The 144,179-nt window shown below is 45.1% G+C and overlaps 3 protein-coding genes across 10 annotated transcripts; all 3 read left to right on the top strand.

The window, feature by feature from the left end:
* Nucleotides 1-10,776: 10,776 nt before the first annotated feature.
* On the top strand, nt 10,777-17,311 carry LOC311145021 (kinesin-like protein KIF24; the record flags this gene model as incomplete). Its single annotated transcript, XM_084181227.1, has 9 exons — nt 10,777-11,459; nt 11,692-11,854; nt 13,047-13,144; nt 15,219-15,455; nt 15,890-15,977; nt 16,167-16,288; nt 16,664-16,769; nt 17,066-17,102; nt 17,307-17,311. 9 exons carry the CDS (start codon nt 10,777-10,779, stop codon nt 17,309-17,311), a joined length of 1,539 nt encoding a protein of 512 aa, XP_084037353.1.
* Nucleotides 17,312-24,823: 7,512 nt separating this feature from the next.
* LOC311144663 (ubiquitin-associated protein 2-like) lies at nt 24,824-55,838 on the top strand. Of its 6 annotated transcripts, none has more exons than XM_084180726.1 (27): nt 24,824-24,903; nt 26,604-26,741; nt 27,812-27,889; nt 29,389-29,499; nt 30,166-30,322; nt 35,315-35,401; nt 39,629-39,686; nt 39,877-39,968; nt 40,364-40,419; nt 40,506-40,567; nt 40,959-41,148; nt 41,313-41,571; nt 42,145-42,425; nt 42,670-42,863; nt 42,959-43,187; nt 43,520-43,559; nt 43,700-43,829; nt 47,536-47,593; nt 47,773-47,947; nt 48,288-48,379; nt 48,541-48,591; nt 48,922-49,000; nt 52,992-53,324; nt 53,591-53,695; nt 53,942-54,015; nt 54,274-54,465; nt 55,070-55,838. In XM_084180726.1, the coding sequence occupies exons 2-27, from the start codon at nt 26,646-26,648 to the stop codon at nt 55,160-55,162; spliced, it is 3,372 nt and encodes a 1,123-aa protein (XP_084036852.1). In that variant the 5' UTR covers nt 24,824-24,903; nt 26,604-26,645; the 3' UTR covers nt 55,163-55,838. The 6 variants fall into 6 exon arrangements, with proteins under 6 accessions (XP_084036852.1, XP_084036849.1, XP_084036850.1 ...); XM_084180723.1 differs by having other exon boundaries at nt 47,773-47,980; XM_084180724.1 differs by having other exon boundaries at nt 41,313-41,586.
* Nucleotides 55,839-64,934: 9,096 nt separating this feature from the next.
* LOC311144794 (proprotein convertase subtilisin/kexin type 5-like) lies at nt 64,935-139,163 on the top strand. 3 transcript variants are annotated; one of them, XM_084180926.1, is made up of 23 exons: nt 64,935-65,482; nt 74,823-74,927; nt 77,387-77,533; nt 94,070-94,213; nt 94,920-94,996; nt 96,728-96,816; nt 97,008-97,180; nt 99,087-99,299; nt 102,073-102,173; nt 107,059-107,162; nt 108,528-108,645; nt 112,073-112,261; nt 112,557-112,693; nt 113,252-113,365; nt 115,009-115,111; nt 117,982-118,175; nt 118,509-118,593; nt 119,410-119,513; nt 119,631-119,769; nt 120,123-120,238; nt 131,096-131,198; nt 138,516-138,556; nt 139,129-139,163. In XM_084180926.1, the coding sequence occupies exons 1-23, from the start codon at nt 65,303-65,305 to the stop codon at nt 139,140-139,142; spliced, it is 2,790 nt and encodes a 929-aa protein (XP_084037052.1). In that variant the 5' UTR covers nt 64,935-65,302; the 3' UTR covers nt 139,143-139,163. The 3 variants fall into 3 exon arrangements, with proteins under 3 accessions (XP_084037052.1, XP_084037054.1, XP_084037053.1); XM_084180928.1 differs by lacking the exons at nt 138,516-138,556; nt 139,129-139,163 and having other exon boundaries at nt 64,936-65,482; nt 131,096-131,541; XM_084180927.1 differs by lacking the exons at nt 131,096-131,198; nt 138,516-138,556; nt 139,129-139,163 and adding an exon at nt 121,462-123,098 and having other exon boundaries at nt 64,936-65,482.
* Nucleotides 139,164-144,179: the final 5,016 nt, after the last annotated feature.

The raw sequence follows: 144,179 nt of genomic DNA, 5'->3' as shown, positions 1-144,179 counted from the left end.
CCACCTATGGAGTCAGCAGGCACGTCCGATCCCAGCGCCTCGGTGGAGGAACGCATCCAGCAGCACTCGACCATGCTGCAGGCTTTAGGGTCGGCTATGGATCGAGTGGTGAACACCATGGATCGATGGGAGAGAAGTGGGTTTCCGACACTTCCTCCTCCTCCGATTTCTCCCCCATCAAGACCATCAAACCCTGGATCCAGTGGAATTCGGCTCTCGCTCCCGAGGGAATATGATGGGACAGCTGCCGGGTGTAAGGGTTTCCTGCTCCAGGTGGAGCTCTAATTGGCAACCATCCACCCGGCTCCCTCGGGATACGAGAGCGTGTCCACCCTCATCTCCTGTCTGTCGGGCAGAGCGCTGGAATGGGCCAACGCGGAGTGGGGTGGAATAGACGTTGAGTCCGTACTTTACGAGGATTTCACCCGCCGTTTCCAGGCAGTATTCGATCATCCGCCGGAGGGGAGAGCGGCAGGGGAGCGTCTGTTTCACATTTTACATTTACATTTTAGTCATTTAGCAGACGCTCTTATCCAGAGCGACTTACTTACAGTTAGTGAATACATATTTTTTTATACTGGCCCCCCAGACAGGGGAGAAGGAGCCCTGGATTTCAGGACACTGGCAGCCAGCGCGGGATGGAATGAGAGGGCCCTGATTAACCTCTACCGATGCAGTCTACGGGAGGACGTTCGTAGGGATCTGGCCTCCAGGGACACGAATCTAAACCTGGACCAGCTGGTAGATTTATCGATACGGCTGGATAACCTGTTGGCCACCCGCGGACGTCCGGATCAGGGTCCGTCCAGTCCATCCCCCAGCACTTCCGACTCCACTCCTATGGAGCTTGGAGGTGCTGATGTGGAGAGACCCAGCAAGGGGGTGGTCTCCTGCACCAACTGTGGCCGCAGAGGACACACTGAGGGCCGGTGCAGTAGAGGACCCTCATGGAATCGAGGCAGCAGGCAGGGCCCTGGTGGACCATCCCAGGTGAGTAGGCACCCACCTCACCCAGAGCTCCCTGTTGCTCACATGACGGTCAATGTAAATTTCCCTGGGTTTTCCCCACATTACCAGCATATGGCACTCGTAGATTCCGGCGCTGCTGGGAATTTTATGGATAGGCTGGTTGCACATAAACTAGGGATTCCTATATTGCCTGTAGATGTGCCCTTCCCCATACGTGCCCTAGATAGTCGCCCTTTAGGGTCGGGTATGGTTAGGGAGGTCACAGTTCCACTCCGGATGGAGATGCAGGGCGGCCATGAGGAGAGAATGAGTCTCTTCCTTATCGATTCTCCTGTGTTTCCCGTGGTGCTGGGGCTTCCCTCGCTAGCCAACCATGATCCCAGGATTTCGTGGCAACAGAGGGCTCTTAAGGGATGGTCAACTCAGTGCTCGGGAAGGTGTGTATGTGTTTCCGTAGGGGCAACTACGGTGGAGAGTCCAAACCATGTCTCCACAATGCACATTCCCTCAGAATATGTCGATTTGGCTCTCGCCTTCTGTAAAAAGAAGGTGACTCAATTACCACCCCATCGACGAGGGGATTGTGCGATAGATCTCCGGGAGGGCGCTGCACTTCCCAGGAGTCACGTGTATCCTCTGTCACAGGAGGAGACGGTGGCTATGGAGACATATGTCACCGAATCTCTGGGACAGGGATACATTCGGCCCTCCACTTCCCCTGCCTCCTCGAGTTTCTTTTTTGTGAAGAAGAAGGATGGAGGTTTACGCCCGTGCATTGACTATCGAGGTCTAAATCAGATAACCATAAAATACAGCTATCCTTTACCTCTCATAGCTAATATGACGGAGTCATTGCACGGGGCGCGCTTCTTCACAAAATTGGACCTCAGGAGCGCGTACAATCTGGTTCGTATCCGGGAAGGGGACGAGTGGAAGACGGCATTTAGTACCACCTCTGGTCACTATGAGTACCACATCATGCCGTACGGGTTGATGAATGCTCCCTCAGTCTTTCAATCCTTTGTCGATTAGATTTTCAGAGATCTGGACGGACAGGGTGTAGTGGTGTGTGTATAGATGATATTCTCATCTACTCCGCTACACGCGACGAGCATGTGTCCCTGGTGCGCAAGGTGCTTGGTAGACTGTGGAGCATGACCTGTACGTTAAGGCTGAGAAATGTCTGTTCTTCAAACAGTCCGTCTCTTTCTTAGGATACTGCCTGTCAGAGTCAGGGGTCGAGATGGAGTGTGACCGCATTTCAGCCGTGCGTAATTGGCCGACTCCTACCACGGTAAAGGAGGTTCAGCGCTTTTTGGGGTTTGCCAACTACTACCAGAGATTTATCCGGGGCTTTGTCAGGTAGCAGCTCCCATAACCTCTTTGCTGAAGGGCGGACCGGTGCGCCTGCAGTGGTCAGCTGAGGCGGACAGGGCTTTTGGTCAGCTGAAGGCGCTGTTCACCTCGGATCCCGTGCTGGCTCATCCGGATCCTTCCTTGCAATTCACAGTCAAGGTGGACGCATCCGAGGCTGGGATAGGAGCTGTACTGTCTCAGCGCTCGGGTACGCCTCCCAAACTCCGCCCCTGTGCTTTCTTTTCGAAGAAGCTCAGCCTGGCGGAGCAAAACTATGATGTGGGGGACCGGGAGCTGTTAGCTGTTGTGAAAGCTCTTAAGGTGTGGAGTCACTCACCACCTTCCGGAGACACTTGAAACCCCACCTCTTTAAGGAATACCTGCGATAGGATAAAGTCATCCTTCTACCCCCCCTTACCCCACCCCAAAGAAAGAAAGAAAAAAAAAACATATTGTAAAGTGGTTATCCCACTGGCTATAAGGTGAATGCACCAATTTGTAAGTCGCTCTGGATAAGAGCGTCTGCTAAATGACGTAAATGTAAAATGTAAATGTAGAGACATCTGCTAAGGCAGACGCTCTGTCTCGGCTGTATGACTCAGAGGAGCAGACCAGGGAGCCCACTCCCATACTTCCGGCTTCTTGTCTGGTGGCACCGGTGGTATGGGAGGTTGACGCGGATATCGAGCGGGCGTTACGCACGGAGCCCACTTCCCCCCAGTGTCCAGTGGGTCGTGTGTACGTTCCGTCTGAGGTTCGCAATCGTTTGATCTATTGGGCTCACACGTCACCCTCTTCTGGCCATCCTGGCATCGGTCAGACTGTGCGCTGTCTTAGTGGGAAGTACTGGTGGTCTACCTTAGCTCAGGACTTGAGGGTTTATGTTTCTTCCTGTTCAGTGTGCACTCAGTGCAAGGCACCTAGACACCTGCCCAGAGGGAAATTACAACCTCTCCCCGTTCCGCAACGGCCGTGGTCACACCTATCGGTGGACTTTATTACGGATCTTCCTCCGTCACAAGGTAACACCACGATCCTGGTCGTTGTGGATCGGTTTTCTAAGTCCTGTCGTCTCATTCCTTTGCCCGGTCTCCCTACTGCCCTACAGACCGCGGAGGCCCTGTTTACACACGTCTTCCGGCACTACGGGGTACCTGAGGATATAGTGTCTGATCGGGGTCCCCAGTTTATATCAAGGGTCTGGAAGGCGTTCATGGACCATCTGGGGGTCTCGGTCAGCCTGACCTCAGGGTGTCACCCCAAGAGTAATGGGCAGGTGGAGAGAGTAAACCAGGATGTGGGTAGGTTTCTGAAGTCATATTGCCAGGACCAGCAGGGGGATTGGTCATTTTACATCCCCTGGGCAGAGATGGCAAAAAAATTCCCTCCGCCACTCCTCCACTGACCTGTCTCCCTTTCAGTGTGTACTAGGTTACCAGCCGGTCCTGGCACCATAGCATCAGAGCCAGATCGAGACACCTGCGGTGGATTAACGGTTTCGGTGCTCGGAGGAGACATGGAACGCTGCCCATGTACGCCTGCAAAGGGCTATTAGGAGACAGAAGGCGAGTGCCGACCGCCACCGCAGTGAGGCTCCGGTGTATGCACCGGGGGACCGGGTCTGGCTCTCGACCCAAAACCTGCCCCTTCGCCTGCCCTGCCGGAAGCTGGGTCGGCGGTTTGTGGGGCCCTTTAAAGTCCTGAGGAGGTTGAACAAGGTTTTTTATAGGTTACAACTCCCCCCTGATTACCGTATTAACCCCTCGTTCCATGTGTCTCTCCTCAGGCCGGTGGTAGCTGGTCTGCTCCAGTAGTCTGAGGTGCGGGAGGTTCCTCCGCCCCCAATGGACATCGAGGGGGAACCAGCGTACTTGGTCTGATCCATTCTGGATTTGAGGTGTCGGGTGGGAGGCCTGCTCTCGTGGAGTGGGAGGGGTACGGTCCAGAGGAATGGAGCTGGGTTCCCAGGAGGGACATCCTCGACCCCTCCTTGTTAAGGGATTTCCATCGTCGTCATCTGACTCGCCCTGCTCCACGTCCTCCTGGCCATCCCCGAGGCCGGTGTCGATGCACGGCTGGAGCCGCGCGTCGGGGGGGGTACTGTTTCGAATACAGCCGAGGCTGCCCCTCCTCATTGCTCGGACAGGCTTCGGCGTTCGTCGTCACCGGAGTACTAGCTGCCACCGATCGATGTTTCTGTGTTACACTAGTCTTGTCTTTATTAATCACACCTGTTTCCCATTATGCTTATTTGTGTCCCTATAATTACCTCTGTTTTCCCTCCTGAGTTTGTGCGTGATTGTCCGTTGTTATACGTCATTTGGTGAGCTGTTGTTCTGCTCTTCCCTGCGTGGAGGGTTTGTTATGGTTTACTTTTGTTTAGTAAATCCATTCATTTTCTCAGTTCTGTGTCCTGCGCCTGATTCCATTTCACCACTTCACCCAGACGTTGACACAGAGACAGAGCGCATAAGATTCAACACCTTCTAACACTTCGTTTCAACATTTATGACATGATCTTTCCATGTATATCGCTCATTGAACCATAGACCCAAATATTTATACTTAGAAACCCTCCCCATAGGCTGTCCACACAGAAACAACTGTATATTTCCAGCAACTTTCTTCTTTGAGAAGAACAAGACTTCGCCACTGACAATTTAAAACCCCAGTCAATTCACCATCTTTCAACATCCACTATAGCTTGTTGAATAGATTTGACCATGAGACATTCCTTCCCTTCTTCCAAATAGCGCCATTATCAGTATATTGGGACCCCCAATACCCCTACCTACATTTGAAAACCCATCGATAATCATAATGTTGAACAAAATAGGACTGATATCACTGCCTTGAGGAATACCATTGTCTACTCCATAGGCATCAGATAAAATTGATCCTATTTTAACTCGAAAAAAGGGATTAAATAAGGCCAAAACCCAGTTATATAATCTCCCACCAATACCAAGTCTTTCCATCTTAATCAGTAGGCCTTCTCTCCACATAGTGTCATAAGCTTTTTCAATGTCAAAATAATTTCTGAACAGGTCTCGTATCTGTGTCTGGACCAACATAAGCAACATTTCCTACAGTAGGTCCACTTATTCCAGGAGTAACCCTATTATCTCCATCATTCTGCCTAATAGTTCCACCAATCTGCCTTGCAGCCTCTGCATAAGAGACATTATGAGTGATTTTATATCTTTGGGCCTCTCTAGCCTTTTTCTGTACCTGGCATCCACTAAATGTGTTAATGTGTTCCCCCCCACAATTACAACAGTTAACCTTGACATTGTTCCCACATTCACCATAATCATGTTCTCCTCCACACTTGGCACATCTTTTCTTTCCTTTGCACAGAGCCGCTACATGTCCCATTCTTTGGCATTTAAAACACCTTCATGGAGGTGGGCAAAACTCTCTAACAGTGAATGCCATGAAGCTCATCTGTACTTTCTTACGTAAAACCTTCTCAAACATTAATAGTACTGACAGGCTTTCACTTCTCTGCCGCTCTTTCTTACTGAACAGCATTTTGGCTTCAACCACTATGCCCCTCTCTAAATTTTATTTTATATCATCTATGGACATAGCTAGTGGAACCCCAGATATGACCCCCTCAGCTTAGCTGAAGCTCCAGGGACATGACTTGTGATTTTCTTCTCAATTAGTTTTCATTTTCTGAATCTTCCCTTGCTGAACATGTTCAGCACAGAATATTAACAGTCTACCATTACCAATAAACCGGGCTAATGTGACTTCACCTATCTCTTTCTTAACGCCATTGGTTAATCGAAAAGGGTGTAGATGAGACAGACCCCCATGATCGCATCTAACACGATTACAACTTTCCACTTGGACACATCATTACCTTTGTTTTTTACTACATTCACCCTCTTCACGTTCTCAACACTAGAAGTGCCACTGCTGTCAGCAGTGTTTATAGCAGGACCATTATTTTTCCTTTTCACCACAGACCATCCAGGTCCATGACTTTCATCATCCCCACCCATACAATCAGAACTATCATCCATGTTGACCACAGTCCATCACAGCTGTTGCTAAAACCACCTACCACAATATAAAACAATGGATTCTATTTCACTTCCTAGTTTGAAGTCAAACCCCGCTCGCTGCTTCATCTTGATGTTCTTCTTTGTCAGTAGCTACTGAAAAGCTTTTCCATTTCAAACAAGCACGCTCTTCCAACCACCATCCACAGACTCTTCCTCACCCAACAGCCTCTCACCCCTCTGAAGCTAGCCACAAGGATAAGCCACAATAGTGTAATTTGCGATTCGCCTTCAAATTAAAATTCCCCCATTGAAAGTGATTCGAACGGATACAAATAGTGGAATCGGGCCATATTTGGACTAGATAATGCTAAACAAGGTCGGAATGTTGTTATATAAATGCAACAAAAGACAATAATAAAACATCTGTTGAAATCGCACTTATGATATATTAGATGATGTATTAGAATTGCATTGGGGGTTATACTTATTTGCACTGTACAGTCTTACCTCCTGTATATGGATCTCGGATCCATGAATTGGGGTATGAGCCTACTCGGTGACACCCAAAGAATACGATTCTGAAGAGTTTGCGCAAATATTAGCATTGTAGCTCATCATATTAGGGTACTCTGTAGGAAATCACCTCACTATACAGCCTATTGTGTGTATTGACATTCATATTGCAATGAACAGCCTTACCCATGGCTCTTGGGTCCATTAAATGGGGTATCAGCCTACACAGTGACAGTATTTAAGATGGCAGGAGGTATGTCCCGGGTTCTCCTGGTGTAGGCCAGGTTACTTTAAAAGCACTTTGTGACGACTGCTGATGTAAAAATAAAAATAAATATAAGGCCATATATCATTTTACTTGATTGATTGAATGTATAAGTACAAGTGATGTCCACTGACCCGTCAGGTAGGAAGTAGAGGTGCCAACACTGCCAAGTGGCTGGGATGTCCTCCACTGAGTCCACCGTCCTCTCCACCCCAAACACCTCCACCCCTACCATCTGCTGTCTACTCCCTCTGACCACAGTTTGACGTGTTGGCCCACCTTTGCGCATTTGGGTGGAAGTGTCTGGGAACGAGGTTAAATCAAACACAACTGAGAACACACATCAACTTCATAGAACAGTGAACACACTTCTCTCACAAAAAAACACACTTATATGAGTAGGGCAGACTAAAACAACTGACACACACACACACACGTCGAGGTTGAGATGTGTGTCCTGGTGAAAGGAGAGGAAGGTTGTTTTTCGGGACGTTCTTCCTCAGAGGGAGCAGCATCAGAAGCAGCAGGTTAGAGCCCTCGCACACTAACCCCTTCAGAGAGGACAGAGGGTACAATACAGTCTGCCTTCTCACTTCCTACACACACACAGGTTAGAGCGTTCAGATGCATCCACTAACAGAGCACATCGGGAAACACTCACTCTTCCCCTTTACCCACACACACACAAATAAATCTCATAACATTCTCGGTGCAGACTTTAAGCCTTTCTATGTGGGAAATGATGACCGTGTCTGTGTGTGCTCATCCATTCCTGTGTGTGCGTGTTACCTGTAGGAAGTGGTCTAGCTGCTTCAGCAGCTCCATGTCTATGGATGTTCTTTTCTACTGAACATATGTAGGATGTGAGGGAGTGTAAGGGACTGTAATTCTGCATCCAGCGTCTCTATGGAGAATTAAGATTCTACACACAGAGTCAAATACAAAGTCAATTTAGTTAATCGCACATTACACACTGTCACTATCCCTCTCTAGAAAAACAGAGAGAAATATGCCATTATACTCTAGGACAGGGGTATTCAACTCTTACCCTACAAGGTCTGGAGCCTGCTGGTTTGCTGTTCTACCTGATAATGAATTGCACCCACCCGGAGTCCCAGGTCTAAATCAGTCCCTGATTAGAGGTGAACAATGAAAGAACGCAGTGGAACTGGCTTTGAGGTCCAGAATGTAGTTTGAGGGCTCTAGTATATACAAAGCCATACCATGTAAGGCAAGGAATGGAAGACGTGTTGTGCCTGCTTGCTTCAAGAAGTGCTGTCCCCACTTGCTTCAAGATGTCCACCATTGTCCCTGTACCTAAGAAAGTGAAGGTAACTGAAATAAATGTCTATCACCCCGTAGCAAATAAAATAAACTTCCCATGTAACAGGGGTGCCCTGTTCCGAAGCAACACACACACAACACTTCAAACGTATCAAATCGAATAAGACACAACACACATTCCTTCTGATCCGCAGAATCACAAAAAATCTAAACAAGCCCGCCTCTCGTGATCCTCACATCCTTTACTTTACCCAGCTCTCTCTCCACCAGTTTGGACAACTCAAATGGTTTCTTCAAGATTGGTACTCTGCTCAGCTGCTCCTTATTTACAAACCGTACTCCTACTAGATACGAAGGGTCACTCTCATCACTGTACCCTACTTTGCACTGATTTCCATTCTTTTGAACAATACTCCAATTCTCCTTGATTCTACCGCCATGGTATTCAGATTCCACTTCATGATCCGCTTCCGCCATCTTCCGTCAACCAGCTAGAGCACATATCCTGTTGCAGCCCCTCCTCTAAACGCCCACACGTCTCTTTTCATTAATTCAATCTTGTGGTTGACATAAGAAATATGAATTAATGTAGTCGAAATGATTATCTGTCTTAGTTGTTTAAGCCGGATACTGACTGAACGAACCGCACACAGATCTAATATAACCATTACCAATTATCACTCATATTCATCATGGTATTGGGGGGGTCAAATTGACCACTGCAAGTTAAGTGCCTGATTAGGGCAGATACAAATGTACAGTTGAAGCAGTTATTTAATAGAATGCGTCATAGTTTAAGCCCATTTTCCCATGACTGGTTCTTGGTCCCTCTGCCACCCAAGAAAATAAAATCCTAGAATTGCCCCAGCTGGGTTAAAGCACTAGAGCGAGCAGAATGGTCCTAGAGTGGTCTTGTTTTCAGCAAGCACATTAATAAGAAGTATGTAAGAAATCTAGAGTGGTCTTGCCTTCAGCAAGCACATTCCAATTAAATCTGGGAAACCGCCAATGTAAAATTATTGGAAAATGATTTCACTCCTTAAATTCAATGTAAAAAAAAAAAAACACAACGCTAACGTTTAACTAGGTTATCAATGTCAATACAAATCCTAATTTCTCCCGTCAATTGCCTAATTTCTCCCGTGAATTTAAAAGCCCTGGTAGCTCGCCGTGATCGTATAGTGGTTAGTACTCTGCGTTGTGGCCGCAGCAACCCCGGTTCGAATCCGGGTCACGGCATTGCGATACACAATGTCACGGCAAAAGGGCTCAACTTTTGATCTTTTTTTAAAGAAACGTAGTTTTCCTTACAAAAAAAATCTAGTTAACTCACACATAGCTTTTGGCACACCAGCTAATGAATAGCAGACAAAACGCGAGGGGCCATGTGAGTGCAGCGCGCCGAGCGCAAATGGAATGATTCTGATCCGCCAGCAGCCGGCGTACCATGCAAACTAATTCAGCCCTTTCCTGCCTTTCTCAACTCCATGCACATGCAACAGTATGCTCATTGGTCTGAGTTTACAGCGGGAAGAAATGCGCTAACTCAAACCGTCGTTATGGAGATGCATATTGTGTACGGAAACAGTGGGAAGAAGATTTCCACTGTTTAAAAATGTAATGTGTATGTTAGTTACTTAGCTTTGATACACGAGACAGAGAGCTCGTTTGGTCAGTTAATCGTCAGAAGAGGAGACTGGCTTCGAAGTTCGAACATTGGTGAGTGATGTGGGCACTTTTGGACTAACCTATTTGCTTGGCAACTCCCCTTGCTTTGTAAAAACAACAGCCAGCACACTTGCAAGAAGGTTAACTTATATAATATAGCCTGGTGAGGTGAGAGATGATGACAAAATGATTATTTAAATGTTTACAGCATTTTCCTTCCCTGGGTCCTCAACAACATCCCAGTGAATTCCGACTTTATTTGGTTCAGAGTTTTCATGACATGATCCTTCACAACTGTCAGAGCACTGCAGCTGTCAACATAACTGTAAAGCTATGACAGCTGTTGTTCTGTTGGCTCATCTATATTTATCATATTTGCTACACTGCAATGTGTGACGTGACTAGTGCCACCGGGTCCATTAGCAGTGTCAAGTTTCTGCATCAAAGCGTGCAGCTCACCCAGCCACAAGAGTAGGCTGTCATTCATCAACAAAAAGCACGGAGGAAGGCAAGGTGTAAGCAAGGGAGTTGTCTTGTAATGTGCCACCGGTTTATACATTTGTAGACGAGGCTACTGAAGGTCTATTTGGTTGTGCCGCCTTGGGGACAGCGCGCTCTAACATTAACCCGATGGAATGACCACCACTCATTCTCTCACAGGGATTGCGTGCACATGCAAGAGGTGAGAAGGAACCAGTTGAGGCGATGACATCATGCCTGTACGAGTGCCTGCGCGAGGTCGGGCTGCAGCGTCACTACCCTTGTTTTACCGCAAAGGGGCTGAGACGTGCGGGACACCTGTCTTTGATCACAATGGGGGACTACTCGAGCTTGGGGGTCCACAGCATGGGGGACCGTGCCCGGCTGTTCCATCTGGTACAGCTGGTCAAGTCTCTGGAGGAGGAGGAAGAGGAGGACCATGGGGGCCACGATGATGATAGAGTTGTGATAACAACAAAGACTTCAGGCAGCAAAGTCCCCACATGCAGGCAGCTAGATTTTGATGGTGATGGTAGGTCTAGCGAACCCAAACGCGGATGGCTCAGTGACTACGACAGTTATAGGGGGGCTGGTGTCCTCACCTTCCCGAGCCCGAACACTGGGGTTAAACCCAAACCACGCTCTGACATCAGCAGAGGGTCACCCACACACAAGCAGACTGTCAGACGGACCACAATGCACAGGAGCAACAGCAAAGTGAGCCATCGTCAGAGCGTCTGCGTTTACAACGAGGCCATTACCATCAGCAGCAGGGCAAGACCTGAGGTGTGCCGGGAGGCAGATGGGACATCTAGGAGGACGGATGAGCCCACATGCATGTACACATCGAAGAGAACTCTTGGCTACAACTATGGTCTGCCCCTGAATTGTCCAGTGTCAACCAGAAAGTAAGTTGTATTATGTTTCAATTGTGTAAAATGCTGTTGTAGTTAATGTATGGGCTACTAGGCTGGTAGTCTCTGGTCTGCTGCTATCTCTCCTTTCATCTGTTTTCCTATTTCTTTTCATTCTCCAAATAACTGCCCCTCACACTTGGTTACTTGGAAAAGGTAACTCTCTCTTATTAATTGTACTGTTGGACAATAGACCCCCTGCAATTTGCGCGCGTGTGTGTTTTAGGGAGGCAGGTGAGCAGCGGATCAGTGTGTGTGTGAGGAAGAGGCCCCTGACCCATGCTGAGAACAGGAGAGGGGAGGCAGACGTGGTCACAGCCCAGGATGGAGACTCTGTGGTGGTCCACGAGAGCAAAGAGACAGTGGACCTGACCCAGTACATACTACAAGTAGGTACCAGGTACTGTAGAGCCCTGCACAGGCGTGAATTTTAAGCCCGAGCCCTACCCATGCTCGTGACGCTCAGGCCCTACCCTACCCAGGCCCGATTGCTTCTGCCAAATTCAAGGCCCGGCCCTGCCCGATACCCGAAATCAAAAATAACTTCCCCCTTTAGTAAATTCATTAGCTGCTCCTCTTTGTCACTCACTTCCTTCGCGCAGCTCACTCTGCATGCGCTCTGCTCATGGTGCTCTGAGTCTGTGAGTATCCATAGCAACGGCTCCGCTTGGGCTACTCTGCTCAATGAAGAGACATGAGACAGCAGTTAGCTGTTAGCTACTTTTCATCACTCTAAACTCCGACAAAACTCAATTAACATTATAATTTTCTGTGAAATAATCTCTCCTGTCTTATATTTGACGAGGTTGAAGCATTTCTGACACCATGTTATGATCTTAGTCAGATATGCCTGTACTGCGCAGCAGAGCACGCACAAATGGCTCAGCTTCAAAATGTTATTGATCAATTTAGTGATACCCGAGCCCTGCCCGTACCCTAGTTATTGATGAAAAAACAGGCCCTACATGGCCATAACCTGATGTATAATGTCGGGGCTTGTCGGGCTCGGTTCGGGTAGCAGAGCTCTAATGTACAGTACACTCAGAGGCTACATTACACACAGTCACAGAGGACAGAGTCTAGCAAGACTTGAATATAACAATTTATACAGTACACAATGTATACAGACAGTGAATATACAGTATGTAGGTACAATAAAGGAGACAGAGTATGTAAGTTTGTATATCATACAGATGTAGGATCTTAATTTGAGCCAGTTTGCTACAGCAGAAAAATAATCCTGCAGCAACAGGAAATGTGAATTATTATGTGGATTATAGTTAATGGACATTTTTGTAGGGGTTGATAAATTGTTTGTTAGGGTAAGTAAAGTCTGAATTTCAATGTAGGAATAACAAACTTTAGAAACCTTTTTAAAACGCAAATACACTACAAGCTTGCATTTCCTGCTGTGCATTAACAAAAGAGTGATCAAAATTAAGATCCTACATCTGTATGTTTGGATGTACTGTGTACATCATTCAGTCTTAACCAGTGTTAAGGCTTCAGGCCCCCTGATCCATGTAACACAGTGTTGATCTGTGTGTGTGTGTCTGCGCTCTTCTCTGGTCCCCTCCACAGCACAGGTTTTATTATGATGAGGTGTTTGGGGAGGAGAGCTCCAATGTGGATGTGTATCTGAAAACAGCCTTTCCCCTGATACAGCATGTCCTCAATGGGTAAGGAACCTTGTGTTGTGTTCATTAGGCACCAAACTAAAGAATATGGGGAGGGACTCCAATAAGAAAAGTCGATGTTAGCCATATTCCCCCGTGTGGAATGTACCCTAAAACAGTTACGCTCAAACAGGTCGAACAGGTCGAGAGCTCCAAGTTCCTCAGTGTCCACATCACTAAAGAACCATCATGGTCCACACACATCAACACAGTCGTGAAGAGGGCACGGCAACGCCTCTTCCCCCTCAGGAGGCTGAAAAGATGTGGCATGGGCCCTCAGATCCTCAAAAAGCTCTACAGCTGCACCGTTGAGAGCATCTTGACTGGCTGCATCACCGCTTGGTATGGCAACTGCTTGGCATCCGAACACAAGGCGCTACAGAGGGTAGTGCATACGCCCAGGACACAGGGTTCGCACAAGGTGCTTGAGGTGCTTAAAGTACTTGAATTTGGCACTCTGAAATTCAAGTACTGGAATACCTTAAAAATCTGACATTTTCTGAAGTTGGTACTTGAAAAGTACTTGAATTAATTATGAGAGGAGAACAGATAATGATCAAATACGTTTATGAAAAATATTATAAAAATGGATTTCTCTTGCAAATTAATTTCCAGGCAGACTACCAAGTTTTATTTCCTCACGTGTTTCGTGCTGTGGTTGCCAGGCAAGCTCGCTCATTCCACCCACACTGCCACTCAGCCAGGCAGGTACAGAACTGACTGATTAGGTGCCGCCAAACATCACATAGATAGCTAAACCGCTGGGAAAATATAGATTCAAACCTGCCTTTTGTGCGTATGGAAAATGTCTGGGATCTTTTATTTCAGCTCATGAAACATGGGACCAACATTTTAAATGTTGCGTTTTATATTTTTGTTCAGTATAGTTTACCCACCTTGTTTTACCACTACATTTCTGGAGCCAACCAACCCACAACATCTAAGGTGCAAAAAATGCATCAGACTGGGTGAATCGGCCCTGGGTGAATCGGCCCTGAAGAGCCACATGAAGGGGGAAAGACACAACGCGGCATCCTGCGCTGGCGCCAGTTCTACACTATGTGACTTTTTCTCTGCAACAACCTCCAGAGCTTTTCATTCACAGCTGTTCGTACACCTGCTGTTCTGGTGGCTGTTCACGTGCCGTTTCCCTCACACAGCCCACCCAGTCATTAAGCTGGAGTTGTGTAGTAATGTGAATAGGAAATGTGTGTTCACCAGTAGGCATGTCCCAAAACTCTGCCGCAATACTACTCAAATTATAAAATCATCAGTACTGACTTACCACTTATGTATGTAGTAAATAAGTCATTTCTTTCATGAGGTTGTGGTGATATACTGCCATCTGGTGGCGACTAGAAACAATAGCATAATATTAACTATTACAAATTGATGGTCCTTGGATATGACTTGCTACTGTCTGTACGAACCCTGAGTACATCACTGGGGACAAGCTCCCTGCCATCCAGGACCTCTATACCAGGATGTGTCAGAGGAAGGCCCTAAAAATCGTCAAAGACTTCAGCCACCCAAGTCACAGACTGTTCTCTCTGCTACCACACGGCAAGTAGTACCGATGACCAAGTCTGGAACCAACATGACCCTGAACAGCTTCTACCCTCAAGCTATAAGACTGCTAATAGTTACTTAAATAGTTAACCAATAGCTACCCGGAATATCTGCATTGACCCTTTTTGCACTAATCTCTTTTGACTCATCACATACGCAGCTGTTACTGTTTATTATCTATCCCGTTGCCTAGTCACTTATCTATCCCAACCTATATGTACATATCTACCTCAATTACCTCGTAGCCCTGCACATCGACTCGGTACTGGTACCCCATGTATATAGCCAAGTTATCGTTACTCATTGTGTATTTATTCCTTGTGTTATTATTTTTCTATTTCTTCTATTTCTTCTACTATTTCTCTATTTTTTTCTCTCTGCATTGTTGGGAAGGGCCTGTAAGTAAGCATTTCACTGTTAGTCTACACCTGTTGTTTACAAAGCATGTGACAAATAAAATTTGATTTGATTTGTAATGTGATATTGTGTGACCTATTTCTGTCTGTAGAGGCAAGGCCACTTGTTTTGCGTACGGCCAGACGGGAGCAGGAAAGACACACACCATGCTGGGTTGTCCTCCTCAGAGACAGGGGCTATACGCGCTGGCTGCCAGGGACATCTTCACCCAGCTTCACTCCACCCAGGACCGTGGCAACTCTCCAGTCCCATCCCACGTCTATGTCTATGTCAGCTTCTTTGAGATCTACTGTGGCCAGCTCTATGACTTGTTGGACAATAGAAAACGGTGTGTGTGTGTGCGGGCGTGCACAGTTTTTTAGTACTCAAGTTCGGGATTGACTCGACCAGTAGTAGTGACTTTGTTTTCAGAAAATATTTCATAATGTAACACTCTAACTTTGACTCTGACTCGAACACCAGAGACTTGGGACTCGACTCGGACTCGAGGTTTAGTAAATTGACTACATCGCTGAACATAACCCTGCTTTCTGATTGGTCCCTTCATAATGACATGGTCATAACCTTACTCTCTGATTGGTCCCTTCATAATAACATTGAACCACTGAACCAGTTGAACCACTGAACCACTCAGCGAACCACTCAGCGAACCACTGAACCTGTGAACTACTCAGTGAACCACTCAATGAACTCAGTGAACCACTGAACCAGTAAACCTCTGATGGGTCCCTTTATAATGACATCTGTGTCTTCTCTGTGCAGGTTGTTTGCGAGGGAGGATGGGCACCAGGTGGTTCAGATAGCAGGGCTGAGAGAGGTCAAAGTGGAGTCTGTCAACTCATTGCTGGAGGCGAGACTTTTATCCCTCTCTTCTCATTCTTCCTATTCTCATCTGTTTTATTATCCATTTGACCTCCCTGCCTTGCGGTTTTGATTGACTTCCCTTCTCCATTCCATCCTCCTTTCATCTCTTCTCTTGCCTCCACCCCTCCTCATTCCTCATTCGTCCTCCCCACCTTCTCCTCTCTCCGTCCTCCAGGTGATTTTGTGGGGTACAGGGGAGCGCACCCAGGGGGTGAGTGGAGTCAACCCTGTGTCGTCCCGCTCCCATGCTCTGCTCCAGATACAGCTCAGAGACTCTGGCCATCGGGCCACTGGCAGGTCAGTGTCATGTTATAATAAGTTATAGGACAAATCCGACAAATTAGTTCCATGTAGCAAAAATAATTTCAGTATTTTTGTTTTTTGAGAGCGATATATAGAAAATTATCTACCAGGTATATGGAGTTTGCACATTGCAATTCAGACACTTTTTTTAGATGACTTTTCCAAGATTAGGACATTTTATAATCTAAAATAAAGCACATATTCAGCAATATACCTGAGGTTTAATGTGTTATTTTATGTATGATTAGCTATACTGCCACTCTGTGTGTGTGGGTGTGTGTTTGCAATTCAGTAGCTTTGTAACATAGTTTAGGTGACATTAAATTAAAAGTCATCGGACCACAATGTATCCCACACTGTGTTGTGTAGGATGTCATTTGTGGATCTAGCTGGGAGTGAGAGAGCAGCAGACTCCAGAGACCCAGACAGACTGAGCCGCATGGAGGGGGCAGAGATCAACCAGAGTCTACTGGCAGTGAGGGCAACACACACAATAGGATACAATACAACACTTTATTGTTCAATGGGATTGCTGTTAACGTGTAGCTTATTTGTTTCAGCTGAAAGAATGTATCCGTTCTCTGGACCAAGAGCAGTCACACACACCATTCAGACAGAGCAAGCTCACGCAGGTAAAGAATCACACACACATTACAAACGTTCACGGGTTCCACACCAGGCTTGTGCTTCAACCGTGTTGTTCACAGGGAATTATAGAATTTGTGTCAGTACCACTTTGTTCAAACTGTGTTTACCTTGTTCTCTGTATAGGTTTTGAAGGACTCCTTTGTTGGTGATTCAAAGACATGTATGATTGCAAACATTTCCCCCAGTCACCTAGCAACCGAACACACACTCAATACGCTGAGATACACTGACCGGTGAGTGTGTATTACGTAGGTCATATAAGAACACACACTCAGACTCAGCAGTTTTGACGACATTGTTTAATTGGTCAGTGACATTAGCCATATGACAGTGAGTGATGTATCATCTCCTATGGCCTCTACAGGGTGAAGGAGCTGAGGGGGGGAGGGGGTAGAAGACGGCCCACAGTCTCCCAGTCCCCATCCCTGAAACACGATCAGACTAGCAGCAGCAGTGGTAGTAGCGCCAGCAGGGGGAAAAGTCCCCCAAAAAGAGTGAAGTTGGGGGGTCACAGAGAGGCCCGAGACGTGACTGGCACCCCTGCCAGGAGGTTAGCCCCAGGGGAAGCCCTGCTCTGCTCCACACCAAAGGGCCGGGGGGCGGGGGAGGGCTTTGGGAGGGGGAGAGAAGCCCTCTGTTTGGAGCACACTACACCTGTGAGGGGCTCACTGGGCCAGGGGCTTTGGCGGCGCAGGAGGAGTGAGGGAGTGGGAGAGAGGGATAGGAGGCGGGATAGAGAGAGGGAGGTGGAAAAGAAAGGACAAAGAAAGAAACGTGAGAAGACAGATGATTCCAACACGGAACAGGACCATGGGGCGGCTCTGGTGACGAGACAGCGAATGGGAGAGTTGAGGACACCCCTTTGGGAAACACCCAGAGAAAGAGGATCCACTACAAGTAAGATGGCTATAGGTCAAAGGGCAGCTGCTGCTTCCTGCGTCAGAGGAGCAGAGAGGCAGAGGACTACTACGAGTAAAGGAGAGGGAGAGGGCAGAAGATGGATAGAGCAGGACCGAATTGTGGGGGAGTGGGAAAGAGAGAAGACGGCTGAGGGACAGAGAGAGTTAGGAGAGGACAGGGAGAGAGATAAGAGGACTAGTACAGAACGGCAAAGGGAGAGAGAAACTGAGACGCCAAAGGAGCGGGAGAGCGAGAAGGAAAGAGAGAGGCATTTGAGAAGATACCACCAGCAGCTGCAGCAGATGCAGTGGCTCCAGCAGCCTCTGTCTGGCTCGCCGTCTGTCTGCCGTGGTCTGGAGGAGCTGCTGGCTGGGTACAGGGCCACTGCTGTGGCCGGGGCAGACCACCTCCCACTCCGGGGGGAAGGGCCTGCAGGGGTCACAGTGGAGGCAAAGGGGCAGGGGCAGAGTCACTTCTCTAACAACATGTCTCAGAGCCACTGCCACAATGATGATGATGATAATGATGTTGATGATGATGATAATGAAGGAGATAATGATGGTAGTGGAGAGCACATCCTCGAGTGTCTCGTCCCCGGGGCTGGATCAGTGCTGTCTACCATCAGCAGGGTGGACGACAGAGGGACAGGAGGAGGAGGAGTGGAGAGAGGGAGTGGGGACGAATGGGGGTCACCCGAGGAGGAGGAGGGGAGAGGGAGATGGGCATGGCCAGAGTGTAGAGTGGTAGAGTCAGAAGAGGGCGGCAGGTGGACAGGGGCTGTGTTGGGTCTTGGGGAGGAGGAACGGGTACAATCTAGCCTCCGCAAGGCAGCTGAGAGGAGGGGGTGGGCAGGGGAACACGAGGAGAGAGGAGAAGAAGATATCCTGCTGGAGTCTGAATGGAGCACAGAGGAGGAAGGAGAGGTTGACGTTAATGCCTTTACCCTCGGCTCCGCAGACAGCAACAGTGACAACGACAGCCTTCACCGACACCACCACCGCAGCCGCCACGCTCTGGCCGAGAGGCCCCTCTCTCCACCCCCACCCCCGGCCAAGCTCAACGACCTGTCCCTGGAGTCCAAGCACATCAACCAGAGCTCCAGTGGCCTGTGCCTACACTTCCAAAATGTCCCCCCTTGCCCCTGCCTGAAGGGAGTACCACTGAGCCCCAGAGAGAGAACAGTGCTACCAGGTGCTGAGCTGTTACGTCAGATAGACCCTGCCACCCCCCTTCTGTCCTTTGTGCAGACGGGGAGGGGAGCAGCAGTTGGCACCACAAGGCTTCCCCCTGAGAGACAAAGTAATTCTGGAGTTGTAGCTCAAATGCCCCCTTCTTCACCACCACACCGTGAATCCTCGGGCGATTCATCCAGCTGCACCATGGATCCCCTCTCACTTTCCTTGCTTCAAGTAGACAGGCTGGCAGCAACAGACTCCTTCCTCTGCCAGCAGGTACCACACAGCATTTACTCCCGCTCCCTCTTGTCTAGGGAAAGTGGAATGGGAAAAGGGGTGGTGGAGGGTGGCCAGTCTCTAGTACCCACTCTAGGGATAGATGGGAAGAGTGGAGAAGACGAAAGGGAAGGTGTTGGACTCTCTCTTCTTGTAAAGCAGTTTCTGCGAGTGCAGACTGGTTGTGTCCTTCCTAAGACAGTGACACCTGAAGGCCACATGGATCAGAGGAGATCCAAGATGGACGCTGCTCCTCTCTGGAGAATGGGTGAGTTCCATACTCACATACACAAGCTTGTGCAATGCTTTTTTTCCTGCATTGTTTACATAATATCTGTGTAAATAATTGCCATCTTCTCATTGACATTGTTAATATGTGAGAATTACGTTTTTTTTAGGGGATTGCGTGTTAAGAAATAGTAAGATGTTGCTCTAATACTGTCTGTTCTGACCAGCTATGACCAAACCATCTGCCCCTGTGGTCTCCCTGGTGTCTGTCCAAGACCAAGGAGGAATCTTGAAAACCACAGCCCAGTTAGGGAGTGAGGTCCTAGGCTCCAGAGACTCTGCCTGTCCCCCTGGCCCTTCTCCACACCTCCACTCACCACACAACCTCACTGTATCCAATACACACACAACCAAGTGTTCCCAAGGCCCAGTCCAGCCCAACACACACACATCGCACCCTCTGCCTACCACCCATATACCACAACATACACATAAGCCTCCCATCACTACTAAACACACTTTTCAGGATACACCCAACTCCTCCATCCCTAGTGTGCAAATTATCCAACAAATGAACAACTCCGTCCAACTTAACATTTTGCAGGACCAATCTCAGTCGCCCAGTTCAAACAGTCCTCCTAATCTCCACATTCCATGCCGTCTCAGCGGTTCAAGCAGTTCATACAGTCCAGACAGTCTGTTAAAGCACTTTGGACCCCCAGCCATCCTCTCCCTCTCTACTCAGGAAGCCCTGGAGCATGCCCAGTAAGTTCAAGTCTCTCTGTTATGTAGCATGAACAATGTGTAGGTTTATGGTTCCTTACTCATCCTGGCTCTATCTCTTGCCATCTCTTCCCCTCTCTCTCTCTCTCTCTCTCTCTCTCTCTCTCTCTCTCTCTCTCTCTCTCTCTCTCTCTCTCTCTCCCTCTTTCTCTCTCTCTCTCTCTCTCTCTCTCTCTCTCTCTCTCTCTCTCTCTCTCCCCCCCCCTCTCTCTCTCTCTCTCTCCCTCTTTCTCTCTCTCTCTCTCGCTCTCTCTCTATTTCTCTCTCTCTCTCTATTTCTCTCTCTCTATTTATCTCTCTCTCTCTATTTCTCTCTCTCCCTCTCTCTCTCTCTCCCTCCCTCTCTCTCTCTCTCTCTCTCTCTCTCTCCCGCTCTCTCTCTCTCTCTCTCTCTCTCTCTCTCTCTCTCTCTCTCTCTCTCTCTCTCTCTCTCTCTCTCTCTCTTTCTTTCTTTCTCTCCATTTCTCCCTTCTGTGTCCCTCAGGTGGTGTATTGTCCAGGCCCATTGGGAGCAGTTGGAGGAGATGGAGTCTCTGTGTCGTAGAGAGGGGACACTGCTGTGCCAACAGCCTGACATGGTGAGAACTCAACACCTTATATATATAAGTATTCCATATAGAGATATATCAATATACTAGCTCATAAATCATGGATTGGATTCATTAGATTCATTACAATTGCTATTTTTGTTGCTGAATAGGACACCTTGTTTGAGACTAGTGCTCTCCATGACTGTCTACCATTTGTTGATCCATCTTCCTTCCCTGTCTGTCCCACCGGTCCCTCTCTCTATCCTTCAGGACTTCAGGGAGTACGTTCAGAAACTGGAGGAGATCATGGAGCAAAAGGCTGTGTGCGTTCAGAGCATGAGAGCTCAGCTACAGCCCTACCTTACCCACCCTATAGCCCTACAGCAACACCCCGGACCTGGAGGAAACAACCAGGGGCTCAATTATTAGTGCACAAACAAGCTTTTTGTATTGGACAAGTTCAGGTAGTCTGTCCCTGTTTGTCCCTGGTGCCTTCCATTCATTCTGTTTTTCGGTATGTTGCATTGAAAGTGGCTAATATTGTGTTGATTCGATCACAATTGCCACAGTAAAGGGGAACGTTGATAGTGTTAACTAACAGGGAAAACTCTAGAAAGTTGAGTGAAGTTCAATCTCGTGCTTCTCTCCGTGGGCTGATAGTTCTTCTGCCCAGCAGTCCTGGGGGAGATGAGTGGCAGTCTTGGGGCTACTGCGTGCCCGCAGCTTAGAGGGAACATTGCTCACCACCCCCTGTAGCGCCTTGCGGTTGGGTGCCTTGCATTTGGCGTACCAAGAGGTGATGCAGCTAGTCAAGATGCTCTCAATGGGCCAGCTTTAGAACTTTTTGAGGATCTATTGTCCTGGCACCACACGACATGTCTCTGACCTCCTCCCTAAAGGCTGTCTCATTGTCGACGGTGATCAGTACCACCGTCTTGTCGTCAGCAAACTTGATGATGGTGTTGGAATCGTGTGCGGCCATGCAGTCGTGGGTGAACAGGGAGTACAGGAGGGGACTAAGCACACACCCCTGAGGGGCCTCCGTGTTGATGGTAAGCGTGGCGGATGTGTTGTTGCCTACCCTCACCGCCAGGGGATGGCCTGTCAGGAAGTCCAGGATCCAGTTGCAGAGGGAGGTGTTCAGTCCCAGGGTCCTGAGCTTGGTGATGAGCTTGGAGGGGACTATGGTGTTGAATTCTGAGCTGTAGTCAATGAACACCATTCTTACAAAGGTATTCCTTTTGTCCAGGTGGGTGAGGGCAGTGTGGAGTGCAATAGAGATTGCGTCATCTGTGGATCTGTCGGGCGGTATGCGAATTGGAGTGGGTCCAGGGTGTCTGGGATGATGGTGTTGATGTGAGCCATGACCAGCCTTTCAAAGCATTTCATGGCTGTAGATGTGAATGCTACGGGGCAAGTAATTTAGGCAGGTAACCTTGGCGTTCTTGGGCACGTGGGGACTATGGTGGTCGGCTTGAAAGAAATTGGGATTATAGACCGGGTCAGGGATAGGTTGAAAATGTCAGTGAAGACACTTGTCAGCTGGTCAGTGCATGTGGTCCTCTGTAGCTCAATTGGTAGAGAATGGCGCTTGTAACGCCAGGGTAGTGGGTTCGATCCCCGGGACCACCCATACGTAAAAATGTATGCACACATGACTGTAAGTCGCTTTGGATAAAAGCGTCTGCTAAATGGCATATTATTATGTCCTGGTATTCCGTCTGGCCTTGCGAATGTTAACCTGTTTAAAGGTCTTACTCACATCGGCTATGGAGAGCGAGATCACACAGTCGTCTGGAACAGCTGGTGCTCTAATGCATGGTTCAGTGTTGCTAGACTCGAAGCGAGCATAGAAGGCATTTAGCTCATCTGGTAGGCTTGTGTCACTGGGCAGCTCGCGGCTGGGTTTCCCTTTGTAATCCATGATAGTTTGCAAGCCCTGCCATATCTGTCGAACGTCAGAGTCTGCGTAGTAGGATTAAATCTTAGTCCTGTAATAATGCCTTGCCTTTAATCCATGGCATCTGGTTTGGGTATGTACAGTGCCTTCAGAAAGTACTCACACCCCTTTACTTTTTCCACATTTTGTTGTGTTACAGCCTTAATTAAAAAATATATATTTTTTGAAATGTTTACAAATGAATGAAAAATGAAAAGTTGAAATGTCTTGAGTCAATAAGTATTCAACCCCTTTGTTATGGCAAGCCTAAATAAGTTCAGGAGTGAAAATGTGCTTAACAAGTCACATAATAACTTCACCAATAGGACAGAGGGCAATGCTCGTCGACCTAGTCTCCTTTCAGGATGCCGCCTTGCCTGCCTCTCTTTTGCCGCCGCCGCTCAGTAAAAACCATCCGAGCCTCTGATTTTGCATATAGCGGCTATTTAGATTGTTTTTTCAATGATTGTTATATGCATGTGTGGTCTACCTTAGTTGAATGCATTGATTGTAAGTCACCTGCTAAATGACTAAAATTATCATCTAAAATGTACTGCTTCACTTGTGTCCAGAGAAGATAGTGGTGTTGAAATAATATTACTCTGTACTAACATTTGGGGTTTGAGCTCACAAAATAAATTTAGTTTAATCACATTCTGTTTTTTTCGCTCTATGTCTACATCTTAGACTGTAATACCTATCCTTTCTTTGGTCATTTTGGTAGATAAGGATGAACAGAAGATGTGATTCCCTTGAGCCATCATAATCATCACCTTGTAGGTGGCATAATACCAACCAGAGCCAGCCTAATCAAATGCCACTGAGGCCAACCAACCACTGACTAATCAACAGCACGTCCCAAAAAGGGTTGAGGGTTTGAATGGTGCACTTGAAGAGTCTATGTTGGTGAATAGGCCTTCACTGCAGGCTGCAGGGGTTGCCTTTCACCAGCAGGATCCTGACATTTTAAAGGTTAAGAAGGTGGACTTTGTGGCCTTTATAGCTATGGTGATAAAGATAGAAATCATTGTGGAAGTGGTGGAGAGGTTCCTGGGGCTGAAAGATTTACATGGAATATTGTCACAAGCCGTACCACCCTCTCAGGCCCTAGGGCTCCCGAGTGGCGCAGCGGTCTAAGGCACTGCATCGCAGTGCTTGAGACATCACTGAGACAAACCCCCTGGTTCGATTCCAGGCTGTATCACAACTGGACGTGATTGGGAGTCCCATAGGGCAGCGCACAATTGGTCCAGCGTTGTCTGGGTTTGGCAGGTGTTGGCCGTCATTGTAAATAAGAATTTGTTCTTAACTGACTTGCCTAGTTAAATAATTCAAAAAGAAGGGAGATGAAGAAGTGGGAGTTTTGTTTTGTCAATGTACTATTTTATTTGGGTGGATTAAGTTCGTTTTCTAATCACGTATGGATTTTCTTTTTACCTTGTTTTGGTTTCAACCCGTCCAGTTGGTGGTGACAATACACCTTTTGGGGTTGTAGGCCACCATAAAACCCACAGAAGAAGAAGAAGAAGAAGAAGAAGAAGAAGAAGAAGAAGAAGAAGAAGAAGAGCAGCAGCAGCAGCCCATGTGGGGGTGGAGGGGAACGAGGACAACAGGAAGGGACAGAAGGGAGGAGGCTATTTTTACAAGATTAAGGGTGGGACACAGCCAGTTGAATAAGACATTAAATGTGATAGGAAAGCATCCAACAGGAAAGTGTGATTATTGTCAGGAAACAGACCGTGGAGCATGAATTGCTACGTGTGGGCAGTATCAGAGGAAAAGAGAGAGGATGAGATCTAGTATGAGGGAGAAGGGGATACAGGAAATTTGTTTAAAGATTATATTGAGAAGAACGTCATAAGATATAGTCTCAAATATGTCGGTATCTTTTTTAAGAGCAACGGGGCTGATAGGTAGGATTTAGATTCTCCCTGTCTCTGGCCAACACTCCAGTACAGTAGGTGGCGTTAATGCACCATAACGTTGGATGCCAACTGCCGATAACCCCACTGAAGAAGAAGAAGAACAGCGTGTCCGGAGGGGGAGGGAGCGAGCACGTACAGGATTGAACAACGGCGCGGTGTGTCACGTGACGGCATCTGCTGCTGGCTGAGTGAAGCGTGTTAGCAGGTAAAGAAATAAAAATGTTTGTTATGATATTATGGACATAAACGAAAAAATACAGTGCGGGCCGTCGTTGTATACGTTTGATCCACTTTACTGTAGTGATACTCCGAAAATAGACAGACCGAGCCATCATTTCACGTTGCCAGTTAGCTTAGCCACTTCAGTGCTAAAGTGGCGACGAGATGCAGATGAAGCTAGCTCTCTGCCGTATGGCACATTGCATTGTGCGAACGTTTTCAAATGCTAAAAGGGTATGCTAACTAGCATGCTAGCCAGATAACTCACGGGTCAAGTAACTAGCTACCTTGCCATGTCCACACGCTTCTTTCTAGCGGGTTACATTGTAGTATTGTGTACAATTTGTAGTAGCTATACTAGTTACATGTTATTAGTTCATTTAATGTTATTGGTTGACGTGTGTGGAGTAGCTAACGTTTCTGGGCGATTGTTCATCAAAAAACGACCATTATTATAAAACATTAGCTAGGGGTACTAGCTAACTGGCTAATATTAGCCGTTTACACAAAGAGCTCCGTCCAACATTGTTTATTTTTGCCTCTGACAGTGAACGCAAACCAAGTGATCTGCCGTAGCATGTTTAGCTAGCTATCCAACGGACGGTATGGGATTAATATTTAGCTAACTACAGTAATTTAGTTAACATTTAGTTAGTTAGATATTTAACGTTTAGAGGCAGCCAATTAGTTTGTGCTTTGCTCAAGCTTACTTTAGACATTAGAATAATTTATTGGTCCATGTTAACGTTATAACTAGCTACGTCAACGTTAGTCATCGACTTGACATGTGAATCATCGAAATAATCAAGCGCACAACCAAGCTCATTTTGGGATGCACTGATTCCTGGAAATAGATAACTATATTACTGTAAGATTTGTTAGCTTTCTTCTTCTCGATAAGGACGCTCAGCTAAGCTAACTACCATAGCCTACTGGTAGCTAATCGAATCCGAAACTGGTTTGTTCATTTGTGTACCCACCCCGATTAGAGAACACAGCTGTCACAATAACAAACAATGGCAGCTGCTTTGTTAGCGAGACGAGAGCTAGCAAACCAGCTACGCACTATCATGAGATTATCTGAATTACACTTAAATGTGTCAATTAGTTGGCTAGCTAGGCCATCTAGCCGCTTGCCGTTCCGTTATTAGCGAGGCCTAATTTAGCTAACGTTGTTTTTAGTAACTTCACGGGCACGTCATGAACCCTTGGCACGTCGCAAGTTTTTTAGGCAATCCCAAATGGCTGCGCATGAGTTGGACTAGGCGCTCTGTGGTTTGAATGCCTAGCTATAACTTTCAACGCTACCTACACGCACAACCTTCAAATCCATATTCGCCACTTACAAATTGCCAGTACTTATAGGTGCTATTTAATTCAATAAAATGTATTGTGGTTTTCTAACCTTAGCCAATTGTATGAGTGGTTCTTGTTTGAACATTACATTTATGTTTGTGAGACAGTTTTTGACTGTGTGCGTGAGAGATGTAAGTTGACACCAGAACAGGCCCCCCCCCAGCCTGGATGTCTAAATTTAAACATGAAGGGCAATGGACAGGGTTATAGTCTTACATGGCACAGGCAAAGTTGAGACAAAAGCAAGACTCAGTACAAGCAGTCCTGTCTGAGGTTGAAATGATTATGATGTCCATTTGACTGACTGTTCCCCCCCCCCATCTGTTTCAGATTTTTCTATTTTGTACATACATTGTTTTGTATATACTGTATATGATGACTTCAGTGGTCAGCAATCCAGCTCGAGGAACTCGAGACAGAGCGCTGCCCACCACAACACAAACCACACAGCCACAAAAACAGATACAGGTGAGTTTCATACACCATTTCAGAGTCGCAACACTGTACAGTGTAATTTTGGTTGCTGGCAGAGGTGAGTGTTACTAGTACTAAGAAAATGTAGCCGCGTTCTATAGCTCTGATGCAATAGATGTTTTATTTGATGATCGGGTGCTCTGCAGTGTGCAGATACATTATTTTTTTCTACGTGTTCTGTATGCCTGCACCTCATCAAATCAGTTGTATATTTTCCCCCCTTTTCTACTATGTTACTGGTGCAACTCATCAGTTAACCCATTCATAGATGCTAATTGCATTAGCGCCTATTGACGATAGTATCTTCTGGTAGGGTACTTTTTTTTGTTAAAGATCCCCAATGCGCGTTCTGAATGTTAAAACATCGCGTACGGTATTGTAAACATAAGGAATGTATCTTTCATATCGGCGAGAAAATATAAAAAAAAATTCATCGGTTAAATTTCTACACGCATTTTTATAGGGTTAGTGTTCCCACACGGCCATATCTCCATGTTACATCGCTTGTTTACGAAAGACAGGCGGCCACCTGTGCTAATTTGCTATCTAGCGTCCTCCGCACACCTGTGTGTAAGCGTAACCGGGGATGAAGTGTAGTTCATCAACTGGAGGCACACAGCTTGTGGATCTGTGCAAAACTGCTACAGTAAGTGTATTTTTTATTTTAAAGATTATTTTGAGCGGATATGAAATAAGGGCCATAGTACCGTATGTTTCGAAAACAGCTTTGAAAGCGACGATTATTTATGTTTCTAAATGTTAAAACACAGCATCAGAATTGTTAGTTCACATGAAGCCAACTGTGTGTGAATGTAACCGCTGAAAACCATACCTATGGAGAAGGGTTTTCGAGAGCTATCCATCAATATACTCCACGTCTTGGCCAACTTGACTTAATGTCCCACCTAGCCTTTGTTATACCAAATCCAGGGGACGCATTAGCTTTTCTCATGTTATTCTTACCATCACCGGTACATATTTAAAATGTGCCGATCACCTTTTAGTCTTACCACACATACAAACAATGGAGGTCCCCTGTGTGTAACTACTCTTTTTGAATGCAGGCCACAGCAGAACAGATTCGGCTTGCCCAGATGATCTACGACAAAAATGATGCAGACTTTGAGGATAAGGTCAAACAGGTGAGGACAGTGTGTGAAAGTTGTGAAAAATGTGGCATTTGTATAGCAGTGTATATGATTTAAGTACAGAACCAATGCACACTCACCCCACACACGTCTGTTTGTATTTGTGAGTGTGTTTGTGTCGGTACCACTGAGTTGTTTTATGTGCACACGTGCTGATTAGGGCAGTGAACGTTTAAATTAAATTGGGATCCTTAACGTTAAGAAAAATCCCTAACCGTAAGAAAATAAATTCTCCACAAAATTAAAATCACAGTGCAGTTATCACAAAATATATTATTTTCTGTGTTATAGTCTATGTACACGATAGGCTATAAAGGCCTGGAGAAAGTTTCATTTGAAGTAAAACCAGAGGAAGAGGCAAACTTTAGGCTACTTCGGTGAATTTGCGAGGCAAGCAAGACATTGCCAGATACAGATTACCAAGACAGAACCGTGGTGCACATATTTCTGCCTTCTCCCTCGCGCTGGCTCGTCTGGGGGCGTATTCATTACGTGGAGGGACCTACCTGACTTATAGTGTCCAATAGAAACTCTCGTTTTAGTTCCAAACTGTTTGGACTCATGATTACACCCCATGCTCTTTCTTTTCGCTAAAGAGTCTTCGGTCTGTTGCATGTAGAATATCCTAGCCTATTCATTGATAGGCCCTGCTTTACTGAAGTTGCAAGACATTGCAAGCCAAGAAATTCCAAGATACAGCTATTGATAGATGGGCCTAGTGCACGGTTCTTACTGCCTGCCTGGTGGCCGACCTGCCTATACTGTGCCCCTCTCACTCCACCCCTCACTAGTTTGCTATGAAAGATGCAAGTGTTTGTGTTACTGGATGTATGGCAACTAATCGGTCTCTGTTCCAAAAATACTGAATCTTAGGAACAAAATCAAATCTTGACACTCAGAAATGGAGTCTACACTGGGAGTCTCAACCAGAATGTCATTGCTGTTAACAGTTGGAAAAATGGCAGAGAAGGCAAGCAACAGCAGTGAAGTCCTGTATGTCAATAATTTGAGAAGGAAATGCAAACTTTGTGAGGTGGAGTTGGGGTACAGTAATGGTAGTACATGTGCCATACTTAATCATCTGAAAGGAACTCACCATAAGACCCAAACCGTTGCCGACAGCTGCATTGTGAATTCACGTGGGATTTTATGCATTTTCCTTAGTTTTAATGGGAAAATGATAATACATTTTAAAAAATGGCAGTTTAAACGCTAAGAAAAATGGTCTACTTGGGAAAAGGGGATACCTAGTCAGTTGCACAACCTAAATGTGTCTTCCGCATTTAGCCCCAACCCCTCTTAATTGACGTCCTCTGCGCCCGGGGAGAAGTTGTTGTTGGAGGTTAACTGCCTTGCTCAAGGGCAGAATGGCAGATTTTCCCACATTGCTGGCTCAGGGATTTGAACCAGCGACCTTTCGGTTACTGGTCCAATGCTCTTAACCACTAGACTACCTGCCGCCTAGTGCTGATTGTGTGTGTGTATTCCCACAGCTGATTGAGGTGACTGGGAAGACCCAAGATGAGTGTATGGTGGCCCTCCATGACTGCAACGAGGATGTCAACAAAGCCATCAATTTCCTGCTGGAAAGCACCTCTGACACAGTGAGGTTCACCGCAGGGGCTCACGTGCATCCACGCTCTGACATGCATACACATCCAGTGACACTAACTCTCATTAAAGGGGCAATCTGCAGTTCAAACATCCACAAAGCAAACACCCTGCTACTGTTTTGATAAACGGCTGAGTGATGGGGCTGGAGAAGTGTAATCACTCTGAAATGTATAGACTGTTATGGATGCTAGTACTGACCATCCATGAGATCAAAATTATAGTTCTAATCATGTTTTCAGGCTATACAGCACAGCTCTCCAACCCTGTTCCTGGAGAGCTACTGTCCTGTAGGTTTTTGCTGCAACCCTAATCTAGTGTACCTGATTCTAATAATTGGCTGGTTGATAAGTTGAATCCACTAGTTACAACTGAGGTTGGATCGAAAACCTACACGGGGATAGCTCTCCAGGAACAGGCTTGGAGAGCCCTTCTATACAGTGTTTGTTTACAATTACATTGTTTACAAACTATGAAGTAAAACAAGCTATTTCATTAACTCCAGAAATGGATACCAATTGCAGGGAGCCCATTTACTAGTCAGTCCCAAATTTGCACTCAACGGATTCTCATAACCAAAATCTACAACCTATTTCTCAAGTTTGCTTATTCAGTGTGAAGTGTATTCGTGTTTGCAATAAGGTCTCTTTGTCATTCAGACCTCCTGGGAGACGGTTGGAAAAAAGGCACGAGGCCCCGGGAAGGAGGGAGGACCCTCTGAGATGAAGGACAACCGAGACAAGAGGGATCGCGAGGCAAGCCGGGGCCGCGGGGGCCCCAACAGGAGGGGCCGTGGAACCAGCCGCAGCCGAGAGGGTGAGAGCGGGACTCCTAGGGCTGTTACGGTGACCATAGTACCGCCACACCAGCGGTCACGAGCCATGAACGCGGTAAAATTCCACGTGACCGTTGAGTCACGGTAACTACTCCAAAGCTGTGCTCTGTAAAGGAATGGGGCTGATGGGTGTTAGTAGCCTAACCAACTTGCTAACAGCAGTAAATTCGCTAATGGCCTGGTACTTCACGCTCTCTAGTTCCTCTAATCACTCTGACATCAATGCAAATTCAATCGAAAATCACATCAAACACTTGATTTAATTTGAATAATCTGCAGAGGCCCAAAACACAGAATCCAGCATTTGTCACACAGAAAATAAGTGTTGCATTCTGAAAATGCAGGTGTATTAACCATAACATTCCATTTCAAGTTCCACATTTTTCTATTTTAATAGACTTGCTGCTATTATCTGAAATCTCATCCATCCTCCAAACCACACTCTCTCTCTGCGCTCCGAGAGGAGAGGGAGAGAAATGCACGTGATTGCAACATTTCAGATTGCAATTGCGGGAATATAGTTGAAGAGAGGATGGTAACATTGTCACACAAGCAATTAAGTGTATGCTCAATACAAAATTATAACCAACATATTTTGGTTCTGCCACAATTGGAAGAGGCAATTACTTAAATAATGTCTGTCTGCCACCAATTAAACTATAAATGGCTTAAAATTATTAGTTAAAAAATCACATGGCGATATATAACTTAGTTGCAGACAGTAAATGGCATAGTGGGTAAATTTCAGCAACGACGAAGAGTGAACGGTGGCCATGTCATTTTAGGGTTCAGATGGACCTGGAAATGGGAAATAGGAAATATCAATGGGAAATATCATAATGCTCTTGGGTACAGTATTTGTTTTTAGGGTAATATTGGTAGAAATGTTACAAATGGGGAGGTTCAAGACCCTCGTAAAACGTCACAATAAAATGGAAGGATGTATTGCAAAAGGAAATAGCAAAATGGTATTATACTGTGGACATCGGAGGGTTGGAGTTAAGATAAGAATGGATGGTGGATTGGCAGCTGTGGGTGAAATAAGGGGGATTAGAAATGATGCAAACAATTAAATTTCTAGAACCCAAAATCCATCTGCTATGTTAAAGTAGCAATTAGGGGTGGACAATATGAACTAAAATTCATATCACAATATTTTCCACTGTCCGGACGATAGCGATTTAATATCATGATATACTGTACATAAAAATATATATATATATTATTAGCAGTTCAAAGTTAATAATTGACAAAATATTGCTTTTAACTTGTGGCAGGGATGCATAAGTATTTCTTTGTCAGACAACTCACTTGTGAGAAGTTAGATGCGTGAACTCTCCACCACTCCAAAGGATCAGCCTCACTGTCTGCTGCCATTATCAGAGTGTAGCTGTCCAGCTCTTGCTCGATGACCTGTCTCTGGGTTCTGAAGGCAGGTGCACTACTGGTTTTCTTAAAGAAGCTCCCAAGGCTCTTCTTGGACTTTGTGGAGCAGTAGCAGCTTCTTTCTCACTCTGGTCCTCTTCAAGAGAGAAGTCTCCCACGGCTGTGTTCCCTACCAGGCCTTCTGTCTCGGAGGCAGCTCTCACCTTCACCTCCACCAGCTTCTCAGTGGTCATGTAGGTGGTCTTGAACCTTGGGTCCAGAAAGGTAGCCATGGTGAGCAGCGCATCTGTTTCAGGGTCGGTGTATTTGTCATTCAGGTAATTGAGGACCCTCATCTTAATCTCTCCGGTCAGTTTGGCTTCGCCCTCATTTGATTTCAGAACCTCCGTCTTGAACAAATGGAGGACCGGCTTCAGATAGGACACACTCACATATGTCTCTCCTGACAGGGCATCTGTGAAATCCTGGAGGGGCTGAAGTGCTACCGTGATAGATTCAAAGACCTCAATGTCTGTCCAGGAGGGTGCAAGGTGCCATGTTTTTGTGTCTGCTGCTAGGTCTTGTGTGATGGCCTTTTCCTGCTCCAGGACTCTTTCCATTATCTGCAGTCGAGATCCCCACCTTGTCGGGGATTCCGTGATGAGCTTGTGGAGGGGCAGGCTCAGTTTATCCTGTGCACTTGTCAGGGCCTTCTGCTTCTTCCAACTATAGGAAAATGTGCTGACCACTTTCTTGCACACTCCTGTGGTCTGGGAAACCCGAGGTTCGTTTTGGACACTACTCTCTGAAAAATAAAAAGGTGAAAAGGAATTACATATAAATCACAATTATTCAATAGAAATAACATTGCATCTGCTGTAATTACAACAATTTACAGCATGGACACTGGACATGATTACAATGTAATCCATCTATAGATTTACATACAACTGTTGTGATTTAAGAGAGCTATGTTGCTTTAGAAAACAGGATAATTTATTGAGTAGGCTATTTATTATTGAAAGAGAGGATAGATTCATATATTGAAACCATAGGCTAATGTATCAATTATAAATAAAAGCAATGTGATCATATAATGTTTGGATATTGCACCCATTTACAAATATTATAGATTTGCGGAGCTGTATATATTCGGCTTAACGAATACGAAGGATCAGGCAGTGTAGTCAGCTATAACTTGAAACAGAGGAGATAAGGAATACAATAGTTATTCTGCATTTTATGTGGTTTTTAAGTTGCACTATTTTTCTACCTATCTCTGTGTTTTGGACGTTGAAACTTACCAAATGCTATGTGTAGCCTGTGTCTGAAACACCCTAGTCTTGTCCATTTGTTCAGCTCCAGTGCTTTGACCATGTTTGATCCGCTGTCGGTAGTCATACATACTTGACGCGACTCTTTCAAGCCCCAGGATGAAAGTGCCTCCCTCAGCCCAGCTGCAATTATTCTCTGGTGTGGTCGTCTGGGAAATGAGAGGTCTGAAGGCATTTGGTTTGCAGCTTCCAGTTGTCGTCAATGTAATGAACCGTAAGGCTAATGTATGGCTCTGTGGTCAGGCTTGACCATAAGTCGGCAGTGGTAGAGAAGAATGCAGCGTTACGGATTTCGTTGGCATCTCTGTCCCGACATTCTGTGTAGAGTTCTGGCAGACATGTTTTGCTGAAGTATTTACGGCTCAGGATCTCGTTTCTTGGGTCTAGAGTTCGAATCAACTTTCTGAAACATTCTGTCTCCACAGTTTGAATTGGTTCCATGTCTTTCGCTATGTGATACGTAATTGTGCTCGTTATCTCATTCCACTTCTTGCTCTTCTTGTCATAGGGAGTACCACTAACAAATGATTATTCGAGTGATAGCTGAGTGCGTCTCTGGCTTGAAGATGTCTTGGGACTTGCTCTGGGGGTTTGTTGCATGCATTCTGGTAGATTCTTCATATTCGCGCACGCAGGGTTTTCAGGTGGTGGAAAAGATTGCTGGTGTTTCCACCTTTTGGCTAGCACAATGCGTCGACACAACTTCCACAGTACTGTTTGTTGGTCGAGGTGGGATGTCTTAAAGCCAAACCAGTTCCAAACGACAGAGGAGGCCCCCTTTTTTTCAAACCAATTCTTAGTCCTTCTGCAAATCATCCTCTATAGCGTTATTTTCCTTGTCTTCAGTCGTCCTCAATGCTTGCTTACACTTCTATATGCTATTACCATGTTGGTGCATACGATTGGCATGCCCTGATAATGGCCCATTCTAAATGGAAACCAATTTCACACACACATATTATTTAGTATAATATGTAAAGACAATATTAAATTGAGAATAGTCTGATGGGTGAGAAGAATATTATCACATGTGAATGAGACTAATGACTGCGTGTGCGGTCTAGGCAAGAAACCGAGCGAAAGCCTTTGCGACTTTTTTCAAATCATCCATTGAGTCGCATCATGCAGCCCATATTTAGATTTCTAAGACATTCTACGCTTTATCACAACTAAAGTTGCAAAATAATTATAAAGTAAGCGTATAGGACCTGTTTCAAATACACTTTTTACACCACACAGAATAGCCGCTCAATGTGCGCACTCCCTTGGCAATCTTTTGAGAAATATCCTTTCTATTTTATTCAGCTTTATGTTGACTTATAGTCATAACTATAAAATCATATATAAAATAATGCATATCTTGTCTGCTATAAATTAACTAGACCACACCCTAGACGCAAGGTCAGCAACTCAGGCTGACTCAGAATATGAAATTCTGTTCTTCTGGGGGGGAAAATACTTCATAATGTTTCTTAAGGCCTGCCTAAAGTAAATAATGGATTTATTGTGATGGTATGTAGATGTAGCCTATAGTGTATGGATTTAGCCTATGCGTGGAAGCCGGAGATGCTTAATGTGTTTGTTTTAACGGTCAATTACTGAGACCGGCAGTCATTTGCCATCTGTCAGCATATAGCTGACAGAGTTTCATGACCGCCACAGCCCTAGGGACACAGAGGGGAGAGATGTGAACACCTTCCTAAGAGTTGCACACCCTATTGCCCTCAGAACAGCCTCAATTCGTCAGGGCATGGGCTCTACAAGGTGTTGAAAGCGTTCCACAGGGATGCTGGCCCATGTTGACTCCAATGCTTCCCACAGTTATCAAGTTGGCTGGATGTACTTTAGATGGTGGACCATTCTTGATACACACTGGAAACTGTTGAGCTTGAAAAACCCAGCAGCGTTGCAGTTTTTGACACATGCAAACCGGTGCGCCTGGCACCTACTACCATACCCTGTTCAAAGGCACTTAAATATTTTGTCTTGCCCATTCAACCTCTGAATGGCACACATACACAATCCATGTCTCAAATGTCTTGAGGCTTAAAAATCAGTCTTTAAGCTCTCTTCCCCTTCATCTACACTGATTTTTGAAGTGGATTTAACAGGTAACATCAGTAAAGGATCATAGCTTTCACCAAGTCAGTTTGTCATGGAAAGAGGTGTTCCTAATGCTTTGTAAACTCAGTGTATGTGTTAAATCCCCTCTTTGTGTGTGTTTGCAAGTGTGTTGACGTATGTAGTTGTTTCTCTTTTTGCCTCATCTTTCAGTGCGGTCAGAGGAGAATGTGTTTGAAATGGGTCCTGGAGATAGAGGGGCCGACCGTGGTCGCAGGGGGAGGGGCGTTGCTGGCAGAGGTGAGTGTTACTGGTACTAAGAAAATAATGTAACCACATTCTATAGCTTTGATGCAATTGATTTCATTAAATGTTGGTTATTTGATACATCCATTGCATCGGGAGCTTTACAGTGTGACAAACATTCTTTTTCCTAAGTGTTCTGTACCGTCTGCCTGCACCTCGTGAAATCAGTTGTATGTTTGCCCTTTCTACTATGTTACTACCATCAATATACCCCACCACGTCCCACCAAGCTTTGTTGTACCATGCCACACCCTGAGCAGCCTCCATACTGTGCCCCCAGGGCCCTAAAAAATTTAAATAAAAAATCGCTGGTGCTCTCAACTTTAAAGTTAGGAGCACAACATACAATTTAGGAGCACCAGAAATTAAAATATATACACTACCGGTCAAAAGTTTTAGAACACCTACTCATTCAAGGGTTTTTCTTTTACTATTTTCTGCATTGTAGAGTAATAGTGAATACATCAAAACTATGAAGTAACACATATGGAATCATGTAGTAACCAAATAAGTGTTAAACAAATCAAAATATATTTTATATTTGAGATTCTTCAAATAGCCACCCTTTGCCTTGATGACAGCTTTGCACACTCTTGGCATTCTCTCAACCAGCTTCACCTGGAATGCTTTTCCAACCGTCTTGAAGGAGTTCCCACATGCTGAGCACTTGTTGGCTGCTTTTCCTTCACACGACGGTTGGAACCAAAAATCTAAAATTTGGACTCCAGACCAAAGGACAAAATTCCACTGGTCTAATGTCCATTGCTCGTGTTTCTTGGGCCAAGCTAGTTATCTTCTCATTGCTGTCCTTTAGTAGTGGTTTCTTTGCAGCAATTTGACATGAAGGCCTGATTCACACAGTCTCCTCTGAACAGTTGATGTTGAGATGTGTCTGTTACTTGAACTCTGTGAAGCATTTATTTGGGCTGCAATTTCTGAGGCTGGTAACTCTAATGAACTTATCCTCTGCAGCAGAGGTAACTCTAGGTCTTCCGTTCTTGTGGCAGTCCTCATGAGAGCCAGTTTCATCATAGCGCTTGATGGTTTTTGCGACTGCACTTGAAGAAACGTTCAAAGTTCTTGAAATGTTCCGTATTGACTGACCTTCATGTCTTAAAGTAATGATGGACTATCGTTTCTCTTTGCTTATTTGAGCTATTCTTACCATAATATGGACTTAGCCCTATTTGGTAAAAGGCCATCTTCTGTATTCCCCCCCTACCTTGTCACAACACAACTGATTGGCTCAAACGCTTTAAGAAGGAAATAAATTCCACAAATTAACTTTTAAGAAGTCACACCGGTTAATTGAAATGCATTCCAGGTGACTACCTCATGAAGCTGGTTGAGAGAATGCCAAGAGTGTGCAAAGCTGTCATCAAGGCAAAGGGTGGCTACTTTGATGAATCTCTAATATAAAATATATTTCGTTTTGGTGAACACTTTTTTGGTTACTACATGATTCCATTTGTGTTATTTCATAGTTTTGATGTCTTCACTATTATTCTACAATGTAAAAAATAGTCAAAAATAAAGAAAAACCGTTGAATGAGTAGGTTTGACTGGTAGTGTTGTGTGTGTGTGTGTATGTACAGTACCAGTCAAAAGTTTGGACACACCAAGGTAGGATGCATATGCCTAAATGTAGTTCTAAGCCAAATCTGAAATCAATATTTTTCTGGTGTTCCTTAAATTATTTTTGATGGCCAGCTTTTAGGAGTTGTGTGTGTGGGAGAGAATGGGTGTGTGGAGGCTGTGTAAAGTTATCTGAAAAGTAAGCTACAGTGAGGGAAAAAGTATTTGATCCCCTGCTGATTTTGTATGTTTGCCCAATGACAAAGAAATGATCAGTCTATCATTTTAATGGTAGGTTTATTTGAACAGTGAGAGACAGAATAACAACAAAGAAATCCAGAAAAACGCATGTCAAAAATGTTATAAATTGATTTGCATTTTAATGAGGGAAATAAGTATTTGACCCCCTCTCAATCAGAAAGATTTCTGGCTCCCAGGTGTCTTTTATACAGGTAACGAGCTGAGATTAGGAGCACACTCTTAAAGGGAGTGCTCCTAATCTCAGTTTGTTACCTGTATAAAAGACACCTGTCCACAGGAGCATTCAATCAATCAGATTCCAAACTCTCCACCATGGCCAAGCTGAGAACTACACGGGAGGATCTTGTCAATGATCTCAAGGCAGTTGGGACCATAGTCACCAAGAAAACAATTGGTAACACACTACGCCGTGAAGGACTGAAATCCTGCAGCGCCCGCAAGGTCCCCCTGCTCGAGAAAGCACATATACAGGGCCGTCTGAAGTTTGCCAGTGAACATCTGAATGATTCAGAGGAGAACTGAGTGAAAGATGAGACCAATATCGAGCTCTTTGGCATCAACTCAACTCGCCGTGTTTGGAGGAGGAGGAATGCTGCCTATGACCCCAAGAACACCATCTCCACCGTCAAACATGTAGGTGCAAACATTATGCTTTGGGGGTGTTTTTCTGCTAAGGGGACAGGACAACTTCACCGCATCAAAGGGACGATGGACGGGGCCATGTACCGTCAAATCTTGGGTGAGAACCTCCTTCCCTCAGCCAGGGCATTGAAAATGGGTCGTGGATGGGTATTCCAGCATGACAATGACCCAAAACACACGGCCAAAGCAACAACGGAGTGGCTCAAGAAGAAGCACATTAAGGTCCTGGAGTGTCCTAGCCAGGCTCCAGACCTTAATCCCATAGAATGTCTGTGGAGGGAGCTGAAGGTTCGAGTTGCCAAACGTCAGCCTCGAAACGTTAATGACTTGTGGTCTGTATCGCGATACTTGGCCTAGTATCACATTGTTAGTGAAAATGTTGGGCTTGTGACGACCTCATTCTGAAAATAGCCGCAGTTCTAGCATGTTTCCGTGCGCAAAATGTCACCCTTTTTTGCGCCCTCACCAGTCTGTAGCCTTGCATTACATAGAAAATTGTACACACTCTTTAAAAAAGTTTGTGACGACATGCAAGAGATCAGTCAGTCTCATTCATTAGTTGCTATGGTCATTGATCTCCTGAAGAAGCTGTCCCTTTTATTTCTGTGCCCTTAAATGTTTAGGTAAAGTTACCGGGTTGTTAGCTAGATAACTGAACAAGGTGTAAACAAATGATTAACGGCTTGCGAGTAGACCTAGTTTTAGAACTGCCCGCGACATGGATGTATAAATGTGGCCCGCCAATGTTTGATGGAAAGAAAGAAATGTAGCACTGGTTATTTGGGTCAAATCTTTTGAACGGTTTGGCCTAGAATCAATCTGTTTTGATTGTTAATGGTGCAACCATGACCGGCACCTTTCTCTAGGATACTTTATCTGTACAGCGAAGCCTAGTCATAACAATTATTCTGGGTGATTTACTTTTCTCTGCACACTGGTGCAGGTTGTACAGCAAAATATTTTGGAGCATGTGCTACCAAAATAGTCGCAATTTAGAGACCCGTGTGCCCCACAATAACATTCCACTTTACTATGCTGTTTGCTACAATAGCCTCCACAATAACCCTCCCTGATCAGAGTTGTGCTAAACCCATCCTTTATACTCTACCGTGCCCTTGTGTACCCAAAATGGAATGTAAAGTGGGCATTTGGGCATCTAGTGGGGTGGGTGTAGAGTTTTAGTTGGCAATGTGTCTATTTGTGTCACCCAGCAATTACCACAAGTGCCATACAACGTGTGGAATGTACTGTGTCCTGCAGCTGCTAGGGAGCGGGTGGGCGGTGGGACTAGCCAGGGGGGGGTGTTTTTGTTGGGACAGTCAAAGACAGACGTGCATAGTGTGAGGGTGGGGTCAGGAGTGCCTGTGATGGCAGTCTCTAAATGTATTTGTCATATGTCTTAACTTAAACTGTCTAGGCTAAGCCAGCCCTCGAATACTGATCTAAAGCCTGTCAAATGGTGTCACCGTTGTCAAGCTGAAGTCTAGACACTCATTTCTGATAAGCAAGTAATGTTAGGCTTTCAATCTGTTCAAAATTCTCTAGCAGTCTACACGTGTAACTCACCCATATTAACATGCCCCCCTCTAACCTATGCTTGTGTGTTTGAAGCAACAGATATCAGACGTGTGTGCGGAAAACGTATGTCTGTTTTTAAAACTCACAAACATCACGTGTGATTATTAGACAGAGGTTTGTGTGTCTTGCAGCAGAGGTCAGACGTGTTTCTGTGTGTGTCCTTAGGTTTGGCGGGTCGCGGAAGAGCAGCTGGTGGGAACCGGTTCTCCTCTCAGGGGATGGGGTGAGTTGGGAAAAACCACACATGAGGAGAGCCACCCATTTTCTCCCTCTGTTCATGTCTGTTCAGCCCAGTATCCAGGAGGTCTTTAGTGTGTGTGTAGGTGGCTGTTTCACTGTATCGTAGCATTGCAGAATAATGGCTATAATGATTAGACATAGATGAACCCCTAAACAACCTCTCTTCACCTCAGAATCTTCAACCCCGCTGACTACAATGCCAACTCTGGCGCGTCTCGCCAGGAAACCTGGGAAACGGAGGGGAGCGACGGTGGAGATGGAACAGGTTAGACCTTTCAAGCATGCCAGTTGATTTTAGATGGCCAAATGGGTTTCCCTGAGGTGGGAAATGTAGGCCCACTCCTTTTCAAGTTGTATGTTTTAGAGCTTTAAAGTGTAGTAGTAGTGGTGGTGCAGCACTGGCCACAGTTGGAGCTGTGACGTTTGGCCTCAACTTGGGCTGTGTTCATTAGGCACCGCCGGGAAGAAAACTGAAAAGGACTAGGTTAGTTTTGTCCAATAAGAAACTCCTTTTTTCGTTTTCCGTTGTGATACGTTTTCTCTAGGAGGTGTCCTAATGAACACAACCCAGCTTTTATTGTGCTGACTGAGCTCTGTTGGCCAGAGTAGGCATGAAGACGTGTTTACCTTATATACCCCTACTGTCCCCTACCCTCGTAGGAGGAACATGGAGAGGCAACTTAGAAGACTGGGCTGCAGAAGACTGGAATGAGGATGTGAGTGATTGCCACTTTTGACTTTATATTCCAGTGGGGACATACAACAAAGGTTCTCTTCCTGATGTTTCTGTTTTTATCAACAGCTGTCTGAAACCAAAGTGTTCACTGCCTCTGCTCCTGCAAACCACATCACACCTGGACACAAGTAAGGGCTCCAATCTAATTCTCACACAGTAAAGCACACTTTACACCCATTAAATACTCGAGTACCTCTGTTGGCTCTCTCTGATAGCACTAATTACATTGGCTGGGGTTGGTATGCGAGTGTTTCTCTGTACCGGCATTTCAAATGATGGAGATAATGATGGTTACAAGCACATAGCTGAATCCTAATATGTGGACTACCTCAATCTCTGAATCTCCTTCCGTCCTGTAACTACATTATTTTTCCATTACATTCTCACTCTGCTCAACTTCTCATTGAGATAGATATAAATGCTGGGAAAAAGAAGCAGTATCAGGGTACAACACTAAACTCTGCATTCAGTGCCCCATTGTAAACTCTGCTGGTTGACTTTCTTATCCCCCCTCTGTAGTGTGGGCTTGGCCTTGCTGCTGCCCAAGGCGGGCGTTGTGGAAGCGGAGCTGGGTGGCATGGAGCCCCCTGCCGTCGAGGGCCTGGGAGGCCATAGCCTGGTGTTCACCAACTCCCATCACAATGGCACTCGCACTGCCACACACAGCTACGCCAGCGCCGCCGCCAACAGCTACGCCCACGCCGCCCTGGTGAGGCAGCCAGCCACACGCATGCCCATAACATGGTTACACACATTCATATTCTTAAATGCTTATACATGCACACTAGTAATATGCTCTCAAGTGAATTTAGACATCCGTACATGCTTTCAGACAGACACATTATCAACTCTCACTCTCTCCCCCCCCCCCAGCCCCCACGTCAGTCCTCAGTCCTGGGCTCTGGTTTTGGGGCTCTGAGTGGGCCCAAGCCGGCCCAAGATGAGGTCAGGATACCAGAGCAGCTCAACGGGCCCCGGCTCGCCCCGCGGCCCAATCAGCAGCTGGTCACCACGGGCAATGGCTGTGTCGCCAAAGAATCCGGTCCACCTGCAGTTGAAGTCCCCTCCCCCATTTCCGCCAGCGAATTCAAGGCCCCAAGAGTGGAGAATGGCCCAGTTCCAACCTCTCAATGTAAGACACACACAGGTACTATCACCCGGAAATCAAGTTTCAAGTGTGGGTACGTCATTGCTTGTCTGTATCGGCTTGTCGAAGAGGAGATGATGGTTACAAGCACATAGCTGAAACTTAACATGTGGACTACCGCTGACTGAATCTCCTTCCGTCCTCAAATTGCATTCTTTCCCCAACACATTATCACTCTGTTCAACATCTCTTTCTACCCCCCCCCCCCCCCAAATCTAAATAGTCTATTGAGATCTAATGGTGACCCAGTGGGGGGGAGAAGCATCAGGGTACACCAAGAACCTTAAGTCAGTGTTCTATTGTAAATGCTGCCACACATAGCTGGTCCTTATTCACTCCTTAGTCCCATCCCCTGGGTCCTAACCCATTCGATGTTTGCAGATCTGACGAGTCTGGATAGGTGTAAGCAGTATAGTGGTGGTGGAGCAAACATTGAAGGGGAAGGATAAGGGAGTCAATTGGGACCAACAGCCATCCTGGCACAATATTCTTCATACATGTATTTACTGTACTCCCAATACCACCATTAACCCCTCTGTCGGTCTCTGTCTTCTCCAGTGGATCTGAAGATGCAGCCGGAGCCGTCCGCTGTCCTCAGCCAACTGGCCCAGCGGCAGCAGCAGGCCCAGCAGAGCTCTCTGCCCAAGGCAGAGCCTCTGTCTCTTCCCCCCTCGGTCCCCACTCCCCCAGGCCACGGCCACTACGACGCCGGGCCCCCGCCTCCCAGAGATGGGCCTTCCCCCGGTGTCAAGCTGGCTCTCGACCACCAGGCCCCCATGGCTGAACCCCAACAGAGGCAGATCAAGACCCAGAGACGCAGAGTACCACCTCCCTCCAAGGTTAGGAAATGTGTGTGTGTGGAAATAGAGGCTGCATGCTCACTTAGAGGGTACATAAAAGGAGTGTTTGTTTCTCTAATTGTAAACATCTACAAGTAGTGAGTAACTTTGCATGCTCTTACACATTGGGTCTGAAAGTGTGATCATTAATCACACTGTGAATAGCAGATGTACATTGATGTGATTTCGTGCGTAAATTTCCCTCACCCTCTTTCTTTATCCATCCCTTGCTTTCTCTCTTCAGATCCCCTCGTCGGCTGTGGAGATGCCAGGCTCGGCAGACGTGTCTGGTCTCAACGTGCAGTTTGGGGCTCTGGACTTTGGCTCGGAGCCCAGTGTGACTGACATGGGCCACCAGGCTGAGCCTGCCAGGGAGCCGGCCTCCACAGCCGTACCTCAGCCCCAGAGTAGCTTGTTCTCAAAACCTGGATCTGTCAGGTGTGTTTTTATTTTTGGCATAAATAGTCTCACTGTTGTATGGGCGTAGAGGCCAAGGTGAACTTGTCTCACACTAACTCTTCCCTCTGTTGCAGTGAGCCCCTGGGCAGCTCGCCATCCATGCCTCTGGTGTCGGACCCCAGTTTCCCCTCCCCGTCTCTGGGCTTGCCCTGTGCCACGCCCTCTCCCTCCCTGGGTCTCCCCTGCGCCGCCCCACCCTCCTCCAACCCCTCGGCTAGCAGAGTGGACAGTGGCCCTCCGCGGAGCATGCCCTCGCACCTAGGCTACTCCCAGAGCAAAGACGCCCCCTCCTCCCCTCTCACCGTGAGTCACCCACACTTCACTTTTCAGGTGTGGTCAACACACACTCTCTGACTCGATTTAAGACTACTCCTCCTGTCACTTGTAAATATGGAGATAATGATGGTTACAAGCACATATCTGATTCTTATGTGGAATACCTCAATGACTGAATCTCCTATTGTCAATGGACATTTTGAAGACCCTAAGCGTGATTTTAAGATGACTAGAGCTTTACTGTAACAGCGCTATATGCCCAAGAACACCCTTTCAAAAGGCTTGTGACCACTGATACAGGACGTATCATTGTTAGTGAAATCAGATGGCCCACTGAGTGTCAATGTCTTCTTTCACAGAATGGCTATTGTGGCATGAGGACACAGGGCCCACAGGACTGTAAGTACCCAGGAGAATTTGTGGTTGACAAAACAGAAACCCCTTTTGAAGGAAAAGGTGTTCTTAGTTGATGTTTAAGACAAAAAAAACGAGTCCAGCATGCTTGCTTATCTGTCCGTCTCTCTCCTCTTCTTTCTCAGCAACGTCATTGGCCTCTCGTACCCAAAAGCCAGAGTCGCCGCCCATGAGCAGTGAAAGTGGCCCCGTCCACCATGTTCCCTCCCCGGCCCCCACGCCCTCCCACTCCGCCCCCCTGCCATCCCTCAGCAGGTAAGCCCATCACTCTCCCCCAGTCATTCTCATGATAATGGTGATAATTATGTTTACAAGTACATAGCGGAATCTTTATTTTTTAGGAGGTACATAGCTGAATCTTAATATTTGGACTACCTCAATGACTGAATCTCCCATGTTGACTCAGTAGAATTGAAGTCATTATCGGTTGGTTAAACCCTTTTAACCCTATCAGTCCCGAGACCCCAGCAAAAATCGGCTTTTCATTTATCTGCATGTCCAGCCCTTATATTTAGCCTCACAATGAAGTGTTTTACCATTTTATTTTCAGGACAACCAGGGCTACAAGTAGAACACACAATTTGACATAAATAGTTGCTTTCATGAGTTTTATTGACAAATGTCAATTGGAAAAGTACAGTCCACCAAAGCAAAAACCTGATAAAAATGAATGCTGTAAGTACAGAAGTTGTTTGCTCACTGGGAAATTAATATCCAACTAGTCAGTGACAACGGTTTGGCGTTTGTGATAGAAACTGTTTGCTTATCACAGTATTATATACACTATATCCTGGGATTTCCTATGATTTACATTTCACATTTTAGTCATTTAGCAGACGCTCTTATCCAGAGCGACTTACAGTTAGTGAGTGCATACATTTTTCATACTGGCCCCACGTGGGAAATGAACCCACAACCCTGAGCTACAGGGGACCATGATCTATCTAGAAGAACCCCTTACCTTCTAACGACTCTTGTATAGCTTGTTAGGGTCATAGAGCAAAACCTGTGCATGTTCGTGAAAGTCTCAGCTTTTCATAGATGGCTTTTAATAGTTCTTAGCTCAAACCATTTGGACTTTACAGACATTTTTGGGAAAAAAAGACCCGGGCCCCTTTGGGATCTGTCATTGTCTTACAAACACTGCTCTAGCTCAGCCCCCGTTTGCAACGCCAGGGTTGTGGGTTCGATTCCCACGGGGGGCCAGTATGAAAAATACAAAAAATAATGTATGCACTCACTAACTGTAAGTCGCTCTGGATAAGAGCGTCTGCTAAATGACTAAAATGTAAATGTTAATCACACAGACTAATGGTATCTACGGATGCAGAAGAAATGGACGAATCCAATGGTACAACCCAAAAGGGTGTAGCTCAAACACAGTGTTTAACTCTCTACATACTAAGCCCTGTCTAAGCCTACCAAGCTACAGTGGGGGAAAAAAGTATTTAGTCAGCCACCAATTGTGCAAGTTCTCCCACTTAAAAAGATGAGAGAGGCCTGTAATTTTCATCATAGGTACACGTCAACTATGACAGACAAATTGAGGAAAAAAAATCCAGAAAATCACATTGTAGGATTTTTTATTAATTTATTTGCAAATTATGGTGGAAAATAAGCATTTGGTCACCTACAAACAAGCAAGATTTCTGGCTCTCACAGACCTGTAACTTCTTATTTAAGAGGCTCCTCTGTCCTCCACTCGTTACCTGTATTAATGGCACCTGTTTGAACTTGTTATCAGTATAAAAGACACCTGTCCACAACCTCAAACAGTCACACTCCAAACTCCACTATGGCCAAGACCAAAGAGCTGTCAAAGGACACCAGAAACAAAATTGTAGACCTGCACCAGGCTGGGAAGACTGAATCTGCAATAGGTAAGCAGCTTGGTTTGAAGAAATCAACTGTGGGAGCAATTATTAGGAAATGGAAGACATACAAGACCACTGATAATCTCCCTCGATCTGGGGCTCCACGCAAGATCTCACCCCGTGGGGTCAAAATGATCACAAGAACGGTGAGCAAAAATCCCAGAACCACACGGGGGGACCTAGTGAATGACCTGCAGAGAGTTGGGACCAAAGTAACAGCCTACCATCAGTAACACACTACGCCGCCAGGGACTCAAATCCTGCAATGCCAGACGTGTCCCCCTGCTTAAGCCAGTACATGTCCAGGCCCGTCTGAAGTTTGCTAGAGTGCATTTGGATGATCCAGAAGAGGATTGGGAGAATGTCATATGGTCAGATGAAACCAAAATATAACTTTTTGGTAAAAACTCAACTCGTCGTGTTTGGAGGACAAAGAATGCTGAGTTGCATCCAAAGAACACCATACCTACTGTGAAGCATGGGGGTGGAAACATCATGCTTTGGGGCTGTTTTTCTGCAAAGGGACCAGGACGACTGATCCGTGTAAAGGAAAGAATGAATGGGGCCATGTATCGTGAGATTTTGAGTGAAAACCTCCTTCCATCAGCAAGGGCATTGAAGATGAAACGTGGCTGGGTCTTTCAGCATGACAATGATCCCAAACACACCGCCCGGGCAACGAAGGAGTGGCTTCGTAAGAAGCATTTCAAGGTCCTGGAGTGGCCTAGCCAGTCTCCAGATCTCAACCCCATAGAAAATCTTTGGAGGGAGTTGAAAGTCCGTGTTGCCCAGCGACAGCCCCAAAACATCACTGCTCTAGAGGAGATCTGCATGGAGGAATGGGCCAAAATACCAGCAACAGTGTGTGAAAACCTTGTGAAGACTTACAGAAAACGTTTGACCTGTGTCATTGCCAACAAAGGGTATATAACAAAGTATTGAGAAACTTTTGTTATTGACCAAATACTTATTTTCCACCATAATTTGCAAATAAATTCATTAAAAATCCTACAATGTGATTTTCTGGAAATCTTTTTCTCATTTTGTCTGTCATAGTTGACGTGTACCTATGATGAAAATTACAGGCCTCTCATCTTTTTAAGTGGGAGAACATGCACAATTGGTGGCTGACTAAATACTTTTTTCCCCCACTGTATATGGAATTGCTTTAAGGTCATACCAATAATTTAGCTATTTGAATTTTAAGAACTCTTGAAGTACCAAAGAAAATATTAACAAATTATTGGATTAGCATTTTTGTTTGGGCTTACTACTACTAGCCCATACAAACTCATTAAATAACAGATTCACTACATGGAACAGATAGTCCCGTCCCGTCCCCCCCCCAACAAAAAAATAAAGAATCAAAAGGAAGTTTGTTCTGAAGTGTCTGTCCTATGTCTGAGATATAAAAAAAGATCAGGAAACATATGTATTTTTAAAAAAAAAACATGTATTTAACCTCTTTTTGGTACTAAACAGTCTCCATATATACTTCTGTTCATGAAAAAATAAATAACCTGGTACCGGGGGACCTTCAGACGAGTCTTGTGGGGCCTGTGGGCGTCCTAGAGCAAAATCCGACTTGTTCGTGAGAGTCTCACCTTTCCACAGAGGGGTCATATTAGTGTGTAGCCCAAACTGTTCGGACGCTACAGACAGAAGTTGGCAGGTCGTCTGTACCGACTTCAGACGAGTCCCAAGATGCTTGTGTGGGTCGTAGAGCAAAACGGAGAACACATCGTGTTCGTGAGAGTCATCTTTCCATAGAGGGGTCATAGTAGTTTGTATTCCAAACCGTTCGGACACTACAGATTTTGTGAGAATGATTTTCGGGATGTCTCATGGTCAGACAAACACCGCTCTAGCTCTGCCACAGTGCGACATTGGAGGATGTGGTGGATTGAGATGCATCCAATGCCAAAAACAATATCTCTAGCTTAAACAGACAGCTTTTGGGGGGGATTCTAGGGGGTTTAAAGGGGTTAGAAGTCCAAAACGCGCTCACGTTACGGTGGGACTCATTGGGTTAATACGCATCAGATGATTTGGTAACATTACCTGTTTCTCTGCTGCTGTCTCTCCAGTCATGTCACCAGTACATACTCGTCAGGATCTGCCCTCTCTACAAGCTCCTCCCTCACGGTAAGCACAGCCTCTTCTTCTTGGGCTAACGTAAAACACGTCCTAGACGGTGTGTGTCTGGTTGTTGATCGCAGAGGGACTGATCTTTAAATAAGCACTGAGACACTGGAGAGGAAAAAGGCAACCAATAAAGCTAAGGTTCTGTCAGGCTAACTCTCTCCCTCCACCCTACCATACAGATGACCAGTGAGGAGAGCAGCAGTCTCCACGCCTTCTCCTCGGGCCCTTCGATCAACGCCGCTGTTAGCAGCTCCAATGGCATGATGCACGGCCCCGGAGCGCTTGGTCTGACCGGCAACGCCGCCCTCTCAGCCGCCGGGCGCACCGCCCAACCTCTGCTGACCACCACCTCGGGTGAGTCCAGGAGAACCCTGCCGTCACACATAGGTTTGTTACGGTCACTTAATGGTCCTATTCCAGGGTTTCCCAGACTCGGTCCTAGGGACCCCAAGGGGTGCACGTATTGGTTTTTGCCCTAGCACTACACAGCTGATTTATAATAATCAACTAATCATCAAGTTTTGAACATTTTGAATCAGCTGTGTGGTGTTAGAAAAAACAAAACATGCACACCTTGGGGTCCCAAGGACAGAGTTTGGGAAACGCTGTCCTACTCCCTCTGCTTATTTGACCATTGATTATAGACCAGTGTGGTTTTTGACTCCTCTTTCTCTCTCTTTCTTGTGTTCCACAGGCAAACCCCCCCCTAACCTGGCCCAAGGAGTGCCCCCTCTGTTGGCCAATCAGTACATTATGGGCCCTGGAGGCCTGCTTCCTGCATACCCGGTAACTACGCTACCCCTCTTTTTCTCTCTAGCCCGCCATCCCTCTTTCTCACTCTCCTCTTTCATACCATTGGTTCTTGCTTAGTGAGTTGTGGTTGAATATTTTGACTATTTCAGTTGAACTGTATCAACTGACCTGTGTTCTTTTGTCCTGCTCTAAAGCAGATCTATGGATATGAGGACCTGCAGATGCTTCAGTCTCGTCTGCCTATGGTGAGCGACCTTTCACACATGGAACATCACTTACTACGTCGATGAAGAGCAATGCAGCACACATTTCTGTTTGCCCAGATGGACTCTCGCACGGTCTCTGGTTTAGATGTAGTTTTAGTAGACCCAGACATAAATACATGTTAATGATTTAATATTGTGTCTGTCTTAATATGGAGATCATGATGGTTACAAGCACATAGCTGAATCCTAATATGTGGACTACCTCATTGACTGAATCTCCTGTGTTGAATCTGATTTATTTGGTAATGTTACTGTTTTCTCTCCTTCTGTCTCTAGTTTAAACTGGTGTATTTCTCCATCTCTCTGTAGGACTACTACGGAGTCACATTCCCTGGTACAACGGCAACGATGCCTGGCAGAGATGGGCTAGCCACCAATCCATACTCAGGTAAAGCACTCATCTCGGAGGCCAGAACCAAATCTTGTGTGTGCACCATAATATGGAGATGATGATGGTTACAAGCACATAGCTGAATCTTAATATGTGGACTATCTCAATGACTGAATCTCCCATCTCCTCTGACTAACAGTAGAATTAAAGCTTGATTTACTTCTGGTGGGCAGTAGTGGTTTGGAGGTGACTTAGCCTAATACAGACAGTCTGTTCTACTAAATATATTCCCAAATAAATGTGCACTGAACTGACATGCATGATTGTTGATGACAATCCGATGTTCAGATGAAGGGAATTAAATATTATATAGCAGCGCTCACCTCAGACAGTGGTGTGAAGCCTACTGTAGCTGCTGGTAAAGTCATTCAAAACATGTACTTTATCGCTCAGGATGTAACTTTCCAGTTCTACTATTTTTGCCATGTAATGTTATTAAAACATAATCCGACAACCTCATAGTAGAATAGTTTACCTATTTACCTAGTCGGCTTGTTGCGTGTTCTATCCGAGCTAAATATTCCTTGAGGCGCATTCAAGTTGCGAGAGCCATAGGAGGTCAACATATTCTGACTAGCAGTCCAATTCTCAACAATTCATAACACAATCACGGGAAAACACTTTTGAAATTCGTTTTGTTAGAGGGGATCCCAGTTTTACATTGCTACCACGTTTATTTCTTTACTCCTTCAGTTGCGCATGTGGCATCATTTTACGACCAGAGTTTCAAGCATGGTTTTTAGGTGCAGCTGCACAACAGAGCTCTTAAATGGGCAATGTCCTCTTAAAAGGGCAATGACATACATTGTAATATTTTAAAGTGAATAATAATGAATAATGTATATAATAATTAATAATAATCAGGATGTTGTGTCCAATGGGGTAAATGCAAATGGACAAACCCCATGCTTCAGCCTATGTACATTTTATAGCCACTATGCTTCATCAGTTGGGCTACAGGTGATAATGCTTATTGCTAATGGCACATCTGATAATATAGACCATGCATAGGCTATATGCACATGGTCCAATATGTACAAATTATTTTAACAAAATTTTTACAAGTATGTTATTGTGCCCATTTCTGGAGGTAGAAATTATATTTTAGATGGTGTCAGCATCAATTTATTATCATCATTTTTGGAGTAAAATGTCCTTTTAAAAAGTCGCCAGAACGGAGCTTCTCAGTCCTACATAAAACAATTCTGGGGGAGGAACTCAGATCCCCTAACCAAGGGGACTGGAATTGGTCAAACTCTGTTTAATACTGTACAAAATTATCCTCTTTCCCTAAAAGCATGATGATTATGACTTTCTTACATGAAAGGGGAGGTTAACTTGGCCCCAGACAATCGATCTGAGATAGACTTAAGTTTGTCATGGGATTTTTGTTGTTGCTTTAAACCCCTGTGTTTCGGTGCTGTGCAAGGGTCGGAAGCCAGACTGGAAAACCTTGTACAACTGATTAGATGACAGATGCGATTAAAGCTGGTTTGCAACCACTTTCTCCAGTACGCTTGATAGGAAGAGGAGGTTGGAGATGGGCCTGTAGTTGAATAGGATGTCCTGGGCAAGGTTGGATTTCTTCAGTCGCGGTGACTGCAGCTGTTTTCTGAATATTGAGGGTACTTCTCCAGTCAGCAGGGACTTGTTGATCAGGGTGGTGATAAACATAAGCAGGCTAGATGAGCAGGTTTTGAGAAGGGATGTAGTGATAGGGTCAAGGGAGCAAGTGGTGACCTTCATTTTAGAGATGATTGACTGCACAGCGGATGTGAATTCTGTGAAGTTGTTGACGTGAGGGGCAGTCTTAGAGGCCATGATTGTCATGCTGGTGTCAATCTTTGTCTTGAAAGAATCTTAGAAGCGATGTCACTGGTCAAATGCGAGAGAGAATGAGTTTGCAGGGTTGAAAAGGCGACTATATGTAGAAAACAGGGTTCTGCGGTTACCTTTTTGTTATTGTCAATCGTGGCAGAGTAGAAGGTTGATCGTGCTGCTTTTAAGGCAGCAGAGTAGCTTGCCTGGTGGTCTTTATAGGCCAGTAGGTGGACAGTGAGGCCATCCTAGCTCCAATGTCTCTCAAGCTTACAGCCATGAGTCTTCATTCTGTGCAGTTCGTCAGTGAACCAAGGGGGCAAGCGTTGGAATGTTACTTCACATGTTTTTTCAGTGGCAAAAATGTTCAGGGTGTAACTGAGTGCTGTTATACAGATTGACCATGTCATCAAGGGCCCGCTCATTGCAGTCGGACTCAAAGGTGGGCTGGATGTGTTCCTGAAAGAAGAATGGATTGAGTTTCCTCCGGTTGAGGAATTTAATGGTGCTCTTTGGTTGGTGCAGAGGAGTTGGAGCGGTCAGAGACGCCTAGCTCGATGACATCCAAGTCAGGGACATCACCAGTGATAATGAGGTCCAATGTGTGTCCACGGTTGTGGGTGTGAACATTTACATGTTGCACAAGGTTTAGACAATCCAGCAAGTCAGCAACCATAGAGCACTTGGGTGAGTCAACATGGATGTTAGTCTCCCAAAATTCCAATGTTGGCGAGGGTGGGGCATAGAGGTTAATATATTGAACATCAATAGAAACGCAACATGTAACGTCTTGGGCCCATGTTTCATGAGCTGAAATAAAATAAAAAGATCCCAGAAATGTCCTTGCGTACAAAAAATGTATTTCTCTCAAATTGTGCACAAAATTGTTTACATCCCTATTAGTGAGCATTTCTCCATTGTCAAGATAATCCATCCACCTGACAGGTGTGGCATATCAAGAATTTGATTAAACAGCATGATCATTACACAGGTGCTGGGGACTATAAGATAAAAGGCCACTCTAAAATGTGCAGAGTTTTGTCACAACACAATGCCACAGATGTCTCAAGTTTTGAGGGCGCATGCAATTGGCATGCTGACTACAGGAATGTCCAACAGAGCTGTTGCCAGAGAATGTAATGTTTATTTCCCTACCATAAGCCACCTCCGTCGTTTCAGAGAATTTGGCAGTACATCCAACTGGCCTCACAACCGCACACCACATGTAACCACGCCAGCCCAGGACCTTCACATCCAGCTTCTTCACCTGTGGGATCGTCTGAGGGGTGTATTTCTGTCTGTAATAAAGCCCTTTTGTGGGGAAAAACTAATTCGGATTTTGGTTGTTTACATTTAAAGGCACTAAAAAGACTGAAAACCAGCAACAATCAGTGGGTTTAAAATATAGCAGTCTCTGTATAAAACAGCAAGGCCTCCACCGCGGCCGTGGCTGCACGCCTTTTCAATGTATTTGTATCCAGGCGGAGCGTAAAACGTGTGGAGGCATTGGTGGAAATGGATTCATTGCATTTTGGTTGGTCCATTGCGCTCTTGCGCTCTTTATGGACTGGATTGGGTGACATCAATAGCCTGCGGGTCAGCCTGCAGAACTGGCATGTAAAATGTATTGTCCAACTCCGTTGTGCATGTTGTACTGCTCGCATCGCCAGTGCACACAATAGACTTTAATTTGCTGATCAGTTTCCTACCGCCTCGTCGTCCTCGCCGTCTGCACGTTTTCCATAAGATCCCGTATTGCATAAGGCTGTTCTTGAGCTCCTTGCACAGGGTTGTTGAAAAAAAGTATTCAACTTCTGAGGAATACTTGTAGTGGAGGAAAGTTGCTGCCATTTCTTAATCTTTGGTCTTGCCTTCTGTTCAGGAGATAAGAGAAGCGTGGCTAGTATTAGAATCCAAACAATTAGCTAGTTGATTGGAGAGGTAGGCTAGTTTTAATGTTTTCGGTATAGAAAACTAGATCTTTGTATTCAGTACTTGATTAGCTTTCAAATAAACTAAAAGTTGAAAATACTGCACATAAGAAACCCACTTAAAACAAATAATTCTAGATAAATTCACAGGAACATAGACCCATTTGGCTCTCTCACATTCCCTCCTATGCATTTGCCTGTTGTCATATCGATCACCATCTCTCCTCTCTCTTGTTTAGGTGAAGCGACCAAGTTTGGTCGAGGGGATTCGTCATCCCCGGCTCCCCCCACCAGCCTTTCACAGGGCCCCTCACAGCCCCCCCAGGCTCAGAGCCAGAGCCAGCCGACCCAGAACCAGGCCTTCCTCAACCCCCCTCTGCCCCCGGGCTACGGCTACACCGGCCTGCCCTACTACGCCGGCATGCCCGGGGTGCCCAGCGCCTTCCAGTACGGCCCCACCGTCTTCGTGCCTCCGGCCTCGGCCAAGCAGCCCAACATGGGCCTGGGGAACCCCTCCAGCCAGTACCACCAACAGCATCAGCCCAGCTACGGCCAGCACACGTATGGAACAGGTATGTGTAAGAGGATGAACTGAAATCAGACCGTGTGTCTGTTGTGTGCGTGGCTGAGAGGGAGAGATCTTGCTTAGCGAGCATGCCGTCCCCCCTTCCCGTCCCGTCCCCCTCTGCCGGATATAGTCGCTGTTCACATGCTATTCTAGCCAGTTACCTTATTGCTTCTCTCTCGGTTCTTTCTCCCCCTTCCTCCTCTGCTGTCTTTTTTACTCTCCCCCTCCACTTCACTCGGTCCTCCTGGTCCTCTTCCATTCCTCTCTCAGCTTTTGACGACCTGTCTCAGGGCCACGCGGGGGAGTACAGTAAGGGAGGGTACGGAGGCTCTGCCCAGTCACAGGCCAAATCAGCTGGCAGCGGCCCAGGGAAAGGTACACTCATTGAACTCGGCTGCCCCAGGACGCACCCCCCCCTCCCCGCCCCCCTTCACTGTTATCCGCCGTGATATACTACTACTGTTCTGAAACACTTCCCTCACTACTGAGAAATACTCCCTCACTCACCACTAACTCTTGAAATGGTGAACTCCCTCACTAGAAATGTTGAACATTGCCTACTGGCACCGTGCCGCATCACAGTGTCAAACTGACATGTTGTTTGTGTCCTCTCGCTCACAGCTCCAGGTTTGTCCGGCTCGGGCAGCAGTGGAGGGGTGCCTGAAATGGGTGCTTCAATGTACAGCAAGACACAGGTGAGTCAGTCCACACTTGGTGTATAGTTGTTGCTGTGTAGTAGTTTCCGCTAAGTCATGTCTGAGAATAACAAATAGATTTTAATTTAAACGGCTAGTTGGATTAATTGTGGTTAATAGCAAAGCTGTCTGATCGAGGAGCACACAACCTCCATACCACAGGATTGAAACATAAATAAGGATACAGTTAAGGATTATACTCAGACATGACATAATATAATGGTCCTCTCCAACCTCTGTCCCCTCACCCCACCCCAGTCTTTTGATAAGCAGGGCTTCCACACGGGAACGCCCCCTCCCTTCAGCCTGCCGTCTGCCCTGGGGGGCACAGGCCCCCTGAACCCCGGCGGTGCCCCCGGTTACGCCCCAGCCCCCTTCCTCCACATCCTGCCTGCCCATCAGCAGCCCCACTCCCAGATGCTGCACCATCACCTCGCCCAAGACGGACAGGTAACACCCCTTCAACCTGTTGTTAATAAGCACCATAGACTTATATTCTCCACTTGCTGTTAATAAACACCATATGCATGGACTTATGGGGAGCTGTGCTGCGGACTGCCTCCATGGTGAAACTTGCACTTCTGTAGCCTAGATCTGAAATTATTGGATGGTGAAACTTGCATCCAGCCAAACAGAAAAGCAAGGTGACGCATTTCGGGCATTCTTGAAAGTCAAGATAATCCTTGTCCTGCAAAGAAACATTATTTTTATATTTGAAAAATTTATTTAGCAAGCAGTAGGCATTTAGAATTGAATGTGCAAAGGAGCTTTATAGTTACATGATGACATCACGTGCCCCACACACATTCAAAATTATTCGGCAATCAGAATTTACTCCAAAAACTGTTTCCATCACAAAAGAAAAATCCACCAGTCGGACGGATTAAAATGTCGATCTTTAGAAAATGTCTCCTATAGCTGCCGTTTCCATTACACATGTCAAGTTTAATGTTTTTTGCGACATTGCTTTAGTCTAATAAACGTGGGTCAATGGAGACCTGCCTATTGACTGGTGTGTGTGTGCTCTCTCTAACCCCCCCCCCCGCCCCCGCAGGGTGTTCCGGGTCAGCGCAACCAGTCCAGCAGCATGCAGCAGAAGAACCAGGGCAACAAGTCCAGCTATGGCAGCCCTTACTGGGCCAACTGAAGGGCACTGTGGGGGCACCTAGGGGATTCTGTCCTACCCCCATCCTAAAGGCTCTCTGTGTGTGAAGCTAAACATAAACACACTACCCAAACATAACCCTCCAACTCCCCTCGCCCCCAAAGTCCTTATACCTTTTTCTTTCTTTTCCCTTTTCAAATTGGTTGTACATGTAAGATATTTGTGTATGTATTTATATATATATATATATATATATATAAATACTGTTTATGTAATGGTAGAACAAGAAATGTGGTTGCTGCATTTTATTTTTGAAGGACGTTTTTGTTTACTTTTTCAAAACTGCAGGAAGACGTTACAACAAATAATCTGTACTCCTATAGAGAAATGGAAAAGGAGAGCGCTTTAGCACTGATGAAATGAGGACGTCTCAGATGGAGGGTTTCCACATTAACAAACTGCATTTTTCTCCTTTTTTATACACAACTCTGAGTGACCCAGCTAATCCCACTCCTTTTGACCATCTTTTAAAACTCAATTTCAATTTTGTAGCTGTAGGTCTCTTTCCCCCCCATTTGCTGTTTTCTGTTTCTGCAGAGGGGGGCCGCCTCTGTGCCCTCCCCGCATCGGTCCCCCTCAAAGACTTGCCCATTCAAATATTATGTTTTAATGTAATTTTAACCATCGTTTACCTCTAAATAAAAGTTCTGAGCAGTAACTTTGTCTTGCGCAAGTTATTTCTCAGTCTGTGAGGGACTATTGTGAAGTCAGACTGTGGTCTTGGATGTTGTCATAAATGTGTATGTTTGTGTCATGTTGTCCCTGTCCTGACCAGCGCTCAAACTGACCAGAGATACTGCACAACACCTTACTCAAGCACCGTCCATACCACCGACCCAGTACAGACGTCACTTGCAGAATGCCGAGCGCACCGCTTACTTGACAGTAATTTCATTTCACATTGGCTAAACATGCACAATACGCATCCTCAGAAACCCTAGCAAGATCTCTAATCGCAATATATACGGAACAAAAATATAAACGCAGCAATTTCAACGATTGTACTGAGTTACAGTTCATAGAAGGAAATCCGTCAATTGATTGGGGAGCCAGTTTTTCTCCACAAAAGGGCTTTCTTACAGACAAATACTCATCAGTTTCATCAGCTGTCCGGGTGGCTGGTCACAGACGATCCCACAGGTGAAGAAGCCGGATGTGGAGGTCCTGGGCTGGCATGGTTACACGTGGTCTGCGGTTGTGAGGCCGGTTGGATTTACTGCTAAATTCTCTAAAACAACAGCTTATGGTAGAGAAACTTACATTTAAATTGTCTAGCAACAACTCTGGTGAACATTCCTGCAGTCAGCATGCCAATTGCACGCTCCCTCAACATGGGACATCTGTGGCATTGTTGTGTGACAAAACTACACATTTTAGTGACCTTTTATTGTCCCCAGCACAGGGTGCACGTATGTAATGATCATGCTGTTTAATCAGCTTCTTGATATACCACACCTGTCAGGCAGATGGATTATCTTGGCAAAGGAGGAATGCTCACTAACAGGGATGTAAACAAATTTGTGCATACAATTTGAGAGAAAATCAGCTTTTTGTGCGTATGGAAAATTTCTGTGATCTTTTATTTCAGCTCATGAAACATGGGACCAACACTTTACATTGCATTTATATTTTTGGGACCATCACACCACCACCACCATGCTTGACCTTTGGTGTGATGTTCTTACTGTGGAATGCAGTTTGGTTTTCGCCACGCATTACTGGAACCATGTCGTCCAAAAAGTTATACTTTTGAATCATCTGTCCATAGAACGTTCTTCCAAGAGTCTTGATGATCATGCACGTGCCTTTGTGGTTCAAAACTTCTTCCATTTAAGAATGATGGAGGCCACTGTATTCTTGGGGACCTTCAATGCTGCAGACATTTTTTGGTACCATTCCCCAGATCTGTGCCTTTACACAATCCTGTCTCGGAGCTCTACGGACAATTCCTTCGACCTCATGGCTTGGTTTTTGCTCTGACATGCACTGTCAACTTTGGGACCTTATATAGACAGGTGTGTGCCTTTCCAAATCATGTCCAATCAATTGAATTTACCACAGGTGGACACCAATCAAGTTGTAGAAACATCTCAAGGATGATCAATGGAAACAGGATGCACCTGAGCTCAATTTTGAGTCTCATAGCAAAGGGTATGAATACTTATGTAAATAAGGTATTTTATTTATTTATTTTTAAATACATTTGCTAAAATGTCTAAACCAGTTTTCGCTTTGTTATTATGGGGTATTGTGTGTAGATTGAAAAATAATTTAATCAATTTTATAAAAAGGCTGTAACATAACATTTGGAAAAAGTCAAGGGGTCTGAACACTTTCCGAATGCACTGTGTATGCATACAGTACCAGTCAAAAGTTTGAACACACCTACTCATTCAAGGGTTTTTCTTTATTTTTACTATTTTCTACATTGTAGAATAATAGTGAAGACATCAAAACTATGAATAACACATATGGAATCATGTAGTAACCAAAAAAGTATTAAACAAATCAAAATATATTTTATATTTGAGATCCTTTAAATAGCCACCCTTTGCCTTGATGACAGCTTTGCACACTCTTGGCATTCTCTCAACCAGCTTCATAAGGTAGTCACCTGGAATGCATTTGAATTAACAGGTGTGCCATCTTAAGTTAATTTGTGGAATTTATTTCCTTAATGCGTTTGAGCCAATCAGTTGTGTTGTGACAAGGTAGTGGGGGTATACAGAAGATATCCCTATTTGGTAAAAGTCCATATTATGGCAAGAACAGCTCAAATATGCAAAGAGAAACGATAGTCCATCATTACTTTAAGACATGAAGGTCAGTCAATACGGAACATTTCAAGAACTTTGAACGTTTCTTCAAGTGCAGTCACAAAAACCATCAAGCGCTATGATGAAACTGGCTCTCATGAGGACCGCCACAGGAAAGGAAGACCCAGAGTTACCTCTGCTGCAGAGGATAAGTTCATTAGAGTTACCAGTCTCATAAATTGCAGCCCAAATAAATGCTTCACAGAGTTCAAGTCACAAACACATCTCAACATCAACTGTTCAGAGGGGACTGTATGAATCAGGCCTTCATGGTCGAATTGCTGCAAAGGAACCACTACTAAAGGACACCAATAAGAAGAAGAGATCTGCTTGGGCCAAGAAACACAAGCAATGTCTTTGTGAGACGCGGTGTGGGTGAACGGATGTAAAGCATGGAGGAGGAGGTGTTATGGTGTGGGGGTGCTTTGCTGGTGACATTCTCTGTGATTTATTCAAGGCACACTTAAACAGCATGGCTACCACAGCATTCTGCAGCGATATGCCATCCCATCTGGTTTGGGCTTAGTGGGACTATCATTTGTTTTTCAACAGGACAATGACCCAACACACCTCCAGGCTGTGTAAGGGCTATTTTACCAAGAAGGAGAGTGATGGAGTGCTGCATCAGATGACCTGGCCTCCACAATCCCCCGACCTCAACCCAATTGAGATGGTTTTGGATGAGTTGGACCGCAGAGTGAAGAAAAAGCAGCCAACAAGTGCTCAGCATATGTGGGAACTCCTTCAAGACTGTTGGAAAAGCATTCCAAGTGAAGCTGGTTGAGAGAATGCCAATAATGTGCAAAGCTGTCATCAAGGCAAAGGGTGGGTATTTTTTGTTAATTCATAGTTTTGATGTCTTCACTATTATTCTACAATGCAGAAAATAGTAAAAAATAAAGAAAAACCCTTGAATGAGTAGGTGTGTCCAAACCTTTGACTGGTACTGTATATTTATGCTCCAGACTCTGACATTGCTTTTCCTAATATTTCTATTTTTCTTAATTCCATTCTTTTAGATTTGTGTGTATTGTTAGATATTACTGAACTGTTGGAGCTACAGTAGGAACAAGCATTTCGCCACACCTGCAATAACAACATGCTAAATACACTATCCTTGTTTTTGAAAGAAAAGTAATTTTTTTGTCCATTAAAATAACATCAAATTGATCAGAAATACAGTATAGACATTGTTAATGTTGTAAATGGCTATTGTAGCTGGAAACGGCTGATTTTATATGGAATATCTACACGGGCGTACAGAGGCCCATTATCCGCAACCATCAGTCCTGTGTTCCAATGGCACATTGTGTTTGCTAATCCAAGTTTATCATTTTAAAAGGCTAATTGATCATTAGAAAACCCTTTTGCAATTATGTTAGCACAGCTGAAAACTGTTGTGCTGATTAAAGAAGCAATAAAACTGGCTGTCTTGAGACTAGTTGAGTATCTGAAGCATCAGCAATTGTGGGTTCGATTACAGGCTCAAAATGGCCAGAAACAACTAACTTTCTTCTGAAACTCGTCAGTCTATTCTTGTTCTGAGAAATTAAGGCTATTCCATGCGAGAAATTGCCAAGAAACTGAAGATCTCGTACAACGCTGTGTACTACTCCCTTCACAGAACAGTGCAAACTGGCTCTAACCAGAATAGAAAGAGGAGTGGGAGGCCCCGGTGCACAACTGAGCAAGAGGACAAATGCATTAGAGTGTCTAGTTTGAGAAACAGGCGCCTCATAGGTCCTCAACTGGCAGCTTCATTAAATAGTACCTGCAAACACCAGTCTCAACGTCAACAGTGAAGAGGCGACTCCGGGATGCTGACCTTCTAGGCAGCGTTGCAAAGAAAAAGCCATATCTCAGACTGGCCAATAAAGAGAAAAGAGTAAGATGGGCAGTCTTTTCATTTGTATTAATTTGTACGAAAACAAATTACAAACATAATTCCACTTTGAGGTTATGGGGAATTGTGTGTGTGTGTGTGTGTGTGTGTGTAGGCCAGTGACAAAAACATCGAAATTTACTCAATTTCAAATTCAGGCCGTAACAATAAAATGTGGAAAAAGTCAAGGGGTGTAAATACTTTCCGAAGGTACTGTATTATTTCCTGCTGTTGCAGGCTTACTGTAGTTTCCGGCTAGTGATTTGTTCCAATGCCATATGGTGGCTCAGCATGAGAGGGAAGCACACACAGGTCTGTGGAGCACCACTCATGATGAGAATACACAGGTGGTGCACTGCACAGGCGTTTAACAGCAGAATCCTACCCCAGGCTATCAACAAATACCCTCTCTGTAATGTGGTTGTTCACCACTGGAGGGCGCAAGCAGTCTTGGAGTTAGGACTTCTATTAGGTGCCTGTTTTAGGCCAGATCCTGATTTTATATCCTTATTTTTTAAATGTGCAGTTGAACCCTTCTAGTCATAAAGCATTAGAATGGTGTAATTATTGGTAGGACTAGAGGGAGTTTCCACCTGATATGCACCATAGTCAACTTAAAATTGCTCAACAAAATTGAAGCATGAACTTGCTGATTCTAATGCTACTGCTAATTTGTTACATTGATTATAAGGGTAAAGCTGAGCTTCTATATGATACAGCATCATTACCTTTGCGGTAACATCTATTAAAGCCACATAAGATTTCCTGCTGTTGGATATACCCATTGAATATAACTTAATGTCTTATGGAATGTACATGGGTCATTCCACCAATTCTGTGCCTTTTGAGATGTGTAACTTGGTGGAAAAGAACTTGATTTCACCTCATTTTAAGAGGTTAAATTAAAAAATATATGAAGTGCCAAATACAGTTACAGGCACTCTAACAGGGTGGTTGGTGCTATCCCGGATCTTTGGGACGTCCCCACCCTAACCCCTAATCACTAACCCTTACCTTAACCATTTTAAATTTCAACTTCAATGGGGTAGGGACGTCCCAAGGATCACGGATAGCAAGGACAGTGGCAGGGTTGATGATTTCATCTTAAATCAGCTATAAATCCCCTTGTGACAGGGGAAATGGACACATACAGTGCATTCGGAAAGTATTCAGACCCCTTGACTTTTTCCACATTTTGTTACGTTACAGCCTTATTCTAAAATGGATACACATTTTTTTTTCTCATCAATCTACACACAATACCCCTTAATGACAACGCGAAAACAGGTTTTTAGACATTTTCGCTAATTTATTAAAAATTAAAAACAGAAATACCTTATTTACATAAGTATTCAGACCCTTTGCTATGATACTAGAAATTGAGCTCAGATGCATCCTGTTTCCATTGGTCATCCTTGAGATGTTTCTACAACTAGATTGGAGTCCATCTGTGGTAAATTCAATTGATTGGACATGATTTGGAAAGGCACACATATGTAAGGTCCCACAGTTGACAGTGCACGTCAGGGCAAAAACCAAGCCATGAGGTCGAAGGAACTGTTCGTGGAGCGCCGAGACAGGATTGTGTCGAGGCACAGATCTGGGGAAGGGTACCAAAACATTTCTGCAGCATTGAAGGTCCCCAAGAACACAGTGGCCTCCATCATTCTTAAATGGAAGAAGTTTGGAACCACCAAGCCGCTTCCTAGAGCTGGCCGCCCGGCCAAACTGAGCAATCGGGGGAGAAGGGCCTTGGTCAGGGAGGTGATCAAGAACCCGATGGTCACTCTGACAGAGCTCCAGGGTTCCTCTGTGTAGATGGGAGAACCTTCCAGAGGGATAACCATCTCTGCAGTGGCCGGCAGATGAGGGGAAGCCAAATTCTGATCTTTTTTTACACTAATTGGGCTTTTGACTAATCAGATCTTTTCACATTAGATCTTTTTCAGAGCTGATCTGATTGGTCAAAAGACCAATTAGTGAAAAGATTATCAGAATTGGGCTGCCTGTGTAAACGCAGCCCATGTGGTCTATATTAAAGGGCACTTCATTGAATATAACAAGCTTTTAAATTCTATGTTGGTGCACAATTTCTACTTAAAATATTAAAGGGACGCAAAGGCACTCATTTTGTGGAATGACCCATACAACTGTCTTACCATATACAAGTACCCTGATTATGTGTAGGTGCAGACAGTGTTCTCTGAGCTACATGATAGAAGGTAGTAGTACTGTATGTATCCATATATATTATATTTCAACAAAACAAAGAAGAATCTTGTGGCCCACAGAATAGAGCTCCATATTCCGATCCAAACGAGACAGGACGAGGGAGGGTGAGTGGCTGGTGCCATTGTGCTCAACTGCAGAAGTCTACACAGCTCTTGGGTCAGAGGTCAAAGTAAAATCTCGCTTTCTGGAAGCCCACCCAGAGAGAGAGTGGGGAAGGAGGGTGCAAGCAAGAGGAAAGAAGAAAGGAAGGTCCGGATAGAGAGAGAGGTAGTGTGAGACAGACAGTTTGAATAGTCCTTCTTATTAAAAAGCCATGACTGGCTATCTCCATCCTGATTTGTCTTGATCATTATGAATGTGTATAACCTTGGGGGGGGGGGGGGGGGGTAGATCATCTTAATATTGCAGATAGATTGTAACTTCCATCAATCTAATTGTCTGCATCACTTCCAATACCCCATGTTTTTTATATATATACTCCCCTTTATTACTTTCCAACCCCGCCACCCTTTCCCTACTTGGGGTAAATTAGGGAACAACAATGCTTAGGCCTCTACTTCCAGCTTATACTTACTATCTACATTTTATGGACACAGTCAATTTTACAATAATTATATTTTGTTTGTTTTTTCTCCTGAACTTCTTCTACTCTCAACCTCTCTGATCATTTTCATGATGTCCATCCGGTTTGCTTCTATATGCCATATCTTTCTAACTGTGCTCTTTCCCAAAAGCTCCCAACATACAACCTATACACTTATTAACCTTAGCCACTTGTTAATGAACTCATGCTTCTGGTTTCCAGCAGGGCTCTGCTTCTCTAGCCTGATACACAACCAGCCTTAATGCTGCACTCTCGTTTCACTTCATCAATCAATCACTGAATCCTTGTAGCAAAACAGAATGTAAGCTTGCAAGATCATCATGGTAGTATGAGGCTACTGCTTCTCAGGAATGAATCACTCTGGCCCTGTATACTGTTGTAGTAGGAGGACTAATGTTTAATATGTTGTGCAATAGATAGCCCCTGTATAGCAATACGATTGGCTTTGTATTTTTAAGGGGGCACTTTAAAAAAAATCTTCAACCATATCTTCAATATATTCCATGTACAGGTGAATAAAACTGAGGAGGCCTTTTCATGACAGAGAAAACCCAATAATGGGGCCCAACTAAAGAACCAAGCCCCCCTTATGTGAAGATAATATATTTAGGTTATATAGGCTGGTATAACTCTGTTGCCTCAGACTTGATGTTTCTATCCAGCTCAACTAGTACCGTGTCACACAATGGCTCAAAATAGGCTAATAGTGGCGTCTCAATGGTGGATGTAGGCTCGATCTTGAACATTTCAATGAACTTGAGCAGGAATGTACGCAGGAATGCCAATGTTTGTTGTCACTCGCTACTGCTCTCTCAGATGGTGTCGACAAAGATGTTTTGTGGGGTTCACTCGGTTCATTCCCGAATAGGGGGGCTGGATTTGGCCCCCCAGCAGTGAGGCCACACAGTGAATGTGGGGCTCGTGAGCTGGGTAGTTGATTTCATTCTCAAATCATTGCCTGTTTTTTCTCCTTTCAATGCTTTAAATTACAAGTCTGTCCTTGCACTGAATGCTCGCGGTCATGGAGTGTTCTGGTTCCTTTCATCTCATTTTGGAGGACCGTGAGATATTATTGTCCCCTACTTGTTGTTAGATTTGACAGCGGGGTCCATTCACCAAGAAATTGGCCGCAATTAGAGCAATTATGCTGATTTGCTACTTGTGTTTGAGGCGGAACAGAGTTTTTCTGTGTGCACCGTCCCTGGCATGCTGCGGTGTTACTCCAAGCAACTGCTACGAAAACAAGAACCTATGAATCAATAGGCCTCAAATTGGCCGACAAATAACGCCAACCTCAATAATGACACCATTAGCCTACTACCGTGACATCTTTAATGAAGCTGAACACTGATGAGAGAGGTGGTGGCAATAATGAGTTATTACTGGCTTGGGATCTTCATGATAACAATCTACACAAGGGATTTTCACAATTTCCATCTTGTCTTTTAGGCTATAGGCCTAATAAACCCAGTCCAGTGCGTAAAATGTTTTCCCTGTTTTGTGCAACTATGTTGCAATGCTAACGGAAATTATTTGTAACAATTTAAATAGTTAGGCCTACAAAGTAACAAAGTCTGGCACGTTGTTCCAAATCACATTAACTCAGCCTGCAATATTCTGTTATATCAAACATTTAGAACATAACAATAGCCTATAGTAGGCCAATTCAAACGGGCTAACACTGTCTCTCAGTCATAAATTAGATACAGTATCAGAGAGACCAGCTTGAGATCAAATTTGGTGTGCCTTTAAGACCCAGCAGAGCGCTGGTAGCCCCGAGGGTTATGCTGCATTTGTAACCAAGTGGAAAGTGGGATTTTACAACATATGACTGGGAAACATCCATTTCAACGGCCCTCCAATTGGTAATTACTAGTGGGAAACTCTTCTATTATCCCTGAGCTCCGACTACTCCCACATGCTGACCTCTGACGTCACCCACTAAGGAAATGGCCACCATAACAGCATTTTCGGCAGTTAATGTAACAAAACATTATTTCTAAAAAGCAATCTATTAATATGGTTTTTGAACTATATAATGTGTTTATAAGCATGATAGCTGAACTTTTAGTTTATGGTTTACACAGCTTGTTGGCCCATTAGCCTATTGGCGTTTCTCAACGAGTTCAAAGTACATGAAGGCATCCAACTGGTATTTCCGAATTCAATTGGTAAATTTCCATCTCCCACTTGGTTACGAACGCAGCATTAGTTTCTGCTCTTCAGTGTCGCTAGTTTTTTCGCCACTTTAAAGAGAGATTGAGAACAAACATCCGAGTTCTGGGGGAAAGAAATTAACCCAGAGCACTGTATTCAGACAGACTACCCCCACTGTTGCGAAGGAGAAGTACTCAGACAAACGCAAACTTCGAACTCTCCATGCACGCGGAGAACACAGAACAAGACCGTCTAACGGGCTTTTGAGGCATTTTCGGTTTCCGTTTTTTTCTTTCATTGCGTGTAGTCTATGTGGCGCGAACAGTTATACGAGAATCTTGCTTGCTCTGCCTGCGGCGAGAAGAGAAGTTTGATTGTTTGCCTAGTCGGAGGAGGGAGACACGGGAGGCTCGGGGGAAAAGTTGAGGAAGATGGTTTGGAACGGCGCTTTGAGAATAGTCTTGATGTGCATCCTGGCGCTCTTGCTTGGTTTTACGTCTGCCCCGTGCAAAGCTCGGATTTACAGCAACCATTGGGCTGTACGGATAAACGGTGGACCCGACATCGCTGATCGGATAGCGGGCAAATATGGCTATAAGAATATGGGTCAGGTATGTTTGTGGTTCTTCTCAAAGTTATATAATTTCGTTTTTTTCCAAACGACTTTCAAAGTAAAATGCTGCACTAGTGTTTTTATTTGATAATTGAAACATATTTTGATATTGAACCGTGGCGTTTCATTGTCAGTCCGATTGAAGTTCAAACGTCAAGGTTAGCCGCCCGGGGCCACAGCGGAGAGTCCTCGCACAGGGCCAGCCCGAACGCGCTACCTCTACTCTAATGTGCCTTGATTAAAACTTGAAACTTGAACCCGGGATAGTATCTGGCGTGTGTGTGTGTGTGTGTGTGTGTGTGTGTGTGTGGCGGGGATCAGCCTATCACAAACGGGACAGACAATGACATGAATGAAGCGAGAGAAAGGGGTAGTGTAGTGATTAGGCTCTACAACAGTGGGACAACAGGTGCCCACACGCAACAGTTACTGTCTAGTATTTCATGTCTCAAACTAATATGGGCCTGCATGATCAAATAAAATTTCAAATCAATTTAAAAAATGTTTTATTCCTCACATGCTTCGTAAACAACAGGTGTGGACTAGCAGTTAAATGCTTAGTGAGAAAGAAAATAGAGAAATAGTAGAAAAAGTTAAACAAGTAGTAATAGATACGCAATGAGTAACGATAACTTCGCTATATACAAGAGGTACCAGTACTGTGTCGATGTGCAGGGGTACGAGGTAATTGAGTTAGATATTTTTGTTCATGTAGTGTTGCGTGTGGACAGCCCTTCAAATGCTCGTATTTGGCTATTTCAGCCAAACCCGTTGCTGAAAGGTGTATAAATCCGAGCACACAGCCATAGACAGACTTTGGCAGAAGAATGGCCCGTACTGAAGCGCTCAGTGACTTTCAACGTGGCACCGTCATAGGATGCTACCTTTCCAACAAGTCAGTTCGTCACATTTCTGCCCTGCTAGAGCTTCCCCGGTCAACTGTAAGTGCTGTTATTGTGAAGTGGAAACATCTAGGAGAAACAATGGCTCAGACGCAAAGTGATAGGCCACACAAGCTCACAGAACAGGACTGCCGAGTGCTGAAGCGTGTAAAAATCGTCTGTCCTCGGTTGCAACACTCCCTACCGAGTTCCAAACTGCCTCTGGAAGCAATGTCTGCACAATAACTGTTCGTTTGGGAGCTTCATGAAATGGGTTTACATGGCTGAACACCGCTCACAAGCCTAAGATCACCATGCACAATGCCAAGCGTTGGCTGGAGTGGTGTAAAGCTCGCCGCCATTGGATTCTGGAGCAGTGGAAACGCGTTCTCTGGAGTTATGAATCATGCTTCACCATCTGGCAGTCCAACGGACTAATCTGGGTTTGGAGGATGGCAGTAGAACGCTACCTGCCCCAATGCATAGGGCCAACTGTAAAGTTTGGTGGAGGAGGAATAAAGCTCTGGGGCAGTTTTTTCATGGTTCGGGCTAGGCCCCTTAGTTCCAGTGAAGGGAAATCTTAACGCTGCAGCATACAATGACATTCTAGACGATTCTGTGCTTCAAACTTTGTGGCAACAGTTTGGGGAAGGCTCTTTCCTGTTTCAGCATGACAATGCCCCCATGCACAAAGCAAGGTCCATACAGAAATGGTTTGTCTAGATTGGTGTGGAAGAACTTGACTGGCCTGCACAGAGCCCTGACCTCAACCCCATCGAATACCATTGGGATGAATTGGAACGTTGACTGCGAGCCAGGCCTAATCGCCCAACATCAGTGCCAGACCTCACTAATGCTCTTGTAGCTGAATGGAAGCAAGTCCCCACAGCAATGTTCCAACATCTAGTTTAAAGCCTTCCCAGAAGAGTGGAGGCTGTTATAGCAGCAAAGGGGGGACCAACTCCATATTAATGCCCATGATTTTGGAATGACATGTTCGACAAGCATGTGTCCACATACTTATGGCCACGTAGAGTATGTACAAAGAACTAGGAATAAAACTGACAGATAGTAAACAGTAACATCAGCGTATGTGAGGAGTCAAAAAGTTAGTGCAAAAAGGGTCAGTGCAGATAGTCCGGGTAGCTATTTGGTGAACTATTTAACTAACTATTTAGCAGTCTTATGGCTTGTGGGTAGAAGCTGATCAGGGTCCTGTTGGTTCAGACTTGGTGCATCGGTACCGCTTTCCGTACGGTAGCAGAGAGAACAGTCTGTGACTTGGGTGGCTTTGACCATTTTTAGGGCCTTCCTCTGACATCGCCTGGTATAGAGTTCCTGGGTGGCAGAGAGTTCGGCCGTACGCACTACCCACTGTAGTGCCTTGCGGTCAGATGCCAAGCAGTTGCCATACCAAGCGGTGATGCGGCCAGTCAAGATGCTCTCAATGGTGCAGATAGTCCACAATCTGATTTCCTGTAATCCACGATCAGCTCCTTTGTCTTGCTGACGTTGAGGGAGAGGTTGTTGTCCTCTCCCACACTGCCAGGTCTCTGACCTCCTCCCTATAGGCTGTCTCATCGTCGTCAGTGATCAGGCCTACCACCGTCGTGTCATCAGCAAACTTAATGATGTAGTTGTTGTGCATGGCCATGCAGTCGTGGGTGAACAGGGAGTACAGGAGAGGACTAAGCAGGCACTACTGAAGGGCCGTATGCGAATTGGAGTGGGTCCAGGGTGTCTGGGATGATGGTGTTGAGCCATGACCAGCCTTTCAAAGCATTTCATGGCTACAGATGAGCTACGGGGCGATAGTCATTTAGAAAGGTTACCTTGGCGTTCTTGGGCACAGGGACTATAATTTTCAACCAGTCAGGGACAGGTTGAAAATGTCAGTGAAGACACTTACCAGCTGGTCAGCGCATACTCTGAGTATGCGTCCTGGTAATCCGTCTGGCCCTGCGGCCTTGTGAATGTTAACCTGTTAAAAGGTCACGCTCCCACGGTTATCTAATTAGCATAATAAAAAATCCCCATAAAAATCCACAGTTTAAGCTGGAGAGATCTGTTTTTTTGCATTGGCTGCGTCTCAAACCACCGCATCCGCTTATGTCGCACTTACGCATCTGTGGTGAAAGGTGACAGAGCTAAAGCGGTGTTTGTCAGACCATGAGACATCCCGAAAATTGGTCTTCTCACAAAATCGTCTGTAGTGTCCGAACGGTTTGGCCTACAAAAACTATTATGACCCCTCTATGGGAAGGTGAGACTCTCACAAACACGTACTGTAGCTTAGTAGAACCCCCTCCCCCAGCTTATACAGGGCTTAGACTCTTATGGGTTAATGATCTTACTATCATCGGCTATCAGTTGTGGATGTTGAGACTAGGACCCCTTAATGAGCACTTTAAGATAAGATAATCTTTTAACAACCTTTGAACCTGAAGCACTTGTAATTGTATAAGTGGCCACAGTAAAAGAAGACTGGAAAGCATGCATTGATGTTGCCGAGGGGTTGATAATGTGATTTGCACTGAGTGTTTCAAACCTTTTGCCTATCTGTTATGGCCCTGTTGGTGTCCTTCCCAAGGAACATGCTACATTCACCAGCAACCCTTCCCACTCCAATCCATAACTGATTTCAGGTACAATACTGGGAACAAGATGCTATAGCCTAGAGGAGATATGGTCACACATGCTGGATTTAAAAGGGACGTCATTTTGTTGTTCAACAATTGTCCTTATGATCAGAGAGGCCCATGCAAGTTCAGAGTAGGCAACATGTGGTTGCTTAGCAACCCACGCATTTAACAGGGCGGTGGTCTATATGGGAGAAATATCTAGCAACCACGAGGCAATCCAAAGCACTCGCTCTCTATCCACGAAGAAAGCCATACTACGTATTCTGACAGGTTGAAAATGAGTATCCTAGACTAGTAGTCAAAAACAGCAATAGCAGGGTCAGCCAGCCCTCAAACCTCCCGCCAATCTTTCTCCCTAGGTATATAGTGGTGATTTACCCCCCCCCCCCTCTCCTTTACGGGAATTGAGTCTAGTGCCCCCCCCAACCCCCCCCAAAAAATGGTATTCCAGTGTGTGCAGCCCCTCACCCCTTCATTTCCATGTGAATATGGAGTGCTCATTGGACTTTGACACCTAATAGACAGAGGGGTTCCTTCACTTCCTGCTTGGGTAAACCTCTGAAAGACGCTCCCATGGGGCAATATCGCTCCAGTCTTCTAACCTGAACTTTGACACCAGCTGTGCCGGTTGTGTGTGTATATACACACACACAAATGCGGACCCCACACAGTCAGACCTTAAGTAGAGGTACTGTTGGCTGTGATGAATATCAAGCTTGCACAAAAGGTGCATATATGTGGGTTATTATTTTGGACACCCAACAAGCTACCATGATTTTGTATTGGTTTTTTTCAGGATGAAAATAGGTTGTTTATTTAGGACAATCATTTGATATGCATGTGATGGTGAAATTGAGGAAGAGAGATGGGAACATACAATGTACATTGAGACACAAACAACCACATATGAATGGAGAGGGAGGAAGGCATGCAGCTGTTAGAAACTGCGTTTTTCGAAAAAATTATGAGTGCCGAATCATTTTAAAGGTATGCAGGGCACGTGATGTAATGGCCCCAGTTGCATTTGCAAACAAATAATTTTTCTGTATGAAATCCATAGCCTATATGTAAACAGGTTGACAGTGAGCTGGGAGCAAAATAACCAGATGGGAAGTTGACAATGGCTCATAAATGTTGTTTCTATAGTTGCAGTCATCAAAGATTGAATTGCATTGAATCAAATTAATCAGATCCAATGATTTACCGCCCATAGGGAAGGGTTCCGCTATTTTAATTCTATGCCTACTCCTTGCAAAGAAACATTGTTACATTTGAAAATATATATAATTTGCAAGACAAGGATTGTCCCGACTTTCAAGAATGCCTGAATTGATTCGCCTTGCTTTACTGGTTGGCTGGATGCAAGTTTCACCATCCAATTATTTCAGATCTAGAGGAGCGCAAATTTCACCATGGCACAGACCGTGGTGATACATCGGCACATGAGAATTATGGCAAATATTTGTCAGTCCTTGCATTCTATCCATGCTGATTTTCGCTGGCGACCTGTTTATTTATTTTTATTTAACCTTTATTTAACCAGGTAAGCCAGTTGAGAACAAGTTCTCATTTACAACTGCGACCTGGCCAAGATAAAACAAAGCAGTGCGATTAAAAACAACAACACAGAGTTACATATGGGGTAAAACAAAACAAAGTCAAAAATACAACAGAAATAAATATATATACAGTGTGTGCAAATGTAGCAAGTTATGGAGGTAAGGCAATAAATAGGCTATAGTGCAAAATAATTACAATTAGTATTAACACTGGAATGATAGATGTGCAAGAGATGATGTGCAAATAGAGATACTGGGGTACAAATGAGCAAAATAAAGAACAATATAGGGATGAGGTAGTTGGGCGGGCTAATTTCAGATGGGCTGTGTACAGGTGCAGTGATCGGTAAGCTGCTCTGACAACTGATGCTTAAAGTTAGTGAGGGAGATAAGAGTCTCCAGCTTCAGAGATTTTTGCAGTTTGTTCCAGTCTCAAGCAGAGAACTGGAAGGAATGGCGGCCAAAGGAGGTGTTGGCTTTGGGGATGACCAGTGAGATATACCTGCTGGAGCGCATACTACGGGTGGGTGTTGCTATGGTGACCAGTGAGCTAAGATAAGGCGGGGATTTGCCTAGCAGTGATTTATAGATGGCCTGGAGCCAGTGGGTTTGGTGACGAATATGTAGTGAGGACCAGCCAACAAGAGCGTACAGGTCACAGTGGTGGGTAGTATATGGGGCTTTGGAGACAAAACGGATGGCACTGTGATGGACTACATCCAATTTGCTGAGTAGAGTGTTGGAGGCTATTTTGTAAATGACATCGCCGAAGTCAAGGATCGGTAGGATAGTCAGTTTTACGAGGGCATGTTTGGCAGCATGAGTGAAGGAGGCTTTGTTGCGAAATAGGAAACCGATTCTAGATTTAACTTTGGATTGGAGATTCTTAATGTGAGTCTGGAAGGAGAGTTTACAGTCTAACCAGACACCTAGGTATTTGTAGTTGTCCACATACTCAAGGTCAGACCCGTCGAGAGTAGTGATTCTAGTCGGGTGGGCGGGTGCAAGCAGCGTTCGGTTGAAGAGCATGCATTTAGTTTTACTAGTGTTTAAGAGCAGTTGGAGGCTACCTGTGACATGAAACCGATAGGTGGGAGGGCATACAGGCTGTCGCCAATTTATTAATGTGCAATTTGCCTAAATGGGTAATGGAAACACTTCAACCACTTCATTTTTATTTGACAATAGGTTTTTGCGCAAGTTTTTTGTTGTTGTTGGTGTGACTCATTACATCCAGCTGTTTTATCCATACAAGAAAGTTAAATGGAAACGCACCGCAGTAGGCAATTGTTGCATCTATTTTCTATATAAACTTTTGAAATTGCAACAGAAAATAATTGAACAAGTTCATGGAAACACAGCTAATGATGGAACGCTACAATTCGTAAACTCGGGTTTCATCATTGTGGCACATAGAGTTGGATAGAGGGCGTACTTGACACAAAGCTTGTTTTAGCATGAGGGCTTTCTCAATTTTTAAGCAGGTAGTGAACTGGTTATTGCTGAATCCCAAACCATTCCCTTTCCCCTACCAACTCGCTCGGAGGTCCTTCAGTTGTCTCACTTGTCACACTCGTACCTCCGAATTTCCGACAGCATCCAAATGCACCATTTATCTCTTGCTGTGTGAGGTGGAGGGAAGTTGTTGTGAGACCAAAGATTAAGTCAGAAATGTCTTTATTTGGATTTCGACATTTACAATTTTAGAATGTTGGGCTTCATGTCTTTCTGGAGCCCGGACGCTTTTGGGTATGATATAGGCTACCTGCTGTTGCCTTGTGTCTTCCACGTTCTGACAGTGACGCGGTCAGAACGCGGTCTATGGGCAATTCCACTGTAACAGTGACGCTGAGACTCATTTTTTCACTTTAGAATGTATGCCAAGCAAAAACCATCAGAAACCATATGTACACTGCTCTTTCCATGACATGGACTGACCAGGTGAATCCAAGTGAAGGCTATGATCCCTTATTGATGTGACTTGTTAAATCCACTTCAAACATTGTCGATGAGGGGGAGGAGACCGGTTAAAGAAGGATTTCTAAGCCTTGAGACATTGATTGTGTATGTGTGCCATTCAGAGGGTGAATGGGCAAGACAAAAGATTTGTGCCTTTGTACGGGGTATGGTAGTAGGTGCCAGACGCATCGGTTTGTGTCAAGAACTGCAACACTGCTGGGTTTTTCAAGCTCAGTTTCCCGTGTGTATCAAGAATGGTCCACCACCCAAAGGACATCCAGCCAACTTGACACAACTGTGGGTAGCATTGGAGTCAACATGGGCTAGCATCCCTGTGGAACACTTTCGACACCTTGTAGAGTCCATGCCCCGACGATTTGAGGCTGTTCTGAGGGCAAAAGGGGGGGGTGTAACTCAATATTAGGAAGGTGTTCCTAATGTTTGGTATATTCTGTGTATATGCAGAAGTCTACTTTTAACAATTGCCACAGACAATTTTACTAAAACACATTTACATTAGGAACAGTGCAGATGCAACTTTTGGTAACAGAATTACAGTAAAATCTCCCTCAGTTTATGTGACCACGTTTTCCAAAAACTATGTTAAATATCTACTACGAATTAAGATTAAAAGATGTCTGCAGAAATAATGGGGTGTCAGCAATGATATCTTGAGTTTGAAAAATGTATTTTGGGTATTGAACTACAGTAAGCGATCCTGGTAACAGAATGACGGTAACAGAATGACATCATGGGTCCTTGAGCTGTACTAAACAGAAATGCATATGAAAGTCATTCTCGTCATGATGATGTATCCTGAATAGGTACACCAAGGTAGAAAATGTAATATCCTCCATTGCATGTTCGGGTATAATTCTACTCACTGGCTATTATTCTAATAAGCTCCGCCCCCAAGCAAGACCACATTTGGTTGGTCCGGACCGGACCAAATCTGTACCAATCAGACGTCTATGTTTCACGTGTTTGGACAGCACAGTACAGTAAAGAAAAGTACAGTGAAGAAAAGTACCATAGAGTACAGTAGAGTATATTACATTATACTGTACTCTACTCATGTGTGCTCTACTGAACTGTACTGTATTTAACTATACTATACTTTTCTTTACTGTACTGTGCTCTACTGCAACTGTGGTTTGTGACTACTATGATTTCACATTGTGGCCAATTCAATTGCAGTCATTTTGTTACAGATTTTCCTATTTGGTAACAGAGTGACGCATTTAAAAAACGTAATAATTCATAAACAAGATTGTTATCAGTAAAAACACTAACTAATTGGTAGGTTTACCTTTTACTTGTTACTTCTGTGAACTTTCATAATCCTCCCTCGAGGGAGAGAAATTAGAAAATATCTTAAACGTGGGTTTTTGGTAACAGAATGACAAGACACTAGGCAATATTTCTAAAACGTACAAAATGCAAATCATTTCTGCAAAACTAAATATAAATGTTGATATTAGTTGGTAGGGGCATTTACTGTAACATTATTGTGTTTTGATGTATTTCTAATACCTTTTTAAGACTCTATAGGAGATGTTTTTAAGACCCCTTTTCCATCTGTGTGACCAGAAATCAAAGTCTTCGCTTATTCCACATTTTTAGGATGGAAAATGGTTGAAAAACGTATCTATTGCTTCATTTCCCCAAAATATAGACTCTGCTTTCAGTTGACACCAAATTTGATATGCTCCTATAAACTTCACATGTTGGTTGGTGCTTATGGGTCCTTTTACATGGAAATGACCCTATGCTACTGCAAGAGGGAAGGACTACCTGAACTTGTCTAATAAGAAACTCTTGTTTTCCGCTGCAAAACGTTATGCAATGTTTTCTTACGGTGTACCCTAATGAATACGACTCATTGTATTATGGGGTGAACTATTGTTGTGAGTTGCCTGAAAGGATATACAGGCGTGATATGGGCCCTCAGGTAGCTCCTGTAAAGAGTATATGACACCTGGTAGCCATGACAGTTTGATAATCTACCTCTGAATTATTGAAGTTAATCACCCTTTGCTTGCCTCATGTCTGTCTCTCTCTCTGTCTGTCTTGTTTAGGAGGTTTGTGGTTCCCGTCAACTCGGTTGACGTCTTTACTGCTCATTATGAACCAAATAAATGTTAATTTTGTCTCATTTACATTCATAATGCCACCCCCTGATGTCTTCTTGGTACATAAAAGTGAATGCATGCATCTGAAATGGCACCCTATTCACTGCATTCCGGATGCAACCAACGTATTTACTGTAGACTGATCACGTGTGTTTTCCTCGGCAGATTGGCGACCTGAAGGACCACTATCACTTTTTTCACAGCAGGACCATCAAAAGGTCAACGCTCTCCAGTCGCGGTGGCCACAGCTTCATCTCGATGGAGCCCAAGGTAAGCCTATCCCGATCGCCACCTCACAGTGTTCGCAGGCCGCCCAGCGGGGTCTTCGACACCCGCCTGCATTATTGATGAGTCTCAGAACACCGCCGTTGGTCTTGCCCTGATGATGCGTACAGTCCAGGGCACAATTGGAGTTCAGCACACCGCCGAAAAGTCTACCAACCATAGCACCGCTGAGCATAGTTGTCATCAATGTGAGATGTATTATACTCACTTGAAACATTGGCCATTTTGAACATATTCCACAATACTTCCCTCTGGGCAGGAGGCAGTTTTGCATTGACAGGCATCACAGTTCATGGAGGGAGGGAGGGAGAGAGGGGGAGAGAGAGAGGGAGCGAGAGAGAGCAGTGTTCTCTTTGCCTCTCTTCTTCCTCTGGTTTCTCTCCTGTGTGAGGGGTTGACAGGAAGGAGATGTGTAAATGATGTCAGCTGGCCCTGCAGTCTGAGCTGGGAGTCCGTCTGTTCCCATCACTACTTTTCAGGGATCAGTGTCCTATCATTCTGATGCCAGTCTCCTTTCGTGCTGATTTTGGGCAGGAAGCTTAGTGGGTAAGAGCGTTGTGCCAGTAACTGAAAGGTCGCTGGTTCTAATCCCCGAGCCGACTAGGTGAAAAATCTGTCGATGTGCCCTTAAGCAAGGCACTTAACCCTAATTGCTCCTGTAAGTCGCTCTGGATAAGAGCGTCTGCTAAATGACTAAAATGTTATAGAACTAATCACGTTGTTATGCTTAGTTGTATAATGCAAGTCATCTCTGTGTGTTTGTGTGCGAGTCTGGGTGTAGCGGGCACACCTTGTGTGTGTACGTTGTGCGGTCTACCTGTTGGCACGCAGGTCTCCATGGCTTGGAGAAGAGGTGCTTGAGTGTGACCTCACCGTAGGGACCTTTTACCCCATTCAAATACAAAAAAAATATATTTATTTATTTATTTAGCAGACACTCTTATCCAGAGCGACTTACAGTAAGTGAGTGCATGCATTTTCGAACCCACAGCCCTGGCATTGCAAGCGCGATGCACTACCAACTGAGCCACATGGGACTTCCTCAGAGTAATCACTGATTTATAACAGATTTGGATAGGTATAGGCAAGGACCCCATCACTTCTACCTATACTTTCATGTCAGATCAGTGATCATGATTACAAAAGTCTGACTTCAACTGACGCTCCTTCTGTACGGCTGGCCCTTTTGGGTCCTGGTTGCCCTTGGTTACTGACCCAGTCAGTGAGAGAGGGAGAGACTGCAATAGAGACGGAGCCACCTGCAAACCCTTAAGAAGGGGCAAAGCAGAAGCAGTCGTATTTCAAAAGCCCCCAGTCCAGTTCACCATCTGAAGGAAGAGGGATCAGATCCGGTTCCTCTCCCTCTTAGTGCACTCTCAGGTCAGTGGTGGAGCTAATGGATGACTGGCTGCTGGGGTCAGACCTCCTGTCCAGTTGACTGTCTGAGGACTGCTGCATAAGGCTTACGCTCGTCATGCACAAACACACGGACATAGACATGGTGTAGGCAGAGCCAGAGATAGACACACACATACTGATGGCGCTGTTGTTCTGAGCTTAGTGAGGTGTGTAAACGGTTGCTTTGAAGCTGATGTTAATGACAGTGTAAAATGAGCAGAGACTTCCGCCTGCTGTCTTGTCTAAGCATTAACACCAGTCTGATCGCCCTCCAGCACTGTTAAATTATTATTTTTTCTCTTTCCTTTTTAGACTTCATAACTACATCCTAGGTTATGAAATCTCTCTCTCTCCCTCAGTGTTCCCCACCCCCCTTCAATCTTTCTGCCTGTGTTTTTCTTGGTCTACCACCATCTCTCTCTTTTCTCAATGTTTTTTCCCTCCTCCGCTCTCTTTTCTCTCCTCCGCTCTCTGGAGAAACTGACAGATTTTTTAAATAGGTCATTCACTCTCATATGATTGTCTACATCACTACCCATTTTAATTTTTGTTAAAAAAAAAATTGTATGAAGTCGATCACCTCTTTTTTTCTTGTTTTACCTGAACGATTAGGCTACCTTGTGTGAAAGTGAGAGGCAACAGTCATTTATTTAGCTACCTATCAAGTATAAGGCTCTAATCTGGCCAGGTTTGAGATTTCCTTGTCCATCATCCCGATTTCGAAATCTGAAAAAATCCTACCCATTGCTCCCACATTTCTGAGATGAGCCAAGGAATTCTGTGAGAGATTCGGTTTGAGAGATTGATGTGACCTGAGATGTAGTGTGTGCACGCGCGCGCATGCACATGCATATGTTCACATTTATGTGCACACTTGTCTGTCAGCCAGTGTTTTACTTTGTTAATGTATTTCTCCACGCACATCCCTCCATCTCCCATTGTCCACCCAAAACATGCTTGCCCATAAATCCTGCATATTCCCGTTCAGTGATTGGATGTTTGATATTGTTTTTACTCACTGTCCAATGGTATGCCCTCTGTTTTAGGTGGAGTGGATTCAGCAGCAGGTGGTGAAGAGGCGGATCAAGAGGGATTACAAGGCGGCCCCTCACCCTCTCTCTAGCCCCGCCCAGACTAGCCCCGCCCAGTCCATCTTCTTCAACGACGCCAAGTGGAGCAGTATGTGGTACATAGTGAGTATGCAGATCAGGCCATACCCCAGCACTCAGGGTCAAGGGTCACCAGACTCACCACCACCATGACCTACTTAATGGAGGGTCCACAGGGGGTGTGTGAGAGTGACTCTTGGTTGTTTATTTATTTTTATTTCACCTTTATTTAACCAGGTAGGTTAAGTTCTCATTTACAACTGTGACCTGGCCAAGATAAAGCAAAGCAGTGCAATTAAAAACAACAACAACACACAGTTACATATGGGATAAACAAAAACGTACAGTCAATAACACAATAGAAAAATAGAAAATCTATATACAGTGTGTGCAAATGTAGTAAGTTATGGAGGTAAGGCAATAAATAGGCCATAGTGCAAAATACAGTGAGGGGAAAAAAGTATTTGATTCCCTGCTGATTTTGTACGTTTGCCCACTGACAAAGAAATGATCAGTCTATAATGTTAATGGTAGGTTTATTTGAACAGTGAGAGACAGAATAACACAAAAAAATCCAGAAAGACGCATGTCAAAAATGTTATACAGTGGGGGAAAAAAGTATTTAGTCAGCCACCAATTGTGCAAGTTCTCCCACTTAAAAAGATGAGAGAGGCCTGTAATTTTCATCATAGGTACACGTCAACTATGACAGACAAAATTAGAAAAAAAAATCCAGAAAATCACATTGTAGGATTTTTAATGAATTTATTTGCAAATTATGGTGGAAAATAAGTATTTGGTCAATAACAAAAGTTTCTCAAGACTTTGTTATATACCCTTTGTTGGCAATGACACAGGTCAAACGTTTTCTGTAAGTCTTGACAAGGTTTTCACACACTGTTGCTGGTATTTTGGCCCATTCCTCCATGCAGATATCCTCTAGAGCAGTGATGTTTTGGGGCTGTCGCTGGGCAACACAGACTTTCAACTCCCTCCAAAGATTTTCTATGGGGTTGAGATCTGGAGACTGGCTAGGCCCTTAAGGATTGACACTCCTTCGTTGCCCGGGCGGTGAGTTTGGGATCATTGTCATGCTGAAAGACCCAGCCACGTTTCATCTTCAATGTCCTTGCTGATGGAAGGATGTTTTCACTCAAAATCTCACGATACATGGCCCCATTCATTCTTTCCTTTACACGGATCAGTCGTCCTGGTCCCTTTGCAGAAAAACAGCCCCAAAGCATGATGTTTCCACCCCCATGCTTCACAGTAGGTATGGTGTTCTTTGGATGCAACTCAGCATTCTTTGTCCTCCAAACACGACGAGTTGAGTTTTTACCAAAAAGTTATATTTTGGTTTCATCTGACCATATGACATTCTCGCAATCCTCTTCTGGATCATCCAAATGCACTCTAGCAAACTTCAGACGGGCCTGGACATGTACTGGCTTAAGCAGGGGGACACGTCTTGCACTGCAGGATTTGAGTCCCTGGCGGCGTAGTGTGTTACTGATGGTAGGCTTTGTTACTTTGGTCCCAGCTCTCTGCAGGTCATTCACTAGGTCCCCCTGTGTGGTTCTGGGATTTTTGCTCACCGTTCTTGTGATCATTTTGACCCCACGGGGTGTGATCTTGCGTGGAGCCCCAGATCGAGGGAGATTATCAGTGGTCTTGTATGTCTTCCATTTCCTAATAATTGCTCCCACAGTTGATTTCTTCAAACCAAGCTGCTTACCTATTGCAGATTCAGTCTTCCCAGCCTGGTGCAGGTCTACAATTTTATTTCTGGTGTCCTTTGACAGCTCTTTGGTCTTGGCCATAGTGGAGTTTGGAGTGTGACTGTTTGAGGTTGTGGACAGGTGTCTTTTATACTGATAACAAGTTCAAACAGGTGCCATTAATACAGGTAACGAGTGGAGCACAGAGGAGCCTCTTAAAGAAGAAGTTACAGGTCTGTGAGAGCCAGAAATCTTGCTTGTTTGTAGGTGACCAAATACTAATTTTCCACCATAATTTGCAAATAAATTCATTAAAAATCCTACAATGTGATTTTCTGGATTTTTTTTCTCAAGTTGTCTGTCATAGTTGACGTGTACCTATGATGAAAATTACAGGCCTCTCTCATCTTTTTAAGTGGGAGAACTCGCACAATTGGTGGCTGACTAAATACTTTTTTTCCCCACTGTATATTGATTTGCATTTTAATGAGGGAAATAAGTATTTGACTCCTCTGCAAAACATTACTTAGTACTTGGTGGCTAAACCCTTGTTGGCAATCACAGAGGTCAGACGTTTCTTGTAGTTGGCCACCAGGTTTGTACACATCTCAGGAGGGATTTTGTCCCACTCCTCTATGCAGATCTTCTCCAAGTCATTAAGGTTTCGAGGCTGACGTTTGGCAACTCGAACCTTCAGCTCCCTCTACAGATTTTCTATGGGATTAAGGTCTGGAGCCACTCCTTTGTTGCCTTGGCCGTGTGTTTTGGGTCATTGTCATGCTGGAATACCCATCCACGACCCATTTTCAATGCCCTGGCTGAGGGAAGGAGGTTCTCACCCAAGATTTGACGGTACATGGCCCCGTCCATCGTCCCTTTCATGCGGTGAAGTTGTCCTGTCCCCTTAGCAGAAAACCCCCCCCAAAGCATTATGTTTCCACCTCCATGTTTGACGGTGGGGATGGTGTTCTTAGGGTCATAGGCAGCATTCCTCCTCCTCCAAACATGGCGAGTTGAGTTGATGCCAAAGAGCTCCATTTTGGTCTCATCTGACCACAACACTTTCACCCAGTTCTCCTCTGAATCATTCAGATGTTCATTGGCAAACTTCAGACGAGCATGTATATGTGCTTTCTTGAGCAGGGGGACCTTGCGGGCGCTGCAGGATTTCAGTCTTCACGGTGTAGTGTGTTACCAATTGTTTTCTTGGTGACTATGGTCCCAGCTGCCTTAAGATCATTGACAAGATCCTCCCATGTAGTTCTGGGCTGATTCCTCACCGTTCTCATGATCATTGCAACTCCACGAGGTGAGATCTTGCATGGAGCACCAGGCCGAGGGAGATTGACAGTTATTTTGTGTTTCTTCCATTTGCGAATAATCGCACCAACAGTTGTCACCTTCTCACCAAGCTGCTTGGCGATGGTCTTGTAGCCCATTCCAGCCTTATAGGTCTACAATCTTGTCCCTGACATCCTTGGAGAGCTCTTTGGTCTTGGCCATGGTGGAGAGTTTGGAATCTGATTGATTGCTTCTGTGGACAGGTGTCTTTTATACAGGTAACAAACTGAGATTAGGAGAACTCCCTTTAAGAGTGTGCTCCTAATCTCAGCTCTTTACCTGTATAAAAGACACCTGGGAGCCAGAAATCTTTCTGATTGAGAGGGGTCAAATACTTATTTCTCTCATTAAAATGCAAATCAATTTATAACATTTTTTATATGCGTTTTTCTGGATTTTGTTGTTGTTATTCTGTCTCTCACGGTTCAAATAAACCTACCATTAAAATTATAGACTGATCATTTCTTTGTCAGTGGGCAAACGTACAAAATCAGCAGGGGATCAAATACTTTTTTCCCTCACTGTAATTACAATTGAGTATTAACACTGGAGTGATAGATGTGCAGAAGATGATGTGCAAATAGTGATACTGGGGTGCAAATGAGCAAAATAAATAACAATATGGGGATGAGGTAGTTGGGTGGGCTAATTACAGATTGGCTGTGTACATGTGCAGTGATCGGTAAGCTGCTCTGACAACTGATGCTTAAAGTTAGTGAGGGAGAGAAGAGTCTCCAGCTTCAGAGATTTTTGCAGTTCGTTCCAGTCATTGGCAGCAGAGAACTGGAAGGAATGGCGGCCAAAGGAGGTTTTGGCTTTGGGGATGACCAGTGAGATATACCTGCTGGAGCGCATACTACGGGTGGGTGTTGCTATGGTGACCAATGAGCTAAGATAAGGCAGGGATTTGCCTAGCAGTGATTTATAGACGACCTGGAGCCAGTGGGTTTGGCGACGACTATGTAGTGAGGGCCAGCCAACGAGAGCGTACAGGTCACAATGGTGGGTAGTATATGGGGCTTTGGTGACAAAACGGATGGCACTGTGATAGACTACATCCAATTTGCTGAGTAGAGTGTTGGAGGCTATTGTGTATATGACATCGCCGAAGTCAAGGATCGGTAGGATAGTCAGTTTTACGAGGGCATGTTTGGAAGCATGAGTGAAGGATGCTTTGTTGTGAAATAAGAAGCCGATTCTAGATTTAACTTTGGATTGGAGATGCTTAATGTGAGTCTGGAAGGAGAGTTTACGGTCTAACCAGACACCTTGGTATTTGTAGTTGTCCACATATTCTAAGTCAGACCCGCCGAGAGTAGTGATTCTAGTCGGGCGGGCGGGTGCAAGCAGCGTTCGATTGAAGAGCATGCATTTCGTTTTACTAGTGTTTAAGAGCAATTGGAGGCTACGGAAGGAGTGTTGTATGGCATTGAAGCTCGTTTGGAGGTTTGTTAACACAGTGTCCAATGAAGTGCCAGATGTATACAAAATGGTGTTGTCTGCGTAGAGGTGGATCTGAGAGTCACCAGCAGCAAGAGCGACATCATTGATATATACGCAGAGAATAGAGTCGGCCCGAGAATTGAACCCTGTGGCACCCCCATAGAGACTGCCAGAGGTCCAGACCACAGGCCCTCCGATTTGACACATTGAACTCTATCTGAGAAGTCGTTTGTGAACCAGGGGAGGCAGTCATTTGAGAAACCAAGGCTATTTAGTCTGCCAATAAGAATGCGGTGATTGACAGAGTCGAAAGCCTTGGCCAGGTCGATGAAGACGGCTGCACAGTACTGTCTTTTATCGATCGCGGTTATAATATAATTTAGGACCTTGAGCGTGGCTGAGGTGCACCCATGACCAGCTCGGAAACCAGATTGCATAGCGGAGAAGGTACGGTGGGATTCGAAATGGTCGGTGATCTGTTTTTTTAACTTGGCTTTCAAATACTTACGAAAGGCAGGGCAGGATGGATATAGGTCTGTAACAGTTTGGATCTAGAGTGTCACCCCCTTTGAAGAGGGGGATGACCGCGGCAGCTTTCCAATCTCTGGGGATCTCAGACGATATGAAAGAGAGGTTGAACAGGCTAGTAATAGGGGTTGCGACAATTTCGGTGGCTAATTTTAGAAAGAAAGGGTCCAGATTGTCTAGCCCAGCTGATTTGTAGGGGTCCAGATTTTGCAGCTCTTTCAGAACATCAGCTATCTGAATTTGGGTGAAGGAGAAGCGGGTGTAGTGCCTCAAAGGCAAATGTCTAGACAACTTCTCACACCTTTTCTAATGACATAGAGAGGATTTAAATGCATACAGCAGTGTGAAATGACTCTGTCCAGACTACACAAGCTGTACAGCTCTACACAGAAAAATACTTCACTCGCTTGTGGTCGCTAGTCACATCCACATACAAATCATTACTCCCTTACATTCTGTGCGGATGGTAAGCGCTCTGGTCTTTTTCTTTTCTTCTAGGTTCTGTCAATGGTTAACTTGGCAAAGATAATGCCAATACTTTGACCTTAGCGCTTCCACTTATCTGTCCAGTTTCATAATCTGTTATAATCAGTCATGAGTGTTTCCTGTTTATGTATGAGATTGAGACTATTTGTTTACTAGTCGTTGTCCATGTTCACGTCTGTTGACATTTGTTCACGTCTGTTGACATTTGTTCACCTGGGCATTAGTCTACAACTGACTTTCTCCCTCCATCTCTGGACCTATTTAAAAACTGTTCAAATGCTTCCGTTCCTTCCTCTCCTCCTTGGACTAATAACTGATCTAGCATGATTGGACAGGTTAAAGCAAGAACTCCAGTTCATAGCGTTCACCAATCCAGACATGTCCGATCAATGATTACTTCAAGGAACGGAGAAGGGAAAGTTGCATTTTCAAAGTATTCGAACAGGGCCTATGTCTATGGGCTCAATCAATCAATCAAATGTATTTATAAAGCCCTTTTTACATCAGCAGATGTCACAAATTGCTATACAGAAACACAGCCTAAAACCCCAAACAGCAAGCAATGCAGATGTAGAAGCATAGCAGCTAGGAAAAACTCCCTAGAAAGGCAGGAACCTAGGAAGAAACCTAGAGAGGAACCAGGCTCTGAGGGGTGGCCAGTCCTCTTCTGGCTGTGCCGGGTGGAGATTATAAGAGTACATGGCCATTTAAGGCCAGGTTGTTCTTCAAGATGTTAAAACGTTCATAGATGACCAGCAGGGTCAAATAATAATCACAGTGGTTGTAGAGGGTGCAACAGATCAGTACCTCAGGAGTAAATGTCAGTTGGCTTTTCATAGCCGAGCATTCAGAGGTCGAGACAGCAGGTGCAGTAAAGGGAGAGAGAGAGTCGAAAACAGCAGGTCCGGGACAAGGTATCATGTCCGGTGAACAGGTCAGGGTTCCCTAGCCGCAGGCGGAACAGTTGAGCAGCAGCACGACCAGGTGGACTGGGGAGAGCCAGGAGTCATCAGGCCAGGTAGTCCTGAGGCATGATCCTAGGGCTCAGGTCCTCCGGGAGTGGAGGGAGAGCGAGATAAATAGAGGGAGCATACTTAAATTCACACAGGACACCAGATAAGACAGGAGAATTACACCAGATATAACAGACTGACCCTAGCCCCCCGGCACATAGACTATTGCAGCATAGATACTGGAGGCTGAGACGGGTGGGTTGGGGGGACACTGTGGCCCCGTCCGACGATACCCCCGGACAGGGCCAACCAGGCAGGATACAACCCCACCCGCTTTGCCAAAGCACAGCCCCCACACCACTAGAGGGATATCAACAGACCACCAACTTACTACCCTGAGACAAGGCTGAGTAGATCTCCTCCACCGCAAAACCGGACAGGAAAATCACGTCTGTGACTCAACCCACTCAAGTGGCGCACCCCTCCTAGGGACGGCATAGAAGAGCACTAGTAAGCCAGTGACTCAGTCCTCGTAATAGGGTCAGAGGCAGAGAATCCCAGTGGAGAGATGGGAGCCGGCCAGGCAGAGACAGCAAGGGCGGTTTGTCGCTCCAGTGCCTTGCCATTCACCTTCGCACCCCTGGGCCAGACTACACTCAATCATAGGATCTACTGAAGAGATGCTTCTTCAGTAAAGACTTAAAGGTCGAGAACGAGTCTGCGTCTCTCACATGGATAGGCAGACCATTCCATAATAATGGAGCTCTATAGGAGAAAGCCCTGATTTCCAGCTGTTTGCTTAGAAATTCTAGGGACAATAAGGAGGCCTGCGTCTTGTGACCGTAGTGTACGTGTAGGTATGTACGGCAGGACCAAATCGGAGAGATCGGTAGGAGCAAGCCCATGTAATGCTTTGTAGGTTAGCAGTAAAACCTTGAAGTCAGCCCTAGCATTAACAGGAAGCCAGTGTAGAGAGGCTAGCACTGGAGTAATATGATCAAATTGTTTGGTTCTAGTCAGGATTCTAGCAGTCGTGTTTAGCACTAACTGAAGTTTATTTAGTACTTTATCCGGGCAGCCGGAGAGTAGAGCATTGCAGTAGTCTAATCTAGAAGTGACAAAAACATGGATTAGCTTTTCTGCATCATTTTTGGATATAACGTTTCTGATTTTTGCAATGTTACGAAGATGGGGAAAAAAGCTGTCCTTGAAATATTCTTTATGTTCATCAAAAGAGAGATCAGGGTCCAGAGTAATGCCGAGGTCCTTCAAAGTTTTATTTGAGACGACTGTACAACCATCAAGATTAATTGTCAGATCCAACAGCAGATCTCTTTGTTTCTTGGGACCTAGAACTAGCATCTCTGTTTTGTCCGAGTTTAAAAGTAAAAAATTGGCTGCCATCCACTTCCTTATGTCTGAAACACAGGCTTCCAGGGTAGCCTATTTTGGGGCTTCCACCATGTTTCATCAATGTACAGCTGTGTGTCGTCCGCATAGCAGTGAAAGTAGACATTGTGTTTCCGAATGACATCACCAACAGGTAGAATATATAGTGAAAACAATAGTGGTCCTAAAACGAAACCTTGAGCAACGCCGAAACATACAATTGATTTGTCAGAGGACAAACCATCCACAGAGACGAACTGATATCATTCCGACAGAAGATCTAAACCAGGCAAGAACTTGTCCGTGTAGACCAATTAGGGTTTCTAATCTCTCCAAAAGAATGTGGTGATCGACGGTGTCAAAAGCAGCGCTAAGGTCTAGGAGCACGAGGACAGATACAGAGCCTTGGTCTGACGCCATTTAAAGGTAATTTACCATCTTCACGAGTGTAGTCTCAGTGCTATGATGGGTCTAAAACCAGACTGAAGCATTTCGTATACATTATTTGTCTTCAGAAAGGCAGTGAGTTGCTGCACAACAGCTTTTTCTAAAATGTTTGAGAGGAATGGGAGATTCGGTATATGCAGATTTTTCTTTTTTTACATTTTCCGGGTCAAGGTTTGGCTTTTTCAAGAGAGGCTTTATTACTGCCACTTTTAGTGAGTTTGGTACACATCTGGTGGATAGGGAGCCATTTATTATGTTCAACGTAGGAGGGCCAAGCACAGGAAGTACCGGTAGCTCTTTTAGTAGTTTAGTTGGAATAGGGTCCAGGATGCAGCTTGAGGGTTTAGAGGCCATGACTATTTTCATGAATGTGTCAAGAGATACATGATTAAAAAACTTGAGTGTCTCCATTGATCCCAGGTCCTGGCAGTTCTGTGCAGACTCAGGACAACTGAGCTTTGGAGAAATACGCAGATTCAAAGAGGAGTCCGTAATTTGCTTTCTAATGATCATGATCATCATCTCTTGTTGAATGCTGATTTTTAGTTAGCTTTGCGACAGTATCAAAAACACATTTAGGATTGTTCTTATTCTCCTCAATTAGGTTGGAAAAATAGGATTATTGAGCAGCATTGAGGGCTCTTCGATATTGCACGGTACTGTCTTTCCGAGCTATTCGGAAGACTTCCCATTTGGTGGAGCCCCATTTCTGTTCCAATTTTCTGGAAGCTTGCTTCAGGGCTTGGGTATTTTCTGTGTACCAGGGAGCAAATTTCTTGTTACATATGTTTTTTTGTTTTTAGGGGTGCGACTGCATCTAGGGTATTACGCAATATTAAATGTAGATCCTCAGTTAGGTGGTTAACCGATTTTGGGGTAGGTGGAGGGAGTCTGGAAGGGCATCTAGGAATCTTTGGGTTGTCCGAGAATTTATGGCACAGCTTTTGATGATCTTTGGCTGGGGTCTGAGCAGATTATTTGTTGCGATTGCAAACGTAATAAGATGGTAGTACGATCGATCGTCCAGGATTATGAGGAAAAACATTTAGATCCACAATATTTATTCCACGGGACAAAACTAGATCCAGGGTATGACTGTGGCAATGAGTAGGTCCAGAGACATGTTGGACAAAACCCACTGAGCCGATGATTGCTCCAAAAGCCTTTTGGAGTGGGTCTGTGGACTTTTCCATGTGAATATTAAAGTCACCAAAAATTAGAATATTATCTGCCATGACTACAAGGTCCGATAGGAATTCAGGGAACTCAGTGAGGAATGCTGTATCTGGCCAAGGAGGCCTGTAAACATTGCTATAAAAAGTGATTGAGTAGGCTGCATAGATTTAATGACTAGAAGCTCAAAAGACGAAAACGCAGTCTTTTTTGTTTGTTTTGTAAATTGAAATTTGCTGTCATAAATGTTAGCAACACCTCCGCCTTTGCGCATTGTATATGCTCGCTAGTGTAACCAGGAGGAGAGGCCTCATTTAACACAGTAAATTCATCAGGCTTGAGCTATGTTTCAGTCAGGCCAATCACAAGTGAAGTGAGGGATCTAACATTAAGTAACCCTACTTTGAGATGTGAGATATCACAATCTCTTCCAATAATGACAGGAATGGAGGCCTTTATTCCAGTGAGATTGCGAACACCGCAATGTTTTGTTTTGCTCAACCTAGATCGAGGCACAGACACGGTCTCAATGGGGATAGCTGAGCTGACTACACTGACTGTGCTAGTGGCAGACTCCACTAAGCTGGCTAACAGCCTGCTGCCTGGCCTGCACCCTATCTCATTGTGGAGCTAGAGGAGTTAGACAGGGATCTATGTTCATAGATAAGATGAGAGCACCCCTCCAGCTAGGATGGAGTCCGTCACTCCTCAGCAGGCCAGGCTTGGTCCTGTTTGTGGGTGAGTCCCAGAAAGAGGGCCAATTATCTTCAAATTCAATAGGAGTACAGGTGTCCCTATAAGAGGGGACGCTTCCCCTCAATCAGCCTCCCGAGATATTATCTTCAGCGAGACTAGAGAGGGTCTGCAGGGCCTTAAGTCCTATGGGGCTCCGCTCCACTCATAGAACTGGAGTTACACTCCGGTAACTATCGTTCTATATCGTGGAGCTCCGCCCCATAGGGGAGCTCTGCTCCTATTGGTTTAAGGCGGAGCGCAACGCTTCAAAATGTACTCCCTGCCGTGCCCAACGCTTCCCATCGAAATGAAAAGTTTGGGCCTAGCAATGGCTGCGACCAAGTCTCGCAGTACTGTAACACACTGTGTCACAATATACTGCGTCATCGGTCCAAATCCGCCCCACCTAGTCCAATGGCATCACCAATGTCTAGTGGGCAGATCACCAGGATACGGGCCATACCAATCTGTACTAGCAGATAGATGGTACCTCAATATCCTGTTACAACAATACCAACCACTAATGGAATGACACAAGTGTCACTCTACATTGTGTACACGGTAGCCCGCCCCACTCAATCAATGGAACCCCAAAAATTAGTGGGCAGATCTCAGAACATGATTCATACTAATCTGAACAAGCAGATAGATGACGTCACATTCCGTCAAAATTGTCATGACCGTTCTAATAGTACCGTAACCAAGGTTACTACTATTATCCCTCATCATTCCGCCTCAACCCAGTTATTCACCGGTGGGCTGATCAATACATGCCTTCTACTGTACTGAACCTGTCAGTCAGGAGTCATGCTAAAATATGTATTTCTATCAGAAGCGGACCTGAAAGAGACCTGTCTCCTCGTTCCTGCATTCCTCTCTCTTAGCTCAAGTCCTCCCCTCAGCCATGCTGAGTACAGACTGAGCCAAAGAGTTAGAAGACATATCCAAGAGATAGAAACAGATAAATGGAGACGGTGACGATCACGATGCCGCTGCACAGATATCCTCTACCCCTTTTCCTCTGAGATGGGCTCTTATACCCTGAGGCAATTGTCGCCCGCTGCCTCATAAGCTGTCTCAATGCCTTCGCAAAGCCAATGAGACAGAAGCTGCTTCGAAAGTGGTCTACCTAGTGCAGCCGCACCGTGACACACAAACAGCTGAGGCGATGACCTAATCGCTGCTGTGCGCTCAACGTAACACGCCTAAGCACGCACTGGGCACAGGCAATGGAGCCTTTCCTCTCTCCTCTCCCCATGGGGAGGGGGAGAAAAAGCCCACAGCTCCACGGTCTGTGATCTATATGAGCTCTTAATAACCTTTGGCATAAAAGCCGGGTTAGGACGTAACACCGCTCTGCTCAAATCGCCATTAATGGCAAGACAGTCGGGTCTCGTCAAAAGAGCACACAAATCACTGACACGCTTAGCAGTAGTCAAAGCGAGCAACAGTGCCGTCTTCATAGACAGCATCTTGAGGGGTATTTGATTCAATGGCTCAAACGGCGACTCACAGAGCGCTTCGAGTACCAAAGCCAAATCCCACTGAGGAAGCGTGGCTCTAGGCATTGGTCTAAGCCGCCGCGTTCCTAATAAGAAACGTTTCACTAGAGGGTGGCTGAAGACAGTGTCTCTGCCAAACCCCTCGTGACAAGCTGAAATCGCCGCTGCAAACACCTTTAATGGTGGCGGGCGATCGCTGCTTATCAAACATAAACTGCAGGAACGAGAGAACACTCTCAACCCGACAGTTCATGGGTTCTACATTCTCTGTGACACACCACTGTGAAAACACGTTCCATTTACTGGCATACACACTGGAAGTGGAACCGGCACGTGAACCCTGTATGGTCCTGATTACTGAATCAGATAACCCACAGCGCTCTAGCCTGTCCCTCTTAGGAGCCAAGCCTTCAGTGGTTGGCCGATTATGGGCAATCGCCCTATCGAGCCTCCCGACTGAGACAACGCGTCCCGTCGATGTGGAATTGGCCATGGTGGCGCAATCAACATCTGACTCATCTCCGCGAACCATGGAGCCCCTGGGCGATCGGGGGCCACCAATATTATTGACAGCCCGCCTGATCTCACCCTGGCTAACGGTAGGAGAATGCAGGACAGCGGTGGGAATGCATACAGGAGAACTCCCCAGTGGCGGTTCGTCCTATTCCCTCAGAGAGAACCGTAGAGGACAAAGCGCGTTCACACGTGACGCAAATAAGTCCACCTCGGCTCTCCCGAACTGTTCCCAAATTTGGAGAACAATGTCCGGGTGCAGACGCCACTCGTCGTCTCAAGGACCCCCTCGAGACATGAGGTCTGCTCCCACGTTCAAATAGCCCGGAATGTGTGCTGCTCTCAACGAGCGAAGGTACTCGTGAGCCCACAGCCACAATTGCTCCACCAACCGGTGGAGTGCAGGAGACCTGACTCCTCTCTGGCGATTTATGTAGGCTACTGTGGTCCGGTTGTCTGACCAGACCAACACATCGCGACCCCGAAGGGTAGACGCGAAGTGGGTCAGAACCAGTCAAACCGTTTCCAACTCCAAGAGGTTGATGTGGCGACTCGAAGGAGGCCACACACCTCCTATCGCTTGGGTCTGACATGTCCCTCCCCATCCAGTCAGAGAGGCATCTGTAAACACTGGAATGTAGGAGGACACTTTGCCTATTGGGACTCCGTACGTGAGAACACGCGGGTCTCTCCAATAGTTCAGATCTGCACTGAGCGAGAGAGGAACCACCACCAACCGACGACGTTGACGCACTGGGTCTAGTCTTAGTTGGGCGAACCATCGCTGCTTCCTGCGCATGCGCAGGAGTCCCAGCAGGACCACGAAATGGGCTGACGACATGAGACCCAAAAGTGACATGACTGACAGTGCCGTTACCGTGTGATTCGGACGAAACCTTCTCAGGGCTAGCAACAGGGCTACCCTTCGAGGTTCCGAAATTCAAGCCCTCATCATTAGTGTCTAGCTGTATCCCCAGGTAGACAATCTGATGACTGGGCCAGGGCGCGCTCTTTTTCCAATTCACAGCGAACCCCAGACGTGTGAAATGAATCACTGTCTGTGTCGTGTGAGTGAACGCCAGCTCTGCTGACGGGGCGAGCACCAGTAGGTCGTCTAGTTAGGCTAGTAGCCTTATTGTGGTCCTCTGTAGCTCAGCTGGTAGAGCACGGCGCTTGTAACGCCAAGGTAGTGGGTTCGATCCCCGGGACCACCCATACACAAAAAAAATGTTATGCACGTGTGACTGTAAGTCGCTTTGGATAAAAGCGTCTGCTAAATGGCTTATTATTATTATTATTATTATTATTATTCCCTGACACACACTTGGAAAACGTGCGAGGTGCCAGGGCGTACCCAAATGGCATCCTCGTGAACTCGTACGCCACCCCTTGAAAGGCGAATAGCAGAAACTTTCTGTGACGTGGCTGCACCGGCACATGAAAGTACGCGTCCTTTCTGAACACATTCCAGTAGACGTTTTGTCGTGAGCATTCGGAAGGGCCGTTTGGCTACGCTCTCGTTGAGAATGCGTAAATCCAATATCGGTCTCATTCCCCCCGTCTTTTTGGGCACCAGGAAATAGGGCGAATATAGCCCTTTGTTCCTTTGCTCACGGGGAACTACTGTGACCGCCTCCTTCGCCAAAAGTTCCGTAATCTCTGAGACCAGAGCGGCCACTTTTCCGGGCGTTTTCATCACCGTCTCTACCACCCCCCTGAATGGGGGAGGGGTCTGACGGAATTGGATGGCATAACCCTTCTGCAACGTCTGGTCTAGCCAGCGTGAGCGGGTACAGCTTTGCCGCAACTCCCTGCAATGCAGAGCAAGCGGAAGAGCGTGAAGCTGTGGTACATTCAGTAGGAAGGACCTGTATTCCTCGATGGCCCTCGCTGCCGCTGTTCCCCAGCACTGAGGTGGTGGAACAGCCCAAGGCGGGCCTCCCATGAAAGGGAGAGGAAACATCAGCGTATTCTGAGAGAAACGGGGGCGCCAATACGTTGGTTAAACCCATAACCGTAGTATTCCGGCCCTCCGTGAACGCAGCATGGGTCTGAACTGCACTGACTGAGGCATTAGCCTGAGACAGAGCGCCGTCCCCGAATAGCGGTCACGTCATCATGCCATTATCTGGTTGAGACTGCAGCCTGCTATGTGAGACACTCACTACAGCACTCCTAGGAGTCTGTAAAGTGAGGTCTTTATGAGGTAACACAAGGCGGCGCCTTGATACCCTTTTAATACCTGCCTCATGTGTGCGCTCAGCAACGCACCCATGGTGAGCTGAGCTGCACTCAGTGGTGAGAGAGAGAGTGAGAGTGAGGAAGGTCGAACACTCTCGGATGTATTATGGAAAAGGGGCTCTTTTTTGACAAAGTCAGGTGGAGCCAACTCTTTATTACACACATCAACAAAAATATTCTCCTCCGTCCCCTCAACAGAAGGGTGGGGGGGAATAGCGGGCGCAGTCGAACTCGTTGCTGCGCCATCTTCATTCTCTCCCCCACGTCCCGTCACGTGCGCCGTCTCTTCTGGTTGCCCTTAGGCTGCCAGGTCGACGCTCTGATGACTTCCCTCGCCGGCGGCATCGTCGGGGCCTCAGGTGCTGCTGGGGGGGCGGAGCCCTCTCTCCTGCTGCTTGAAGCCGCCGTCTGGCGCCAGGTACGACGTCTCACAGTAGAGCCTGCTCTACTAGAGGCGGTGGAGGTGGACTGTTTAGTAGTAGTCACGTGGCCTGCTCTCCCTGCCAGTGGCAGGTGTCTGGCCAGCTGCTTCCTCTCCTCATCAAGCTTCGTGAAGCGCCCCGTCGCCTCTTTGACGGCGACTCTGAAGAGCCCGTCGTCAGAGAAGGGGGCGTTCAGAAGCGACGCTCTGTCTGCTTCTTTCATGGTTGTCAGTGACAACCATAGGTGTCGCTCCGCGACCACTGAAGTGGCCATGGACCTCCCCGCGCCGACAGCTGATGCCTGTGTCAGGTGAAGAATAGCGCCAGAAATCCTGGATGCCTCTTCCACCTCCTCCCTGGCGAGCTCAGTCTTACCCGTGGTTAGACGGGACAGAGAGGTCGCTAGGAGGGCACTGCTACAGCTTGGGCCCCCAACGTAAAATACTTTTCCACCAGCTGTGCTGTGAAGCGGTCTTTCTGCGTTGGCAGAGTGGCCTTCTTGGAAGAGGGCTAGGGACTCGAACCCGGCACGAGATACGCAGCCAGTGCGCTCTCTAGCCTGGGGATTCCCTTAGTGAAGCCCTGTTACCTTCCCTCCCTCTGGTAAACGGGAGGTACGCCTTGGCCGGCGAACGGGCCGCCAGAGGCGCCTTCCACGAGCCCTCTACGTATTTTGCCAGCGAGGGCATTGCTGGAGCCAAAGGCTCCGCCGCCCTCCTTGGCCGAGAATAGGGGCCGCCCTCCATCATGTCCACATCCGGTGCGGAGGGAATTGGGGGCAGCGCTATCTCCAAACGTCTAGCAGCCCTCTCAATGAGCCCAGGAAAGTCTGAGCGCAGAGAGGCTGCTGCGAAGGACAAGGCTACTGATCTCTCAGAGCCCGTGTCGTCATCGCCAGGGAAGTACAAGACCTCTCACTCTCCAAAGGAAAGGGGGTCTTGAAGTTCTCGGTCAGAGGGACAGATTGTTCCATAGGAATATCCATCTCATCCCCATAATCCCTGTCTTCTCCAGAGTCGGCGCCCTCGGATGATGCCTCAGAAGCTGAGGCTAACACCGATAGCACGTCCTCCAAAGGGATATCCTCCCTAAAGAACGCCCAGCGCTACTTCCTCTCCTTCAATGAAAGGAGGGCGCAGCTGGCGCAAATAGGGGGATCGCTGATGCCGTCCTTGGCGTGCTGTGAACCCAAACACACAAAACAAAGGTTGTGGGAGTCCGCAGCCCCCATGGAGGCACAGCGGCATTGAGCTCTGAAAAGAGCTGGTGTGCTCATTTAGGACGACGTCGATGACCTGGAAAATCGACTGCGTTTTCTTCGTCCTGAGTCATCGCCTCTTCTTGGCTTCTTCAGTCTAGTCCAGTCGCTGAACATAATGGGAGGTTGATTGCGGGGAAGCGTCCCCTCTTATAGGGATACCTGTACTCCTATTGGCTGCAGGTGTGTGCCTAATTTTGTCTCAGGCTGTTCGCAGCGGGGTAAACCAATAGGAGCAGAGCTCCCCTATGGGGCGGAGCTCCACGATATAGAACAGCACAGCAGCAGGGAGACAAGTCCGGAAGTTGAGGTCGGAGCAATGACTGAAACACTGTTGCCACAACACAGATGTGGCTCTCTGTTCCAGAATTATAACGGACACGTAAGTGGGTTGCTAGTTTTGTTTCAGCACTATTCCAGTGACGTAACTGTGTGTGTGTGTGTGTGTGTGTGTGTGTGTGTGTGTTCCAGCACTGTAACGATGATATCCATAACTGCCAGTCGGACATGAACATAGTGGGGGCGTGGAAGAGGGGCTACACGGGGAAAGACGTGGTGGTCACCATCCTGGATGACGGCATAGAGAGGAACCACCCCGACCTCATTCAGAACTACGTGAGTGTGTACTGTATGCATGTGTGTGGGTGCATGTACACTGAGTGTACAAAACATTAGGAACACCTGCTCTTTGCCGGACATAGACTGACCAGGTGATTCCAGGTGAAAGCTATGCTCCCTTATTGATGTCACCTGTTAAATCCACTTAAAACAGTGTAGATGAAGGGGAGGAGACAGGTTAAAGGAGGATTTTTAAGCCTTGAGACATGGATTGTGTATGTGTGCCATTCAGAAAGTGAATGGGCAAGTCAATAGATATAAGTGCCTTTGAATGGGGTATGGTAGTAGGTGCCAGGCGCACCAGTTTGAGTGTGTCAACTGCAACGCAGCTGGCGTTTTCACACTCAATATTTTCCAGTGCGTTTCAAGAATGGTCCACCACCCAAAGGACATCCAGCCAACTTGACTGTGGGAAGCATTGGCGTCAACATGGGACAGCATCCCTGTGGAATGCTTTTGACACCTTGTAGAGTCCATGCCCCGACGAATTGAGGCTGTTCTGAGGGCAAAAGGGGGTGCAACTCAATATTAGGAAGGTGTTCCTAATGTTTTGTACACTCAGTGTATGTGTGTGTTTTGGAATGGGGTATGTATGTGGGTTGGAGTAGGAGTGTGTGGCGTATTCTGCCATTGGCTGATTTCTGCTGCTCCGCCCTCGGCCGTAAGAAGACCGTGATGGTGAAGGTATTTCCTCTGTTTCCAGGACAACCAGGCCAGTTATGATGTCAACGGGAATGACATGGACCCCATGCCCCGTTACGATGCCAGCAACGAGAACAAGTAAGATACTGGGTCACAGCATCACTCTCCGCTGTGTGTATGTGCCCTCGCTTCGGTATCTGTATAGTTACGTAGTAGTGTGGTGTGTTTATGGTGTAAGTGAGAATGGTGTGTGTGTGGGGAGAACTCTCCTCTGCCTGGGAGCCCTGTGTCCTGCGCCAGTTTGGCTGTCAGTGTTTTTGGACATTCTAGCCAAAATGCCTTGGCAAACCCTCAGTGCTCTGTGGTAGATTGTTTTCTTAAAGAGACAGGAGGTTTACTAACCCACTGCTTTATAGATAGATCAGCGTCTGCACTGTGTCTCACCCTCTCTCTCTATCCCTCTCTGACTGGGGTTTGTTGAGAAATATGTCACAATAATGGGTACGTTCCAATGTCCATACTAGCATACCGCTTAGAATGCATACCGCTTATTGCTCTATTCTAGGTAGTATGCTGCTGGAGGGGATATTGGAACATAGCCATTAGTATACTACTGCTACCTAAAGCTTACACACTACACGCATTTCAGCCAGATTTGTATCTTTGCATTGTCCCAACTTGTCCAGGTGGAAGATTTCGAAGTCATTTGTGAGAGGTTCTATGAAAGCTCGCAACCAACTGCTGATTCACTCGAGACGTCCCTATCCAATACGTTTGCGAGTACACGAGTGTGGTGGTGGTGGTAGGAGTTCCAATTTGCTCTAGCTTTATGACATGGTACTGATTTGAGGAAAGAGGACTCACCACTTCTGATCCAGACCAACCAAAGAGACCAGAATGGATTGGTTACAGTCCCCTCTACCGTCCCTTTCTTTAAACCAGCAGTTTCACAGATGTTCAAAGTAAATTGACACTAACCTTGCATCTGCTGTGGGGTGTGTTACCTTTGTGTGTGTGTGTGTGTTTCCAGAGGAGAACAAGCTGTTCTTTATGCTTATTCCCTGTGTGAGGAACGTATCCGCTGGTGAATTTGAACATTTCCATGTGATAAAATCTCTGCCATAATGAACCAAGGAATGACCTCCAGGATTGATCCAGTCAGTGTGTTCTTCACATTGAACTGTATTCATCCTGCAGGCATGGAACAGAGATGGGGTAGATGCTGGGTTGCCATGACAGCGGTCAGTGGTGACTCTGGGCCGCTTGGTCCAGATGTTCTTGGCAGGAGGGCTGGTCGTGCCGAGCAAGAGAGTGTTTGCCTCTTCCTCCTCCTAAAACACACTCTTGTTTGTTTGCGCTGGTCACTGACCCTGGCAGATTGTCGCTACAGTCTGTGGCGGAATGTTACCCTTGTTTGTTGAGGGCTCGGGGACATGCAAAACATTGTCTCTTTCACATTGTGAAAATATCTGAGGGCTGTATGTAATCCAGTGCAGCTGCTGCTGCCTCTGACAGCAGGGTCATGTTCGTTACGCACCAAACCGAAGAAAACTGACTATAAGACATTTTCCACTGCATGCCCTTATGAACAAGACTCAGCCCCTGCTACTGGCCATGAGGAGCCCTGTTCCTCCAGGCCAGAGTTTGAACTAAGTCGAACTCCACTTAGTTCTCCTCCACTACTTTTTCGGCCATATGTCTTTGCTCAAACATGCAGGTTGTCAGATGTTATCCTGACTGTTTGTGCATTCTTCAGTATATCTGTTTAAATATTTGTGTGAGTTTTATAAATGTGCGCTTGTGGGAGTGTGTAAATGTGTATATCTGTTTATGTGTGCATAATGTGAAGTGTCCCTGCTCTCTCTTCAGGCATGGAACACGCTGTGCTGGGGAAGTTGCTGCATCTGCTAACAACTCCCATTGCACTGTGGGAATCGCCTACAACGCACGGATAGGTGGTGAGTGCATGTTTATGTGTGTTTCAAGGTTATTTGCCATATGTAATAGAAATCTTACTCACTAGTGGTGAGTGCCTGCAAGTGTGTGCGCGCGTTGGTTTTACTCTTTGCATCTGTGCTTGAGTGTGTGATGTAAACTGTGTGTGCTATATGTACTGTTTGCTCACTCTCTGTCTGTGTGTGTGTGTCAGGGGTGAGGATGCTGGACGGTGATGTGACGGACATGGTGGAGGCCAAGTCTCTGAGTCTGCAGCCGCAGCACATTGACATCTACAGCGCCAGCTGGGGTCCTGACGACGACGGCAAGACGGTGGACGGCCCCGCCTCCCTGGCCAGGCAGGCCTTCGAGAACGGCATCCGCATGGTGCGTCTCACACACACACAGTAGACATTAAGTATACACACTTATACCCACTATCATACACCAATTCACCCTCAAAAGAAGACTGGGGCAAAGAATACAAATTGACTTGGACAAACACACACGCCCACAGTAACCCGGGGGCCAGAGTGTTATCAATGCCTCAGGGGCACTTCTATACATTTGCATTAAAGAGCTTGGTCTGATTAGCATATCAATGTGGTGTATCCATATTCATGACTGTGTTGTGGAGGTGGCTCAAAGGAAGAGCCTAGCCCAGGGGTTAAGTGGAGGGGAGTTGAGTACACAAGGTCGCATGTGATGATTTCAGAGTGTCCTCCTTGCTGAGTCAGAAATGCTGCTGACATTTTGATTGTGGGGAAACTAAAACAATGGTTACTTTGGTGGTGGTGGGTTACGTACACTGAGAATTCTAAACATTAGGAACACCCCCCTTTGCCCTCAGAACAGTCTCAATTCGTTGGGCTCTACAAGGTGTCGAAAGCGTTCCACAGGGATGCTGGCCCATGTTGAGTCCAATGCTTCCCATAGTTGTCAAGTTGGCTGGATGTCCTTTGGGTGGTGGACCATTCTTGATACACACAGGGAAACTGTTGAGCGTGAAAAACGGTTAAGAGTGTTGGGCCGATAACTGAAAGGTCGCTGGTTTGAAACCCCGAGCTGACTATGTGAAAAATCTGTTGATGTGCCCTTGAGCAAGGCACTTAACCCTAATTGATCATGTAAGTCACTCTGGATAAGAGCATCTGCTAAATGACTAAAATTAAATGAAAATGTAATAAGAGATAATAGCATTCACCTGGTCAGTTTTATGTCATGGAAAGAGCAGGTGTTCTTAATGTTTTGTATACTCAGTGTACATATTTTTTGGCCATGGAAGCTACAGAGGTCTATTGGGCTATTATGACAGATGGTTAGAGGTGTGTGGGTGTGTGTGTGGCAGGACCGTGGCAGGTTGGCCTATGGAAAGGGGATGTGACCGGCTAGTGAGCGGGGAGAAAGTGTGACCGGTTGGGAGGGAGGAGAAAATGTATTAGTCCCCGTATGTTTGTGAGATATTACTGCCAGGTTAGGGAGAGGTGTGTGTTGCTGTTGTGATAGGTTAGGTTAGAGGGTGCAGGTCCCCCCACACCCACCCGCCCCCCCACGCTCTCTTAGGGTTCTTGAGCTAATTTCCTCGTAAACGTTTTTCGGTTGCCTTTGTCTGTCTCCCTCTTTCTTCAATAAGTCATCCTCTCCCTACCAGCTCTTTCCCTCTCTCTTTCAGTCTCTCTAACTCTCCCTCTGTATCTCTCCCCTCCTTTCTCGCTCAACTTCTCTCTTTCTCGCTCTCTCCCTCTTTTTTTCTCCCTCCATCCCTTCAAAGCTGGTTCCAGTTTTCCGTCAGCGTTTCGTCCTGTCTGATTCTCTCATCACTCAGAGGGGCTTCTATCTCTTATCACTGGCTGACAGGCCTTTTGAAGTGCTCCCCTCCACCTTTTATCCCCTCTGTGTGTGGATGTGTGTACATGAATGCTTGCGTGTGTGTGTGTTTGAGTGAGTGAGAGTGACAGTCAGAGCTCACAGAGCAGTAGGCTCCCTCAAGTATCTCTGCCAATCACACACCAAGAAATGTCCATATAAATAGAATAATGGCATTTTGGCATCATTGACTTTATTTGATTGGGGATGCCCACTTTAGTAATTGTATTTCTATGTAAATAACTATGTTTACTGAAGCTGTGTGGTAGGCCTGCTCCATTAAGTAATTTGTGCTAATGTAATTAATGTGCTCATTCCCCGTGCACCTGCTATTACCATTTCAGCATCAGGTGGTGGAAGAACGTTGTTCCCACGGGCAGGAAGTCCCGCCTCTGATCTAATTGACAATGATTTGATTTCCTGCCAGGGAAGAAAGGGGCGCGGCTCCATCTTTGTGTGGGCGTCAGGAAACGGCGGGCGGAGCCGGGACCACTGCTCCTGTGACGGCTACACCAACAGCATCTACACTATCTCCATCTCCAGCACCGCAGAGAGCGGACGCAAGCCCTGGTACCTGGAGGAGTGCTCGTCCACCCTAACCACCACCTACAGCAGCGGAGAGAACTACGACCGCAAGATAGTAAGTCTGTCTCCGAAAGAGAGAGAAAGTGTGTGTGTGTGTTCCACCATTCTTACCACAACATACAGCAGCAGAGGGAAGAGAGAACTACAACTGTCTAATAGTTGAGGGGGGTGTGTGTGTGTGTGTGTGTGTGTGTGTGTGTGTGTGTGAGAGCTCTTGTGGCCCACAGTCTGGAAGACCTTCAGTCCGTCCTTGTAACGGCTGTGAGGGTCTAAAGCAGGATGATGGGACTGTATCAACACCACCAAGACAGAGGTGGTCTGTCAATGGAGATCCAGCCCTCCACCCACCATGCCTGTCTTCACCATTGAGCACAAATCACTGGCAATAGTCCCGTCATTCAAATACCTGGGCAGCATCCTCTCGGAGGACTGCAGCATCGACCTCAATTCAAAACAGGATCAAGCAAGCATCAGCTGCCTTCGGGAAACTCAGACGCAGCGTCTTCCAAAACTGGGATCTCCACCTCCACACCGAAGTCGCCGTCTATCAAGCCGTCTGCATCACCACACTTCTTTACAGCTGTGAAGCCTGGGTCACTTACAGTCGCCACAACAAGCCGCTCGAGCGATTCCACATAAGATGCCTGCAGCGCATCCTGGGAATCACCTGCTGCGACCATGTACACCATACAGAAATACTTGCTAAGACCAACTGCAAGAGTATGGACGCCATGGTCACTCAGCACCAACTGCGCTGGCTTGGGCATGTCATTAGGATGTCTCTGGAGCGCTTGCTGTGGAAGATCCTGTATGGCCAGCTACACCTTAGCCGGCGGTCTGCAGGGGGGCAGATGAAGTGCTACAAGGACCAGCTGAAAACGTCGCTGAAGAAGTGCAACATCAAACCCACAGACCTGGAGGACGATGCTGCCGACCGTTCCACCTGGCGGCAGCTCTGCCAGAGCGGTGTACAGAGGTGGAGAAGAGCACAAAGAAACAGCAAAAACAGCTCAGGAGACATACAACCATGCCTGCCCCTGCCAACACAGACTGCACATGCCCCACCTGCAATACAGTTTGTGGATCTCGGATTGGACTCTACAGTCACCAAAGAATTCATCGTTAACTCAGAAGTGGAAGTCATCATCGGATACGTTGGACTACCATAACGTAACGCGTATGAGAGCGAGAGAGAGAGCACTAATGTGCTAATGCTGCTTTGTCATTTAGGCCGACTAGATGGCATACGTAACTGATTCCTGTGTGGGCAAAGCCAGACAAACAGGCTTTGGTTGTTTTTAAAGCCCATGACCTTTGAACCCAAGGCTGGGTGAATGAGGTCAATGTGTCGGGGTTGAGCTGTGTGTCCTGGCTGACCCCCTCCTACTCTCCACCCCTGGCCCAGGGTGCATTGGGGTAGACAGTCAGACAGAGTGACAGTTGTCCCAGCTTGTCTGGCAGTGTCTCGCCACAGTACCAATAGAGGTTCTGGTGACCAAGCAGGGAGAGGGAGAGGGAGAGAGCAGTCACTAAGAACCAGCCAGGCCAGCGCTGTGCTACAGACTCACACAGAGCAATGACCAGCACTCAACACACACACACGGTCATGCACACAATGTCCTACTCCAGGGCCCGTATTTGTAAAGCATATCAGAGTAGGAGGGCTGATCTAGGTTCAAGTCCCCCCTGTGCATATACACTACCGGTCAAAAGTTTTAGAACACCTACTCATTCAAGGGTTTTTCATTATTTTTAAAAACAATTTTCTACATTGTAGAATAATAGTGAAGACATCAAAACTATATGAAATAACACATATGGAATCATGTAGTAACCAAAAAAGTGTTAAAGAAATTAAAATATATTTTATATTTGAGATTATTCAAATAGCCACCCTTTGCCTTGATGACAGCTTTGCACACTCTTGGCATTCTCTCAACCAGCTTCACTTGGAATGCTTTTCCAACAGTCTTGAAGGAGTTCCCACATGCCATCTCAATTTGGTTAAGGTCGGGGTATTGTGGAGGCCAGGTCATCTGATGCAGCACTCCATCACTCTCCTTCTTGGTTAAATAGCCCTTACAAAAGCCCTTGGAGGTGTGTTGGGTCATTGTCCTGTTGAAAAAGAAATGATAGTCCCACTAAGCCCAAACCAGATGGGATGGCATATCGCTGCAGAATGCTGTGGTAGCCATGCTGGTTAAGTGTGCCTTGAATTCTAAATCAATCACAGACAGTGTCACTAGCAAAGCACCCCCACACCATACACATGCGGAGATCATCCGTTCACCCACACCGCGTCTAACAAAGACACGGCGGTTGGAACCAAAAATCTCCAATTTGGACTCCAGACCAAAGGACACATTTCCACTGTTCTAATGTCTCTTCTTCTTATTGGTGTCCTTTAGTAGTGGTTTCTTTGCAGCAATTCAACCATGAACCTAACCCGGACGACGCTGGGCCAATTGTGCGCCGCCCTATGGGACTCCCGGTCACTGTCTGTAATGACACAGCCTGGGATCGAACCCCAGGCTGTAGTGACGCCCTAACACTGCAATGCAGTGCCTTAGACCACTGCGCCACTCGGGAGGCACCTGCAAAAAAATAATATTTCCCTCCTTTCCACTCCCTTTGGTCCTCTTTGGCTGAGAAATGATTTCCTGGGTACCTTAGGGAACAGCAGGCTATTATGTGTGTGTGTGTGTGTCATCTCTAGCATGGCAGCGTATCAAAGCTGGAATGTGTGCAGTCTCAAGTGTGCCTCAATCTCCCCCTGATCCACAGGACTTAACCCTCCCTCCCCTCTCTGTCCATCCCTCCTGCTATAGATCACCACAGATCTGCGGCAGCGCTGCACAGATAGCCACACAGGGACCTCGGCGTCTGCTCCTATGGCAGCTGGGATCATCGCGCTGGCCCTGGAGGCTAAGTAAGCTCCTTAACCTTAACTCAGGGATTCACACGACTCCACCTGTGCACTGCAGTTAGTTCAGTTCACCCAGCTAGTCAGTCAATCAATCCCATTGCTCACATTGCTTATCAAAATTCTCTCTCTCTCCCGTCTCTTTGCCTTTTTTCACTTTCTTTCTGCTGCATTCCCCCCCCCCCCCCCCCCCCCCCCCCCCCACACACACACACACACCAACTTCTCCGTACACACACTCGTCAAGTGGAGCAGATTGGCGACAACTCTTTGAGCGCTGCTGATGGTTGCAGCGGTTATCTGGTATATGAAAGAGAACGGGCCGACTTTGATAAACATATATTCAAGAGGGGCTGGGGCTGGGAGCAGGCCTGCTCTGTCATTTGAAAGCCAGGTTATCTTCCTCCTCTGCCTCATATTACACCTGTATGTTTATACCATAATTACACTTCAGTCAGAACATGAGAGGAGACTCTCCAACATCAGCCGGGTTTGATGTCGGATCTGTGGGGACCGAACGAGCTGTTGGAACAGTTCCTGTGTGTGTGTGTGTGTGTGTGTGTGTGTGTGTGTGTGTGCGTGTGCGTTCCGGCAGCGTTCAAATGATTTTAGGATGCCTGTGCCATGGCCTAGTTAGTGTACCACGTTAATGATGATGAAACATTTATAGAATGTGAATTATGGATGGAGTGGTGGAGTTAAACTAACATTGGTCGGTTTTAATTGTCAATATATCAGAGTTTTCATGGATGGTTATTGGGGTTGGGACCCCCCTGCTTTTCCCTCCAGAAGACATAGCTTCTTAACCTGTGAGTGCCCGTCTGTTTCTGGTCTCTTGCCAACTCCATATGGAATTGATATGCCATGACTGGCGCCCAAGCTGACAGCTTCTGGTTTTCACTTGAATTAGTTTTTTGGAAAACGTAGTGAACAGAGTGAGTGTTGGACAGCGAGCAGGAGAACGGATGACTCCAGGGAGGTGAAACACTTAAACATACTCTCCCACTAGTGTTCAAGAGGTTGATGTTATTGGTTAGCCGTGAAGGTTTTCTCTTCCACGATAAACTCCTTAGGAGACAGTACACAGTGTCCGTTTTTATTTTAGGGTCTTTTCATACATATCTGTTTTACCGTTTAGAAATGAATGCACTTTGTGTCTAGTCCGGCCATTTGAAGAAGTCAGTATTTGGACAAATTCACTTACATTTACATTTTAGTCATTTAGCAGACGCTCTTATCCAGAGCGACTTACAGTTAGTGAGTGTATACATTTTCATACTGGCCCCCTGTGGGAAACGAACCCACAACCCTGGCGTTGCAAGCGCCATGCTCTACCAACTGAGCTACAGGGGACCACTAGGTGTATTAAGTAGTCGATAGTTTAGTATTTGGTCCCATATTCCTTGCACACATTGACTACATCAAGCTTGTGACGATACAAACTTGTTGGATGCATTTGCAGTTTGTTGTGGTTGTGCTTTGGATACCTGAATGGTGAATAATGGATTGCGCCATTTTGGAGTCACTTTTATTGTAAGGAAGAATAGATGTTTCTGAACACTGCTACATTCATGTGGATGCTACCATGATTATTTGTTAAATTAATTGTGAGTAATGAGTTAAAGGTTAGAGGTACAAAGATCATACCACCATGTTTTGTTGCCTCTGAACGGCATCTTACTCAACATTATTCATGATTCATTCATGATTTTTATTAATCATGGCATTATCAGGATTAATTTAGAAGTGTTCAGAAACATCTACTCAGGAGAGGGGGTGGGGGAATAGATGCATAAAGTGCTTTCATTTCTAAACGGTGAAACGGATATGTATGAAAATATCCTCAATACATTCTGTACTGTTGTTGCATCATATGAAACATTGATCTCAAATCCAAAATGCTGGAGTATAGAGCCACATTTTAAATGTTAGCTTTACTGTCAAAATACATATGGAGGGGAGTGTACAGTTGAAGTCGGAAGTTTACATACACCTTAGCCAAATACATTTAAACTCAGTTTTCCCACAATTCCTGACATTTAATCCTAGTAAAAATGCCATGTCTTAGGTCAGTTAGGATCACCACTTTATTTTAAGAATGTGAAATGTCAGAATAATAATAGAGAGAATTATTTATTTAAGCTTTTATTTCTTTGATCACATTCACAGTGGGTCAGAAGTTAACATACACTCAATTAGTATTTGGTAGCATTGCCTTTAAATTGTTTAACTGGGGTCAAATGTTTCGGGTAGCCTTCCACAAGCCTCCCACAATAAGTTGGGTGAATGTTGGCCCATTCCTCCTGACAGAGCTTGTGTAACTGAGTCAGGTTTGTAGGCCTCCTTGCTCGCACACGCTTTTTCAGTTCTGCCCACAAATGATCTATAGGATTGAGGTCAGTGCTTTGTGATGGCCACTCCAATACCTTGACTTTGTTGTCCTTAAGCCATTTTGCCACTTTGGAAGTATGCTTGGGGTCATTGTCCATTTGGAAGACCCATTTGCGACCAAGCTTTAACTTCCTGACTGATGCCTTGAGATGTTGCTTCAATATATCCACATCATTTTCCTTCCTCATGATGCCATATATTTTGTGAAGTGCACCAGTCCCTCCTGCAGCAAAGCACCCCCACAGCATGATGCTGCCACCCCCGTGCTTCACGGTTGGGATGATGTTCTTCGGCTTGCAAGCTACCCCCCTTTTCCTCCAAACATAACGATGGTCATTATGGCCAAACAGTTCTATTTTTGTTCCATCAGACCAGAGGACATTTCTCCAAAAATTACGATCTTTGTCCCCATGTGCAGTTGCAAACCGTAGTCTCGTTTTTCTATGGCGGTTTTGGAGCAGTGGCTGCTTCCTTGCTGAGCGGCCTTTCAGGTTATGTCGATATAGGACTTGTTTTACTGTGGATATAGATACTTTTGTACCTGTTTCCTCCAGCATCTTCACAAGGTCCTTTGCTGTTCTGAGATTGATTTGCACTTTTCGCACCAAAGTACGTTCATCTCTAGGAGACAGAACGCGTCTCCTTCCTGAGTGGTATGAAGGCTGCGTGGTCCCATGGTGTTTATACTTGCGTACTATTGTTGGTACAAATGAACATGGTACCTTCAGGCGCTTGGAAATTGCTCCCAAGGATGAACCAGATTTGTGGAGGTCTACCATTTTTGTCTGAGGTCTTGGCTGATTTCTTTAGATTTTCCCATGATGTCAAGCAAAGAGGCACTGAGTTTGAAGGTAGGCCTTGAAATACATCCACAGGTACACCTTCAATTGAATCAAATGATGATCAGAAGCTTCTAAAGCCATGACATCATTTTCTGGAATTTTCCAAGCTGTTTAAAGGCACAGTCAACTTAGTGTATGTAAACTTCTGACCCACTGGAATTGTGATACAGTGAATTATAAGTGAAATAATCTGTCTGTAAACAATTGTTGGAAAAATTACTTGTGTCATGCACAAAGTAGATGTCCTAACCAACTTGCCAAAACTATGGTGTGTTAACAAGAAATTTGTGGAGTAGTTGAAAAACAAGTTTTAATGACTCCAACATAAATGTATGTAAACTTCTGACTTCAACTGTATATACAGTGGGGTCTGAAATTATTGACACCTTATTGGTAGATTTTCATGTCACCCAACAAATGTAAAAACCTGGAGTTTGCTTAACAGCATTGGCACTTGGATTGGAACCGGTGCTTTGGTCAGATTACATGAAAATAGAGCTCTTTGGCCGTTCACACCAGTGGTGGGTTTGTTGTCAAAATGAGAATTCCTAAGCAGAAAAGAACCCCATACCTACTGTAAAGTAGGGTGGTGGATCTTTGATGTTATGGGGCTATTTTGCTTCCACTGGTCCTGGGGGCACATGTTAAGGTCAACGGCATCATGAACTTTACCCAGTACCAGGACATTTTAGCCAAAAACCTGGTTGCCTCTGCCAGGAAGCTGAAACTTGGCCGCAAGTGGATCTTCCAGCAAGACCATAACCCCAGGCACACATCAAAATCCACAAAGAAATGGTTAATTGGCCACAAAATCAACATTTTGCAATGGCCATCTCAGTCTCCGGACTTGAAACCCATTGAAAACCTGTGGTTTGAATTGATGAGGGCATGTCCATAAGCGCAGACGAAGGATATCAAGGATCTGGAAGGATTCTGTATGGAGGAATGGTCAAAGATCCCTCCCAATGTGTTCTCCAACTCATAAAATATTTTTGAAAAAGTTGAGGTATTGAAAGGTATTAAAAACAGAGGTGTCAATCATTTTGACCCCTACTTTTTTGAGATTTTTTTGTATTACTTGTTAAACAAAATGTATTTCTCTGAGCAATTATATTAGTATAATATAATTTCCCAAACATTTTAAACTTACAATATACCTATTTATTCGATACAGTCATTTTGCTCGTCTTTATCAATGGTGTCAATAATTTCAGACCCCACTGTATATCCTTGCGGAGTAGTACTTTTCTAGAAAAACCTGCTGCCTCGGAATTTTCCGAAATGCTGTGCTCAGAGGATGAGGGAGAGATGAGAGCGGGAGAAAATAATGAAGCATCTGGACGGCATATGAAGGGATTCCCAGGAAACTTGGTGACCTAGATATATTTTTTTTTTAAGCACCGTCTTTACATCAAAGGACACATGGCTGCCATCTTGTAATGGTTATCACGTGAGATTGGAGAGGGGAGGGAGGCGGATGGATGGGCATACTGTATCTGGTATACCTAACTCTCCCGCTCCCTTTCTGTTACACGCAAACACCCAAGCACCATATGTATAGTACACACAAACACACATACACACACAAACCGTGTTAAGTCTGTGGATATTGTTGGTCACCAGTGTGTCTCTGTGGTGTTTTGTGATTTCTCCTCCAGTCCTCTGTTGTCGTGGAGGGATGTTCAGCACATCATTGTCAAGACGTCTCGAGCTGGCCACCTCAACGCCCCTGACTGGAAGACCAACACCGCTGGATACAACGGTGCTTAACACTGCCCGCCTCCTCTCCTCCCTCTGCCACTCACCTCTTTTTCCCCTCTTTCTTTCATACCCCTCACTTACTCTTAGCCCAGTCACTCACCATAAACCATCCTACCGCCTGCCAACTACCTGTCAGGGATTTCATGCGGAGTACTTTGTTTCATAAGTGTGTGTGTTTGTGGAGTGTGAGTGTGTGTGAGACTGAGACTGAGACTGCAGTCCTAGTCCGTCTGGAGTTGTTCCAAGCGGCTGTTTCAAAGAGGATTGGGAAACCTAGTGAGAGAGAAAAGGGAGGAGGTGGGGAGTTCATCCAGAGGAAATGGAGAGCGGAGGTTTAAAGAAAGAGGGGGAGGGATGGGGAAACAATATTTGATTGGTTTTGTGGATTGGGTTAACTTACTGATGTTTTACTGTGATACTGCTTTGGTTGGATGGCTGTTTTGATTGGTTGTTCTAAGGCGGTGGTCACCAACCGGTCGATCATGAAGACATTCCTAATCACCAAACATTTCTGTCAAAATAACAATGATAAAGCCTTGCATTCCTATTTTTGTGTTTGTTTTGCGCTGTTGGTGGTAGGTGCACTTGATTCAGCAGCCCTAGCGCCAGGAAGGCAATGTGTTCCCATTTTTAACCATTTCATGTGTCTGAAGGTATAACTCTGCCTACCCGGCAGGCCCTGAGAGCAAATCAAGTGCACCTATAGGTCTACCGCTGGCCAATCCGAAACCTCATTGCTCCATAACTGTTTTTAATTGCTTAATGTTGCATAGGCTTACGTTTTTTAAAGTCGTGTAAAATATATATATATATAATCTGAGCAGTAGATCTTGGCTTGCATTTTGACTCAGAAAGTGATCTTGACTCAGACAAGGTTGGTGACCACTGTTCTAAGGCATGAATAACCATTGGCTCAGAAAGTATCCACCCCCTTGCACAATTCTTACTTAAAACATTTTTTGGTTACAAATTAGGTGAAAAAAAAAAAAAGTCCTCTGTGTCAATACTTAGTTAATCTTGCGTACTCTAGAATCCTGAATCAAGGCTATGATATTTGCTAGAAGTATTTATCCATTCCTCTGGGCAAAATTACTCAAGCTCTTTCATAAAGCAGTGGATACTTATCTCATGAAAACATTTCAGGTTGTTATACATTTTTTAAACTGTCTAGATTTTTTGGTGGGATAGGTTGTTTAGATCAGTGAATTAAAAAAACAATCTAGGCTGTAAGGCAACACCTTTGTGCTTATTGGGGTGGATTCTTACAGATATGAATATGGTTCTGTGAAATGTATTGAAGTGATGTGTGGTTTTGAACTATTTTGATTGGCTGTGTGGATTGACTGACGGTGGGCGTGTCTTGCAGTCAGCCACCTGTATGGCTTTGGCCTGATGGACGCGGAGGCTATGGTGAAGGAGGCGGAGCGATGGAAGCAGGTCCCCGCGCAGCATATCTGTGTGGAGAGTGCCGACCGCCAGATTAGGTACTACACAGTAACACCTCCCTAATGGACCTGTCCTTACCCAATCAACCAACCAATCAAATGTAATCTGTTCAGAGCTATTGAGAAATACATGAAAACACTATATTTAACAGCAACCAAGGGTCATGTTCATGTGTGTGTTTCTGTCCAAAAGTTCTTCATGCACCCACGTATGGGATTTCTGAAAGCTCCTGCACACAGAGGAGCCAGCCAAGTATTAGTTCTGGAGGGTCTAACGCATGCCTGCACAAACACACATACAAAATGCATGCATGCACACACACTAGGGGTGTGACGTTTAAACGAATTTGCGATCGTTAACGTTTAGAAAAAATCCCTAACTGAAAACGTTATTGTTTTACAATTAAAATCACAGTGCACTTATCACAAAACGACCACTAACAGGTCCGATCATCATCATAAAGACAAAAAATATATATATTGCAACAACGCTGTAAGTAGGAGGCGATATGCATCTTTCAAATTATTTGACATAGATATTGAGCGCTCCACACCTCATCGTCATTAACAGTTGGAAAAATGGCAGAGTGGGACAGGGAAGCAACAGCAGCAAAGTCCTGTATGGCAATACTTTGTGAAGTTAAATGAGAAAGTGATGAAATGCAAACTTTGTGAGGTGGAATTGAGCTACAGTGGCAGTACAGGTGCAATGCTGAAAGGGAGGCACCGTGAGACCCAACCCGTTGCTGGCAGCAGTGTGATAAGGGACAGCGTGAGAAAATCACAGCGCTGATTGCAGTTGATATGCAGCCATTGTCAATGGTAGAGGATGTCGGCTTCAATAACCTAATGGCATATCTAGAACCAGACTACAAGATGCCACGTCGAAAAACCGTGACGGCCCTGATGGAGAAATTGTACAATGATTGATTGCTCTGCAAGTACAAAGCGCGAGCTCTCCAACACCATATGTGATGTAAACAACAGGTTGTTGGACATCTATGAACACACTGTCATACATCACTGCAACGAGCCATCACATTGATGAGGAGTGGGACATGTATGTTTTTTTTTTTTAACAATAAAAAATGGCTGTTTTAATTTTTTATTTTTTTTGTCACATCCCTAACATGCACACAAAACACACACACAATCATCCAAGGGTTGGAACCGGTTCAGGGAAAATAACACTATTATTTGAGGAACAGAACCCAAACTAAAAACTAAAGTGATCCATACTGTTCCAGAACAGAACCGTTATTTTAAAAGCATGGCAACCGGTTAATAACGTTATTTTACATTCCGGGCATTTTCCAGTCCCACAAAAATCCCAACAAAGCGCCTATGCTAAGCCCTCACTCAGAAATGTATTCCAGCTTCTGCCTGCCAGCTGGAAATATTTGCCGGTGGGTGTGTGTGTAGGCTACCTGCCCCTCCCCTTTGAAGCATAGGTTGCAAGCGTAATTCAGAAATTAGGGAGAGGTATTTAATTAGAGAAGAATGGATTTACTTTTTCAATGCTAGTATAGTTATCACATCGGATTTATTAACTATAAAAAGGTAAGACGTGTTTTTAATTCTAGGTCTGCTCTGCACAATCAAGCTTGTTAGCTAGCTAACCTTTGCTCTGGTCCAACTTTAAACCAACTGAGAATGACATTCAAAGTACCTTTATAGAAGCCGCTCCTCCATAGGTATAATTCTGTGGGCCTAATTCAGATAATGCATGTCATAAGATGCCCAGCACTTCAAGGCAAGCTTCCTCCAGCCTCTCTCCTCACACTCAAAATGTCAGTTGCTTCTCGCGCCTTACACTGACTGGCAGCACAGTGTGTGTGTGTGTCTTAAATTATGATTAAACCATACTGTTATGGCAAAATACAATTTTCTCTTAACAACTTTACTATACAGATTAAATCGCTTACCCGCTCCACAGCAAGCTGCTCTATCCACACTGATTGGTGAAGTCATTTAATGTCGAGCTAAATGTAAGAAATATATATATTTCAGAGGTTTAAAAAGGAACAGAAAGGAAAGATATAAACTGTACTTTTTCTTGGTTTGAACCGGTTCAGAACTTTATTTTGCTGGTTGGAACAGCGGAACGGAACAAAAAAAAGTGTGTTTCTGTTCAGAACTAAATTATTTGAAAATTATTTTGGTTCCAACCCCTGCAATCACAGGCCCTTTCAATTTGATCCGCTTTTTTTTTCTCTCCCTGTGCAGCTGGATGTTTATTCGGGCTCCTGTTGAACACATTAAAGAGCCAATCACAGTTTAGTTTACTGGCTTTGAATGGAACCAATCAGCCTCATGCTAGTTCCCCAGTCAAGCTCCCTATCTATCAGCCCCATGCTGGCCAGACCATAGGAATCTTATGGGAAGCCCATCTCGGCGTGCGTGTGTTTGTGAGAGTGTGTGTAGTATGTGAATTGAGGACCGCCGGCTGTGGCCCCTCAGGTTTTTGGGGCAGAACGGAGGGTGCTTTTGGCAGTGCAGTTTGTTTTTGATCTGGAGCTGTTCTCCTGTCGTCATCTTCCAGTCACAGGTCTCTACACTGAGACACCACTGGCCTCTCCATTGCATTTGGTAATGTCTGGGCCTTCTCATCCTTGGAGCGTTGGAGAAGAAAACATGTAGGATCTGTAGACCGCCAGGGAAGTTGTAATCTGGGTTTGTCTCCTCCCAGCCCCCCGCCCAAGCCACTAGCGTACCATACACCCCCACAGCCCTCGCAATTGCAGTTTTATAGCATGAGATTAGCTATAAAATTATTATTTCAATTTTTTTGCCCCATGGCAATATGTTTAGAATTGCAGGAAATTAGCTTTAAAACAGCAACATTTTCTCTCGGCCTCATGGCAAAATGTGTAGAATAGCAAGAGATTAGCTATAAAACGGCAAATGTTTGTCTTTGCCCCATGGCAAAATGTGTTGAATTGTAGAAAGTTACCTTGCTCAGAAACTGCAGTACGCCACTGCCCCAAGCACACTTAAATGCAGATCTACACCCCAACACATTTACTCACACACACGCACACTAGCGTGGATTCTGGTGTAGTGTTTAGGATCCAAGACTGCGTGTCACCCGTCCCCGCTGCCATCCTCTGGCTTGGCCATCCAAACTCTGCTGTGTGCTCTCTGTTCTTTAATGGCCCATATGCTGCGGGCCCGGCTGTGAATTCATTTCTATTCAAATCAGACCAATTGAATTAAATTAAGTAATATTAACTAGACTAGAGCCTCTTGAAATTAAATATTTGAACATTGATTGAATAATGGGGTTTAAACGTTATTGTGTGCTCTCAATAACCCAGTGTTGAGATGAATCAATAATCCATGATAGCTGGGTAGCACCTGGCTCGTCTACTCTGTGGGTTCCACTTCCTATCTTGTCAGATTTAGATTCTGATTGGGTGACTGCTCTGACACTGACATCTGATTGGTTGCTTCCCTCTGCCTGCAGGACGATCCGCCCAGAGCACGTGGTGCGCTCCGTGTACAAGGCCACCAGCTGCATTGACAACTTCAACCACCATGTCATCTACCTGGAGCACGTAGTCGTACGCATCACCATCACGCACCCACGCCGTGGCGACCTGTCTATCAATCTCACGTCCCCCTCGGGAACTAAGTCCCAGCTGCTCGCCAACAGGTGAATCTCCCCTTCAGTTCTACTCCGCTCCCTCTCACACTCTACACACCAGTGTTTCTTCCTGGCAATAAGACAACTGATTAGACTAATCATTAAGCCGTTGATTAGTTGAACCAGGTGTGTTGGTACTGGACCGGAATAAGAAAAGCCTGCCCACCCCTGTGGCTTCCCAGGACCAGGAATGAAGAAACATTCTACTTCTGTATCTTTCCAGTGTGTGATCTGAATGTGGTCGAACCGTGTGGTTTTTCCTTTGTAGGAAATAGAAATGTGGTCTCTGTGTGCTTTCCTCTAGGTTGTTCGACCACTCCATGGAGGGCTTTAAGAACTGGGAGTTCATGACCACCCACTGCTGGGGGGAGAAGGCGGCCGGGGACTGGATCCTGGAGATCCATGATTCCCCCTCGCAGCTCCGCAGCCAGAAAGTCCCAGGTACAGTAGACTAGAGAAGCCACCCTGTTTAAAGGAGTGACCGTACCAGTGGAAAATATGCTTTAAAAAGTGAACTATCCCCTTAAAGTGGCAATCTACAGTTTTTTGGACTTGTGATATGTACCCATTGATTTGTGAAGAATATAACATAAATGCCTCATGAGCTTAGTTCGACTGTAGTACCCCATCAGAACCCAAAATATACGCTTGTTTTACTCCGATGTTTGTAAACAAAGTACATGTAAACAAACACTATATAGCCTCAAAACATGGTTAAAACTATCAGTTTGATGTCATGGATGGTCAGGCCTTGCATCCATAGCTCTGTCTTTGAATTTGAGAGTGGTTACATTTCTCCAGCCCCATCCTTCAGCTTTTTACCGGAACAGGGGCGGGGAGCCCGCTTTATTGTTTCAATTTAGGATTGCCCCTTTAAGGATACTCACCGATAACCACATTTATATTGCTTAGCAGTATACCAATGATGTGTATTTTTCTTTCTCTCTCTCTTTGTCTGTCTGTGTGTGTGTCTGCTGTGCTGGGCGACACAACCCCCAGGCAAGCTGAAGGAGTGGTCCCTGGTGCTTTATGGCACCTCTGTGCACCCGTACTCCTCCCTGCGCAGTGACAAGCCTCGCTCGGCCGAGCCCCCTGCAGACGAGGAGTACAACGGTGAGTGGGGAATAGGATGGGAGGGAGGGAGGGAGGGAGGGACTGTAAGGAAAAAGAGGTGGAGGACAGAATACAGGAATCCTGTTACAAGGGAGACATAGTAGGAAAGGGGGGTGCAAATGGAGGAGAGACTAAGGGGGAGGAAAAAAGGATCAGGGCCAGGCACTTATACCAAATAAACCTTTGATTCTCTCTACCTCTCTGTTCTCTCTACCGCTCTGTCTGTTCTCTCTCTGTTTGCTACCTCTTTATTATTAATCTCTCGCACTACCTTGACATTACCTCTCTTTCTGTTCTCTCCCTCTCTGTTTTCTCCCTATCTCTCTGTGCTCTCCCTTTCTCTCTGTTCTCTCCTTCACTTGCTACCCCTTTCTGTGCTCTCCCTCTTCTCTGTTCTCTTCCTCCCTCTCTCTGTTCTTTGTCCCTGTTTCTGTTCTCTCTCGCTCTCTCTCGCTGTTCTCTCTCTCTCTCTTTACCTCTGTGGGTTCCCTCTCTCGTGCAGGGTTATAATGATAAAATATTAATAATAATTTAGGGCGTGCTTATACACTGAGTTTACAAAACATTAGGAACACCTGCTCTTTCCATGAATTAGAATGACCAGGCGAATCCAGGCGAAAGCTATGATCCCTTATTGATGTAATTTGTTAAATCCACTTCAATCAGTGTAGATGAAGGGGAGGAGACAGGTTAAAGAAGGATTTTTAAGCCTTGAGACAATTGACACATGGATTGTGTATGTGTGCCATTCAGAGGGTGAATGGGCAAGACAAAATATTTAAGTGCCTTTGAACGGGGTATGGTAGTAGGTGCCAGGCGCACCGGTTTGTATCAAGAACTACAATGCTGCTGGGTTTTTCACGCTCATCAGTTTCTCGTGTGTATCAAGAATGGTCCCCACCCAAAGGACATCCAGCCAACTTGACACAACTGTGGGAAGCATTGGCCGGCATCCCAGTGGAACGCTTTCGACACCTATTGAGTCCATGCCCCAACGAATTGAGGCAGTTCTGAGGGCAAAAGGGGCGGGGGGGTGCAACTCAATATTAAATGTTTTGTACACACATGCGTATGTGAAATGGAAATGTGTTTTTTTGCATGTCCCAACTCCCCATGAGACACCGTCGGAGAGTAGGGTCACGGCCAGGGTCCACTATTATCAACGGCGACTCTGGAGCAATTAGGGTTAAGTGCCTCTCTTAAGGATACATCGACAGAATTTTCAGCTTGGGGATTAGAATTAGCAACCATTCGGTTACTGACCCAACACTCTAACCTCTAGGCTACCTGCCGCCCAATGTGAGCATATTTGAGGTTACAGTGAGGTAGCTGATAGTCCATTAGCCAGTTTGATAAGCCACAGCACACAGCCATGACAGCAGAACATAAACAGCCCCAACGTTTATACGCTCGGTAGACATAACATTCTCCTGCCTTCAGCACAACAAGGAACACCTTACACACTCACTCACTCACTCACTCACTCACTCACTGACTGGTTGGAATGCCAGTCACCTCCCTTTAGTCACACCCAGTTTTGTCTCATTCATAAAGTCTCCACCTACCCCCCCCCCCCCACCTCCCCCGTAACATGAGGAACTACAGTACCCATAATGCTCTGTATAACATATCCTCTTCACCAGGGCTCTGTGACAGTGAGTGCAACGAGAACGGCTGTGAAGGCCCTGGACCTCACCAGTGCATCAACTGCCTCCATTACTTCCTCAAGTTCAAGAACAACACCAGGTTAGCATGTCAGTGTTCTGGCTGCCTCCTGCAGGTCAACAGCTGGGTCATGTTCATTAGGCACCAAACTGAAGAAAACAGACTGAAACAGGGAGGGACTTCCGGTCTTGTCTTTTTGTTTTTGCCCCTCTCTGAATTCACCAACATCGGATAGCATGTTCATGATTTAGGCAATAGTCATTGGTCTGACTGCAGTGTTAGGAATGTTGCACCTCCCTTCTCTCACTCATTTGCACTGATTGAAGTAGGTGATTACCCAATCATTTAAACACGGTGAGAACTGTTGTGACAAGGGTCGTGTTCAGTAGGGCACACCATAAACGCAAAACTAATATCTACAGTGGGGGAAAAAAGTATTTAGTCAGCCACCAATTGTGCAAGTTCTCCCACTTAAAAAGATGAGAGAGGCCTGTAATTTTCATCATAGGTACACGTCAACTATGACAGACAAATTGAGAAAAGAAAATCCAGAAAATCACATTGTAGGATTTTTTATGAATTTATTTGCAAATTATGGTGGAAAATAAGTATTTGGTCAATAACAAAAGTTTCTCAATACTTTGTTATATACCCTTTGTTGGCAATGACACAGGTCAAACATTTTCTGTAAGTCTTCACAAGGTTTTCACACACTGTTGCTGGTATTTTGGCCCATTCCTCCATGCAGATCTCCTCTAGAGCAGTGATGTTTTGGGGCTGTCGCTGGGCAACACGGACTTTCAACTCCCTCCAAAGATTTTCTGTGGGGTTGAGATCTGGAGACTGGCTAGGCCACTCCAGGACCTTGAAATGCTTCTTATGAAGCCACTCCTTCGTTGCCCGGGCGGTGTGTTTGGGATCATTGTCATGCTGAAAGACCCAGCCACGTTTCATCTTCAATGCCCTTGCTGATGGAAGGAGGTTTTCACTCAAAATCTCACGATACATGGCCCCATTCATTCTTTCCTTTACACGGATCAGTCGTCCTGGTCCCTTTGCAGAAAAACAGCCCCAAAGCATAATGTTTCCACCCCCATGCTTCACAGTAGGTATGGTGTTCTTTGGATGCAACTCAGCATTCTTTGTCCTCCAAACACGACGAGTTGAGTTTTTACCAAAAAGTTATATTTTGGTTTCATCTGACCATATGACATTCTCCCAATCCTCTTCTGGATCATCCAAATGCACTCTAGCAAACTTCAGACGGGCCTGGACATGTACTGGCTTAAGCAGGGGGACACGTCTGGCACTGCAGGATTTGAGTCCCTGGCGGCGTAGTGTGTTACTGATGGTAGGCTTTGTTACTTTGGTCCCAGCTCTCTGCAGGTCATTCACTAGGTCCCCCCGTGTGGTTCTGGGATTTTTGCTCACCGTTCTTGTGATCATTTTGACCCCACGGGGTGAGATCTTGCGTGGAGCCCCAGATCGAGGGAGATTATCAGTGGTCTTGTATGTCTTCCATTTCCTAATAATTGCTCCCACAGTTGATTTCTTCAAACCAAGCTGCTTACCTATTGCAGATTCAGTCTTCCCAGCCTGGTGCAGGTCTACAATTTTGTTTCTGGTGTCCTTTGACAGCTCTTTGGTCTTGGCCATAGTGGAGTTTGGAGTGTGACTGTTTGAGGTTGTGGACAGGTGTCTTTTATACTGATAACAAGTTCAAACAGGTGCCATTAATACAGGTAACGAGTGGAGGACAGAGGAGCCTCCTAAAGAAGAAGTTACAGGTCTGTGAGAGCCAGAAATCTTGCTTGTTTGTAGGTGACCAAATACTTATTTTCCACCATAATTTGCAAATAAATTCATTAAAAATCCTACAATGTGATTTTCTGGATTTTCTTTTCTCAATTTGTCTGTCATAGTTGACGTGTACCTATGATGAAAATTACAGGCCTCTCTCATCTTTTTAAGTGGGAGAACTTGCACAATTGGTGGCTGACTAAATACTTTTTTCCCCCACTGTATGTGAGAAGGGGGCGGTTGAGTGGTGTGATCGTGTGAGTTGGGGATTGAAGTCCACTGTAATTGCCTTTGTCTTTGCGAGCAGCCGAACACAGTACGCAGTACACTAATAAACAAGAAGCCTGCAGGTGCTCTGTCTTGTTCTGTAAAACCTCATCATTAGCCCTCCTAAGAATACAATGTTTTCCCACTGCTTCCAACCCCGGAGTGTTTGCTTGATGTAGCTGGAGTGGAGTTTGGGGAGGGTGAAATGAAAGGGGGGGGGGGGGGGTCATTTAATGCTCATAATTATATCCCTATGTTTCTCTTTGATGACCCCGCCAAACTGGTGTGGGTGGGGTTGGTGGGGGAGGGTGATCTGACGTGGGAGAGAAGTTTTGGAGCACACGGTTTCACCTTTGTAAAAAAACAGCGTGAGAACGAAAGGGCAAAGGAGGTTTATGGAGTTATCTAACAGATGTGCTTTAAAAGAATGGACCTGTTCACCGTACAGAAACACACACTCCCACGCGCACACACACACACACACACACTCGCACGCTCAAATGCAGCCATATAAGCCGATACGCACACAAACATATGATGTGTATAACTTCAGGCCATGAACTTTGTCTACTCCCCCAGGGGGAGAGGGGTTGTTATTCTGCAATCGTGTGGATTTAGATTTATCACCTTGTTCAAACAGTCAGTGGTCAAGAGTACAAAAATCCAGCCTCGCACTCAGTTTCTTTCCTCTAGCCTGTTCCCGTAAGCCAATAACAGCAATGATAATGAGGCATATTTCTCCCTTACTGTCCTCCTCTCCATCCCTGTCCTCCCTCGCTCTCCTCCCTCTCTCTCCTCTCCCTCTCTCCTCTCCTCCCCCTCTCTCCTCTCCTCCCCCTCTCTCCTCTCCTCCCTCTCTCCTCTCCTCCATCTCTCCGCTGCAGGACGTGCGTGTCGGAGTGCCCCTCCGGCTTTTTCCGCGATGACAGGAAGCGCTGTAAGAAGTGTTCGTCTCTGTGTGAGACTTGTGTTGGTAGCCGCAGCGACCAGTGCTCCACCTGCAGGCCGGGCTTCCACCTTAACGAGGCCTCCAACACCTGCGTGGGCAGCTGTGTGGACGGCTTCTATCTGGACCACGGCAAGTCCACGTCTCCACACACACACCCATACACACACAAGGATTATTCTAATATGGGCCTCGAAGTCTGAAGTACTTCCAGTTTTTTATTTTCTCCCTGGTAGGCAGTTGATTGATTGATTGATTGATTGATTGATTGATTGATTGAACCAGTCCCAGAGAAGAAAAGGATGAAAACCTTGAGGCCCAGATTTGAACCCACCCCCCCTCCACCATACTCAAACTCAGCCTCTTCTCCCTCACTCAGCTCTGACCCCCACACCAGTCCTCCTAACACTCCCAATGCCTCTTTGGTCCCTATGTGACTGGACGTCGTCTTCTCTCGTGTTACAGATTCCAACATGTGCAGGAGATGCAATGAAAACTGCAAGAAGTGCATCACATCTAATATCTGCACAGAATGCAAACCAGGGATGAGGTACGCCAAGCCAAGCCAAACCCACTTCCCAACATCGCCTCCCTCACAAACTACTGGTTTCTAGTAGTAGTCGAATCACCAAACGGTCCAGGGATCCATTTTGACGTGTCTCGTGGAGTTTTTGGTGGCTTTTGATCATCTTGATTACCGTTCCAAAGCGTTTCAGTTAGATCAAGGACAAAACACTTTGAAGCATCTCAAAATGTTGTGGTCTTGAACCCAGCCTGACTCGGGTTGCTTCTGCTAGTGTTCAGTGCTGTCTGAGACAGAGGTGGTAACAAGTGTGCAGTAATACTTCAGAATGCCCGCAAGACCACAGACAGTCACTCCTATTCACCATTCACAGGAAAGAGGGAGGACAAAAACCCAAATCCTTTCTGGGAAACGGAACTAATATAACTCAGTCCAGCTGTTTTTCAGCTCAGTGCACCACAGAAACCTGTCCTCACAGCAACTTCTCAGAATCGGGTTTAGAACCTCCTGTTCTTGAACAGACTTTTCTGAACAAACCTCTCCCCGGGGACCCCCAGACATTCCAATCATTTGAACTATTCCACAGCTAGCACACCTGATTCAACTTCTCAACTAATCATCAAGCCCTTGAAAAGGCGAATCAGGTGAGCTAGTTCAGGGCTACAAAAATGTTTTCAAATGTCTGGGGTCCCAGAGGAGCGGTTTGAAAACCACTGGACTATGTATAGTGTATGATTTTATTTCTGATGTATGAGACTAATGCAGAAAAAAGAGACCTGTTGCTAGAGAGGTGTGTTGTGTACTAATGTGTGACTGTGTAATTTAGTGTATTGCTCTCTCCAGTCTTCAGGGGAATAAATGTCAGATGACCTGTGACCCCGGGACCTACTATAATGGCCACAGGAGGACCTGCGTGCCGTGCCACCAAGTGTGTGCCACCTGTGCAGGTAACGCTCCCTTCACAAAGTAAAGATGGGGCCTACTACTCAGTTGCCCAAAGTAAAAATCGATATTTTGCCTAAAGTGAAGTCTGTGCACTGCTCACCGTCTCCCCCTGTCTGCAGGCACTGGTATGGAGGCATGTATCAAGTGTTCAGAGAGCTACTTAATGGAGGAGTGGCGCTGTGTGTCCGCCTGCAGCGTGGGATACTACATGGCCGAGCAGACTTTGGACAATGGCGACGTCAACAAGTCCTGCAGGAAGTGAGTCGGATTGACGCACACAAATTCCACACCTTCCACTTCCTCCTCTCTTTGACACCTCCTCCCTACAAACCTGGCATGTTTATCCTGGCATGTTTAACTGCCTCAAACCAGACCCTAATCTTCCAAACGGTTTCAACATCTGTCCAATATCTATGGTCCCTTAAACCTGCCGTTTCCTCCTTTAATCCTCTACCTCTACTCACTTTCTGGTCTGGAGGATATCTGCCCTTCAGCCCTCCTATTTGATGTACCTAAATCATAAACTTTGTAAAAGGGACCAACAGGCTTTGTGGAAAGTGTGCCCTCTATCGCCCAAACCTTAGTTCTACCCGTCCTCCCCCCACCCCCAGGTGTGACCACAGCTGCTACTCCTGCACAGGGCCCGGCGAGACCAACTGCAGCACCTGTGTGAACGGCTACAACCTGGAGGCAGGAGTGTGTGTGCTCAGCACCATCTGCAAAGATGGTGAGTACTAGAAACCCCTCATGTATATTATAGACTCTTTATTTCAGAAGCTTGTTCTAGCAGTGGCTGCTCACCACAGGTCGCAGCTTTCTTAGGCTTTCTTAGCTCTCCCCTCTTTCTCGCTCTCCTAGTTTACTTCCTATCTGCCCCTCACCCTCATCCGTCACATTCTTTCCTTATCACTCTTTTCCATATTCTCTCCTACCTTTTATCTCTTGCGCATTTTGTCGCGATCTTTGCTCATGTATTCACTCCTACTTCATCTATCCCAATCTCCCTTTACATCTTGTCTAAATTGTTTAAAATGAAGCAACTTCTGTTTCTGCAAAACCTTCCCCATATCTCACACACTAGATGAAAGGTTGGTGTTGTGGCCTCATACTGTAACCCAGTATAGAGAGTGTCCATGTTCTATTTTTGGCATTCCAGTGACACAGCTAACCTTTTCAGCCCTAACCTACAGGGCCCATTTGTCTGTGAGATATGATGGTGTTTGTGAGTCGTGACCATAGAGTTGGAAAGAAAGCCCACCCCTATCTTTGCCATTATTGCTTCTGTGAATTTGTGGGCAACGGCATTAAGGGCAATTCATTTCCTTGCCTTCTGCTTTTATGAGTTTATTTGTGGTTCGTAAAACAAACTCTACTTATTGTACTGGAGTGTGTGTAGCTAATAAAATAGGATTTGTGGCATCTCTATGGTCAATAACTTTCTTAAGATCTGATTATATTCAAAGTGTCATCCCCAGTCTGTACATGACCTACCGAGACTAAGAGAAAGTGTTTTATTGACTAACTGGTAATGAATCACTTCAGCTTGTAGCCAACTCAAGACTCTCTTGGTTTTTGAGTACACTGCAAGTTTAAATGTCCATTCTTTCAAATTGAGGTTACAACAGACTGGCGACCCACTTTTTGTGTGCAAAGTCATCTCTGATGAAAAGTTACTTTATGTTTTTACTTTTGAAATTGTCCCTCTTTGAAATTGATTGAAATGTTTTCTATTTTTCCCAAAATGTCTGTTTTACTTTACGACATGGATCCAATCATTCCTGCTGGACTACAATCTTTCCCCTCCGATGAACATCACATCTCTGATGGATCAAAATCTTTGTCACCTGACTCCTCTCCTGACCAATCATGTGGCTCTGCCCGCCTGTCCTGACCAATCCCACGGCTCTGCCTGTTTTTTCCCCCATCTCTTCTTCATGGTCTATGGGAAAGCAAATGAAGAATCTTGGGCGGAAGGCAGTTTCTGTGTGCTTGTTAAAAAGAACAATCTGTGCCAGAGGAAAGTGCTGCAGCAACTGTGCTGCAGAACATGCTCGCTAAAAGGGTGACTGGACATCCCGCGAGGGGACGGGGGGGGGGGCGGCACCCCTCTACCACAGCCCGCTCACTCAGTTACATAATTTATAAGAAAATCTGTGCCTCTTAAGGGACTACGTCGGAGGTGTGATGACAAAACTACAACAAACCTACCTTTTCCTGTACTGGGACATGTGGTCAGGGCGACAGTAGCGACTGGGACTTACAAAAAAACGAAAACAAATAATGTGTCGGTATTTTGTGACCAAAGCATCGATGCCAAAATAATTGTACCCTTTTCCAATGTAGGATGTGTAGCTTGCAGGAGGGACCCTGTGAATCTGTTTCCCTTCATGTTTTTTTTTCTTTCTCCTCCTTGTCAAGATTAACGATGCACAGGTGAAAGCTGATGAACGTATCAACCCCGGTTGTGTGTTTGTAAATAAACTTAAAAGCTCACTCAATAATGTGAAAACTGTCTGGGTTAAGTTTGCTATCTGCCAAGTGAGGATACATGCGCACATGAACGCACGCACGATTGTGCAAACACTTGAATTGATAGTTGCGAAAATCATGTCCCCATTCTACATGTAGCAATTGTGTGCCACAGGAATAGAGGTTGCAAAACTGTCATCTATATTTCAGGTAGTGTGCGTGTGAGAGGGAGAACGTTACAGGTACCCTTGACTCACTTAGGTTCAGACACAAATCATTCCACAGGTCCTAAGATGAGACATCTGTTTATAAAAGACTACATTACATAAATCAGGGTCATGTTTATTAGGCAAAAAACAAGAAAACTGACTTAAACAGGGAAGGACTACCTGGGCTCGTCCAATAGGAAACCTTTTTTTTTTTTTTTTTTTTTTGCTAAATGTTTTCGTTGTGTGCCGTAATGAACAAGACCCATATCTTACTGCTACATGAGACCATGGGGCCATTGCACTTTCACAAACAGCAGCACTATCAGGGCTTTATTCCACAACATTGCACGGTTATGTCATTCCATTCAAACAGAGTTGGTACTGTATTGATCTTCTAGATCATCTTCTTTGATATGGTAGATGTTTTTGGTTGACTTCATTTAAATGTTATTCTATCCTAGCAAGCTGCCACACATTCAAGACATGTCCATGACACTAGCAAACGGCATGCATTTCATAAAGGTCGTGCTCATTATGCACCAAACGGAAGAAAACAGACAGTATGACATATTAAAATGTTTTCTGTTGTGTGCCCTGATGAACAAGACTCGTGTTGTAAGCGCCTCAGAGAGACTGAGAATCCAAGACAATGGTTGGTGCTGCAAAATGTGACCACTGTCTGTCTCTGTCACACACAGGCTATAGGAGTCAACTTTGTAGTGGTTGAAAAACCTGTTGATAAAACCTATTATAGAATGAATACTGAGGTGGATACAGCACTGTATTCCAATAAAGAATAAATATTCTCAATGTGGGTTTATACCTTTTGAACAATTACTGTAGTTGTGTTGTACTGATGATTTTGGTTTGATTTGAAATAAAAATGTATTGATCCCTTTGGTTAACAGACACGTATTCTTGGTCATTGTTGAAGATTACTTAGATTTGATTAGATAGTATCAGAGTAGTTTTTTGTACACTAGTGTCGATGTTATATATATTAATGTCATTACTCCTCCAAGACCTAGTCTGGATTATATTTTACTTACAGTTTTAATTTTAATTAAATTGGTTAATCTGTTAATCTTTTTGTGTATTTTTTCTGCTAGGCTCTGTTGGCCACTTATGGTCATTATGAACATAATCATTTCCCCACACTGTTCATCTGGGTCGGGTTTATTAGGCACAAAATTGAAAAATAACTAACTGAAACAGGGAGGGACTACATGGACTTGTTCTATAAGAAACGCTAATTTGAGTTTTCATTATGAAAAGTTTGAAAACGTTTTCTGTTGTGAGCCCTAATGAACACAACCCTGGTTGTATGATAAACCTCCCAGCCTGTTCCTCACCCAACATTATGTTCCTTTAAGTTCAAGGTTTAGCAAGAAGTTACAGGATGTATGTAATATAATTGTATTTGGTCATTTAGCAGACATATTTATCCGAAGAGACTTTTATCCAACGCAGTCAGTGTTGGAGTAGTAAACTACTAAAAAAGTAAGTAACTACTGAAAACACTACCTAGATTTGAATTAAAATCTACGTAGTTAGCAGTGCAGCTAACTACTGGAACTACACAAAAATAATTAATGGGTGAAGTAGACAATTTATTATAATTTTCGGCATCAGACTAGGGCTGTTACCGTGACCGTATTACCGCTACACCGGCAGTCACGAGTCATGATGACAGTCAAATTCCACATGACCGTTTAGTCACAGTAATTAGGCTTCTCCAAGCTCTGATGCTGCTGATAGTCATTAGTAGCCTACCAAACTTGCTAACTGCCTGGTACTCAGCACTCTATTGTCCCTCTAATCACTCTGACATCAATGCAAGTGTCATCGAAAATCTAATCAAACACTTCATGAGAGCTCATGTTGTGCAACATTTCTATAGGCTGCAATTGCGTGAGAACAGAGTGATGGCCTCTTAAAAAGAGGAGGATCCCATCAGCTTTCTATAGGCTAGGCCTACAATGTTTATTTCTCAACTTTCCTAATATTAAGCACATTGCTTCTGTTTACAACCTACCTGACTGGCATGAAAATGAACCACGTGAAAAGCGTCCTCCATTCGCTATTTAAGTGCGTAGATGACCTGTATTTTTTTCCGCTGCCCCGGTTTCGAGACAGGTTCATGATAATGGTCCATTCTAAATCAAAACAAATTTCTCACATATATATTATTTAGTATATGTAAAGACAAGATTAAATCAAGAATAGTGTGATGGGTGACAATATTAGCCTATCACTTGTGAATTATATATTATCACTTGTGAATGATGCCCAAGGCAAACCGCACATTTTTTTTGTGTGACCTTTTCAAATCATAGTCGCACACCTCATGTAGGCTAGCCCATAGGCCTATATGTTTTGATAAGGTTTGTATCACAACTAAAGTGGCCAAATAACTTCTTTAAAATGAAGCACATTAATCCACTTTACAACGGGTGTAGAGCCTAATTGACTGACATACATACGCAGCACGTGAGTTTCAAGTTTGGGGAAGATAACTTTCACCATAAAAATATACCTTTTATAATAAAAGCAATACATGCATAATCGCATTTGTGGTCACTTTTGAGAATGGTGTTTTCCTGCTAAAGGAACATTTGCGCTTATAACCTACTGCCGTGTGCTCATTGCTGTGCTTATAATGTGAAGAAATAGCCTAATAATTTATCAACATTTTAAGCTAAACGTTCTCATCTGTTGCGTCAGGCTCATTGCTTAAAACAGGTTTTTTGATGCTAGAGGTTGTATTAATTTGGATCTAGCGCATCCCACAACTGTCCCAGACTATGTTTGGATAATAATTTCTTCCAATATCTTCAATTTGCGCCTCGGAATTTGATAAGGACGAGCGCAGTTGCATCCCTGAAGTATTTGTCTTCACTTGTAGCCTGTGAGAAAGACCCGATCACGTGACTGAGAGCCATGTGAGTGAGAGGTGCTTCGGCACGCAGCCCGGAGAAGGGAATTATAATTATTATATTCAGCCCAAGGGCACAGCGGTCACTGGCCACAAAAGGAATGTATGTTTTTAGAAGGCATTACGGCCACACACGGGATGCAAATCAAATCAAATCAAGTGTTATTTGTCGCATGCGCCGAATATAACAGGGGTAGACCTTACAGTGAACTGCTTACTTACAAGCCCTTAACCAACAATGCAGTTTTAAGAAAGAATACCCAAAAAATTCACACAAAAATACAATATGAAATAAAAGTAACAAATAATTAAAGCGCAGCAGTAGAAATAACAAGAGCGAGGCTATATACAGGGGGTACCGGTACCGAGTCAATGTGCGGGGGCACCGGTTAGTCGAGGTAATTGGGGTAATATGTACATGTAGGTAGAGTTATTAAAGTGACTATGCATAGATAATGAACAGAGAGTAGCAGCAGCGTAAAAGAGGGGTGGGGGGGCAATGCAAATAGTCTGGGTAGCCATTTGATTAGATGTTCAGTCTTATGGCTTGAGAGTAGAAGCTGTTTAGAAGCCTCTTGGACCTAGACTTTGTGCTCCGGTACCGCTTGCCGTGCGGTAGCAGAGAGAACAGTCTATGACTCGGGTGGCTGGAGTCTTTGACAATTTTTAGGGCCTTCCTCTGACACCGCCTGGTATAGAGGTCCTGGATGGCAGGAAGCTTGGCCCATAGTGATGTACTGGGCAGTACGCACTACCCTCTGTAGTGCCTTGCGGTCGGAGGCCGAGCAGTTGCCATACCAGGCAGTGATGCGACCAGTCAGGATGCTCTCAATGGTGCAGCTGTAGAACCTTTTGAGGATCTGAGGACCCATGCCAAATCTTTTCAGTCTCCTTAGGGAGAATAGGTTTTGTAGTGCCCTCTTCACAACTGTCTTGGTGTGCTTGGATCATGTTAGTTTGTTTTTGATGTGGACACCAAGGAACTTCAAGCTCTCAACCTGCTCCACTACTGCCCCGTCGAAGAGAATGGGGGCATGCTCTGTCCTCTTCTTTTTACTGTAGTCCACAATCATCTCCTTTGTCTTGATTACGTTGAGGGAGAGGTTGTTGTCCTGGCACCACACGGCCAGGTCTCTGACCTCCTCCCTATAGGCTGTCTCGTCGTTGTTGGTGATCAGGCCTACCTACCACTGTTGTGTCATTGGCAAACTTAATGATGATGTTGGAGTCGTGCCTGGCCATGCAGTCATGAGTGAACAGGGAGGACAGGAGGGGACTGAGCACGCACCCCTGAGGGGCCCCCGTGTTGAGGATCAGCGTGGCGGATGTGTTGTTACCTATCCTTACCACCTGGGGACGGCCCGTCAATATCCAGTTGCAGAGGGAGGTGTTTAGTCCCAGGGTCCTTAGCTTAGTGATGAGCTTTGAGGGCACTATGGTGTTGGATGTCAATGAATAGCATTCTCACATACATGTTCATTTTGTCCAGGTGTGAAAGGGCAGTGTGGAGCGCAATAGAGATTGCATCATCTGTGGATCTGTTAGGGCGATATGCAAATTGGAGTGGGTCTAGGGTTTCTGGGATAATGGTGTTAATGTGAGACATGACCAGCCTTTCAAAGCACTTCATGGCTACAGACGTGAGTGCTACGGGTCGGTAGTCATTTAGGCAGGTTACATTAGTGTTCTTGGGCACAGGGACTATGGTGGTCTGCTTGAAACATGTTGGTATTACAGCCAGTTGGTCAGCGCATGCTCGGCGTACACGTCCTTGTAATTCGTCTGGCCCTGCGGCCTCGTGAATGTTGACCTGTTTAAAGGTCTTACTCACATCGGCTACGGAGAGCGTGATCACACAGTCATCCAGAACAGCTGATGCTCTCATGCATGTTTCAGTGTTACTTGCCTCGAAGCGAGCATATAAGTAATTTAGCTCGTCTGGTAGGCTCATGTCACTGGGCAGCTCACGGCTGTGCTATCCTTTGTAGTCTGCAATAGTTTGCAAGCCCTGCCACATCCGACAAGCGTCGGAGTCGGTGTAGTACGATTCGATCTTAGTCCTGTATTGACGCTTTGCCTGTTTGATGGTTCGTCGGAGGGCATAGCGGGATTTCTTATAAGCTTCCGGGTTAGAGTCCCGCTCCTTGAAAGCGGCAGCTCTACTCTTTAGCTCAGTGCGGAAGTAATCCATGGCTTCTGGTTTGGGTATGTACAGTGGGGGAAAAAAGTATTTAGTCAGCCACCAATTGTGCAAGTTCTCCCACTTAAAAAGATGAGGGAGGCCTGTAATTTTCATCATATGTACAAGTCAACTATGACAGACAAAATGAGGAAAAAAAATCCAGAAAATCACATTGTAGGATTTTTAATGAATTTATTTGTAAATTATGGTGGAAAATAAGTATTTGGTCAATAACAAAAGTTTCTCAATACTTTGTTATATACCCTTTGTTGGCAATGACACAGGTCAAACGTTTTCTGTAAGTCTTCACAAGGTTTTCACACACTGTTGCTGGTATTTTGGCCCATTCCTCCATGCAGATCTCCTCTAGAGCAGTGATGTTTTGGGGCTGTCGCTGGGCAACACAGACTTTCAACTCCCTCCAAAGATTTTCTATGGGGTTGAGATCTGGAGACTGGCTAGGCCACTCCAGGACCTTGAAATGCTTCTTACGAAGCCACTCCTTCGTTGCCCGGGCGGTGTGTTTGGGATCATTGTCATGCTGAAAGACCCAGCCACGTTTCATCTTCAATGCCCTTGCTGATGGAAGGAGGTTTTCACTCAAAATCTCACGATACATGGCCCCATTCATTCTTTCCTTTACACAGATCAGTCGTCCTGGTCCCTTTGCAGAAAAACAGCCCCAAAGCATGATGTTTCCACCCCCATGCTTCACAGTAGGTATGGTGTTCAACTCAGCATTCGTTGTCCTCCAAACACGACGAGTTGAGTTTTTACCAAAAAGTTATATTTTGGTTTCATCTGACCATATGACATTCTCCCAATCCTCTTCTGGATCATCCAAATGCACTCTAGCAAACTTCAGACGGGCCTGGACATGTACTGGCTTAAGCAGGGGGACACGTCTGGCACTGCAGGATTTGAGTCACTGGCGGCGTAGTGTGTTACTGATGGTAGGCTTTGTTACTTTGGTCCCAGCTCTCTGCAGGTCATTCACTAGGTCCCCCTGTGTGGTTCTGGGATTTTTGCTCACCATTCTTGTGATCATTTTGACCCCACGGGGTGAGATCTTGCGTGGAGCCCTAGATCGAGGGAGATTATCAGTGGTCTTGTATGTCTTCCATTTCCTAATAATTGCTCCCACAGTTGATTTCTTCAAACCAAGCTGCTTACCTATTGCAGATTCAGTCTTCCCAGCCTGGTGCAGGTCTACAATTTTGTTTCTGGTGTCCTTTGACAGCTCTTTGGTCTTGGCCATAGTGGAGTTTGGAGTGTGACTGTTTGAGGTTGTGGACAGGTGTCTTTTATACTGATAACAAGTTCAAACAGGTGCCATTAATACAGGTAACGAGTGGAGGACAGAGGAGCCTCTTAAAGAAGAAGTTACAGGTCTGTGAGAGCCAGAAATCTTGCTTGTTTGTAGGTGACCAAATACTTATTTTCCACCATAATTTGCAAATAAATTCATTAAAAATCCTACAATGTGATTTTCTGGATTTTTTTCTTCTCAATTTGTCTGTCATAGTTGATGTGTACCTATGATGAAAATTACAGGCCTCTCTCATCTTTTTAAGTGGGAGAACTTGCACAATTGGTGGCTGACTAAATACTTTTTTCCCCACTGTACGTACAGTCACTGTGAGGACGACGTCATCGATGCACTTATTGATGAAGCCAGTGACTGATGTGGTGTACTCCTCAATGCCATCAGAAGAATCCCGGAACATATTCCAGTCTGTGCTACAAAAACAGTCCTGTAGCTTAGCATCTGCTTCATCTGACCACTTGTTTATTGACCGAGTCACTGGTGCTTCCTGCTTTAGTTTTGGCTTGTAAGCATGAATCAGGAGGATAGAATTATGGTCAGATTTTCCAAATGGAGGGCGAGGGAGAGCTTTGTACACGTCTCTGTGTGTGGAGTAAAGGTGGTCTAGAGTGTTTTTCCTTCTGGTTGCACATTGAACATGCTGGTAGAAATGAGGTAAAACTGATTTAAGTTTCCCTGCATTAAAGTCCCCGGCCACTAGGAGCGCCGCCTCTGGATGAGCATTTTTCTGTTTGCTTATGGCCGTATACAGTTCATTGAGTGCGGTCTTAGTGCCAGCATCGGTTTGTGGTGGTAAATAGACAGCTACGAAGAATATATATAAACTCTCTTGGTAGATAGTGTGGTCTACAGCTTGTCATGAGATACTGTACCTCAGGCAAGCAAAACCTTGAGACTTCCTTAGATATCGTGCAGCAGCTGTTGTTTACAAATATACATAGACTGCCACCCCTTGTCTTACCAGAGGCTGCTGTTTTATCCTACCGAGTCCTTGCCACTGAAAAACATCCCCACAGCATGATGCTGCCACCACCATGCTTCACCGTAGGGATGATGCCAGGTTTCCTCCAGACGTGACGCTTGGCATTCAGGCCAAAGAGTTCAATCTTGGTTTTATCAGACCAGAAAATCTTGTTTATCATGGTCTGAGTCTTTTAGGTGCCTTTTGGCAAACTCCAAGCAGGCTGTCATGTGCCTTTTACTGAGTAGTGGCGTCCGTCTGGCCACTCTACGATAAAGGCCTGAATGGTGGAGTGCTGCAGAGATGGTTGTCCTTCTGGAAGGCTCTCCCATCTCCATAGAGGAACTCTGGAGCTCATTCAGAGTGACCATCGGGTTCTTGGTCACCTCCCTGACCAAGGCCCTTCTCCCCCGATTGCTCAGTTTGGCTGGATGGCCAGCTCTAGGAAGCGGCTTGGTGGTTCCAAATTTCTTCCATTTAAGAATGACACAATCCTGTCTCGGAGCTCTACGGACAATTCCTTTGACCTCATGGCTTGGTTTTTGCTCTGACATGCACTGTCAACTGTCTGACCTTTATATAGACAGGTGTGTGCCTTTCCAAATCATGTCCAATCAATTGAATTTACCACAGGTGGACTCCAATCAAGTTGTTGAAACATCTCAAGGATGATCAATGGAAACAGGATGCACCTGCGCTCAATTTCGAGTCTCATAACAAAGGGTCTGAATACTTATGTAAATAAGGTTTTTCTGTTTTTTTTGTTTATACATTTGCAAACATTTCTAAAAATCTGTTTTCGCTTTGTCATTATTGGGTATTGTGTGTAGATTGATGAGAATATTTTTTTATTTAATCCATTTTAGAATAAGGCTGTAACGGAACAAAATGTGGAAAAAGTCAAGGGTTTTTTTCTTTCTTTCTTTCTTTCTTTCTCTTTCTTTCTTTCTCTCTTTCTCTCTTTCTCTCTTTCTTTCTTTCTTTCTTTCTTTCTTTCTTTCTTTCTTTCTTTCTTTCTTTCTTTCTTTCTTTCTTTCTTTCTTTCTTTCTTTCTTTCTTTCTTTCTTTCTTTCTTTCTTTCTTTCTTTCTTTCTTTCTTTCTTTCTTTCTTTCTTTCTTTCTTTCTTTCTTTCTTTCTTTCTTTCTTTCTTTCTTTCTTTCTTTCTTTCTTTCTTTCTTTCTTTCTTTCTTTCTTTCTTTCTTTCTTTCTTTCTTAATAAAGTGCATCATTATTCCCATAACATTATTACAGAGAATCAGACAAGTTATGCTACCCTCTGCCTATTGGCTACTTAGCTTATTCAAGCCTGTCTCAAAATACAGCACTTCCCCTTTAAGACAAAAAAAAAAGCTATTTACCTGACTCGCTTTTCAAAGATGTCTAGAAATGCACACGTTTTGTGCTCTTCTAGGAAGCAATCAGATGTGGAGTGTGTGTGAGATGAGTCCTAGTAGGTCCTAGGTAGGGTTGTGTAAGTATATTCTCCCTCTCTGTTTTCAGGTGAGTACCTGAGCAGGTATGGGAAATGCCACCTGTGTTACGCCACCTGCTATAAGTGCACAGGTCCTGAGAAGGAGGACTGCATGAGCTGCCCATCCAGCAGGTGAGATGGACACACTGCAGTGGATTAGAGAATGGGTCATATTCATTAGTGCAGACGTCACAAAATTGCAACTGAAACCGAAAGCAATGGACTTGTATTGGACAAGTTTAGACCTTGGAGCACCTTTTGATACACTGAATGTCTTGTCTGTGAGATGAGACTGAACAGCATGTTCTTTGATTAAACATAACTTTGGAAGTTCAGCATCACAAAACGAATGTTTTGATGAATGATGATAATGTCCAAAAATACTTTTCATGTTGATATTATTGGAATTCTATATAACGTAACGATTTACATTAACTTTGTATTATGAAGCATACATTAAAGCAATTTTACACGAGAGGGCGTGGCACAATTGCTTTTCTACAACGGAGTTACCAATTCAATAAAATCTTTATTTTGAAAAATGTATTCATAGGCTACTATTTCATCCCTCCACGAGAATATACTGTAGTCCCGACACAAATCTAGGGTTGCCAGTCAAGCCTACTGGTCGTTTGTTCGATTGGCATCGTTGCCAGCCAAGCTGATTTTGTTGTTCGTTCCATTGAGGTTCGTTCTATTGGCACGTTGCTTTGCAGGCTCTTCTCTCTTGCTAGCTAGCCAACTACACAGCTAACACAATCACTTCCATGTTCAAACTGAAACTGGAGAGACAGCAAAACAGCTGCATTTCATTTCATTTTACCTGTTATTCTATTGACATGTCTTTGGATAAAAACTATGCTGATGCATGATTTTGCCCTTCAGAGAAAAGCTGTCTGTCTCGTCCTGACTCTGGGCCAGTGGAGATCACATTTCAAAATTGAAACAAATGTTACAAAGGTCTGAGGGGCAGTAGCCTAGTAATGCACAGGTTGACTTTTAACCAGCAGTCCCCGTGGTTATATTTGCGGGTGGGCGGGTTTAGGGTCATGAAATACTGTGTGGATGGAAGGTTGGTTGGGTGGCGGGGCGAGGAGGGGTGGGTTGAATAAAGAGAAAACAATACATTAAAAAAATCCATACATGTATCATTCTTGTGCAATCTATATCTATAGGTTACACCGAGGTTTTTATTTCATTATTTTAGGCTATCTGGCATTAGTGCATAGGCTAAGCCTAAGCTTTAGGGCCTAACTATGCGTGCCAAATGTTTTACAGACACATTTTTATGACAAAAATAAACAATACAATATACAGTATGCAGTAGTAGGGTTGTCATTAGTTAACACAGCCACAAAATTATAATTATGGCTAAACTCTTGCCCATTTCTACAATTTATCTTCTTAAAATCTGATTTTAAACATTTACCACACTGCTAACCTTATGCCTAACCCTAACCTTGAATTAAGACCAAAACGCTAATTGTTTTAGCCAATTCTGACTTTGTGGCTGTGGAATATGACTTTGTGGCTGTGGAATATGACTTTGTGGCTGTGTTATCTAGTGGAAACCCAGTACTGCAAGAAGCCCCTGGAGTGATGCGGTAGCTGCTGTGATTGTTCAAGATTTCACAGTGGACAGTGGACCGCCCACATTCCTTCAGCACCGGTTAGATTTCAATGTCATCATTTAGCAAAAGACCTGTCACTCAGTCTGCTGTATAGCATAGAGCAAATATGGATATTCTGAACTTCTTCCGAAAGGGAGGCAATAAAAGCGAGCAGGTTGAGCACAAGAAGGCAGCAGTAAATGAGGTGGAGAGGACAGAACAGCCAGAAAGTCAAATTGCAGCAGCAGAGTTAAAGGCGCTGCATGGTCAATCTGTTGTCTGCATTGGCCATGTAGCATTTACGGTGATACGGCCTCTGCAGAAGTCAGGGCATTCATACTTATTGCACTTCGTGGAGCAGCGCAGAGCTGTTGTGAACGCAAGTTGTTTATGTTTATACAGGACCTCCCGCCCCCACCTACCGTCAACCAATCATGTCAATGCGGAGCTATATGGAGCTATACAGAGCCCTCCGCATTGTTACAAAATTTGGGAGGCGCACGCGATGTGGTACGGAGCTCAATTTGGTCTCTGCATGCCTCTGGAGGCTTCGCAATTGCGTCACACCCTCCATACGGAGCCTCTGACCACATTTTCGGATCAAGCATAAGAGGCTCTGCTTTGTCAATCCGACGTCTGAAGTGGCTGTACAGCATTTATTGGGATGCAGCCTCCAAAGACGTCACAGCTTTCATACTTCTTGCGCTTAGCAGAGCAGAGCTATTGTGAAGGTGGTCCTCTGTAGCTCAGCTGGTAGAGCACGGCGCTTGTAACGCCAGGGTAGTGGGTTAGATCCCCGGGACCACCCATACACAAAAAATGAATGCACGCATGACTGTAAGTCGCTTTGGATAAAAGCGTCTGCTAAATGGCATATTATTATTATAAGTTGTCAAGGAAGTGAGTTTGTGTTTATAAAGGACGTACCGCCGCCACCTACCGTCAACCAATCATGTCAATGCGGAGCTATATGGAGCCCTCCGCATTGTTACAACATTTGAGATGCGGTACGGAGCTTGATTTGGCCACTGCATGCCTCCGGAGGCTCCGCAATTGTGTCACTCCCTCCATACGAAGCCTCCGACCACATTTTTCATAAATTGACTTTTAATTGTCTTTGAGCCACAGGTTTGTGCAGGGTTGATGGTAGCTAAGTAGATAGCTAGTCTCCCTCAGCACAAGGGTTGGTTAATGCTAATACGCGCTCAGCACCCTTAAGCTAATGGGTGTCAGAGTTATTTAACAGTATATTTAGCAAATGGTCAGGCTAAAGATGTTGATATACAGTACATTCGGAAAGTATTCAGACCTCTTGACTTTTTCCACATTTTGTTACGTTACAGTCTTATTCTAAAATGGATTAAATGAAACATTTTCCTCATCAATCTACACAAAATACTCCATAATGACAAAGCGAGAACAGGTTTTTAGAAACAGAAATACCTTATTTACATAAGTATTCAGACCCTTTGCTATGAGACTCGAAATTGAGGTCAGGTGCACCCTGTTTCCATTGATCATCCTTGAGATGTTTCTACAACTGGATTGGAGTCCACCGGTGGTAAATTCAATTGATTGGACATGATTTGGAAAGGCACACACCTGTCTATATAAGGCCCCACAGTTGACAGTGCATGCAAAAACCAAGCCATGAGGTTGAAGGAATTGTCCGTAGAGCTCCGAGACAGGATTGTGTCATTCTTAAATGGAAGAAATTTGGAACCACCAAGCCGCTTCCTAGAGCTGGCCATCCGGCCAAACTGAGCAATCGGGGGAGAAGGGCCTTGGTCAGGGAGGTGACCAAGAACCCGATGGTCACTCTGAATGAGCTCCAGAGTTCCTCTATGGAGATGGGAGAGCCTTCCAGAACGACAACCATCTCTGCAGCACTCCACCATTCAGGCCTTTATCGTAGAGTGGCCAGACGGACGCCACTACTCAGTAAAAGGCACATGACAGCTCGCTTGGAGTTTGTCAAAAGCCACCTAAAAGACTCAGACCATGATAAACAAGATTTTCTGGTCTGATAAAACCAAGATTGAACTCTTTGGCCTGAACGCCAAGCGTCACGTCTGGAGGAAACCTGGCACCATCTCTACGGTGAAGCATGGTGGGGGCAGCGTCATGCTGTGGGGATGTTTTTCAGAGGCAGGGACTGGGAGACTAGTCAGGATTGAGGGAAATATTAATGGAGCAAAGTACAGAGAGATCCTTGATGAAAACCTGCTCCAGAGCACTCAGGACCTCAGACTGGGGTGAAGGTTAACCTTCCAACAGGACAACGACCCTAAGCACACAGCCAAGACAACACAGGAGTGGCTTCGGAACAAGTCTACAGGTGTGCCAAGCTTGTAGCGTCATACCCAAGAGGACTCGAGGCTGTAATCGTTGCCAAAGGTGCTTCAACGAAGTACTGAGTAAAGGGTCTGAATACTTATGTAAATGTTATATATGTAAATGTTATATATATACAGTGAGGGAAAAAAGTATTTGATCCCCTGCTGATTTTGTACGTTTGCCCACTGACAAAGAAATGATCAGTCTATAATTTTAATGGTAGGTTTATTTGAACAGTGAGAGACAGAATAACAACAAAAAAATCCAGAAAAACACGTCAAACATATTATGAATTGGTGGCAAAAACCTTGTTGGCAATCACAGAGGTCAGATGTTTCTTGTAATTGGCCACCAGGTTTGCACACATCTCAGGAGGGATTTTGTCCCACTCCTCTTTGCAGATCTTCTCCAAATCATTAAGGTTTCGAGGCTGATGTTTGGCATCTTGAACCTTCAGCTCCCTCCACATATTTTCTATGGGATTAAGGTCTGGAGACTGGCTAGGCCACTCCAGGACCTTAATGTGCTTCTTCTTGAGCCACTCCTTTGTTGCCTTGGCCGTGTGTTTTGGGTCATTGTCATGCTGGAATACCCATCCACGACCCATTTTCAATGCCCTGGCTGAGGGACGGAGGTTCTCACCCAAGATTTGACGGTACATGGCCCCGTCCATCGTCCCTTTGATGCGGAGAAGTTGTCCTGTCCCCTTAGCAGAAAAACACCCCCAAAGCATAATGTTTCCACCTCCATGTTTGACGGTGGGGATGGTGTTCTTGGGATCATAGGCAGCATTCCTCCTCCTCCAAACACGGCGAGTTCAGTTGATGCCAAAGAGCTCGATTTTGGTCTCATCTGACCACAACACTTTCACCCAGTTCTCCTCTGAATCATTCAGATGTTCATTGGCAAACTTCAGACGGCATGTATATGTGCTTTCTTGAGCAGGGGGACCTTGCGGGCGCTGCAGGATTTTTCAGTCCTTCACGGTGTAGTGTGTTACCAATTGTTTTCTTGGTGACTATGGTCCCAGCTGCCTTGAGATCATTGACAAGATCCTGCTGTGTAGTTCTGGGCTGATTCCCCACCGTTCTCATGATCATTGCAACTCCACGAGGTGAGATCTTGCATGGAGCCCCAGGCCGAGGGAGATTGACAGTTATTTTGTGTTTCTTCCATTTGCGAATAATCGCACCAACTGTTGTCACCTTCTCACCAAGCTGCTTGGCGATGGTCTTGTAGCCCATTCCAGCCTTGTGTAGGTCTACAATCTTGTCCCTGACATCCTTGGAGAACTCTTTGGTCTTGGCCATGGTGAAGAGTTTGGAATCTGATTGATTGATTGCTTCTGTGGACAGGTGTCTTTTATACAGGTAACAAGCTGAGATTAGGAGCACCCTTTAAGAGTGTGCTCCTAATCTCAGCTCGTTACCTCTATAAAAGACACCTGGGAGCCAGAAATCTTTTGGATTGAGAGGGGGTCAAATACTTATTTCCCTCATTAAAATGCAAATCAATTTATAACATTTTTGACATGCGTTTTTCTGGATTTTTTTGTTGTTATTCTGTCTCTCACTGTTCAAATAAACCTACCATTAAAATTATAGACTGATCATTTCTTTGTCAGTGGGCAAGCGTACAAAATCAGCAGGGGATCAAATACATTTTTCCCTCACTGTATATACACACTACCGTTCAAAAGTTTGGTGTCACTTAGAAATGTCCTTGTTTTTTTTTTGTCCATTTAAAATAACATCAAATTGATCAGAAATACAGTGTAGACATTGTTAATGTTGTAAATGGCTATTTTAGCTGGAAACGGCTGATTTTTAATGGAATATCTACACAGGTGTACAGAGGCCCATTATCAGCAACCATCAGTCCTGTGTTCCAATGGCACGTTGTGTTTGCTAATCCAAGATTATCATTTTAAAAGGCTAATTGATCATTAGAAAACCCTTTTGCAATTATGTTAGCACAGCTGAAAACTGTTGTGCTAATTAAAGAAGCAATAAAACTGGCCTTCTTGAGACTAGTTGAGTATCTGGAGCATCAGCAATTGTGGGTTCGATTACAGGCTCAAAATGGCCAGAAAAAATTACTTTCTTCTGAAACTCGTCAGTCTATTCTTGTTCTGAGAAATGAAGGCTATTCCATGCGAGAAATTGCCAAGAAACTGAAGATCTCGTACAACGCTGTGTACTACTCCCTTCACAGAAGAGCGCAAACTGGCTGTAACCAGAATAGAAAGAGGAGTGGGAGGCCCTGGTGCACAACTGAGCAAGAAGACAAATACATTAGAGTGTCTAGTTTGAGAAACAGACGCCTCACAGGTCCTCAACTGGCAGCTTCATCAAATAGTACCCGCAAAACACCAGTCTCAACATCAACAGTGAAGAGGCGACTCTGATCAGCCTGCCAGGAATAGAGCTCACCCACTCTGGATAACATGCATCAGTCTACAGTGGGGAGATACACTGCCAATTTTGCAGGTTTTCCTACTTACAAAGCATATAGAGGTCTGTAATTTTTTATCATAGGTACACTTCAACTGTGAGAGACGGAATCTGGAGGGCTTCTTAAAGAAAAACTAACAGGTCTGTGAGAGCCGGAATTCTTACTGGTTGGTTGGTGATCAAATACTTATGTCGTGCAATAAAATGCAAATTAATTACTTAAAAATCATACAATGTGATTTTCTGGATTTTAGCTAATCTGCCTGCAAGGAGCTTTACCTATGAAACAACCTACAAGGTATCATCCTGACTTGAATCTGATCAGCCTGTCAGGAATGGAGCTCACCCACTATAAATGTATATATTATTGACAAAACATGAAGTGTCCCTTTATAATTATACACATATCAGTTACGCAAGCTAACAACCAGCTAACAAGACTACTTAGCTAACTAGCTAGCTCACAAGACTAGCCAAGTTAGCTGCGTTGTTCCTTGCATGCGATTGGCTGTGTTCTTCTGGGCAGCACGCAGCCTGGGAGACAGGGTTGCCTGTCAGGTATTGTTCAGGGCTTAAATGCCCCGCATTGCAATCAATACAGCCACAGGGCTCCTTGATAAAGTGGTTATCGTGCATCAAAACAAATGAAAATAATAAATAATAAAAATTATATGCCACTTAGCAGACGCTTTTATCCAAAGCGACTTACAGTCATGCGTGCATACATTTTTACGTATGAATGGATGATGCGTGGTACTTTGATTATCTCGTGATCTCTACAAAACAACTTTTGTTATGTAGTGATCTCAACATAATGAGGTTTAAAAAATATATATATATATATATATTCATATGTCCTCTCTGGACTTCCGTAGTGTTTCGTGTAGGCTTACCCTGGCGTGATGTTTTGATAACCATGTAAATCTCTCTCGGACAAGGTGACTTTTATCAATATATTTGCCTGTATTTATCCCCAAAAATGAAATGCTAATTAGCTGCTATCATACAGAACTACAAATGCCTGTCTCAAGCTTCATGTCACTCACCAGGGCCATGATGATCTGGAAGAGACTGCCGAATCGAGGCAAAGGTAAGAATCTCTGGAGTAACTATCTAATGGTAGCTACATTTTGTAATTAATAAATTGGCTAAAGTTGGTTAAATTTAGCCAATTTTAAATTGAAAATGCCTGTTATCTAACTAGCTAGCTCATGGTTAGCTATTTAGCAACATTAGCCGTCTATTTGTCTAACCATTTAAATGCATGAGAAATTCATAAAAACAAGTGCATCTTTCTTTGGCTTTTATAAACCATAGTCTAGCTTGCTAGTTAACTAGCTAGCTAACTTAGATAGTGAAGCTAGGGCTATGCATTCTTGATAATGTTTGTTTGTGTCTGTGGGTGAGAGGTGAGTAGCCTACTTCAAGTACTACTTGACTTGTAGCTACCTTAGCTAGTTTTATTATTTTAGTTTGACTTTTTGACAGGTTTCAGAGATGGACTGATTAGCATCCTCTCTTGTGTCAACAGTGTGCTTACTTTACCGCGGCAAAATATCGATACAGTGCATTCGGAAAGTATTCAGACCCCTTGAATTTTTCCACATTTTGTTATGTTACAGCCTTATTCTAAAATGGATTAAATAGTTCATCTTCCAACAGGACAACGACCCTAAGCACACAGCCAAGACAACGCAGGAGTGGCTTCGTGACAAGTCTCTGAATGTCCTTGAGTGGCCCAGCCAGAGCCCGGACTTGAACCCGATCGAACATCTCTGGAGAGACCTGAAAATAGCTGTGCAGCGACGCTCCCCATCCAACCTGACAGAGCTTGAGAGGATCTGCAGAGAAGAATGGGAGAAACTCCCCAAATACAGGTGTGCCAAGCTTGTAGCGTCATACCCAAGAGGACTCGAGGCTGTAATCGTTGCCAAAGGTGCTTCAACGAAGTACTGAGTAAAGGGTCTGAATACTTATGTAAATGTTATATATGTAAATGTTATATATATACAGTGAGGGAAAAAAGTATTTGATCCCCTGCTGATTTTGTACGTTTGCCCACTGACAAAGAAATGATCAGTCTATAATTTTAATGGTAGGTTTATTTGAACAGTGAGAGACAGAATAACAACAAAAAAATCCAGAAAAACACGTCAAAAATATTATGAATTGGTGGCAAAAACCTTGTTGGCAATCACAGAGGTCAGAGTAAAGGGTCTGAATAATTATGTAAATAAGGTATTTCTGTTTTTTATTTGTAATACATATGCAAAAACCTGTTTTTGCTTTGTCATTATGGGGTATTGTGTGTAGATGAGGAAAAACATTTATTTGATCAATTTTAGAATAAGGCTGTAATGTAACAAAATGTGGAAAAAGTCAAGGGGTCTGAATACTTTCCGAATGCACTTAATGTTTACTTTTACCCTCTGGACAGCAGATCATTAGTATAGCTAGCAGGCAGGGTATGTAACCTTCTTTAGTCCTACCTGCTTTGGTGGGTTTTAAATGAATTGGTATTCACACGTTTGTTTTTGAGGTAGAATTACTGTCATGTTGTTGATGCCAAATTGCAAACCTTATTCGCATCTTCTCTATTCCAGAACCAATGGGTGTGCCTTAGTCTTATCATCTCTCAACTAGGTCAGCTGTTTCAACCTGGAACACTATTCTCCTGCTTTGGTCTATTTCAGTCATTGCAGGAAGTCGTGAAGAGCAGGAGGGTGTGAAGGGTTTTGTCTGGTGTTAGAGCTGGGCTGGAACAGAAGCTAATACACACTCCTACCATTCAGATCTGGAGCTGTCCACCAGTTTAAGCCATTATTCTGTACTATGGGTACAACTGGGGGGGGGGGAGTATTGATATATAACGCATGCACCATTCTCAAGTTGAAGTTGAACTTGTTGAATAAATTATTTAATGTTGACTTAAATTCAGATGTTTATAAACTCAGCAAAAAAAGAAATGTCCTCTCACTGTCAACTGTGTTTATTTTCAGCAAACTTAACGTGTAAATATTTGTATGAACATAACAAGATTCAACAACTGAGACATAAACTGAACAAGTTCCACAGACATGTGACTAACAGAAATTGAATAATGTGTCCCTGAACAAAGGAGTGGTCAAAATCTAAAGTAACAGTCAGTATCTTGTGTGGCCACCAACTGCATTAAGTACTGCAGTGCATCTCCTCCTCATGGACTGCACCAGATTTGCCAGTTCTTGTTACCCCACTCTTCCACCAAGGCACCTGCAAGTTCCCGGACATTTCTGTGGGGAATGGCCCTAGCCCTCACCCTCCGATCCAACAGGTCCCAGACGTGCTCAATGGGATTGAGATCCGGCCTCTTCGCTGGCCATGGCAGAACACTGACATTCCTGTCTTGCAGGAAATCACGCACAGAACGAGCAGTATGGCTGGTGGCATTGTCATGCTGGAGGGTCATGTCAGGATGAGCCTGCAGGAAAGGTACCACATGAGGGAGGAGGATGTCTTCCCTGTAACGCACAGCATTGAGATTGCCTGCAATGACAACAAGCTCAGTTCGATGATGCTGTGACACACCACCCCAGACCATGACGGACCCTCCACCTCCAAATCGATCCCGCTCCAGAGTACAGGCCTCGGTGTAACGCTCATTCTTTCGACGATAAACGCGAATCTGACCATCACCCCTGGTGAAACAAAATCGTGACTCGTCAGTGAAGAGCACTTTTTGCCAGTCCTGTCTGGTGCAGCGATGGTGGGTTTGTGCCCATAGGCAACATTGTTGCCAGTGATGTCTGGTGAGGACCTGCCTTACAACAGGCCTACAAGCCCTCAGTCCAGCCTCTCTCAGCCTATTGCGGACAGTCTGAGCACTGATGGAGGGATTGTGCGTTCCTGGTGTAACTCGGGCAGTTGTTGTTGCCATCCTGTACCTGTCTCGCAGGTGTGATGTTCGGATGTACCGATCCTGTGCAGGTGTTGTTACACGTGGCCACTGCGAGGACGATCAGCTGTCCGTCCTGTCTCCCTGTAGCTCTGTCTTAGGCGTCTCACAGTAGTACGGACATTGCAATTTATTGCCCTGGCCACATCTTCAGTCCTCATGCCTCCTTGCAGCATGCCTAAGGGACGTTCATGCAGATGAGCAGGGACCTTGGGCATCTTTCTTTTGGTGTTTTTCAGAGTCAGTAGAAAGGCCTATTTAGTGTCCTAGGTTTTCATAACTGTGACCTTAATTGCCTACCATCTGTAAGCTGTTAGTGTCTTAACGACCGTTCCACAGGTGCATGTTCATTAATTGTTTATGGTTCATTGAACAAGCATGGGAAACAGTGTTTAAACCCTTTACAATGGATTTTTACGAATTATCTTTGAAAAAAGGGACGTTTCTTTTTTTGCTGAGTTTGTTATGTTATGTATAAAAGGCATATATATATATTGTTTACTATTTTGATTTCTTTAAAACAATGTAATTGTTGGAGTTCAGGTGATTGATGGGTGACTAGGTGCATTCTTGTCAAATAAATATGCTTATTCATTCATGATTATGGATAATCTCAGCAATGAGTTAATCTGGCTTTGAATCTGCAACAGAATATGTCAAAAAGTTAGTTCTGAATTGCTTTAATACAGCAGTGAATTCTGACACCATGATGGAAATATATTTCACCTTGTTCATATACACTGATCAAAAATATAAACGCAACATGTAAAGTGTTGGTCCCATGTTTCATGAGCTGAAATAAAAAATCCCAAAAAGCTTATTTCTCTCAACTTTTGTGCACAAATTTGTTTACATCCCTGTTAGTGAGCATTTATCCTTTGCCAAGATCATCCATCCACCTGACAGGTGTGGCATATCAAGAAGCTGATTAAACATCATGATCATTACACAGATGCACCTTGTGCTGGGGACAATAAAAGGCCACTCTAAAATGTGAAGTTTTGTCACACAACACAATGCCACAGATGTCTCAAGTTTTGAGGTAGCGTGCAACTGGCATGCTGACCGCAGGACTGTCCACCAGAGCTGTTGCCAGAGAATTGAATGTTTAATTTCTCTACCATAAGCTGCCTCCAACTTTGTTTTAGAGAATTTGTCAGTACGTCCAACTGACCTCACAAACGCAGACCACGTGTAACCACGCCAGCCCAGGACCTCCACATCCGGCTTCTTCACCTGCGGGATCGTCTGAGACCAGCCACCCGGACAGCTGATGAAACTGTGGGTTTGCACAACTCAAGAATTTCTGCACAAACTGTCAGAAACCGTCTCAGGGAAGCTCATCTGCGTGCTCGCCGTCCTCACTAGGGTCTTGACCTGACTGCAGTTCGGCGTCGTAACTGACTTCAGTGGGCAAATGCTCACCTTCGATGGCCACTGGCACACTGGAGAAGTGTGCTCTACACGAATGAATCCCGGTTTCAACTGTACCGGGCAGATGGCAGATGGCCTCGTGTGGGCAAGTGGTTTGCTGATGTCAACGTTGTGAACAGAGTGCCCCATGGTGGCGTTGGGGTTATGGTATGGGCAAGCATAAGCTACGGACAACGAACACAATTGCATTTTATTGATGGCAATTTGAATGCACAGAGATACCGTGACGAGATCCTGAGGCCCATTGTCATGCCATTCATTCGCCGCCATCACCTCATGTTTCAGCATGATAATGCACAGCCCCATGTCGCAAGGATTTGTACACAATTCCTGGAAGCTGAAAATGTCCCAGTTCTTCCATGGCCTGCATACTCACCAGACATGTCTCTCATTGAGCATGTTTGGGATGCTCTGGATTTAATTGTACGACTGTGTGTTCCAGTTCCTGCCAATATCCAGCAACTTCGCACAGCCATTGAAGAGGAGTGGGACAACATTCCCCAGGCCACAATCAACAGCCTGATCAACTCCATGCGAAGGAGATGTTGCGCTGCATGAGGAAAATGGTGGTCACACCAGATACTGACTGGATTCCTGATCCATGACCCTACCTTTCTTTAAAGGCATATGTAACCAATAGATGCATAAATGTATTCCCAGTCATGTGAAATCCATAGATTTGGGCCTACTGAATTTATTTCAATTGACTGATTTCATTATATGAACTGTAACTTAGTAAAATCTTTGAAATTGTTGCATGTTGCGTTTTATATTTTTGTTCAGTGTAGTTGACAGAAATTATAAGGGATTAAATAAAAGCCTCTACCAGCTGAAGGAGAAGAGGATCTGGTAAAATAAGCGTATGTTGCTAATATCATCTAGGTAGGTAGCTAGCTAGCTATACAGCTTCTTTGCAAATAACTAGCCTAGTATTCATGGCACATTATAAATATCTGACTGTTACTAGGATAGTATTCTGTACAAGACACAAGGCCAAATGCATAAATAAGACAACAAATATTAGTTAAATAAAATATGGAAAAGTAAATTCAATCGTTCAATATATCTTTAGTTTTGGATCAAGGTAGCTAGCTAGCTGACAGCAAAGGTGTCAGCTAGAGATTACGTGCAGGAGCCTGCAGGGATATGTAGTCTTGCATGATATCTACTTTGATGCTAATTAGCATTTTCGAAATCTGAGAGGAAATAGAGCCGAATATATTGATAAAAGTCACCTTGTCTGAGGGAGATTTACAACGACACGTCAGGGTAAGCCTACACGAAACGCAGCCCTTATATGAAGTGTTTCTAAAATCCACAATGGATAAAATTAATGTTGAAAAAA

Source organism: Coregonus lavaretus (genome assembly GCF_964263955.1).
Source record: "Coregonus lavaretus genome assembly, chromosome: 17".
Lineage (NCBI taxonomy): Eukaryota > Metazoa > Chordata > Actinopteri > Salmoniformes > Salmonidae > Coregonus > Coregonus lavaretus.
This window is presented reverse-complemented; position numbering and strand designations above follow the sequence as displayed.

Excerpts from the sequence above, each read along its gene's own strand:
- LOC311144663 (XM_084180721.1), top strand. The coding sequence starts at position 26,646 with ATGATGACTTCAGTGGTCAGCAATCCAGCTCGAGGAACTCGAGACAGA. Across the intron at positions 43,560-43,699 it reads GACACAGGGCCCACAGGACT|CAACGTCATTGGCCTCTCGT; the intron begins GTAAGTACCCAG and ends CTTCTTTCTCAG. Across the intron at positions 53,325-53,590 it reads CCAGCACACGTATGGAACAG|CTTTTGACGACCTGTCTCAG; the intron begins GTATGTGTAAGA and ends TTCCTCTCTCAG.
- LOC311144794 (XM_084180926.1), top strand. The coding sequence starts at position 65,303 with ATGGTTTGGAACGGCGCTTTGAGAATAGTCTTGATGTGCATCCTGGCG. Across the intron at positions 74,928-77,386 it reads TCATCTCGATGGAGCCCAAG|GTGGAGTGGATTCAGCAGCA; the intron begins GTAAGCCTATCC and ends CCTCTGTTTTAG. Across the intron at positions 97,181-99,086 it reads TCGAGAACGGCATCCGCATG|GGAAGAAAGGGGCGCGGCTC; the intron begins GTGCGTCTCACA and ends ATTTCCTGCCAG.